Below are 115331 nucleotides of genomic sequence, written 5' to 3'. Positions count from 1 at the left end.
AGACTGGGATTTGAAAGGATCTCATAGCTGTGATTTTCAGCAAAGAGCTTTCAGAAAAAAACAAAACAAAACAAAACAAAACAAAACAAAACAAAAAACGACCAGTGTCTGAGCTGATGGACCAGGCAAATCTATCCAGCACAGCAGCCTGAGCTAGTGAAAATTAACTGCCAAAAACTTTATTATTGTGGAGTTAAGATTGCCCAGTGGTGCTTCATGACCTTCCAGATCATGGAGAGAGATTAAACTTAAACCTCTAAAGACTAAGAAATGAAGTTGCAGTACCTGATACCCTCATCTCACAACCTTTATTCTTCCCCCCTGGAACTGACAATAGTCACTAGACATGGCACAGGAAGGGTGTGTCACTCTGCCTCCAGGGGCCCCAGTGGAGAATACCAAATTCAGGGCAAACTATTGAGAAATAGGACAGATACACACAGAAATGAGTGGTTAGTCTCTCATAAGATATACCAAACCAGCAACAAAAGTAAAATTCTATTTCACCACAGTGGCTAACAAGAAGTCAGAAAAGCAGTTTCCTTAGACATTCCCATCCTTGTTCACCATAAAAAAATACTAGATTTAATAATAAATGGTTATTTAAAACAATTTCATCAAGCAAAAGGGTTCTTCTCAACCCAAAGGACCCACCAAACACCAAGGTCAATATATAGCTCAGATCTTACACAATAATCATGCTGTTGCCAATCCTTTATTATCTAATACCTAAAAGGGAGAAAGGGGGGGGGGGAAGAAAAAGAAAAGAAAGAGAAAAAAAGAAGAAAAGAAGAAGAAAAAATAAAATAAGAAAAAAGTAAAAAGAAAAACAGAAAAAGGAAAAAGAATATACCTATTGGCTATGCATGTGTGTTTGTGTGTGAGTTTCCCCTCCCCCAAATGTAAGGGGTCCAATTAAATTATGGACCCAAAAATAAATATCAAAGTGTATGTCTACACTAGAGCACTAATTCGAACTAACTTAGTTCGAATTAGTTAATTCGAACTAAGCTAATTCTAATTAGCGCATCTAGACTTAAAAACTAGTTCGAATTAGCGTTTTGCTAATTCGAACTAGCATGTCCACACTGAGTGGACCCTGAACCGAGGTTAAGGATGGCCGGAAGCAGTGCCGGCAGGGCATCAGGTTAGGACTTAGAGCGTGGAGATGCTGTCTCAGGCTAGCCGAGGGCTGTGCTTAAAGGGATCCGACCCCCACCCTGGACAGACAGTTCTCAGGGGTTTCCCGCTTGCAAAGCAGTCCTGGCTTGGAGTGCCCTGAGTGCCCACATTCAGCACATCACAGCACTCGGCCATCAGCCCGGTTGCACTTGCCGCAGGCTGCCATCCGGGGAGGGGGGTCAATCAAGGGGCTTCAGGAGAGCTTCCACCCCGAGGAGCCCGCAGAGCCAGCCCAGTCCTCCCCATCGGGGGCTCGTACCCCATTCCTCCCTCACCTCCTTCCACTTACCCCTCCCTAGCCCCCCTTCCTGATGTACAATATAAAGAACACGTCTGTTCAAAAATAGAAACTCTCTTTATTGAACAAAACTCTGGGAGACTGGGAAAAGGAGGTGGGAGAGGGGAAGAGAGAGGGTGGGAGAGGGGAGGGCAACTAAAATGATCAGGGGTTTGGATCAGGTCCCATATGAAGAGAGGCTAAAGAGACTGGGACTTTTCAGCTTAGAAAAGAGGAGACTGAGGGGGGATATGATAGGCGTACAGCTAGTACAGGAAGCCTAATCCGAACTAGCCTAATCCGAACTAGCTAGTTCGTGCCGCCTGTAGCTGCGTGGCACGCAGTCTGAACTAGCTGGCATTTAAAAATGGTGCCGGCCAGCTTTATGCAAATGAAGCTCGGGAAATTCAAATCCTGGGCTTCATTTGCAACTCCGAATGACTACATTACCCCCCCTAGTTTGAACTAGGGGGGTAGTGTAGACATACCCACAGACTTTAAAGAGAAGTGAGATAAAGTCATGGAGGTTGGGTCCATGGAGTGCTATTAGCCAGGGGGTAGAAATGGTGTCCCTGGCCTCTGTTTGTGGAAGGCTGGAGAGGGATGGCACGAGACAAATGGCTTGGTCATTGTCTTCGGTCCATCCCCTCCAGGGTCCCTAGTGTTTGCCGCTGTCGGCAGACAGGCTACTGGGCTGGATGGACCTTTGGTCTGACCCAGTACGGCCATTCTAAGCTCAGGGCTCAGGGTCGGGGGTCTCAGTGGACCACCTTGATTTTCATGCAAACCTGCTCCTGGGTGGCCAACTTTCCTAGACGGCCACTTTCCTGTGCCTAGTGCGGAGGTCGTGGATTAGGTCCACGATGTCTGCACTAGACCAGGCGGGCGCCCGCCTCTTGCGGACCTGGGCAGGCTCCCGGGAGCCGCTAGCCTGGTCCCGGGAAGAGGCGGAGGGCTGGGTGGCAGCGGGTGGCTGGCTTGAGCCGTGCCAGGTGGAGGGTCTGCTAGCTGGGTGCTGGCAGGCTTGCACCTGGCACGGGCACCGTAGCCAGACCGTGCCCCTTTAAGGGCTCTGGGGCCGGGAGGGGGGCAAACAAGTTTCCCTGATGGTGCCCAGAGTGGCCACCAGGGAAAGCTAGGGAGGGCTAGCCTCCCACTAGTTCGAATTAAGTGACTACACAGCCCTTAATTCGAACTAGTTAATTCGAACTAGGCGTTAGTCCTCGTAGAATGAGGTTTACCTAGTTCGAATTAAGTGCTCCGCTAGTTCGAATTAAGTTCGAACTAGCGGTTCGCGTGTGTAGCGCCTATCAAAGTTAATTCGAACTAACGTCTGTTAGTTCGAATTAACTTTGTAGTATAGACATACCCAAATAGAATAAAACCCCATGATTCAGGGAGACTGTAAGGTTTGTTTTAGGACTGGTTTGTGATCCTGGGAGATGGGTCTCTCCTCTTCCTGTCTGAACTCCACCCTTCACCCCCTCTTCCTGCTCAGTTCTACCGCCTGCCCTGAGCACGTTGTATCCTCGCTCCTCCGTCCTCCCATCCAGAGGATCCTGAATAGGGCTGCCAGTTGTCAGTTTTTGTTGTTGTTTTTTTGATCAACAACAACTTTGGTCTCCTCCCTTTTTTTTCTCAACAGAATTTTTTCCCCAGTGTTTTTTTTTGGGGGCGGGGGTGTTCGGTATTTTTGGTTAAACCATCTGGCAACCCTAATCCTAAATGCTACAAAACAGCTGACTGTGGTGGGTGGGAGAGAGGGGAGGCACTGATCCATAGGACCTGTTGGTGTGTGGGAGGCTTGGGAAGGGTGAAGGGGATTTCCCAAGGGGTGCTCCATCCTCTGAGCACCCATAGAGTCAGCACTTATGGTGGCAATAAGCCATAAATCCAGTATCTTTATTAAGACCATTATTTTTAGTGTCTATCAAAGTGATTGATTACAATTGGTCCAATACAATTTATTACCTCACTCACCTTGTCTCTCTGATACTCCGGGATTGACATGACTACAACAGCACGGCATTTCTCTCATTAGCATACATTTTCCCCTAGACTCCAAATCATTTCTGTAGCTCTTCTCTGCACCCTTTCCAATTCTGTCAACTGTGAGTACTAGCAAGAGGCAGGAGGCAGATCCTCAGTTGGTGAAGTCAATGGAGCTATGACAGTTTATACGAGCTGAGGATCTGCAGATAGACAGCCAGACAGAGCAATTGACAGATAGACAGGGACTACTCATATCAAACTGTTCCAAATTAGTCTATGGAAAATTCTGACGGGACAGTGTCTAGTAAAGGTGAATAACTAATATGAAAGCTCATGATACCATATACATATATTGTTAGTCTCCCACATGACCATTCATTGTTTTTTAAAAGTTTTTTCTGGAAGAAGTTCTGCAAGCAGAAAACAGAAGAACCTTGATCAATTAGTTATATGCTGCTAGTGGATTTGCTCTCCCTCTGATTATTTCAGTCTGTGGTGCTCCATCGTGGTCTATCTTCATTTGATCATCTTTGGTTGAGTTGTTCATACTGAACTAAATTCAAAAGAATCAGATCAGAATTTTACCATATTTCCAAAAGAAATTCCATGCTCAAGCTAGGAGATGTCAGCCCAATAGAAAAATGTTGTCAGAAAGATATAAGACAGCAAGAGCTTCTAGGAAAAGTATTGATGTGCATATCCCATGATATCTATGTAACCATACATTATGATACCATCTACATTTTTTTGTTAGTCTGTAAGGTACTGCAGGACTATTCCCTGTTCTTTAAATTTTTTCAATTACTGACTAACACAGCTACCCCTCTGAAACTTTCACACACTAGGCACAATCTCAAATGACCACTAGGGGTCACTTTCTCCCCATAGAATTATCCCACAAGTTCCCTGTTAAAGTGGGGATGTATAAAAGTCATAAAAAAAAGCAAGTTCAGAATTTGGTTTCATCAGAGTTTTGTAATCACACATTTCATTACTGCACCAGGTAAATGTTAATTTCCCCTGAGCTTTGCCCACAAAGAAGGAGAAAACATCTCTAGATCACAGATCTCAGAGTTGGAAAGACTCCAGACATCTTGCCCTATGCTTGCATAACTCCACTGTCTGGCTTCTTTCTACAGTCCACTCCTGTGCAATCTAACACTGAGTGACTCAGAGGATAATGCTCTTTCCAGCTCAGTCCACAGCCAATGGGCTCTCATTGTTCAGAAATGTTTCCTGGTATTGTGCCTAAAGTTGGCTTTGCTCAGCCTCACTACATAATTCCCAGTCATAAGAGCAGGTTGTAAAACAAGTCTCCCCCCTTCCCCACAAAATAAATTCATTTTACAGTAAAAAAAATATTTTGGCCAACACCTGAAATACAGGTTGAACCTCTCTAGTCCGGCACCCTTGGGACCTGACTGGTTCCAAACGAGAGAATTTGCCAGACCATGGGAGGTCACTATTGTCCAGTAGCATTACCAACACTTGCACTGCTTACTGAGCTGATAGAAAACATTTAGGGGTAAATGAGAGCTAACTTACAGCACAGAGCACTGAAAGCCAGGACTGGTGTCTGCAAACAAACTTTGAGGGCCTGCAGGAAACTTGGCCACTCCCATGAAAAGTGAACATCTGATCTGGGAGATGATATTAACCTCAGCACTCTTCTGCTCAGCCCCCAATAGCGAAACGGCAGTGAGATGCTACGTAGGGGTTGTGGGGAGGATGCACATAGAGGTGACCTAGAACTCTCTTCGCCTCCATGCCCATGACCTGATGATCCAGCTGGAAGATCTCAGGGCTGGTTTTGAACTCAGCTGATTTGCCCCACCCATCACCCTTCTTTGATGGAAAAAGACTGACACCCAAAACTGAGCATGGAGTGTGACTGTGTGTGCAGGATGAAGGCTAAGGGTGCATGCTGAGATCAGTACAGGGGTCTTACTTGGCAGGGGAGTCCGAGCAGCAGCACGTGAAGCACCACAGGGATCTCTGAATGTCAGCCATTCATAGCCATCTCCAAAGTCTTAGGGCTAATCACTAGGCATGAAGTAGAGATGGAACACCTCTTTCCCCATCTGAACCAGAAAAAGGGAGTGAAGGGGATCCTGATCCTACAGCACAGAGACATCCCTACAATCGCCTGGAATGGCCAGACTTGCCTGTAGAAGAGAAGGTGCATTTCCTAGCTGATGCCAGTTGGCTCCCACGTATTTGAGAACTTGGATGATTTATAGAAGGAGTCTGGTGAGTGGAGGAGGTCTCCTCTCCTAAAGGCCCTCTCCAGGCAGGGTGTTTCATGCAAGTCTCTGTACAACAGATTAGAACAGCTCCTCGTTTCTGCTGTGGGCAGGGGGAATACTCCTGGTATGCTAATGTGACCAGTTATTGCTGCCAGCCCCATGGCTTCCATGGCTGAAGAAGTAGGAAGCACAATGTTTCAGGACTTTGGGTCAGGCATGGAAACCAGAGACTTTTATCATGCCGGCCTGCACTCAAAAGTAAGCACTGAGTCATCAAAATGAGCTGCTCCAATTTTTTACTTTGTAACCTTTTTATTAGATAAAAACAATAATAATACAGGCAGTGAAATGAAATGTCCAGGTGAAACAGAAGATCAGAACATGGTGGCTTTCTAAATAAAATGTTGCCAAAATCGCCATGTTTCTTTTTTGATGAACTGTCATTCAACCGATGGGAAAAAAGTTCCATTGGAAAAATGTTTAGTCTCTACCTTATGTAGCTCATTGAATCAATGCCCTGCCACTGCATGGACCCCAGGGATTGACAGATTTTGGTCCCACCTGCTCTTTGCCTCTGCCACAACAGCTTAGTCTCCAGAGGACTGTAATGCTTCAATCTAATACTGGTTAATGACTTGCTAATCCCACTACTGGGACCAGTACGGACCACCGTATTACTCCTAGCACTGATCCCAGAACAGATCCAAGTACTGATCAAAGCACTGGTCCCAGCACTGAGCCATATAGGGACTTCCGCAAGAGTTCTGATTCACTCTCTGTTTTGCAGCTCATGACGTAGTGCAGCACCGGCTGTGTTATGTTCATTACACTCATCCCCAGACTGGTCAGTAGTTCAGGAGCCACGCTTTCAGGCCCACCATTTACAAGGGCTGGTGAAAAAAAGGTGCAAAGCGAAGCCAGAAGCCTATGGAATGATGGGATGGAAAGAACTGTGATGGTTAGCATGCCCCCGTGAGGCACCACTATCTGTTCCCATAGGTCCCAACGGCAGAGAGTGGCAAGTTGCACAGTTGCATTTGTCGATGCAAGAGCAGTGACCATGGATGCATTCCATTGACACTAAGAGCGTTGTATGGATTTGCACAGCCAATGTAATTAAAGTGGCTTATGACTGTAGATGTCACTTAAGTCAACTTAAAAGGCTGCAGGCCAGGTCTACTCTACAGACCTATAATGACATCACTCAGGGGTGTGAAAAATCCACAGACTTCTGAGTGCTGTAGTTATCCCGACCAAACCCCCAGGTAGACAGACCTATGTTGACAGGAAAGCGTCTCCCATCTAGACAGCTGCCGCCTCTTGGGGAGGTGGATTAACTGCACCGACAAGAGAAGCTCTCCTGTTAGCTTAGGGCAGCGGTTCTCAAACTTTTTGGGCTTCGGAGCCTCTTGCATGCGTAAAAATTTATGCGGAGCCCCAGCTGTCCACTGATTGTATGTGCTGTACCTATTGATGTTTCCAGTTTGTCAACCTCGCGGAGCCCTGGGGCTCTGCGGAGCACAGTTTGAGAAACACTGGCTTAGGGGCATCTTCATGAAAGCACTATGAATCTGCGTCTGTCAGATTCCCAAGGAAAAAAGTGTATAAAAGAATTTGGGGCCCGACCCACGAAAATGAATGCAAGTTACAATAGTCGCTTTTGTGATGCACGATACTAATGCAAGCAGACGCCCTGCTCCTCCACATGTGCATGGTCAGAATTACATGTGGATATACACATGCCACACACTCACCACACATGCACAAATGTACCCAGAAACAACATCTGTGTACCACATGCACACGCCGACATGAATGCCACACGTATATGCGGACATACCACTGTGAACAAGTGCTTCAGACTGATTCAGGGTCCATCCTGAAGCTTTATTGAAGAAGCTGCCAGGGAAATGTTCAGGACCAAAACATGGGGAGTTGGATTGTGCTGGTGCGTCATCATATTATTTCATTCTGTACAGTGTGAACTACAGATGGTGTGGAGCCAGGGAGAGGCTGGCCGAAACGAGTTCCTTCTGAGATGTGCGATGAGCTGGGTTCTAGACCTGCACTCAGGAAGTGGAATGAGCTAAATCATGTGGGATGGGGATGGTTTTTACTTCTCAGAGAAGCTGCTGCTGGCACCGTCTCTCACAGGACTTCCTCCTGAGGCCCCTTCTTCAGTCTCCTCTTTGGGGTCATAAGCCTCATTGGTGTACGGTGGCGGAGGGGGCATTGGTGCGGAGGGAACCCCGAAGTTTGTATTGACAGCATATGGCATGTACAACATGGACTGAAAAACAAGAGGTGAGCTCTCAATGATAACATTATCTCTATTCCCACTCCTACAACCATCGCCTTCCTCACCCTTCTATCAGCATACCCTTCCACTACCACCATCATCTTCTTCATCACTAGAGTTCTTATAACTAGGGCAGGTGCATCCCTGAGGTAAGTCACCCTTTGTGATTGGTGGCATTGCACCAGGGATGAATCTATGCCATCCTCACTAACTGCATTATCATCCCCCATCTTGGTAGGATTTTCTCTGTGGAGGTGAATGGGTCCCAGCTGTGAGAGAAGATAACCTGATCTTTTGCTGAAGTGATTACCTTTTGGATACAGACACTATAATAAATTCTCTTAGGTCCTAACTCAGCAGGCTTGCTGAGAGGCACTTAAAGGGTTGATGTGATAGGTCTCACTATGTCAGAGAGCGTCTCTCTGTGCTCATGACTAGGCCTGCTTGAAAATGTCCTATTAAAAAAAAAGCTGCTTTTTGACAACACAAAAGAACAAGTTAAATACAAGTTAAAAGAACAAGTTAGGATACACAAAGAACAAGTTAAAAATCACTTAGGAAAGTTAGATGTCAGCAAGTCACCAGGTCCTGATGAAATGCATCCCAGGATACTCAAGGAGCTGATAGAGGAGGTATCTGAGCCTTTAGCTATGATCTTTGAAAAATCATGGCAGACAGGGGAGATTCCAGAAGACTGGAAAAGGGCAAATATTGTGCCCATCTATAAAAAGGGGAATAAGAACAACCCAGGAAATTATAGACCGGTCAGTTTAACGTCTGTCCCAGGGAAGATAATGGAGCAGGTAATTAAGGAAATCGTATGCAAACACTTGGAAAGTAATAAAGTGATAGGGAATAGCCAGCATGGGTTTGTGAAGAACAAGTCATGCCAAACTAATCTGATAGCTTTCTTTGAAAAGATAACGAGCCTTGTGGATAAGGGAGAAGCGGTGGATGTCATATACCTAGACTTTAGTAAGGCATTTGATACGGTCTCGCATGATATTCTTATTGATAAACTAGGCAAATATAACTTAGATAGGGCCACGATAAGGTGGGTGCATAATTGGCTGGATAACCGTAGTCAGAGAGTTGTTGTTAACGGTTCTAAATCCTGCTGGAAAGGGATAACAAGTGGAGTTCCTCAAGGGTCTGTTTTGGGACCCGTACTATTCAATATCTTCATCAATGATGTAGATATTGGGATAGAGAGTACTCTTATTAAGTTTGCAGATGATACCAAACTGGGTGGGGTTGCAACTTCTTTGGAGGATAGGGACATAATTCAAAATGACCTTAGCAAGTTAGAGAAATGGTCAGAGGTAAACAGGATGAGGTTTAATAAGGAGAAATGCAGAGTGCTCCACTTAGGAAGGAACAATCAGTTCCATACATACAAGATGGGAAGCGACTGTCTAGGAAGGAGCATGGCGGAAAGGGATCTAGGGGTCATAGTGGACCACAAGTTGAATATGAGTCAACAGTGTGATGCTGTTGCAAAAAAAGCAAATATGATTCTAGGTTGTATCAACAGGTGTGTTGTAAGCAAAACTCGTGAAGTCATTCTGCCGCTCTATTCTGCACTAGTTAGGCCTCAGCTGGAGTACTGTGTCCAGTTCTGGGCGCCACATTTCAAGAAAGATGTGGAGAAATTGGAAAGGGTACAGAGAAGAGCGACAAGAATGATTAAAGGTTTAGAGAACATGACCTATGAAGCCAGGCTTCATGAACTGGGCTTGTTTAGTTTGGAAAAAAGAAGATTAAGGGGGGACATGATAGCGGTTTTCAAATATCTAAAAGGGTGTCACAAGGAGGAAGGCGAAAATTTGTTTCTCTTGGTTTCTGAGGACAGGACAAGGAGTAATGGGCTTAAAGTGCAGCAGGGGAGGTTTAGATTGGACATTAGGAAAAAATTCCTAACTGTCAGGGTGGTCAAATATTGGAATAAATTGCCAAGGGAGGTGGTGGAATCTCCCTCTCTGGAGATATTTAAGAACAGGTTAGATAGACATCTGTCAGGGATGGTGTAGACGGAGCTTGATCCTGCCTTGAGGGCGGGGGGCTGGACTCGATGACCTCTCGAGGTCCCTTCCAGTCCTATTATTCTATGATTCTATGATTCTATGAAAACAAATTGCCAAACTATTCTGTCTGAGTAAACAAATTGTTTTATGAAAAAGTATCCAGTTTCCCAGAAAAAAATTTTTCATCAAAAAAAGATAAAACCCCAAACTGAGATTCTGGTACAATACCTAATGGGAAATGTAGTTTGGTTGCCTGCTGTCCCCATTCTTTGCTATAGGTCAGCCTCCCAGATTAGACTACATTTCCCAAGACACACTATGGCCAAGGTTTCCCAGGATGCAAAAACATGCCTCACCAAGAGGGGAGATGGTATTGCATCATGGGAGTTGTAGTCAGCCCAAGGAGACTGGTGTACAAAGGAGAATGGCAACATGAGGCATTCAAACTACAAAGCCCATTAGGCCCCATGGCAGCATTTCCAAATCAAAATCTTTTGGGTTTTCTCAAAATATTTTGGTATTTTAGTGGCTACTGAAAAAATGTCTGTGGAAAATTTAGACAGAAAAGGGTTTTTTTTCCCATAAAAGTTAACATGGTTTTCAACATTTGAGAAAACATTAGCCTATCCATATGTGAAACTACCTACTCCCAGGTCAACAAGGGAGTGACCTTATCTCAGCTGCCCCTTTTCCTTCACAAAGGGGCTCAGAAGAAGGGCCAGGGGAACTGCTGCACAGGAGGCAGTCAGCCTTTGGGAGAGTCACAGTCATCCCAGGATTCCAGCTGTGAGTTGTGCCCCAAATAAGAAGTTTCCTGGTGCCTGGATTCATTTATGTTGCTGTCTGTTGAGAAACATTGTCCCCGGGAGAATGTTCACAGCCGTAGCTTTTGGGAGGGGAGTTTGCAGGCAGTGTGTTCCCTGTAAACTGTGCACTTGTGTGACCACATAGGAGAGATTCATATGCCGCTCAGCTGATTAACAGCCCACACCTAGATTTTTTGTTTCTACTGGTGGTGCACGTTCACACATGCCTCAGTGCACATAAAATGTATTCCACACATGGACAGGAAAAAAAAATCTGTGCATGGATTTAAAAGATTAGAGGGAACATTGTTTGCAGCATCATGATTTCATGGCTAGTTAGCTGTTCATCCCAGCAGCTGCTCTAAAACCCTGACACAGTGGCTACCCCCAAGGAGCTGACTGCCAGTCAGGTATTGCTGGAGCACAAAGGACTCAGGCAGTGTTTTCTGTACATCCCCTCCACCAAGGGAGTAAGAGCTGGCTGTGGCACAGAATTCCCACCTGGCATGGGAATTCTCTGCGGGAGAGATCCAGAGCACAAAAGGGTGGGATTGCAGCTTGGGATCTGGCCCAGTTACAGTTTCCTGTTTCCATCCCCACCAGGTGCAGGAAGATGAAATGCAGCCCCACAGAAATTAAAATGCTGACAATGAAGATCAGCATGGTAGCCAATGAGAACTGGGATTACTTTCCTCTTGTATAACCAAAAAAGGGGGATGATTTGACTTGGTTAAGAACTGAGGTAAAAAAGGACAGAAAGTGGGGAACTTCGTCTGCAAAAAATGACAACAAAAATTTAACAACTGCCAGAACATTCTGATTCAACATAGAGCCATAGTGCCTCATTGAAATTGTCATTTGGGTGCCTTATACTTCCACTGTCCTCTATGGGCTGTGTTCACTGGCAGGATTATATTTCTCATGATTTGTCACTTTCCTCTTAGTGGTGAAGGGAGGAGGTGTGTCACAAGCAAACCTGCCCATGGTGCAACATGGGAGATGTAGTCCAGCTAGAGAAAATGGCCCATAGAGAGAAACTGGAGCACGCGGCGAACTACAACCGATGTGAGATATAGTGGCACCACTCTGAATCTAAATAGCCTGGTTTTCAGGTGTTCAGAGTTTTGGCAAAATAATATTTTCAGACAAAATCAGGCACCTTCTACAACTATTCTCATGTAGTGGAAACCTCAATTTCCCATTTAAAAAAATTGACAAAATTGTCAACCAGTCCTATCTCAGGGCCAGTCAGTTTCCCTTGCACTGTCCCCTGATATGCCTTCAGTTCAGGACCTTCCTAAAGGATGTTCCTCCCATCAAGGAGGGTGCTTCGCATTCCCCCTCCCTCTTTTAACACTTGCTCGAGGCAGAAAGACTCACAGTGTCGGGGGTGTAGCCGATGGCTTGCTTCGCAACATACGAGGTTGAGACCGCAATGCAGAACTCCAGCACGGTCATGAAGAGCAGCATGACTGTGATCCCCGTTCTAGCACTCTGGGGAGCACAAAACCACAGGGGATGCTAATTACTTTTGACTGCTAGTGGGAACACACTGCACGGGACTGGCGTGAGGTAACACACAGGGGTGTCCAGTTCTAGAGATGCAGAAATCCGGTTCCGGTTCCTTCCTTTTCCCGGGCACACAGAATTCTCCTCCTCTTTCCAGCTGCTCCGCAGCCCCACTAATTGTGAGGTATGGAACCATTCCACTATCAGAGATCATAGGGTTCTGTTTTTTCCTGCATCTATAGGGATCTGTGCCCCTGAGATTCTCAAGATAGCTTTCCCAATTATCACCTCTAATACCATTAACTCACAAACATCCCACTCTCCCCACCTCTAATATCGTCAATTCACAGACACTTACCTTCCTTCCTCCCCCCCCCCCCCTGCATCCCCCTCCTGTTCTGAAATGTGATTTGTCCTTTTCATATGTGTTCATTTTTTTTAATTGTATCTTTTGGTATATATGGTTGTGACTATTTTCTTCCACTATTTGATCTGAGGAAGTGGGTCTGGCCCACGAAAGCTCATCATCTAATAAACCATCTTGTTAGTCTTTAAAGTGCTACATTGTCCTGCATTTTGCTTCAGCTACCCCAGACTAACACGGCTACATTTCTATCACTCAATAGGGGCAGTCTTTTGTCAAGATGCAGGATTATGCACTATGGAGGCAGTGTTGTCTAGTGGATAGAGGACTGAACTAGGATTAAGAAAAACTGGGTCTGCTGGGTGACTTTAGGCAAGTGGCTTCATCTCCCCGTGCCTCTGTTTCCTCATTTGTGTGAAGTGGGGTTTAAACAAAGTAAAACAGGCATTTGGGTCCAATCTTGCTCCCACGGAAGTCAACAGGAGTTATTGTTAATTTGCATGTTGACAGCAGCTGGAAACCCCAGCCATGGATTAGCACCCTAATGGGATAGGATCTGTAGGAAACACAGAACAAAAGCATGATCTTTGCCTGGATTTTGACCCTGGCAGGAATTTTGACCCTGGTTTTATCAGGAGCAGAATCAAGCACATTAGTAGAACCCTGGAAATCTGCAGATATCCACTTTATATCCGCAGCTCAGTTTTGTGGATATGGCTGCAGATGCAGTTACAAAAATTGTATCTAGAACCCTACAAAGTTGCAGATACCCACTTTATATCCATGGGTGTCTGCATCTATGGATATCAATGTGGATATCCACGGAAGTCAGTGTGAAAGTTCACTGTGAGTGTGAAAGTCCATTTGTATCCAGATGCAGATACAAATACACATGCTTTACACAAGAGAGTGAATTTTTGTCAGTTTTTCCCCAGATCAAAAGTCTGGCACTGAACGCACGGATAATTTCTATCCTGGAGTTAAGGATTTAAAACAATTCCCAGTATTAAAAAAAAAACCACACACACACACACACCTGTTAGGGCCGGTCTTGGTAGACTTAACTCAGACTCAGTGCAGGGTGATACACCTCTTAGGATCCCTTCCAGCCTTATACGTCTATAATTTTATGGCAGAGTCTGGCCACTTACCCACCAAAGGTATTCTTCATGGTTATCATAACGTGAGGGATTCAAAATCAGATCCGCTATCAAGATAATTATCCCAAAAGATGAAACAGTAGCACTAGTGTTGTTTATTTTCTGGTTGCTTCTCACCTGAGAAAGATGTGCAGAAGGTGAGGCTGTGTGTAGGCATAGCACAGGTTTAGCTGAAATAAGAACCAAGTTCTGAGATCATTCCTGAACCCCTGTATGGCCACCATGGATAGACACAAAAAAATTTCTCACAGATATGGGATATTCTCCTTGAAGTATCTGAATGATCTTATTAAATGAGCTTGTCTGCAAATAGATTTTGCTTCTATTCTGTAGGTTAACGTAATCATTTTGATTTAGCTAATTGGATTTTTATAAATAAATGTTTGTTTGTAAATTATAGAATACAAATAATTAGCTTATAATTTAACCATTCACATTAAATACACAATTCAAGCACAGCCAAGGTGAAGTAGCAAATGGATTATACACTAGGAGGAGTTTATGTATTATGGGACATTTATATATAGTTTACTTTTCTGTAAATATATTTTGAAAAAAAAAATAGAAACCAGCCCTGGTTCTTCCCTTTCTTTTGATATTAGAATAGAGCCAAAAAACAAAACCCAAAAAACTCAGTTTCAGGAAAGAAATAGTAGCCCGCTTACACTAAGCCTCTGGCTGCCAGGTGTTAGGGCTGGATGGATCATCTGGAAATTGCCCTGTTTTGTTCATTCTCTGTGAGGATCTGGCACTGGCCACTGTGGGCAGACAAGATACGGGGCTAGATGGACCTTTGATCCGACCCGATATGTCCATTCCTACAGTCTTATGTTATGGCAGCTAGGCCTGAGAATGGTACACCCAGGAGAACTGCAAAGCTATTTTACGGACATTTCCTCTTGGCTACGTCTACACTGGCCCCTTTTTCGGAAGGGCCATGCTAATTTTGAAAGTGGGAATAGGGAAATCCACGGGGGATTTAAATATCCCCCGCGGATTTAAATAAACATGTCCGCCGCTTTTTTTCCGGCTTGGGAAAAGCCGGAAAAAAAGCGTCTAGACTGGCCCGATCCTCCGGAATAAAGCCCTATTCCGGAGGATCTCTTATTCCTACTTTAGCGCCAGTCTAGACGTGATTCTCCAGAAAATAAACCCTTTTCCGGAGGATCTTTTATTCCTACTTGAAAGGGCCCTGGGTGCCTGGCACCTGCTTGCAGCTTTAAGGGGTGCCGCGTGACCTGGCATGTGGCACCCCTTACAGCGGCCATCAGGCACCCCCTATAGGTTGGCGCCCTGGGTAACTGCCCGGCTAGCCCCCCCCCCTTAATCCGGCCCAGGTGGGGAGCAGAGCGGTGAGTCCAGGCCTGCATGCAGGATTCTCTGAGAACTATTCTTCGAGGACTTGGAAGCAAAATCCCTCAACGAGGCACTTTCCCTCTTAAAAGTGACTCCGAGTTTATGGAGATTTGTTGGGAAAATACCCCACCCCAGCCAAGCTCCATTAACACTTCAGCTGCCTAGGTAAAACCAGTCCTTGCTTGGTGCCACGGTTCTGGCTACCAGCTGCCTGCCTGCTGTGTGAGCGTCGGAGTCTGGGAGACTGAACTTTGGATTTTAGTGTAGTTATTTAAAATCTGCACCTTGAGCCCTGCACCCCTTTGTGGGGGAAGGGAAATCCTAGCACCAGCAGCAGCCTGACTCCTGTCTGAAGAGGACGCCTGCCAGAAGTGAACATCAGCCCCTCTTTAGTGACTGAGAGGTCCCGACTATCTCTAAACCCAAGGGTCCTTCATGGAGTTGTGAGTGCACCAGCGGGGGTGGTCCTGGCTCCATGCCCAAAAGGGACAGGGCCTTGGCATAAGGGGCAGGACTGGGGGACAGACAGCCCTCAGCACCGCATGGACTGCAGCATGCGCCCTTCCCTCCAGTCCTCAGAACCACCTGGAGCTACACTCTGATGGTGGTTCAAAGGACCAAGTATGGGTCATTCTGCAGTTTACAATTTTCCTTCCAAGATGCCCTGGAAGGAGTAAAGGGGTGGACGCGCTGCTGAGTAAATTCATATGGGAAGAAAATAAGGAAGTTACATTTTGCTGAGCTGGAGGAGTTGTGCCTCCAAACCTGCAAGAGCCTGGCACCGAAAGAGGGAACCAGGTGAACAAGGTGCTTCTTGCAGGAAATAGGGCTGGAATGCTGATCTATACACTCACTTTGCAGAGGTGGTCACGGCAGGTATTGGATTAATATTTCACTGTCCATCATGCTAGGAAAACATGGATTTTTTTTTTGTCTCCCTCTAGAAGCGGAGACACATGAAGGGTTTTAAGGCTGCTACTGCAGCTACTTAAGGCTCCTGGTCTGCTAGTTCAAGTAGCAAAGAATTTTCTTTTGGGTGTCAAGGTTCCAAAGATCTAAGCCATGTGGCTGGTTTAACAGTCAATTACACATGCTGCGTAGATCCTAGGGTAAAAGTGAGCCTGATTTTTCTCTCTTCGGTCCTCTTATTTAAAAATGAGATTTTGGGGCTTATGTAATTTTTGGAGTTCAAAGAATTGCCTGAATTTTAGGGCTTCATATAGTTCTGTGACGTTGGGAATGTTACCTATGACCACAATAATAAATCCCAGCAGTTGGTTATCTGCGAAGTCTGCCATTGGCTAGCTAACATATTCTTGGGAGTGGCTCATTGTTATCAGCGTATGGCTCATGGGGCGAATTATGCAATGTGTCTTTCCCCTTAGAAAAGACAGTTCTTATTATGCAGAGAAAAGAAAATAGATGATAAAAAATAAGAAGCATTGAAACATTCAAAATTTCATTGAAATTGTGATTTTGTGTGTGTGTGGGGGGAAATGGTGAATACATTTCTACAACATTTTTCATTCATTCCCCTATTATTTGATCTGTGGTAGGTCTCAAGCAAAAACTTAGACACGTGCCTAATTTTTAGCACCTCCTGAAGTTTCACAGGCTACGTCCAGACTGCACGCCTTTTTCAACATAGGCTTTTTCGACAGTATCTTTTGAAAAAGCCTCTTTCGAAAAAGAGCGTCTAGACAACAAGAAGATTTTTTCAAAAAAGTGGCTCGCTTTTTCGAAAGAGTTTAGATGCTCTCTTTTGAAAAAGCCTTGTTTTCATGCAATAACACCTTTTTTCAAAAGATGTCTTTCAAAAAAAGGCGTTCTCCCTTGTAAAACAAGGTTTACCACTGTTGACAAAACTGCTGCATTCTGTTGATTTATTGTCAACAGAACGCGGTGGTAGTTTAGATGCAGGTATAGTTTTTTTGAAAAAAGGCCACTTTAAAAAAAAAAAAACCTGTAGTCTTGACACACCCACAGATACTTAACTGTTTTGCTCAGTAGGAACCATGCTTGAAGTCCCCTTCTCTTCATTCCTTTAATATATTTCTGGCTACTTTAATTCTTCTAGATTCCCTTTATTTTGTTTCAGGCTCCCTGGAACCTTTGTGGTGTGGAGAGGGCAAATAAAGAAGTTATTTTTTAGTTCCCATAATAGAAGAACTAGAGGACACCAAATGAAGTTAATGGATAGCTGGTTTAAAACTAATAAAAGAAAATTCTTCTTCACACAGCATGTAAAAGTGGCAAGGAGTCCTGTGGCTCCTTATAGACTAACCGAAGTGTTGGAGCATAAGCTTTCATGGGCAAAGACCCACTTTGTCAGATGCATGGAAACATCTGATGAAGTGGGTCTTTGACCACAAAAGCTTATGCTCCAACACTTTGGTTAGTCTATAAGGTGCCACAGGACTCCTTGCCGCTTTTGCAGATTCAGACTAACACAGCTACCCCTCTGATACTTGACACAGCATGTAGTCAACCTGTGGAACTCCTTGCCAGAGGAGGCTGTGAAGGCTAGGACTATAACAGAGTTTAAAGAGAAGCTAGATAATTTCATGGAGGTTAGGTCTATAAAAGGCTATTTGCTAGGGAATAGAAATGGTGTCCCCTGGCCTCTGTTTGTCAGATGTTGGAGAAGGATGGCAAGATATAAATCGCTTGATCATTTGTCTTCGGTCCACCCTCTCTGGGGCACCTGGTGCTGGCCACTGTGGGCAGACAGGCTACTGGACTAGATGGACCTTTGTTCTGACCCAGTACGGCCGTTCTTATGTTCTTATGTCTTTCCCTTGTTCCTTGGTAGCCTGGTTGCTGTTTGCAGCTCTACTTTCTATTAGATTCCTTTATATTGAGCTATAAACCTAATTGAGGTTTATATCTCAAAAGAAAAATTGTTGGGCCACTAGAAACTCACCAGCCAGGTGCGGGGATGATTCTCAGCTGCAACCGAGAGGGATCCAGCAATAACAAACTGCCCAGGAAAGAGAAAATCATCATTCAGACTTCACATTTACCAGAAAGGTGGCTCCTCCAAGACAGGCGGTGAGGGGAACAAGGGAAAAGAATGGCACTCCCCCCAGCGAGAACAATCATAATTGTTTTACCCAGTGCTTACAGAACACTTTCCATTTAATAAGGCAGCCAATCAGGTTCACTGAAACCCTTTCAGTTAAGGTGACATCCAGACCATAATCCTTTCCCATAGATTCTCCGCCTCCTTTTCTCTTTTCCTGCTCCTTTCTGACAACTGAGCGTTTGCTCCTCTCCCCATAAATAGAGGCGCGGTGATTGGATTGGTCCTGAGAAGAGTGCAGGATGTCACCAGGTTCCTTAATTTCACCCAGAGCAGCTGTGCCATCTGCTGCTTATGTCTCCGCCAATGGTGTCTGAGCATCTCAAGGCTGACCTGCAGCATGGGTGGTACACAGGTAGAGGACTGCTCGGAGGTTTCCTGGCCCTCTGCTCCAGGCAGATAGAGAATACAGAGTTCCCCACAAGGTTTCTGAGTCACTTTTACCACGACCTGGCTCTGGCTTCCAGCCTGGCCAGTGGGGTGGGGAGGAAGGGCTAGGAGAAAGAGGGGGACCCTAACAAGGCCCAGTTCAGCCAGGGGAGTTGCAAAGGGGTGGAAACATGAGCTTTTGCCACAGCCTAGTAAGCTAGAAGTGCTCAGACAGTGACCTCACAAAGGCCTGGGCCTTGACATCAGCCCACGAGGCAGAGGTGTGGAGCCAATGATTTTATGGAGGCTTGAGAGACATCAGTCCAGCAGAACGGTGAAGGCAGGGACCCCACAGCAACTTGGCCTGTAACACCAGCCCAACACGGCAATTTGGGAGAAGAGAGCGAGCAGATTTTCAAAAACGTAAAGCCAGAACATCCAGCATATAGAACCGGTGAGGTGAGGGAGCAGGGACTGTGAAAGTGGTACTCAGTGGTAGCTGGTGGAAGGCACCTGTCTGTCAAGTGTGTGAGGGTGGGTTTCCTTTGCGGTGTACTAAGGTGGCCTACGTTTTTGATGGCTGGACCAGGGCACTGCATAATGTAGGACAGCAGACTAATAATCTGCTGAGAAAAGGTAGGAATGGGACTAGCAATTAGATGGTTCAATGATCTACCAAGTAACAGCAGCAAGGGTAGCAGCAGACTGAAAGGTGAGCCAGTTTAGACCAAGGAATGTGCCACCATATCCCAGTGAAGTAACATCTGCTGCAGGTTTCTGACCTGACCGCACATGGCCTCTTTGCCTTTGCGGGTTGCTTTTGGTAGTGAGATACTAGGTATGTCTACGCAGCACCGATATTTTGGAATGACATCAGTTATTCTGAAATAACGTAATGCGCGTTTACACAGCAAGCCCATTATTTTGAAATAAATTCGAAATAACGGGCTTCTTACTCCATCATCTGGAAACCTCATTGTATGAGGAGTAAGTGAAGTTGGAGGAAGAGGGCTCTATTTCAAAATAAGTGCTGTGTAGACACGCCCAAATTTGAAATACACGCGAGCCCCGACTTGCGACGTGATTGGTTCCTGGGGAAGCATTGCAAGTCGAGGGCATTGTAACTCGAACCCTCATTTACAATAGGTGCCGTGCGCAGTCGTAAATGTGGACTGAGGATATAAGTCGGGGGGTTTCAGTCCCTTCTGCACTTACAAAAACAGTTATAAGTGTGGGGGGGTTGGAACTCGGGCAGTCGCATATCGTGGGTTTCCTGTAAGCTATTTTGACTTAAGCTACCCAGTTAGCGTAGCTCAAGTTGCATAGCTTATGTCTAGTTTAGCCCTGCTGTGTAGATGTACCCTATCTGTTACTTATGGACCATAGCTCCAGTCTGCATTGTCTCTCGCTACATATAGGAAGTTAGAAATAAATGAGGAGCATTCAGGAGATCTGGATTCTATACTTAGTCACAGTTTTAATTGCATTACCTTGGGTGACTCTTTTAGCCCTTTGCTGCCTTCATTTTCCCATCTGTAAATTGGAGCTAAGGAGATATGTTTAGGAGATATGCTTATGCCTAGAAAGTGCATTGAGATCCTGGAAGTGGCTGTATTTTCTTATGCATATTGCTTTAGTCATCATAGATGGGCAGAGCTTTCATGATCAACAATGATTATTTATCCATGTGGCCATGCCATAATTTTATAATGAATCCAATTATTCTACTCACAAAAATTCCTCCCCAAAAGGGGTACCCCGTGAAGGCAGAGATGAAAGTGGGTCGCTTCATGAAAATGGTAGAGATGCCTCCAAAGCCAATGGTCATCAGCCCAGTCAGGATCTGGAGGGCCTGTGGGAAGAGAACGGGGTAGTAAGAGGAGACATTTCCACCCCATCTTGGAGATGAGCAGAGCACCTTGTCCTGGGTGGAACTGACTGGATATAGGAATGCCCGTCCTGTGGGAAATTCTTATCCTTAGACAGTTGTTTTAATTTGAAACTGTTCAACTTGGAAATGTTAGGACATTTAATTTCTGTCTGTCAAACTGCTGTCTTACGGAGTTGCAGTTGGGGTGTCTTCTCTTCTGTGGGCTAGGTGTCCCACTTGGACTCTATCTCACATGCGAAATCATGGCACTCTCATGACCTGCCATGGGGGGAGGGGGCAGTAAAAGAGAACATGGTGCATTTGGAAAGAAGTCGTTTGGAATAGAAGCCAGTGCTATTGGGAAGAATCACTTTAGGTTCCATGAGGCCTCATAGAGCTCAGGTGGATGCATTTTAATGTCACACTGACCTGAGAGGAAACATTGCAGTTGAGGTTGACAAACTGAGGTAGTTTGATTTGGGAAAACCCAATCCCAAACCAAAATATTTTGTTTTGATTTTTCCTCAGGGAATCTTTGATTTTGGGGGGCAACAGTTGCCATTGAAAAAAATGTCGACCTCTGCCCAAATGGTTGCCTCAGCAGGAGAATGATCTGGCCTGTGATATACAGGAAGTCAGCGGTCCTTTCTGGACTGCAAATGTACTAACTCATTTGCTTATTTATTTACATAGAATCATAGAAGTGGAAGGACCTCGAGAGGTCATCAGGTCCAGACCCCTGCCCTCAAGGCAGGACAAAGCACCATTTACATCACTCTGGTAAATGAGTGTCTAACCTGCTCTTAAATATCTCCAGGGATGGAGATTCCACAACATGACTAGGCAAATTATTCCAGTGCTTAACTACCCTGACAGTTAGGAAGTTAACATAACTCAGTCATTGTCTTATCCCAGTTGGCTGATGGATAGAATTTGCACGTTGGTTGATTTCACTGGCAGTGCAAGACTGAATGGAATCAGCTCTGCATTGCTGTAACTAGAAGAGGGACCTGAAGTTTGGACTGCTCCTTCTCAGACCAGATCCTCGGCCAGAGTGAATTAGCACAATGCAATGACACTATTTTACACCAGTGAGATAGCTGTACCCTGCTTCCCAAGATGGGGCTGTTTCATTCCATTGGTTACAGAAATAGCTGATTTATAATCTTTTCTCGCTTGTTTTTTTTATTTCTTGATGAATCCTTATTTCTCTGTTTGGGCATCTAAGAAGATTGACCGCCCCCCACAAAGCAACGAGGCCTGGGGGTACCAGCTTCTCGGCTTCCATAAAGCTGTTTGTTAAAATATAAAAGGAAAAGGTGGTGTCTGGAGTTTGCTCGTGCTCTGTCATTCACCCACCTGTGTAGGGCCTTAGGTATTAAAATGACTCATCCTAATGCACTGAGAGCAAAACAACACTTACCCCCATGGTCTTGGGCTGTGCTTTGAGGAATATCTCCATCATCCCTGCTTTCCTCAGCTGTGCGACCTGTTCACCTGCACTCTCGGGATACATTGACCCAAGCGGCTGGTTCCAAGGGTCCATGACTCTGAACTGCTGAGGCTCGTATTGCATCACCTGAGGAGTCTGGGAAATGGCCCCAGAGGCCCCCTGGGCTTGTTGGGTGATGCCAGTGCTATTTGGGGGCATGAACACAAGTGCCTCATTGGCCATGCTTCCTGGTGTTGCCATGATGGCGAAGATGCTGCAGAAAAGAGTGATTGGCCCAGATTAAACCTTGTGTTACAACACTGGTCCCCAAATTTGCCCATTGGCCATGCTGAGTCGGAATCCCCTTTGCTGTATCTGATACAGAGGCAACGAGCAAAGCCAGGGGGAGAGCTTATATCCATAATCCATCCATATTCACAGAAAGCAAAAATCTAGGCTGGGGTTGTCAGTGTAAAGCCTGTTACCTGTAGCTCAACCCCTTTCGAGTCCCTGCCAACTTAAACCCAACGCATTATCAATAACCTACAACCTATACTGGAACAGGATACCACACTCCGAGAGGCTCTGGGAGACAGACCCATAGTCTCCTATAGACAATCACCTAACCTCAGGATGATTCTTACCAACAACCACAGGACATATCACATTAATACCAACCCTGGAACTTTCCCTTGCAGCAAACCCCGTTGCCAACTTTGTCCACATATTTACTCTGATGACACCATCACTGGACCTAACCATGTCAGTTACATGATCAAGAACCCATATTCCTGTTCATCCAGAAATATAATTTATGCCATTATGTGCCAACGTTGTCCTTCTGCTATGTATATTGGACAGACTTCTCAGACACTTTGTCAAAGAATTAATGCCCACAAATCAGACATCTTCACAAGGAAAAACCAGTTGGTTTTCATTTCAGCCTACCTGGACATAGTCTTAATGCCCTTACTACATGTATCTTACTTCAAAGAGACTTTAACACCAGACTACAAAGAGAAACTTCAAAACTTTAATTCATGGTTAAATTTGACACTTTATGAATGGGCCTTAAGAAAGACACTAATTGCCTTACTCATTACAAAGATAGCTTCCCCACTTATCACCCCTAATTAGCCATTCATTGACTCATAGATAACTATTCCATCGCTCCCTCTCCCTCACCCCACCTTCTGTTCTAAATCTGATTTGTCAGTTTAATAATGTGTTCACTTTTTTCATTGTATTTCTTTGGTATATATGGTCATGCCGATTCTCTTCCAGAGTATGATCTGAGGAAGTGGGTCTGGCCCACGAAAGCTCATCACCTATTAAACCATCTTGTTAGTCTTTAAAGTGCTGCATAGTTTTTCCTTTTGTTTCTGCCATGATCTTGTCCTTCTCATGGAGCTATAATGGGAGCACAAGCAACACCTAGAGCTAAGGGCTGTGAATTCCAAAGCTGACTGAAAGATTCAGCCACACGACTCCCCTTAATTTCAACATCTCGTTAGCTTTTAAAATCTCAACCAAGAAGCTCTCAGGTCTCCATTCCGCCTCTCCTTTTCCAGGTGCTTTTAACTTTCTGGGTCTATCACATTTTGGAATTGAATTTTCCAGAGTTGAGAAACTGATTATCTTAAGGCTGATGGAGGATGAAATTAACTCAGGTTCTTTGGTCCAAAGACTGTGTGTTGGTCCCACTGAAATGAAGGAAACTTCCCCATTAATTTGAAAGGCATGGGATCAGACCTGAAAGTATTTACAAAAGAGATGGCTAAACATATTCCAGCAAGTTCCATTAAGTGGCTATTTGTAGGCATGGGACGGGTCTCCTTTTCACAGAACTTTCCAAGTTTTCATCAAAAAACGGAAAGCGCTCAACCAGAAATATTGCCATTCAGCTATGTTGCTGTAGTGCCTCATGGGATTTGTAGTTCATTTGCCACATATCCCCATTGCCCTGTGCAAGCTGAGAGGTCCTTGTCTGGATTACATCTCCCATCATTTGGAGGCGGTGGTAAATAGCGGCAGCAGCCTGCTGGGTCTAAACCTGATGAACCACCACCATATTATTTCCCACCCCTGCTCTAGATATTTTTTTAATAAGCACTGGAAGGCAGGTTGTGGTCACAATCGATGGGGAGACTTTCATTTAGCAGACCATGGCATACAAGATGTAGAAACTGCATCCTAGAGCTACATACATTCAATTTAGCCTGAGCAGGAATTTAACAGCTTGATGCTGAAATCCATGGGAGTGGGCGGGACCGTTATAGCTTCTGTTACAGAGGAGTCAGACCAGATGATAAGGATCCCTTCAGGCCCTGAAAACTTTCTGTCAAAATACAGTTCAAAGGTAGGTGGGTGGTAAAGGGGGAGAAAAGACCTTGGGAACAGTCAGGACTGTCTTGTCCTTTCCAGAGATTCTGTTTTCAATCTGAGCAACCTTTTGTCCCTCTTCAGTTTCCCTGTCACTGTTCGGGCCAGGGTACTTTTTTCCTTTGCTTGGAGGTGCTGTAGGAGTGGGATGGTGGCACAGGCCACTACGGGTGCCTATATTCCTAAAACAGGAGGCATCACCCTTTAGAAGCAGTAAATGCTCCCCCAGATCCAACTGTTCTTTGACGTCACAGACCATGTCAACGCCATTCCAAACTCTGAACCCTTCCCCTTTTACCCACTGGCTAGTGCCACGAAGTGGAGAGCAGCTAACTCATGAGAAGCTTGGATCAATGCAAGCAAGCTGTGTCACTGCTCCTTCCCATTGCACAAACGTTTGCTAGAGGTCTGAGGGGTGCCACTTGCTCTCACAGGAGCCAATGGCTTTGAGCCACCACTTTCTTCTCCTCTCTCCCCCACTTACCAGATAATGAGATCTGCTGCTCTTTACATGTTGACCTTATTTCCCCTCAGATCAAAAGGCAGCAACTACAAGGGTCTTGTAAAATGTTACCTCTAATAGTCCCCATCTGTGTGCAGAATAAATTTTGTTATATGCACTGAGGCATGTGTGAATGTGCACCACCAGTAGAAACAAAACCTACCAGTGATGCTCTGCTAATTAGCAGGGCAGCATATGAATCTTTCCTGAGCAGCCACACAAGTGCTCAGCTTACAGGAAACACCGGTCCTATAAAATATTGGGGTGTCCCTGCAGCCTCTCCCAATATGACCCCAAACCACCAATTTTAATAGTCTCCCTAAGAAAGTTTGCTCTGAGGAACTTACTCTGTTCCTGCTGTGGTCGCTGTCCTCCTTTCAGCTGTGGGTAACTCCAGAACTCATCAGGAAATTCCCACAGACTCACACATCTTATCAACGTCAGACTTTGAATCCTGCCCTGTCTGTTACACTTAGCTCCTCCTGTTTTTGCTGCCCTGCTTTTCCCCGCCCCCTTGGGACTCCAAACTTCTCTTCCCCTTTGGATATTTTTCTTCAGTCCTTTTGGCTCAGAACATGTGGGGCTTCCCATAAGAGCCCACCAACACTGCCCCTTTGGCCACTGGGGCATCACTGAATGAAATGAGGTCCTTCCTTTTCCTCTTTGCCTCATGGGAGCTGCCACAGAAGTAATAAGGGCTGGCTGGATATAATCTGATCACAACTTTTCAACTCTGGAAAAATCTCGTTTTTCAAACCCCCTCCCCCCACCCAAAAAAAAGTATTTCAGCAAGCACCAGCTTTCGTCAATATTTGTTGATGTTTCATTGGAAAGTGGAACAGCCAGAAAAAATAATATTTATGTCTGTATGCTGAAAATATTCCTTTTTTTATGAAAACAAGGAATTTTCCATTGAAAATTATGATGTAAATGGCCTTTTTGTTGTAATGAAAGTTTCTGTGGAAAAAACAGCTCTAATATGTGCTGTCAGGACTTACCTAGTGCTTTGCATCTGCAAGACATGCGCTCTCCTTCGGTAGCATCCTCAGGGCAGCCTCTCAGCATATTAACCATTTAGGATCTTCTTATTCAGCATTTATGAAGCACTGGAATGGGTTACCTAGGGAAGTAGTGGAGTCTCCATCCCTAGAGGTGTTTAAGTCTCTGCTTGACAAAGCCCTGGCCGGGTTGATTTAGTTGGAATTGGTCCTGCCTAGAGCAGGGGGCTGGACTTGATGACCTTCTGAGGTCTCTTCCAGCTCTATGATTCTGTGATTCTATGATTTAGCCCTAAGAGAGATTGTGAGGCTTGAAGGTAAACCATGACCCAGGGTCCAGGTGTACTCGGTCATCGTATACAAACCAATGCCAGGGGGAAGGCTTGAGAGATTTACTCCAACCTTACTGGGTTTTCTGCTGTGAGAATCTTCTGATTGTGAGGATGTGCACTCTCTGAATTTTCTTATGCAGCTGTGGTTTGCATACAATGATCCCACAGGGTTGGACCCTGGGTGTGGGTTTACCTTCAAGCCCTGCTCCACGGAGATCAGCTTGTCCTGCATCTAATAAGCTCTTGTGGGCGGCAGAACTTTGTCAGGTATTTCCCTCTCAGCTGCTCTGTCGCAGAAACCAGCTGGCATTGAAGACCAAATGATTAAGCAATCAATTTGTAAACACTCAGAAGATAAGAAAAGTAACAGTCAGCATGGATTAGTACAAAACAAGATGGCTGCGTCTAGACAGGCATGATTTTGTGGAAATACTTTTAACAGAAAAGTTTTTCTGTTAAAAGTATTTCCGCAAAAGCGCGTCTAGATTGGCGTGATGCTTTTGTGCAAAAAGTGCTTTTGCGCAAAAGCATCCGTGGCAGTCTAGACGCGATTTTGCACAAGAAAGCTCCAGTGGCCATTTTTCGCCATCAGGGCTTTTTTGCGCAAAACAGTCCTTCCCTGTCTACACTGGCCCTCTTGCACAAGTATTCTTGCACAAGAGGGCTTTTTCCCGAGCGGGAGCATGAAAGAATTTGCGCAAGAAGCACTGATTTTGTACATTACAAAGTCAGTGCTCTTGTGCAAATTCAAGTGGCCAGTGTAGACAGCTGGCAAGTTTTTGTGCAAAAGCGGCTGCTTTTGTGCAAAATCTTGCCAGTCTAGACGCAGCCATTGTGTCGAACCAACTGAACACCTTTCTTTGACAAAGCAACAATTCTTGTGGAGGAGGGGAAGGGGTAGATGTGGTATATTTTGACATTAGTAAGGCTTTTGAAATTGTCTAGCATAACTGTCTCATAAACAAGCTAAGGAAATGCAACCTAGATGCAGCTGCTATAAGGTAGGAAAGTCATTCCCAGAAAGTAGTCATCAGTAGTTTAGAGTCAAGCTGTAAGGGCATATTGAATGTAGTCACACGGGGATCACTCTTTCAAGTAGGAATAAGAGATCCTCCGGAAAAGGGCTTTATTCCGGAGGATCGCGCCAGTCTAGACGCTTTTTTCCGGCTTTTCCCCAAGCCAGAAAAAAAGCGGCGGACATGTTTATTTAATAGGATTTCCCTATTCTGACTTACCTGCTTTGCATGACTTTTCCGGAATTAGGGGCCAGTCTAGACGTAGCCCACATGAGTGGAAAAGATTTGAGAGAACATTGGGCCCCACCCAAGCAAATTAGTGCTAGTTGTAAAAGCCATCTTTGTGGTGTCTGAAACTAGTAAAAGGAGACCCTCTACTTTACAACATATGTATGGTAAAGGTTACATGTGGGTATGCATACACCAAACAAACCCCCATCACTCACAGACACACAGCCCATATGCCACATGCACACGCATCTAGGAACAAGGGGGTTAAAACAACTGACTCAGAATCTATTTTGAAGCTTTATTAAAGAAGCCACCAGAGGCAACCATTTGGCAAACCCCTGGGGAACTGGCTAGTGCAGGGGAGTCATCTCATTTCATTGTGTGTAGTGAAAACGTAACGCATGGTGTGGAACCAACAAACGAGTTCCCTGTGTGACGAGTGACAAGAGCTGGGTTCTAGAGCTGCACTCAACAATGGAATGAGATCGGTCATGCAGGACGGGGCTGGGTTTTACTTCTCAGAGAAGACGCTGCTGGCCCAGTCTCATGCGGCCCTATGCTCCATCTCTTCCTTCGGGTCATAAGCCACGTTGCTGTAGGGTGGTGGAGCGGCCATTTGTGGAGAAGTTATTTGTGGAGCAGGAACCACCACGTTCGCATTGACAACATAGGGCACGTACAACATGCTCTGCAAAACAAGAGATCAGCCCTTGCTGGTAACATCATCATCATCATCTCTATTCCCACTCCCACACCCATTGCCTCCCTCACTCCTCCAGTCTCGCTCCATCATCTTCCTCACCCTCCTCACCCCCATCACCTTCCTCACCCTTACACTCCCATTCAGCCACACATTGTTCAGCACTCCACCTACATCTTCCTCATCCCTCTAGTTCTTATAACCAGGGCAGGTACATCTGTGGTGTACGGCTCCTGCAGCGACTGGCATTACACCAAGGATGAATCTGTGCCACCATCACTATCAACCCCCTACTTGCTCTTGGTAGGATTCTCCCCGTGGAGGTGCATAGATCCCAGGTGTCACAGAACATGACCCTGGGCTCTTGATGTAGTGCTGACATTTTGGATATGGAAACTTGGAGTTCTATAGGTTCCTGACTGCAGCAGATTTGCTGTGAGGTACTTAAAGGATTAACGTGGTAGTTCTCACTACACCACAGAGCATCTGTCTGTGCTCTTGGCCAGGGCTGCTTGGAAATTTCCTGTTAAAAAAGCTGATTACAAACAAACAAACAAACCACCCCTCGCCCATCAAAACTCTTCTGTCTTACTCAGTTGTTTCATGTAAAGTATCCAGGTTCCATGAGAAAAACTAAAATTTTCATCAAAAGAGGTGAATGACCCAAACCCCAAAAATTTCAGTTTGGAGATGCTGCTGCAGGGCTGCATGGCAGATGCAGTTTGGTTGCCAGGTGTCCCAGGGCTGGCTCACAGCTTAAACTACATTTCCCATGACACACCATGTCCAAGGGACTCCCAAGATCCAAGAACTTCTCCTCAGCAGTGTTGCATCAAAAGAGAGAGTCAGGTCATGGAGCCCCTGGCCTATGTAAGGGTATGTCTACACTTGCAGCCTATTTCGGAATAGGGCTGCAAATGTAGGCATTCGGAATTGCAAATCAAGCCTGGGATTTAAATATCCTGCGCTTGATTTGCATCTTCCCGGCCTGGCGCCATTTTTGAAATTTACAAGCCCGAAATAACTGCCTGCATCTACATGTGGCAGTGAAACGGGCGTTTGAAATAAAGCCCTATTTTGAACTACCTGTTATTCCTCCTGCAATGAGATTTGCAGCACCAACAGCCGTGTCACGGGGTCCGTCCCCGATCCACAGTGCCTCCTGCTGTTCATGCTGGGGATTAGCTCTATCGACTCTTCAGAGCACCCTCTGCAAGTGGTGTCTCACCACCCTCACTTCTGTTCCATTCCCTGTTCGGACCCACATTGGCCTTGACCCACGGCATCCATCTTGGGGCGCAGCCCTATGGCTGAGTCCCAGCGCTATTGCCCTCTCTAGGGGAGCAGCAACCCACTATCTTGTGTCTCACCTCAGCAGCCCACTGCAGGCCTCTACCTAGCCTCTCACTCCAGAGGCAAATTGCAGGCTAGCCTGGCCACCTTCAGCACTGACAAGGATGGGGAAAGGAAAGGAGCCCAAGATCCACTTATGGCCCCAGGCCCCAAACCAGGGATCCTTTACAGTTGCCTCTCACTGCCCCTCCTCCAACTTTAATGCTTCCTGCTTCCCTGGGCCATTTCCTCACAGCCCCAGCACCTCTGGCTCCTGCCTCAAGCTCTCTCCTCCTAGGGCCATGAGCCTGCCAGACATAACGAGGCCTTTCCTGAGACTAGCTGTGCAGTCCTCTAGGAAGCCAGAATTCCTCCCCAGGCTCGTTACAGCAGCCCCCTCTTCCCTGGTCTGAAGTTCCCCTTTTATCAGGGTTGGCTCTGCCCTAATTATCTGCAGGCCCACCTATGGCTGCCCACCTCTCAGCCTTCCTACATTGGTTTTAACCATTGTTGGGCCAGTGCAGGGCAGACACCCCTTCATCAGCAGTTTGCAGCATCACAATTCCAGGGCTGGTTCTATGCTAGCCCCAGTACAGCATAGAAGCTGGAGATTATCCCAAAGCCATTGTCCCTCCGGCTGTGCCCTCACTATATTCCGTCCATTGAGGGATTGGCTGGGCCACGTGGGAATTCCGTGTCAAGGGAATTCTCTGCTGGAGAGATCCAGTGGCTCCAAAAGGGCAGGATTGCAGCTCAGGATCTGGCCCAGTTACAGTTTCCTGTTGCCTTCACCCTCCATCTGGCGCAGTGAGATGAAATTCATCCCCATGGAAATGAAAACACTGACAATGAAGGTCAAGGTGGTGGCAGTGAAAACTGGGATTACTTTCCCCTTGTATAAAAAAAGAATCATTCACTTGATTCATAGTGTCAGCAACCTACTTAGGAATCAAGCATAAAAAGGGCCAGAACATAGGTCTATTTCCTCTGCTAAAAATGTCAACAAATATTTATCAACTGCCACAATATTTTGATTCAACATGGAACCCTGGTGCTTCCTGGAAGTTGTATTTTGGGTGCCTTATACTTCCATTGTCATCTACAGGCTGCATTCATGGGCAGGACTATTTCTCCTGTGATTTACCACTTTTCCCTTGTTGGTTTGTTGTGGGGTAGGAAGGGAGGGATGTGTCACAGAGTCCCCAGCCAGGGTGCATCATGGGAGATATTGTCTCACTAGAGAACATGGCCTACAGAGGAAAATGGGAGCCTGTGGCAGTTGGGTTATAACTGCCATCACGCACCATTGTGCTCCCTGGAGTCTAAATAGTTTGTTTTCAGGTGCTCCGTGTTGTGGCAAACCAGCAAGATGTTCTGCACAAACCAGGGGCTTTCTGCTAAAATTCTCATATATTTAAAACCCCAGTTTTCCATCAAAAAGGAATTTGACCAAATATTCAACTAGCCAAAAATCAGGGGCTGTCCACATCCCTTTCCCTCGGTACTCATTGAGGCCGTACATCAGGGACATTCTTCCCACTAGGGAGGGCACTTCATTCAGGCAAACAGCTTCCCCTCATCTGAATGCATGCTCAGACTCAAGTCCTGTTTGAGACTCACGTCACTGGGGGTGTAGCAGAGGGCTTCCGACGCAAAGTGTGAGGTCGAGACAGCGATGCAGAACTCCAGGACGGTCAACAAGAACAGCATGGCTGTGATCCCCTTTGCGCCACCCTGGAGAGCACAAAACCAAGAGGATGCCAATCAGTCCTGAGTGCTGGAGGTAACACACTGAACAGGGCTGCTGTGAGATGACTTACTGGAGACTCCAGTTCTGGGGGGTGCAGAAATCCAGTCCTTCTTCCCTCCTCCCGGGCACACAGAATTCTCCTCCTCAAACTATTTAGCAGCCCAGGTAATTGTGAGGCATGGAGCCACACCTCTTCCAGGAGATCACAGGGTTCTTTTTTCTCCTGCGTCTACAGGGACCTGCTCCCCTGAGATGCAGCCATTTGTTAATAGGGAAGATCGTACAGCCAGGTCTAGGGGAGGTACTGTGGACTATAGGACTCCAACTCAGAGGAACTGTGTTCAGTTCCAAGTTCTGCCACTGGTGTGCATGTGATTTTGGGCCTGTGGCTTTACTCCCCTCTGCCTCAGTGTCCCCATCTGTGCAAAGTGGGGTTAAACAAAGTTAAACAGACATTTGGGTCCCGTGCTGGTAAAATCAAGAGGAGTTATTCATTTCTGTTTTGATAACACCTGGAAGCTTCAGTTGCGAACTAGGATGCTATTGTGCTAGGTGTTGCATAAACCAGTGTTAAAACTCCTGCCTGATTTTTCACATTGGAAGGAGTTTTGACATGGGCTATATCAAACAAAACCAAATCAGAAATTCTGGATCTGAACACATGGATTGTTTCTTCCCAGGGGTCAAAGGCTTGGGACAATTTCAGGTACCTGGTTGTTGCAGAAAGAGGGCCTGAAATATAAATCCATGTATTAGAAGCCTAATAGGAGGCCTGGACTAAAGTGGCTAAAAACTTTGCTGATATGAAGCAAAGTCAGGCTGTGAGCAAGAGGCAGGCCCTACTCACAAAATTTGGCGTGTATATGGCTGGTATTGCTGAAACATATATTCTTAAGGGCATGTCTTCACTACATGGAAGATCACCACTGCCGTGATTGATCTTCTGGAGTTCAATTTAGCGAGTCTAGTTAAGACTTGCTAAATCAAACTCAGAGGGTGCCCCTGCCAGTGTCTGATACTCCTTCTTTTTTCAGGAGTAAGGGAAGCCAACAGGCTCATTTGCTTCTGTCCACCTCCCACTATGGAGACACCACCAATCTCAGTTTAAGGTAAGCCAGCTCTAGCTATGTATTCTATGTAGCTGGAATTGAGTACCTTATACTGAGCTTCTGGGTCTAGTGTAGACCTGGCCTAATAGGGGTTAGGCACAGAGCACTCATGCAAGTGTAATGCGGACAGGCAGAACTGAACCTGCAACCTCGGAAGCTTAGTGCGGGAGCCTCTTCCTCTTGAGCTCAAAGCCAGTTGGCTCTCAGCTAAGGCCATAGATCAAACTCATTCTCTCTCTGTGTAAGTGAAGGGTGGGGAACTTTTTATGGGTCAGGGGCTGCTAACCCTTGGAAAAATCAGTTGGGGACCACACACAAGTGAAAAAAAAAACCCTTCACTGACAAAGAAGGAGAAAGACTGTCCCTACATTCCCCTCACACACTAGAGCCTAGCGGGGCCTGGACTAGTGGCTTTTGTGTGCTCCAGCCTGGCAGGATGGGGGAGGGGCTGGAGCACCAGCACGGGATCCCCAATGCTAGAGGGGGAGCTCTGAGCCTCTGGGGATAGATCTAGGCAAGCCGGGAGATGGATGTGGCCCCCGGGCTTGAGGTTCCCCACCCCTGCTGTAAGTGGTCTAAGTGCCACTACATGGGACAGTGCACTACACCCAGCAAGTGTGTAGGTTACATAAGCACATTCCAGCAAGGCGGTAACAGAACACCTTGACACCAGCACATTCCCCACAGATAACAGGAACACCCTGACTCATGCTAAACACAAGGCCAGGACAACAGCATGATAAATAGATATGTTTTGATTAAACCAACATGTACAAGGCCCCGGGTGGCACACTACTACATCAGAGGGTGGCACCATGATACGTCAAGGCCTACAGCGTAGGTTGTTTGTGTACAAAGATGTATCTGAGAGAGAGTTTCTTTGGCCAGCCTAGGGAGCAATAGAAGGCGTTGCCACTGACTGAGTTGCATCCATTGTCATAGGCATACATGTCTTAATATCCTTGTAGAGTCTGCCAGATACTATTATGATGCTTCATAGACAAGAAATCTGTCTGGGTGCCTTCGCCGAAAACCAAGTCTATTGGATTTAATTGAAATCTGTTATTTCTGCTACCTGTGCAGAGCTGGGACAGCACACTACACGGAAACACACACAGCCATCTGACCAATAGATGCCATCTGTGGCATTTTAAACACACCTGTTAGGGATGATAATCTCACCTCTGCACAGGGCGGTGGACTGGGTGCCCCCCTGAGGACACTTCCAGCTTTCAATCTATAGGATTCCATGGCAAACTCTGGCCACTTACCAACCAAGAATGTCTCTCGAAAGATGCATTAATAATCAGCTCCGTTAGCAAGAGAATGATCCCAATGGCTGAGAAGATGGCACTAGTGATATTCATTCCCAGGCTTCCTTTCACCTGAAACAGAAGTGCAGAGGGGTCCAGCAGAGAACAGGTTTCCTTAAAATAAGAACTAGCTCACCTATTGGTTCTGGAAATGCTCCAGCACCTTAGACAAAGTTTGAGGTGGGTGGAATGGGAGGCCGTTGCCCAGCCCCCACCCCCAAATTGTAAGCCTCAAGCTTTGTCTACATTGGTTGTTCACTGGCTACACTTTTGTCATTCAGGGGTGTGAACCCCGCCCTCATGACAAAATTTTTACCAATGAAAATGAAATTCTTGGGTGTGAAGCAATCTATACTTGGTTACATGAAAGTAAGCAAGCAACAGGCATTTTTCAAGTCAGCCCATAATATGAATCAATCACCATCACCTACTAGCAGCACAATCACTGCACTCCCGGCAACAAGTATTACTGGCTTTCAGCATCAAATTGCTACCTCAAGGCATCCCTAATTCTTATGGCCCCACGCTGTTCCCCTCTAATAGCCTTGGTCTCAGGCTGCTCAAATTCAGCCTTAAGGTGTGAGCCTCAGTGGTCCATCCCTGAGTGAAGCTTTCACTTTTACCTTCACAAATATTATGGAGAGTACAGCATGAGGCTATAAGCATGGGGATGTTGTCATCAGCCAGGTCCAGCTTCTCATACAGACATCGCCAGCGGGCTTTTGAATGGCCAAAAGCATACTCGACAGTCATTCTGCAACTGCTCTGCCTTTTGTTGAACCACTCCTTGTGCTGTTGAGGCTCCCAGTGTATGGCTTTGTGTGCCCTGGCGTTAAGGGGTAAGAGGAGGTTTCCCAGGATCACAAGGGGCATTTCCACTTCCCATACTGTGATCGTCTGCTCTGGGATGAAAATCTCCACTTGTAGCTTCCCGAACAGGTCAGTGTTCTGAAAGAAGCGTGTGTCATGCACCTTTCCAGAGCAGCCTGTGTTAAAGTCCCCAAAATGCCCACAGTGATCCACAAGCGCCTGGAGAACCATGGGGCATTGGGACAAGACCCAGAATGCCCCACAACCCCCCTCCCCCTGCTTCTACCTTCCCACAAGCCTTTGCAGCAGAAACGGAAGAGATGCTTTGTGGGATAGCTGCCCAGAATGCACCGCTCGGAATTTAACAAGTGTCACAGCTGTGGTCATGCTATTGTGCTGGCAGCTCACAATGTGGACACAGAACTGCAATTTCCCTGCAGCGCTCTGTGAGCAGCACTGTAACTGCCAGTGCTTTATCTACCCATGATGATCTGAGGAACGGAAAACCTCCCTTCTGAGAGGAGACTCAAAGAGCTTGACTTGTTTATCTAACCCAGTGTTTCCCAATTGGTGCTCCAGGGAACCCTGGGGATCCGCGAAAGCAAGGGTTCCGTGAAGAGCCGGCACTCCCCCGCCCCCCTGTTAAAGAGATAGAGTCGTGGCCGAGGGCTTTTTTTTTTTCCTCAACAAAACACGGCAGGGGCCTTTTTTTTTTTTTTTTTTTTTAAGGCAACTCTAGGGGTTCCGTGGCCAAATAAAATTGGGAAACACTGATCTAACCAATAGAAGGCTGAGGGGAGATACGATTACTCTGTATAAATACATCAGAGGAATAAGAGGAGTTGGTTAAGTTAACTTAACCAACTGATGCTTAACTTAACCAACTGATGCTTAAGCATATTTGTGGGTCCCAGGACAAATACAGAAACTGACCATCAACAATTTTAGGCTTGAAAGCAGGGGAAGGTTTCTAACCATCAGAGGAGTGAAGTTCTGAAGCTGCCTCCCAAAGGGAGCAGTGGGGGCAAAAAAAACCTAACTGGCTTCCAACCTGAGCTTGATCAGTTTATGGAGGAGATTGTCTGACAGAACCACCTCAATGACACATGGTCCAGTAGCAAATATCCACAGCGGCTGGAGAGGGGACAGGAAACTAGAGGAGGAAGACTGAGGGCATGTCTACACTAGGAGATAATTTTGAAATAACTAAATTTGAAATAACTCCTGAAATAACAAAATTGAAATAGCGTGTCCCCACTACAGGGGGCCTTGAAATTAGTCTGAGGCAGGCTCCGTTTTTGTGGACATGCTACCTCAACTCAGAGCCCCAGGAAACAGTGGGGAGTGATTACTTCAAATTACTCTGAGTAGTTATTTCGAAATAGCAGCAGCAGAGTGTCCACACTAATGCTATTTCAAAATAACTATTTTGAAGTAAGCGTTATTCCCCAAGTAAAGCAGGAGTATGGATTTCAAAATAAGCAGCCAGTTACTTCAAAGTAATGGGTTTGGTAGTGTGGATGTTCCACTTATTATTTCGAAATAAGGGGGGTTATTTCAAAATAACTCCCCTAGTGTAGAGCAGGGCTGAGTTACTACATAGAACTTTTTCCTGGGTATCTGCCTGGTGGGTCTTGCCCACATGCTCAGGGTATAAAAGAGCATCATACTGGAGGTAAGGAAGGAATTTCCCCCCTTTTTAGATTGGCAGAGACCATGGGGAATTTTTTATCCTCTTATGCAACATGGGGTCACTTTGAAGGTTTAAACTAGTCTAAATGGGGAATTCTCTGTAACTTGAATTCTTTAAACCATGATCTGTGGACTTCAGTAACTCAGCCAGAGGTTAGGAGGCTATTAGAGCGGGTGGGAAAGGTCGTGTGAGCTGCACTGTGCAGGAGATCAGACTAGATGATCATGATGGTCCCTTCTGACTGTAATAAGAGTATCTGAGTAAGAAAAGACATTGGCATTTTAAACCTCAGCTGTGTCCCATAAGTGACTAGCCGCAAGATATCAAAACATTTTTTTTATTAGAGCTGAGTGATTCTCATATACTTAATCTTCTTTCTTGATATAGGAATGGGATACAATGCTCCTGTCAGAGATTTCTAAGATTTTATTTGCAAAAGCACTAGAATTTTCAAATGGTCTAAGTAGCCCCTGGAATCACTCTTAAAGTTGCACTCTCCACCCCAAAAATCTGAAATGGCACCCCCTGTGGGCAGGCATAGAATTTGTTTCCCCCTCACTCACACACAGCGATATTGGCCTGATTGGAACCACCCCTCTCCCAAATATAGAAGTTAGACTGTTCCTAGGGATGCTGGACATCTCAGTTCAGTTCCTATTCGGGCAAGAATCTAATTTGCTCTTTTGCTTCTAATGCTCAAAGTTTTCAAGTTCAAGCCTAGTGGCTCATTTAATAGTCAATGACACATACTGTGTATATTCCAAGGTAACTGGATTTTTGTGTCTTAGGTTCCTCTTATAAGCACTACAGTCACTTAACTATGAGATGTCAGGGCTAATGTAATTTTGGGGAATTCAAAGAACTGCCTGATTTTTAGGGCTTCATATAGACTAAGCCTATGACACTTTGGAAGGTCACAGCTATTGGCTATTGTGGTCCTGAGTCAACTGCAAAGCCTACCAATGGGTAGATAATAGTAACTCATTATTATCTGGGAGTATGGCTCCTGGAGTGAATTATGCAAGGTGTCTTTCCACTTGGAAAGGACAGTTCCTGTTATTCAGAAAATAGTTGGCAAAAGTTAAGAGGAGCTGGTTCAAATTTACAAAATGTCACTGAAATTGTAAATTTTGTGAAGTATGTGGAGGCAGGAATAGTGAAAATGTTTGTCATTTATTCCCTATTATTTTATCTGCTATAGTTCCTAATTCAGGAAAGCACTTAAGCGCATGCTTATTTTTAGCACATCTTTAAGTCTCACAAATACTTACTGCTTTGCTCTCAATAGGGAGCTTAGTTTGAAGTCCCTTTCTCTTCAGTCTTTTGGGATTACTTTAATTCTTCTAAATTCCACCCTTTTTTCAGCTCCCTAGACCTTTTGTGTCTCTGTTGTTCCCTGGTAACCTGGCTGCTTTTTCAGCAGCTGTTTGCAACTCTACTTTCTATTGGGCTGCTAATTGAAGGTGGTTGTTGGGCCACAAGCTGCTGCTATGGATACCGGGGCAGACAGCAAAGAGTGGTTTAAAGTATCCCCATTTCTCCTCCAGATCCCTGTTTGTCTCTTCTGTTTTCCTCTCCAACACTAGTTCCAAGAGAAGTTGGTCCAGTCGACGATATTATCTCATCCACCTCCCTCTCCAATGTTCCTTCTCGGTGTTCTTGATGAACAAGCTCTGTGCTCTTTTCCATCATTCACTCTTCCTGGACAGTGCCCTCGGTAAAGCAGGGCTGAACTAAAAATCTCCCACATTAGGAAAAGAGAGGAAACTCTCCCTAGACACTCACCAGACAGGATTTGTGATGCTTCTCTGCTGCAACCGAGAGGGATCCAGAAATGATGAACTGCCCAGGAAAGAGAAAACCATCATTCACACTTTGCGCTTACGAGAAAGATTGGGTCTCTGAGACAAGCTGTAGGTGAGGGGTACAAGAGCAAAGAATAACACTTCCCCCCAGCGCTTCGAGAGCACTTCCCATCTAATAATGCTGCTGCCAGCCAGGTTCACTTCAATCTTCTCAATTAAGGTGACACCCAGGCTGTAACCCTTTCCCACAGATCCTCCTCCTCCTCCTCTGCTCTTCTCCTTCTGAGTTCTGCTCCTTTCTGACAACTGAGCTCTTGCTCCTCTCTCCAGAAATAGAGGAGCAGGGACTGGAAGGTCCTGGGAAGAGCTCAGGAGGTCACCAGTTTCCTCACCTCACCTTCCACCCAGAGCAGCTGTGCCTTCCCCTTCCTACGGAGACTGTACAGTACTCCCATCGCCATGGCATCCGAGCATCTGTGCATCTTAAAGCTGACCTGCAGAGCCCCCTGCTGTTCCAGTGCTGTCAGTCCGGCCTCCCAGCTGTGCTAACAGGCCTCAGTCCAGACCTACGGAGCCCCCTGCTGTCACCTCCACACTCTGCTTTCTGTGGAGGAGCAGATGTCAATTCCTCTGGACACTTGAATAGTCCCTAGCTTGGAACCTTTGCTCTTTTTGCTGTTCTCCTCCCCCGCCCAACACACACCGCACCCCCAATTTGAGGTAGATAAACTCTAACATGGCCCAGTTCAGCCAGGGGAGTTGCAAAGGGATGGAGACATGAGCTTTGACTGCAGCCTTGTAAGCTAGAGGTGCTCAGACAGTGGCCTCACTAGGGCCCAGGCCTTGACATCAGCCCAGTAGGCAGAGATGCTGAGCCAATGACTTCACGGATGCCAGAGAGCCAGCCTGGGTCCAGCAGAGGGGTGAAGGCAGGGACCCCACAGCAACTTGACCTGTAACATCAGCTCAACACAACAGTTTTGGTGACTAAGATGAGCAGATTTTCAAAACGAGGAGCCAGCACCCCCGACAGGTAGAACAGGTGATGTGGGGTAGCTGGGATAGTGAGAGTGGCTGGTGGCCAGTGTTCCCGGTAAGCAGTGCACTTGTGCAGCTCAGAAACCATTCAAATGCCACCCATCTGATTAGCAGAGCACCCACAGTGAGGTTTTGTGTTTCGATTGGTGGTGCACATTCACACATGCCTAGGTGCACATAAAATTTATTCTTCACATGGATGGAAACAATCCACACATGGCTGGAAAAGATTTGAGAGGACATTGCTGGTGGAAGGCACCTGTCTGTCAAGCACCCGGGGGTGGGTTTTATAGGGGAGTGAAGTGGCATGTGGGGAAGGTTTTTGGCAGCTGGGTCCAGGGCACTGCATGATGCAGGACAGCAAACTAACGATCTGCTGAGCAAGGGGAGGAAATGTCTGAGCAAATGAGATGGGCCGATGATCTACCAGCAGCAAATGTGGCAGCAGACTAAGAGTTGAGCCAGTTTGAATGGACCAATGTTCTCCCAGGTCCCCATGAAGAGACATCCACTGCAGTTTCCTGCAGTGACCATATGCTTTCTCTTCCCCTGTGTGAGTTGCTTTTGATAGCAAGGTGCTAGGTATCTGCTTACTTACTGACCACTGGCACAAAGAAAGTCTGAAGTAAATAAGGAGGAATCAGGAGAGCTGGATTATTTGCTCACTTCTGCCACAATTCATTTGCATCACCTTGGGTGACTCTAGTAGCCCCTTGCTGCCTCAGGTTTCCCATCTGTAAGATGGGGATAAGAATACCTAACTCACTAGCATTTTATGTGGCTTAGTTCACTCTTGTTTAGAGAGTTCATTAAGATCCTGAATGCATCCATCTTGCTCTCTATTTATCATATATATATCACTACAGAGCTTATAGATGGGTGTCATTAATGATAGCCAATGAAAATGTATCCATATGGCCATGCCATCATTTCATAAATGCATGTAATTATTCTACTCACGGAAAATCCTCCCCAGAAGGGGTACCCTCCAATAAAAGAGATGGGAATGTAGTATCCGATGAAAATTGCACAGACAGCACTAAAGCCAATGTGCATCAGCCCAGTCAGGATCTGGATGGCCTGTGGGAAAAGAATAGAACAGTAAGAGGAGCCAATTCCTAGCCACCTTCTGGAGAAGCAGAGCACCATGGTCTCAGAAGAGCTAATTGGAAATTGGAACGTCCATCCTGGGGGAAATTCTGATCTTTATACAGTTGGTTTAATCTGAAATCTGAAGAATTTCAGGTTGGAAATGTTGAAACATCGTTTCCAGTTTGTCAAATTGACTTTAAATGTTTCATTTAGGCTTGGTTAACACTGAGCTGAGTCCACCTGTGTGTTGCCTCATAAGAACTGTAGTTGGGGTACCCTGTACTCCCATAGAATCATAGAGTTGGGAGAGACCTCAGGAGGTCATTGCATCCAGACCCCGGCTAAAAGCAGGACCAATCCCAACTAAGTCAGCCCAGCCAGGGCTTTGTAAAGCTGGGACTTAAAAACCTCTAGGGATGGAGATTCCACCACCTTCCTAGGTGACCCATTGCAGTACTTTAACACCCTGCTAGTAAAATAGTTTTTCCTAATATCCAACCTGGACCTCCCACTCTGTAACTTGAGATCATTACTCCTTGTTCTATCATCTGTCACCACTGAGAACAGCCTCTCTCCATCCTCTTTGGAATCCCCCCTTCAGGTAGTTGAAGGCTGCTATCAAATCCCCCCTCACTCTTCTCTTCTGTAGACTAAATAAGCCCAAATCCCTCAGCCTCTCCTCGTAGGTCATGTGCCCATTCTCTCCTATGGGCTAGACTGCCTGGCTAGACTACATTTCCCATGTGAAATCATGGGACTTCTACACTGGTTCAATGAAAGAGAAGAGAACGGTACATCTTGGAAGATGTAGTTTGGAACAAGGACTCAGGCCAGCTGGAAATAATGAGTCTATCACTTGAACTACAGCTCTCTTGAGGCTGTGTAGCTGCTCAGGTGAATGCAATTTGATGCCAAACTGACTTGAAACATTTCAGCTCAGCTTGACAAACTGAAGACAATGACTTTGGAAGTCTGAAACCAAAACAAAGTGTTTTGTTTTGATTTTTCCCAATGGAAAACTTTGATTTTGTGAAAGCTACATTTTTCTATTGAAAAAAAAAAAGTGATTCCTTTCTAATAACCCCCTCAGCAATGTCGGGAATCACCACCAAAGAATGAATCAGAGAATCAAATCTGCCTCCGTTCGAAAGCTTGTGTCCCTCACCAACAAAAGTTATCACCTCACCCACTTTATCCTTCTAATATCCTGAGACCAACAACACTGCATATAATAATGGAAAATAATGACTTTTGCTGTGTGAAGTACAAACATCACAAAATGAAGAAAAAGGAAGCAAAACTTCTACTTCCTGAGCAAATGCAAGACAGAAAACATCCCCAGACATCTCACCATCATAACCCTCTGGCCGCTAGATATAATTCCAAATAGGCTGAACAGTGCTGCAGACGGACTTCAGAAAAACTAAAGAATCATTTATTGCAGCACCTCTTATGTTCCAGAAGGAACTAGCTCAAACAGGAAATCTCTGCCTCCTCCTACACACTGAAAGAACCCCTTCACTTCCCCCCAGGAAAGTTACTTGGAAATCATGCAAGAAATCCAAAACAACTGTCAAAGAAATCTGATGACAGGCATCCAACACAAAAATAATAAGTGGAACCAACTACAACTAATCCATAACCCCAAGAACCTCATCTCCGGGAGAAACTAATGCACCTGTACCCACAACATTGATACCAGCTAAACATAATTTCACCAAGACAATCCCTATATGCATCTGAATTATTTATACTCTAAAGGACGGCACTTCTGCCTTACAACAGAACCTGTTAGAGAATTAGAAGAATTATTCCACCGTCTCTACCTCAAGGAATTGACAATACTATTTGTAATTACCACTTCTTCACTGACAATCAGAAAAAAGAAACCTGACTGGATACCACAGAGCAAACAAAATAATACTTAAGTACACTGATAATTTTTTCAAAGCAGACTGAAATACTTAACAGTCACCACATCCACCACAATCTCTCCACTGCTAAGAGGACAACCATTTAGTCCCTGAAATTTAACCATCAGAACAATCAATCCAGAAGATAAAAGGGTTGCCATTGTAATGCTGAACCATGATAACTATGTTAACAAGATCAATGGAAAACTGTCTGGGTATGTCTACACTACCCTCCTATTTTGAAATAAGAGGGTAATGTAGGCATACCGCAATTGCAAATGAAGCCCGGGATTTGAATTTCCCGGGCTTCATTTGCATAAGCGGGGCGCCGCCATTTTTAAATCCCCGCTGGTTTGAACCCCGTGCCGCGCGGCTACACGCGGCACGAACTAGGTAGTTTGAACTAGGCTTCCTAGTTCGAACTAGGAAGCCTAGTTCGAACTACCTAGTTCGTGCGGCACGGGGTTCGAACCAGCGGGGATTTAAAAATGGCGGCGCCCCGCTTATGCAAATGAAGCCCGGGAAATTCAAATCCCGGGCTTCATTTGCAATTGCGGTATGCATACATTACCCTCCTATTTCGAAATAGGAGGGTAGTGTAGACATACCCTCTGACACCACCTACTATAAAGAGTGCAGAGATGACCCCCACACCACAATTTACCCAGGAATTTAAGGATATACTCAAGTCCTTCCCCAAACAGCCCCAAAAGAAACTGTACAAACTCATCCCACATGATGCCACCTGAGGAACCTTCTACAAGCTTCCCAAGATACACAAACAAACAAGGGATCCAAAGCAGACATATCATATCTGGGCACAGCACTCTTACCACACAAAAGGATAGCTTCCTTCAGGACCGAAGAGATTTCCTCCACAAACTCCACCACAACAAAGTTCCTCAGAATGCCATCCATGACACTCCTGATACACCAACATCCCTACAATGACACCAGAACTGCCCGCCTTAAATATTTACAAGACAATTGACAACCCTCGGCTACCTATCCCAAACACATTGCCAAATTCATCCTTTTCATCCTCACACATGGGCATCCAGTAACCTAGGCAGGGGAAGGCTTTGACTTCCCAAACCACCAGGCATGGCCCCACCCACACTCCGCCCCCAGAATGCCCTAGCATCCACCCTCCCTGTGCACCAGAGCTGGAGAGGCTGGAGCCATGCGACCTCCTCCATCCCCAGTGCTCTGGGATGGGGAAGCTTGGGCCGCATGGCTTCCTCCCTCCCTGGTGCTTGGAGTGGGGAGGCCTGTGTGTGCCTCCTTCCCTCTCTTCCTGTGGTGGGGGATGGGGCCTCTGCAGAGGGGGCAGGGCTGTAGGTGGAGCTGGGGGCCTGCTTCCCCCAGCCCTAGCTGCACCGACCGTCCATGTCCTCACATGTAATATTTTACATTTAACAACAGTTTGTTCAAGCCTCGGGTATTAGGATGGCTCTCCACTGTGCCAACCTTTTCATGGACCACCTACAAGGAGAATGGACAAATGCATCATAAACCCAACAATGTATCAGAGATACATCAATGATATTTTCATCCTCTGAACAGATGACTTGAACTCCCTCATAGGTTTCCACCACAACTTCATCAACCTCCACCTGTCTGTTAAATTCCCTCAGGAACACTCCCACACCAGCATCAACTTCCTGGACACCACAATCAGCTTCAACAATGGAATCCTGAAGACCGCTACACACAAAAAAACCTATGGATGACCACACCCACCTTCACAGAACCAGTAAAAACTCTGCACAAATTCCTTGCTTGGAAACGAAACTCTACTGAAAGAGAGAGGTCTATGGCTATACACCAAGGCTACGTCTACACTGGCCCCTTTTCCGGAAGGGGCATGTAAATTTCAGCAGTCGTCGTAGGGAAATCCGCGGGGGATTTAAATATCCCCCGCGGCATTTAAATAAAAATGTCCGCCGCTTTTTTCCGGCTTTTAAAAAAGCCGGAAAAGAGCGTCTAGACTGGCCCCGATCCTCCGGAAAAAGTGCCCTTTTCCGGAGGCTCTTATTCTTACTTCAAAGTAAGAATAAGAGCCTCTGGAAAAGGGCACTTTTTCCGGAGGATCGGGGCCAGTCTAGACGCTCTTTTCCGGCTTTTTTAAAAGCCGGAAAAAAGCGGCGGACATTTTTATTTAAATGCCGCGGGGGATATTTAAATCCCCCGCGGATTTCCCTACGACGACTGCTGAAATTTACATGCCCCTTCCGGAAAAGGGGCCAGTGTAGACGTAGCCCAACAGAAATTTTGGACCTTTTGAGCCATATGACCTCAAACTTCACCGGACAATCCAAATAAGCACCTTTTCAGGACTCGGGATCTTAACAAAACAAAAAAATATTAAGGCTTCACCAGATCACAATTTATAAATATTTCTGTGGGGAAATAAAATTTAACAATAGGCTCTTCAATCTAGCAGAAAACGCTCTAGCAACTCCAATTACTGGAAGTAGAAGGTAAACATGTTTGGACTGGAAATAAGGTGTAAATGTTGAACAGTGAATGTAACTATCTATTGGAACAACTTACCGTGGGGTTATAGGAAATAACTCAGGGCAGTTCTCTGGTCTGTGATACATACGTAGCTAAAATAAATCATTCCAGTGGTCCCCATGGGCCTTAAAATCTATTAGTCTATGAACACTTTTGCCTATTTGTTTACATAATTGCAAATAAATGAAGAACCACTGGCTTGTCCCTCTAAACTGACGGATAGAAGTTGTTACTTTCATTAGTAGTTTGAGGCTGAATGGAATCAACTTTGCACAACAGTAACTTCAAGAAGGAGCCTTGGTTTGAGCTGCTCCTTCTTAGACCAGATCCTCAGCCATTGTGAATTACCACAGTAAAGCTACACTGAGTTTCACCACCTTCCTCCCTCAGATGGCCCCTGCCACCTTGGGGCTGTTTCATTCATACAGTCACTGAAAAAGCTGGTTTATAATCCTTTTCCCCCATTGTTCCTCTTTGTTTCATTAATCTTCATTTCTCCCTCTTTGGGCAAGTAGGAGGATTCATTGGAACTGTGGGTGTATTTTTCTACCACTGCCCCCAAAAGCAATGAAGTCTTAAGAAGAGGTCAGATCTATCCTGGGTTCCGGAGGTGCCAAGTCACCTGATGGTACCAGCTTCCTGGCATCCTTCCCATAAAGCTGTTGGTCAAAGGAAAAGGAAAAGGTGGTGTCTGGAGTTTACTCCTGCTCAGACATTCACCCACCTGTGTAGGGCCTTAGGTATCGAAATGACTCACCCTTATGCACTGAGAGCAAAGACAACACTTACCCCCAGGGTCTTGGGCTGTGCTTTGAGGAATCTCTCCATCATCCCCACTTTCCTCAGATGCGCAACCTGGTCACCTGCACTCCCGGAATATGTTGACCCAAGAGGTTGGTTCCCAGGGTCCATGACTCTGAACTGCTGAGGCCCGTATTGCACCATCTGAGAAGTCTGGGAAATGGCTCCAGAGACCCCCTGGCCTTGTTGGAGGATGCCAGTGTTGTTTGGGGGTATGAACACAAGCACCCCATTGGCCATGCTTCCTGGTGCTGCCATGATGGCGAAGATGCTGCAGAAAAGAGCGATTAGCCCAGATTAAGCCTCGCGTAATATCACTAGTTCCAAAATTAGCCGAGTTAGAATCCTTATTACCTGTGGCTCAACCCTGAGTCTCTGCCATGATTTTATCCTTTTCATGGAGCTATAATGGGAGCTCTAGCAAGACCTAAAGCTAAGGGCTGAGATTTCTAAAGCTGAGTGAAGGATTCAGCCACACAACTCCCCTTAATTTCAAGCTTCTCATTGGCTTTTAAAATCTCAACTAAAGAGCTCTAGGGTCTCCATTCCTCCTCTCCTTTTCCAGGTGCTTTTAACTTTTAGTATCTTTCACTTTCTGGGATGGAAATATCCTGAACTGTGTAATTAATTATCTCAGGGGTGATGGAGGGTGAAGTTAACTCAGGTTCTTTGGCACAAAATCCCTGCTCCTGCACCCATGGAAGAGATGGAAACATTCCCATTAACTTCAGAGGGGCTTGGCATCAGATCCAAAAGCATTTATAAAAGAGCTGGACAAAAACTTTCCACCCAAACTGGTTTTTGATGGAAAACTGGGTTTTCCCGTAAGTGGATATTCGTGAAAGCACTCAATCAGACATATAGTAATTCAGCTATGCTGCCGTGGTGCCTCATGGGATTTGTAGCTCAGCTGCCATGTATGCCAATTCTCCTCTGCGAGCTCAGAGATCCTTGGGTGTACTATATCTCCCATCAGGCTCAAGGGCTGGAAACTCCCATGATGCACTGCCTCCATTTCCAAGAGGAAGGACCACAGTGCGCCATAAGACATGTAGTCTGACCAGGTGTCCTGTCCTACAGAGAAAAAGGGGGCAATGAGGCACAGGAATGATGATTTCTATGAGTCAACATTTCCAAATCAAAGTATTTGCCATTAGATTTCCCCTGAAAATTGAATTTTTCTGTGGAAAAAACCGGAATGTGTCATCTGGTTCTAGTTAACAACACAGAAGCTAATTGAAAACCATTTCCCAACACTCATGCCTGTCCCATTTTGTGAGACATATATGGGTCCTGGCACATGGCAATGTACAGCACTAACCTCATAGGGTATGTGTACACCGCGGCATTATTTGGAATAACAGACGTTATTTTGAAATAACCAAGTGTGTGTCTATACATCAAGCTTTTATTTTGAATTAATTGCAAGATGGCGGACTTCTTACTCCAACTTGTGTAACCCTCATTTCACGAGGAGTAAGGGAAGTCGAAGGAAGCGTGTTCTTCCTTCGACTTCTTGCTGTGTAGACAGCGCCAAAAGCTGAATTAAGCTATTTTAACTTCAGCTACGCAATTGACGTAGCTGATGTTGCGAATCTTAATTCGACTTTTGCCCTGCAGTGTAGATGTGCCTATGGGGACCTGTGCTTACAACTCTCTGAGATAATTTTTAAGTGTTAATAAGCAATGGCGAGCCGGTTACAGTGACGATCTGTAAGGGGAGACTAGGTCCTTTGGCAGACCAAGACAAAACAAGATCCAGTGTTGGAGGCATGAATTTAGGTTACTGCAAGCAGGAATATAGAGGCTTGATGCAGGGGAAGTTAGAATAATAGAATCATAGAATGATAAAATCCTAGGGCTGGAAGAGACCTCAGGAGGTCATCAAGTCCAACCTCATGCCCAAAGCAGGACCGAGTTTTATGGGGAAGTTCTATGACCTCTGTTACAAACAAGGTCAGACTAGATTACCATTATGGCCTTGAAAGCTTTCAATCTTCATGCCGGTCTAACCTACATGGGTGGTAAGGAGGAAGGAAAGGCTAAAGGACCATGGGATGTTGTGGGAGTGGGACGGTGGCACGGTGTCTACGTTCTCAAAGCAACTGGAGGCACTGACATTTGGCAGCACCAAGAGGTCACCCAAAAATTGACAAATCCTGTTATTAGTCAGGAAAAATAAGATGATTATCTACCCCATTCGGGCTCCTGCACCCTGTCTCTTTTACTCACTGGCTAGTGCCACATAGAGGAGATCAGCTGGGGTATGAAAATCCTTGGTTTGATGCAAGCATGTTGTGTTGCTACTCCATCCCTCCCTATGGACATTTACTAGGGGTGGCAGGTGCCACTTACTCTCTGTCACAATTAGCATGCTGCTTTGAGACACAGATTTCCCCCCATCCACTCTCCTCCATCTATCAGGTAATCGGATCTGCTTTTCCTTGAATTCTAACCTCGTTTTCCCAGAAAAGTGCTGTAAGGGTCTCAAGGCATCCCCAGGGACACCTTCCCCCATATGGCCACCAACTCCCAATTTTAATGGTCACCCAAGGAAAGGGCTTGCAGATGCACTTACTCTGTTATCGCAGCTGCTCTTCTCCGTCCAGCTGGGGAGACACCAAGCCTCACCAGGAAATTCTCACTGGCTTCTGCAAATGTGGTTTTATTAGCATCAGACTTTGGATCCTTCCCTGTCAGTCACAATCAGCCCCTCCTCCTTCTCTGTCCTGTTTTATTGCAGGACTCCGAAGTCCTGCTCCTCTCCCTAATCCTCCCTAACAGGCTTTCTCCCCCATCTAATCACCATCCTGTCCAGCTCAGAAGACATGGGACTCCCCATAAGAGCACATCACCACTGCCCTTTGGCCACCAGGGGCACTGTTAAGAGCCCCTACACTTGTCATCACCTATAGCCCCCAACTTAAATCCATCCAACACATTATCAATAAAGAACAACCTATACTGTAACAGGATACCACCCTCCGAGAGGCTCTGGGAGACAGACCCATAGTCTCCTATAGACAACCACCTAACCTCAGGATGATTCTTACCAACAACCACAGGTCATACCACACTAATACCAACCCTGGAACTTTCCCTTACAACAAACCCCGGTGCCAGCTTTGTCCATATATTTACTCTGCTGACATCATTATTGGATCTAACCATGCCAGTTACAAGATCAAGAACACATATTCCTGTTCATCCAGAAATATAATTTATGCCATCATGTGCCTAAAGTGTCCGTCTGCTATGTACATTGGACAAACTTCTCAGACACTTCGCCAAAGAATCAATGCACATAAAAAAGACATCAGGCTCTTTCACAGAGAGAAAACTGTTGCTTGCCATTTTAACCATACTGACCATTCTCTCAATGACCTTAAAACATGGATATTGCTTCAAAGAGATTTTAATTCCAGACTTCAAAGAGAAGCCTCAGAACTGTCATTCATGCTTAAATTTGACACTTTACGTATGGGCCTTAACAAAGATGCTAATTATCTCGCCCATTACAATTATCACCCCTAATATCATTACCTCACAGACACTAACCTTCCTCCCCTCACTCCCCCTCTGTTCTAAAATCTGATTTGTCAATTTTATATGTGATCACTTTTTTGTGATTGTATCACTTTGGTATATATGGTCATGCAATTTTCTTCTGAGGAAGTGGGTCTGGCCCACGAAAGCTCAGCACCTAATAAACCTCTTGTTAGTCTTTAAAGTGCTGCATAGTCTTGTCTTTTGTTCCTTCCCTTTCCTGTTTGCCTAGCGTGAACTGCCACAAAAATAACAAGGGTGGGTTGGATATTTTCTGATCAGAACTTTTCACCAGTGGAAATTTTGTTTTTTGACTACACAACTGTTGCCAATTAATGCCAGCTTTCCTCAACATTCGTTAATATTTCATCAGAAAATTGAATAGCTAGGGGGGAAAAAATGCCTGAAAGCTGAAATTTACAATGTTTTAAAAGATCACTGGGAATTTTCCACCAAAATTTTGATGTAAATGATTTTTTAAGTGACATTTTCTGTGGCATAAAAAAAAGCCCATTTTCTAAACAGCTCTAATCAGTGCAGTCAGTGCTTAGTGCTTTCCATCTCCAAGGTATTCGCTCAGTCTCTTTTCCTTTCTATTGCATCCCCTGGTGCAACATCTAAGCATCTTACATAATAAGGCCTTGGCAACACTACTGTTTATGTTGATGTTAATTCTTTTGCTCAGGGGAGTGAGAAAACCAACCACTGAGTTGTATCAGTTCCCTCGACTTAATGCAGCCAACCTAGCATCTGCCTCTTACTGAGGTGGAGCAATTCTGCTCTCCTATTGACATTATATGTCTTTGCTAGACACACTAAATAGATGCCACAGCATTTTCAGTTCTGAAAAGACGCTGCTTGGATCTTCTGCATTTATAAGAGAGCTTGTGAAACTCTGGGATCTCAAAATGCCAGCTGTCTCTAGTTACGGAGCAGCTGAGTGGGAAACAACTGATGAGCCACTGCCACCCACAAGAATTTGCCAGATGCAGGACAAGATGATCTCCATGGGGCAGGTCTTGAAGGTAAACCCTGACCCATGGTCTAGCTATATTGGGCAAATTGCATCGCTTATTTTGAGCTACGGGTGCAGAGTAGACGCACCGTAAGTGTCTAATAGTCTAAAATTAAACTACAAAATGTTGTTCACCCAGATTCTGAGGCAACACTGTGAAATGGGGCCTTTGCTGCTGTGAAATGTGCCATTTCCTGTGACTGGGTGAGATTGTGAGCCACAGCATTCTCCATAGACTGGGGGTGGCAATGAAGTCCCATGACATTAAGGGACAAGGCATATCCTTGGGGCACATGAAGGAACCTGTTCAGTCCTTTGCTCCCCTGGGTGCAGGGCCTGCTATTGTCTCTGCCCCTTCCCAAGGGAATTGTCCTTATCAGTTCTTCTTGGCCAAGCCCTTTCTTTCAGAGCTGCATGGAGAAGGGATTATTTTAGGTTAAATATTTACCCTGAGACATGAGGCACAGATGGAACCGTGGATGGAAAGTTATAAAACACACAGTTATAAAAAAAAGTGCAGTCTATCAAGCCTATTTATAAGCCAGAACAGCAGGGTGAAGCATTGCAGGGGAAGGGACGAGGGGAGAAGGGAGAGCTTTTATTTCCATTAGAGTTCTCTCTCAGTTTAAAGGGCCTGCTTGAAACTGTAAGTCACAGCAATCATGCATTATCCTCAGCTCCTCACACTAGCAGTAGGAACCCCCATAATGAGCACAAAGAAGATTTGCAGGCTAAGCAATTAAGTTGGAAGCAAAGACAATTTCCTTATTCTTAATCTTGATGCCGTCTAGACAGGACACAGCACTGTGCCCAGTAGCTTTGACATGGCCCCTGCCCCAGGGCGTTTCAGCGTACTGTGAAGTACAACATGTAGTGAAAACAGAAAGGGTTCCTGCTTGAAGATGTGGTTCCAGAAGCAGGAGTTGAAAGAAACATAACTGTGTTTCAGCCAGCCAGGAAGACACCACCCACTGCGACCCCATTTCCCACTCTGGCTGGGAAGGGGCACAGGGAAGAGCCAACCTCAGTAGCACTCACTTACATCCTGTCCCCTCCACCCACCTGCCTCACTTTGGGGCAACAGAGGCAGCCCCCTGGCACCACAATGAAGCTTCTGAGCCAGGGAAGCAGGGAGAACAGGACCTTCAGCTTCTGATGGGGGGGGGGGGGCAATTTAAAGGTCCCCCCAACAACTCAAGTATCATATCCTCCCTCTTCCCCAAGGCTGTAGCCCAGCCCCTCCTCCTTGTTCATAGTTCCCCTATGGGGAAAACAGCTGTTCCCTCTCCCCTACTATTCCCCGCTATTTGATGCATGTGCTACGTATTTACCTCTCTTTCTTGGTCCCAGGCTGCCTCCAGCAAGCAGGGGAGGGAAGGGGGAGAGAGCTGGGCAGGCAGACGCTGGCAGGAAACTGGGCATGGGGCACAGTGTGACCCAGTTCAGTGCATGTTGCCCCCCACCCTGATGTGTCACTGCTTTGCAGGGATGGCATAGCAGGCAGGCTGCAAGACAGTCTTGGGTTAGCCTGGAACTCACTTAGCAGAGTGAAAGGTGTGCACAGTGCACCAGACCTGCCGGCAGAGCCAGGGGAAAGCCCTTTCCTGGACAAGTGGCTCTTAGGGGGGAAGAGGAAGAAAAGGGAGTGTGGACCCAGATCTGTTCTAGGCTAACACACAGCCAGATAGCAGAGCTGCTCCAAACCCCAGCCAGCCACAATACAGAGAGAAGCTGCCCTCACACACACACACCCCTTCAATCCCCACCAAATTCAGCCACCCATCCCGAGTCTCTTCCAGCACAGCCTGTCCCACGTACTCCCCACATGGCTGCTATATGGGTCCCTCTGTCCTAGAAGTGAGGGGAAACCCTCTGGGCACCCACCCCTGCTGCTTCCCCCACCAGACCAGAGAAGTTACCTGAAATAAAGGTGTGAGAGCCTCTGTCCTCCCTGACCTTGGTTGAACTGGCTGCTGGGTTTCCCCGCCTACCCAGCTAGCTGGTCCCAGGTAAGGTCACTGTGGGAGGCAGCTCTGGTCGCGCAGGTCAAAGGCCGGCAGTGCTCTCTCCCCTGCCTGAGCAACCCTGTATCTACTGGTCTCGGGGGACTTATTCCTCCTTGCCTTTGTAACATAGCAACCTGTGAGGACAAAGGCAGACCATGATGAAATCTGCAGCAATCACCTTCTGAACTTCCTTCCCCACCCACCACTCCCTCAGCCTGCATGTTTGTTTGTTTTGTTTCATTGACTTTTTAAAAAGTGCTGCAGAAGCTTCCAGCCTGGATGGGGAGGGGGATGAGGGGAGTGGCGGGTGGGGTGGGGTGGAGTGGAGAGGAAGAGCAGCCCGGGTACCTCAGGAACTCTGATTTCTGTCAGAGGGCAAGCAGCACTTTGCATGGGCTGGGACTTTTGTTCTGCTTGATCGCACCTGCATTCCCTTCAGTGAGGGAAGAGGAGGAGAGCAAACAAGGAAAGCTGCCTGCATTGCTCCCACTCCTGACTAGAGGGCAGGCAGGAGACAGTGTCCTGCTATGGTAGGAAAACTTAAATAAAAATGAATGGTCCTGCAGCACCTTAGGGTACCTCTGCACTGCTAGTTTATTTCAGAAAAAGCTATTCTGGAAGAGATCTTCTGGAATAGCTTATTTCAAAATAGAGCGTTCACACTACAAGGAAGCCTCAAAATTAGTCCGAGTCAGGCTCCCCTAATGTGGACACGCTACCTCGATTTAGAGCCCCAGAAGGCACTGGGGAGGAATTATGTAGAATGGCCCTGGTGAGGACCTATTTTGACATAGCAGCAGTGGAGTGTTCACACACACCCTTGTCTGAAAGAGCTTTTTCAGAAGAGGCATTATTCCTCATGGAATGAGGTTTACCAACGCTGGAAAAAGCTGTCCATTATTTTGATTTTCTTTCAAAATAATGCAATTGCTGTGGATGCTTGTATTGATTTTCCAGAATAACAGCCATTATTCTGGAATAATGGTACAGTGTAGACACACCCTTAGGGTATGTCTACACTACAAAGTTAGTTCGAACTAACGGACATTAGTTCGAATTAACTTTGATAGGCGCTACACTAGCGCTCCGTTAGTTCGAATTTAATTCGAACTAACGGAGCGCTTAGTTCGAACTAGGTAATCCTCATTCCACGAGGATTAAGCCTAGTTCGAACTTACTAGTTCGAATTAAGGGCTGTGTAGACCCTTAATTCAAACTAGTGGGAGGCTAGCCCTCCCCAGGTTTCCCTGGTAGCCACTCTGGCCAACACCAGGGAAACTCGTCTGCCCCCCTCCCGGCCCCGGACTCCTTAAAGGGGCACGGGCTGGCTATGGTGCCCGTGCCAGGTGCAAGCCTGCCAGCACCCAGCCAGCAGACCCTGCACCTGGCACGGATCGAGCCACCCACCCGATGCCCCCCAGCCCTTCCCCTCTTCCCGGGACCAGGCTGGCGACTCCCGGGAGCTTGCCCGGGACCGCAAGAGGCGGGCACCCGCCTGGGCTAGTGCGGACATCGTGGACCTTGTCCACGATCTCCTCACTAGGCACAGGAAAGTGGCCGGCTAGGGCAGGAGAGCTGCCAGCCTGGCCTCCCAGGAGCAGGTGTGCATGAAAATCAAGGTGGTCCACTGAGACCCCCGACCCTGAGCCCTGAGCTTACAATGGCCGTCCTGGGTCAGACCAAAGGTCCATCTACTCCAGTAGCCTGTCTGCCGACAGCAGCCAACCCTAGGTACCCTGGAGGGGATAGACCAAAGACAGTGACCAAGCCATTTGTCTCATGCCATCCCTCTCCAACCTTCCACAAACTTTGGGCAGGGACACCATTTCTACCCCCTGGCTAATAGCACTCCATGGACCCAACCTCCATGAATTGATCTAACTTCTCTTTAAACTCTGTTCTAGTTCTAGCCTTCACAGCCTCCTGCAGCAAGGAGTTCCACAGGTTGACTATTTGCTTTGTGAAGAATAACTTTCTGTTACTAGTTTGAAGCCTGCTACCCATTCCTTTCCTTTGGTGTCCTCTAGTCCTTCTATTATGGGAACTAATGGAGAACTTTTCTTTATGCACCCTCTCCACACCACTCATACTTTTAGAGACCCCTATCATATCCCCCCTCCGTCTCCTCTTCTCTAATCTGAAAAGTCCCAGTCTCTTTAGCCTCTCTTCATATGGGACCTGTTCCAAACCCCTCATCATTTTAGTTGCCCTCCCCTCTCCCAGCCTCTCTCTTCCCCTCTCCCACCTCCTTTTCCCAGTCTCCCTCAGTTTTGTTCAATAAAGAGAGATTCTATTTTTGAACACACGTGTCCTTTATTTTGTACATCAGGAAGGGGGGCTAGGGAGGGGTAAGTGGAAGGAGGTGAGGGAGGAATGGGGTATGAGCCCCCTATGGGGAGGACTGGGCTGGCTCTGCGGGCTGCTCGGGGTGGAAGCTCTCCTGCAGCCCCCCGATTGTCCCCTCCCCCCGGATGGCAGCCTGCGGCAAGTGCATCCGGTCTGATGGCCGAGTGCTGTGATGTGCCCAGTGTGGGCACTCAGGGCACTCCAAGCCAGGACTGCTTTGCAAGCGGGGCACCCCTGAGAACTGTCTGTCCGGGGTGGGGGTCGGGTCCCTTTAAGCACAGCCCTCGGCTAGCCTGAGACAGCAGCTCCATGCTCTAAGTCCTACTCTGATGCCCTGCTGGCACTGCTTCTGGTCATCCTTAAGCCCTGTTCAGGGTCCACTCAATGTGGACATGCTAGTTCGAATGAGCAAAATGCTAATTCGAACTAGTTTTTAGGTCTCGCTGCGCTAATTCGAATTAGCTTAGTTCGAATTAACTAATTGGAACTAAGTTAGTTCGAATTAGCGCTGTAGTGTAGACATACCCTCACGGACTTGATCATGTGGACGCTCTGCTTGTTATTTTGAAATAACTCCCTAGTGTAGGCCAGGGCTGAGAGACCAAATTCAGACTACAGCGCCACATCTCTATAAATTCTCTGTTTCATCCTAATTGCACTTTCAACCCAGAGGCTTGGGGGGGACTATTTTTTGTAGCTCTTGTTGCACAGTGATTTTCTGGCAGAAGTACAGATTTATTTCATTGCTAAACTTATTCACCAAGAGGCTGGTTACATCCATGTAACCTCTCATGACCTGAGGTTTTGCCAGCAATACTGCACACTTATAATGCAGCAGGTTTCTGTTTGTCCAGCATCTATTTCACTACCTTGAGTTTGGGGTTGTGTCAGAAGTGAAAGCAGTAAATTCAAAATGTCGGGTTTTCCTTAATCTGGAATTCAGTCACATTTAGATGAGCTGTCAAGGTTTGAACAACAGCTTGCTTTGAACTAAAAACATCAGTAAGAACTTCTTGCTGTCTGCCCATCATTGGAAGGTTTTAATAAAGGATCACTGATGCAGAACTGAGCAAAGCAACCCATGGTTATGTGCACTGAAGTCACTGAAAGCTGTTACAATTTCAGTGTGTGAGGCATGGCTAGCTAGTTGAATATGATGTATTTGTAGTTAAATGCCTGCAGCTAGGTGATTAAAGATTACCTGGCTGGGATAATGTCGTAAATGCAAATCACTGCCTGTAGCGAGTATGAGGCTATGTCTACACTGCGCTGGTTTTCCGCAAGAAATATGTAAATGAGGCTAAGCATGGAATTGCTGAGCCTCATTTGCATAATTAATGAGTGACTGCTTTTTGCACAAGAGGCTTTTGCGCAAAAAGGAGCCGTCTACATGGATCCTTCTTGCACAAAAACCCCTCTTGCACAAGAGCCATTCTTCCTGAAAAAAAATGGGGAAGAACAGCTCTTGCGCAAGAGGGGCTTTTGGCACAAGTAGGAGCCTCTTGCACAATTGAGCAGCCACTCAATTATGCCAATGGGACCTGTTTTTCCATGCTTAGCCTCATTTGCATATTTCTTGCACAAAACCAGCACAGTGTAGACATAGTTGAGAGAGAAATTGAGGGGAGAGGGAGGAATTCAAATGAATATACCCAAATGGTTTTCCACACTGTTGGCCAGCAGATGCTTCTTGTACACTGAAGTAAATCTCAAATAGACAAGTCTTTCCCTGTGGCAGGTATATCATGGGCAAAGGAATGTTTTCAAAATTTTGTGGCTTTAAGTTAGGATCTGTTCTCTGTCTCTGGGGGAGGGAAGATTGTTAAAAGATTCTACAGTGACGATTCCATTATGCAGCCCAAAGGCAGCTACACAAAACTTGGCAACTGTGGTAGGTGAGGAGGGGGAGGCTCAAAACTGTCTGGCAGGGGCTAATGAGAGTTTTGCAGGGCCCTGGGCAGCACAATTTCGCGCATGTGTGCTGATGCGCGCTGACAGCCATTGCGTATTCACGCCAGCATTGGCGCAGGGCCTATTGAAGTGCAGGGCCTGAGGCAGCCACCCCGCTCGTCCTGCCCTATATCCACCGCTGATGTCTGGAGAAGCTAAGTGTGTGAGATTGTGCAGACAGAAGCTAGGAGGCTGTGTTGGTAGCAAGGGGAAGCTGGGAGTCAGCTCACAGAAGTTTGTGAAGGTAGCATGGAGCACCTTGCTGGAGGTGGCTTGGAAAAACAGGGGATAAACTTAGGTTTTTTGGGGGAGAATTTGAGGCAGATGTGTGCAGGACACTGAGTTTGATCTATACAAATGAAGCTGCTGGCTTAAGTGGCAGTTAGGCATAAGCAGACTAAGCACTTGCTTAAGGCCCCAAGCAGCTCAAGAAATAATGTAATCAGAATTCCTAGGGAGTGGGTAAGGGCTATTCCCCCATTATTCCCAAGTAGGAGCCCCAGTGGGCTAGCACTGGCTCTGGCGGCTTGCACGTATTGGTGGCATACAGCTAGCATCTTTGCTCTTCTGGCAGATGTCAGTTTCTGCTCGAGTTAATAGGGGTGCAATATAAAAGCCTGCTTCTACTCCAGCAGAAATCTTAACCCTTGTTTTATCTTAACAGATGAGGGTAGCTCTTTACAATTCTGAAATAATTTTTTCTCTACTATGCAGCCTCCTGAACTGTTTTCAGAACATAAATGCCCTGCAATCACTGCAGAAGATTCAAAACAACAAGATTAAAAACTTACACACAGCAAAGAACTGTTATTTATTGCTACTAAAAGTGACATACAGTAAGAATTAAAATTGTATGAAATATATTTTATGTTTATCCTCCACAATCAAAGCACCACATTAGATCTATCCTATGTCTTTAAGGGTGGCGTATTTCCCTGTATATTGCAATTAAATATTAAAAGGAGGTGGAGGTAGAATTTTCATTCTCGGACAACTTTATTTATGAGGACACTCTTCAGAAGCATGTAATATAAGAAACAACCAGGTGCAATATATTGCCTACAATGTACGTGCATCAGTACCGCAAGTTGATGGAGGGTCAGGTGTGTGTTGTAAGACTTAATACTGCTGGAGTTAATGAAGATTCTCTAAGTGGTAGGGGTTTGTTGTTGTGGAGTGGATTGATGCAAGTTCCATCTTTGCTGACAGCTGTCCAGTATGGAGGCCTTGGATCTGTCATACCAGGGATAAGGCACCTGCAGCTCATGAAGTGGATCAGGTCCACTGTTTCGTTTCATCCAGCCTGGGGCAAGTCTCTATACCATGGGCCAAAAGTCCTGAGCCTTAGTGTACGTTCACATATAACTGTAGCCAGGAACACTGGCTCACTGCCATGTCCCTGGGGCAGAAGAGTGATCAGGGAAGTGCCACATGCTGCTCCTGCCCCTAGCGCCAGCTCTGCAGCTCTGATTGGCTGGAACCCCAATCAGTGGGAGCTGCACGGTCAGTGCCAGTGGGTGAGAAGCACCTTGACTTTCTACCTAGGAACCAGACTTGGCAACTGCTTCCAGGAGCGGCTCAGAGCCAGGGCAGGCAGGAAGCCTGCCTTAGCCTTGCTGCACCACTGGCCAGGAGCCTCCTGAGGTAAACGATGGCTAGTCAGAGCCCACACCCTGAACCCTTTGCCACAGGGTAGAACCCCCTCTTGCACTTCAACTTCCTCTGAGAGCCACATCCCCACCTGCACCTCATCTCTGAGCCTCTTTCCACACAGAGCCCAAACCTCCTCCTGCATCTCAACCTCTGCCCCGTCCCTGGCTGCACTTCAGGGATCACACCCCCACAGGCTGCACCCTCATCCCTGTCCCACCCTGGAGCCCCTTTCTGCACCCGGAACTCATTTTTGACCCCAACCCAGAGCCTAGGGAAAGCCCAGAGCCTCCACACCCTCTTCACACACAGGGGCTGTGTTTGGCCCCTGACTGATTTTTTTTTTCTGTGGCTCTTGATAGAAAAAAGGTTCCTTGTCCCACTAATTACCTAGCTAAATGCCTATGTTAGAACTAGCAACCCTTTTTAACTTTCAAAGAGAAGCCGGAGGGACTGTATCACTTAGTTGCAACCTTGGCAATCCCCTAAAGCTTCAGCCTGCACCATATCAGTCAGCACTAAAAGCCGTGCTACTGAGGTGTCAGTGACATCTATTTATCCCTTATATGACGAGACAAAAATGAAATTGCTTTACCATAGATCTGCCTCTGAGCCTTGCCTGGCTTTTTCTCATACGCTAAACCTTCAGGGAGATTTTAACAGCTAAATCAATGGAATAGGGATTTCCCTGGACTAATGTATATCCTATCATGCATGCAATATATTTGCTCAATTAACTCTTAATCACCTAAATTTGGCCCAAGCAGGGGAGATGCTGCCCATACGCATTACATTTGAAATTGCAAATGGACAACTAATCAGAGATTAAGGCTCTTCTCACTACTTGCTCTCAGAAGTGGGTCCAGTGAACAGTATTCTCTGTAAGATGAGAGATTGTGTGACTGCCCAGGAGAGATTCAAATATCCGCAGCTAGGTTTTTATTACTGCTGGTGGTGCACCTATGTATGCCTTGGCGCACATAAATTATTCCACACATGAATAGAAAAAATCTGCCTATGGATCGAAAAGTTTAGCGGGCACATTGTCACTGAACACGACACATCAGGCCAAGTCTCATGTGCAGTGCCTCTGGTCCAATGGCTAATCCTGCTTGGTGTTTTCACCTCTGACCTTGCACCCATCCTGAGTTTTGGTCCTTTTAGTGTCATGTCCACACTATTGTTTCACATCCACTTTGTGGCTTACAGACTTCGGTTGTAAGAGTATATTGTAGCCTTAAATGGCTCTTCCTTTTCTTTGTCACCACAGTGGCCCTCTCCCTGACCCATGGATCTCTCTCCAGAAATTTTTACACTATCTCCATTTTCATGTTGACTCTTTCCCACTAGGAAAAAGCTGGATAGGATTCACCGCCATGTATGCACCAAGGGAAATGTCAGCTGCTGTTCCCATGGTTAAAGCCACCTTCCCCAGAGCAAGATTAATCCCTAGTGGTTCCCATATACATATACCATCCCACGTACGCCAGACCAAGAGCATTATAATAGGAGAAAAATTGTCTTATAGAACCCCATACACACACTGGAAGTAGGCCCACCAGCTCCCCCACCCCAACAGGTAAGCCCACTCATGTCCCTCCACTTCTGTGCACTACATCTTCACGGCAATCAGTCCTGGAGCTGTTGCTGTTTATCCGTGCAGATAGGCATCAAGCCAGAGTTCTCCTGAATCCTTCAGAGAGCTGCAGAGGGGAGAGAATTTGAGCCCCGATAGTCAGTATAGGAGACGGAACATAAATCAGAGGAAACAAATAAGAGTCATGAGACAGAAATCTAGTGTGACACTCCGGGTGTGTCTAGACGACATTTTTTTTTTTTTTAACATGGCCTTTTTTCAAAAAAACTATACCTGAATCTAGACTACCGCCGCGTTCTGTTGACAGTAAATCGACAGGACGCGGTGGTTTTCTCGACGGCGGTAAACCTCATTCTACGAGATATAACGCCTTTTTTCAAAAGTCGTCTTTCGAAAAAAGGCGCTACTGCATGAAAACAGGGCTTTTTCAAAAGAGAGCGTCTATCTAGGCTCTTTTAAAAAAGCGAGCCGCTTTTCAAAAAATCTTGTTGCCTAGATGCTCTTTTTCAACAGAGGCTTTTTCGAAAGATACTGTCAAAAAAGCCTCTGTTGAAAAAGGCGTGCAGTCTAGATGTAGCCTCCATCTCCCTGTTCAACGCTGGAAGGACAAGAGGTGATGGGCTGGGAGCACGCATGACAGCACTCACCTCTGGACTCTCTGAGAATGCTGCCCCACAAAATGGACTCCTTTGGAGATTTCTACAATGTTTTCTAGGCCATTGTGCTACTGTGTGGATTGAAAGGTTCTGCTCAGGGAGTTACATTCACCAGGGTGCCCAGAGGAAACAAAGCATCAATGCTCTGATGCTCTTCAGTGAGACAGAGATGGGGCAGGAAGAAAAAATAAGTTTTTACTACAAACAGGGAACAAACCCAAACGTGTAAAATAAAGTTGCAATCAATACAGGCAGAAGAGGCCTGAACCTCAGTTGTCCCCACTAGGAGATGGAGCTCTGCTGCTTTGCATAGCCACACAGACCAAGGTACAGCCCAACAGTAATGGATAGATGCTGATGTCGAGATTAAGAGAAAGCACACTCCTCCTTGGCGGTGTTAGGTGAATTGTAACAGGCAGGCCATATACAAAAAACAAAGTCAATGATAAATTGAGTACAACTTACTCAATAGCAGCACTTTACTGTGCATCTAAATGGTTTGTTTAAAACCAAGGCCTTGTGTACTCATGCAGCATATGAAACCAAAATTACGTGGCAGGACCCCTTAACTCTGTCTCTTTGTCCATCTTGGGCACTAAGGCTACGTCTACACTGCAGCCTTTGTCAGCAGAGACAATGCAAATGAAGCGCTCATTAGCATTTCTTGCGCTCTCATTTGCATAGTCTCTTCCGATCCGTTTTGCAGAAGAGGTTTTTGCACACACAAAATGCAGTGTACATGAGGCAAAAGCCCCTTTTGTGCAAGATCTGTATACCAACGGGGCTGTGCTTCTGAACCTGGTCAACTGGGGCTCTCTGGTCCAACAACATCTGTGCTCCTGTCAGACACTGCTATTGCCAGACGAGAGAGTTCCAGTTTTTAGAGGTTCAACCTGTACATCCAACAGCAAATTTGGTATTTCCTAGCTTTTGAGTTCTTGACTTTGCAAATTACACAGTCTTTTCACGGAGAGGGTGTGGGTGAGAGAGAGAGATTTCTTAGATTTTCTTAAAAAGAAAGGAGGTAAATGACCGCAGACACAAAGAAGAGGAGCACAAAGAGATACGTTTGAGAATACAGGCTTTGTAATGGAGAACACTGGGCAACGCAATACAGGGTCACTATCAGCACCCATGCAACATACACAGCATTTACACACAATGTTTTTAACAGGTGGTATTTGTCCCCGCTAGTCATAATCTCTTACTGTTCTTTTAAGGGCAGCAGCATGGAATCCGGCAGAGGAATCCCACTGAATTCCTCATGTGGAGAAATGCAGAAGAAACAGAGAAGAAAGGTGCAAAAGCAGGTGGAGAGAGCTACAGGAGGGTAAAACAAGAGACATTCTGTCGATGCATATAGCACGCGCAAACACACAAACATACATAACATCATTTGCACAGCTGCCCAGTTGTATCATACAGGCCTAGGCCTAGACTGGAAGCTACGATCTAGAAAGGAAAGATTCAGTATCCCATTCTAAGGAAGCAGTTCCAAAAGCTTTTGCCAGCATGACCCCATTTTAACTATTTCCTTATAGGACCCCAGACAGCATGGAGGATGCTATTTTGAAGAGCAAAAGGCTTCCTTCACACAGCTTGACCTCATGCATGGTAAGCGTGAGGTCACACCACACTGGGGATGCCATTTTATGCTACAATATGGCATCTTTTACACAGCATGACCCCATACGTATTGGGCATGCAAGGTCACCCTTTGTGGAGCAAAATGTCATCCTCCACACACTAGCATCGTGTAATGGGGTGGCCCTCATCTCACACGAGCACCCCCATTTGGCCAAGTGCCTGTGTCTGCACTGCCCACAGTCTTCAGCCTTTTTGGCTGAGTCACACTCTGTGATCACAAACCCTGATGGGGGTAGACCTCTAACAAGGGCCCATCCTGGTGCCCTTTGTAGAATATCCCTCAGTTTGATGCCGTTCCCTCACTTTGAACGTGAGTGGTGCCTCCAGGGCTTCCCCTTCCGGAGACAAGTCCACATCTTTACCTCAGGGCTCTATCACAATTCATCAGTCTCTCAACAGCTCTCCACTCTGAGTTATCCCTGGTTCTGCCAGCCAGCCTGACCTTCTCCCTTCCAGGTCTGGGCTGCAACAGTTCTGCCTCTAGTCCTGCAGCTTTTTTTGTAGGCCTCCCTGGCCCCTGATTGGCTGGTTCCTCCAGAGTCTCTCTAACCTCCTGGAGGACTTATCTATGGCTCTGGCCCGTCACAGATTACCACAACCCTGTCTGCTGATGGTCTGAGTACCTCACCATCCTTAATGTATTTGTTTTCAAAGTATTCCTGTGAGGCAGAGGAGTCCTATTATCCTATTGTACAAATGGGGACACACAAAGGTCAAGGGACTTGCCTACGGTCACTCAGGAAATCTGGCAAATTAGAAATTGAATCTGTGTCTCCCAAGTCTTAGGCTAACCCCAACCACTGGACCATCTTTACTCTGAGTCACTTACAATCCTGAGTCATCCAGTCCTAGTCCACCTACATCCTGTATCCCTCTGTCTCAACACCTGTGCCTATCTTGCCAACAGCTACTGCACCAACCCAGTCGGTTGATACTTACCGCAAAATGTCTGCAAACCCAGTCAGCAGAGGCTTGCTCTGGTACTCGATGCCATGTTTGGCACATAGTGACTTCACCAGGGGGGCCACTTTCCAGTAGTTGTGTCGTGGCATCCTGGGGAAAAGACTGTGAAGAGATAATGAGGCAGTTTCAGTAGGATGTACATTCTTCAATGCTCTGTAGAAATCCTCTCCCCTCCCCCAGGAATGGATACTCATTGGTGTTCTGTTCTGCCCTTTCTGCTGGGCGCATTACCCAGGGGTGCCCCAGGGAAACCCATTGCCGCCCCCCCCCCCCCCACCAGGAATTTCCTTGTTTCCAGAGGTGCCTATACTCACTGATGCTCGATTTGGAAGTTAAGGTGCCCAGTAAACCAGTCATTGAACAGGGACTGATTCACATTGCATGTTGCCTGGAGCTAAAGGAAAAAAAAACAGAGGGAACATGGCTCAGTGGATGGTGGATTAATTGGTAGCAACATCCGATCCCCACTTTCTTCACTTGAACAAGGTTGCCTGTGAGAGAGCTTAGGATCACAGTGACTTGTTCTTTAAGACAGTGATTGTCAAACCTATTTAATCACACCTCCCTCCTGTGTGTGTGTGTCAGTCATTCACACTCACCCCAGCTCCCGCCACTCAACTCTATATACTGCCTGAAGACGGAGCTGAGAGCAGCAGCTGATGGCTGGGTGGCCAGTTCTGAAGGCAGCATGACTGCCAGCGGCCATGCAGAAGTAAAGGTGGCAGGATAAGGCATGGCCATGCTTACGTCTCTGCTGTTGCTGAGAGCGGTGCTGCCCTCAGAGCTGGGTGCCCAGCCAGCAGCCGCTGCTCTCCTAAAGCTTCTCACACAGCCCAGAATACAATGTGCACCTTCTGGAGGGGTACGGCCAAGTTTGAGAACCTCCGCTGTAGGGCAGGAGACCACGGCTGGGTGAGAACAGTTACGGTTTCATTCAGTTCCTCACTCAGTGGGACCAGCACAGATCTGCCGTGCCACTGCTTGTAGGGTGTCATCTGATACCTTCCATTGGGAAGAAATGGGCAGGAAGGAAGGAGAAGAGTATCAGAGCCTCTTGTGCAGGGAGAGCTGTAGGTGCATGCCCTGATGAGGCAGCTTCTGCCTGCCACTCCGTTTCCATATCCAATTCTTCTCATTCTGGTTTTTACCCCAATTTAGTCTCCATGCAACCTCCGATCAGTGCATGCTTCATTCCCTGCCTCCCCACACAGATAGAATCATAGGGTTGCATGAGACCTCAGCAAATCATTGAGTCCAACCCCCTGCCCAAAGCAGGACCAACCCCAACTAAATCATCCCAGCCAGGGCTTTGTCAAGCCAGGACTTAAAAACCTCTAGGGGTGAGATTCTACCACCTCCCTAGATAACCCATCCCTGTACTTCACCACTGTCCTAGGGAAATAGTTTTTCCTAATAGCTAGACCTCCCCCATTGATAATCACAAGCCCTCCTCTACCCAATATCTCACCATCCCTGGGCTCAGGTTTGACCTTTATCTTTACTGCAAAAATGTCCTGTATTCTCCCTATGTCCCTGACCTGGGATTGACACTCAGAGACCTTGGCAAAGGGATGAGTCTTACCTGTGTAGAGAACCAATCCATGTTGCTATCGTAATCAATGTGCATAGGGATGTGGTTCATTTGTGAAATCCAGGTAAACAATATACTCTCCGCGACGCTGTGCAGATATAGACAAAGGAGTCATTGCCACATACAGTCACACCAGTTGGAGACCCACACATCAAACCTGTCTAAGAAGTGCCCAGTAACTGGCACCTAACCCAGATAAGATCCCAGTCCAAACCTGTAATTGATAGGTAACTGGCCACCACAATCTAACCAATAATTGCTCAGGAAAATACCCAGGCAAATTGGCAATGGTTAGTAACTGGCCTGCAATCCCAAACCAACGTCTGCCTTGTGACGTGCCTTCTGGCTAGGAAAAGGCCGCTAAGCCCACCAGAACGATTGGCTTCCAAGTAGAACTTCCCTCTGATGACCCAATCAGCAAATAGTCAGTACAAGGCCCCCACAGAAGTGAGGGCAACGTATAGGAAACACAGTTTCTGCACTTATAGAAGAGGAAAGCAATGATGGGGAAAGGGAGAACAGAAGAGTGGCCGGAGGCAACCAGGGATGGGAAGGAAGGAGCTGGAAGAGCAGGGGGATGGGTCAGACAGCTGTGAGTACCAGCAGGCAGGGGGACTCATGACTAGGGTGAGGATTACTTGAGTAGCAGGAGGAGTCCCAGGACACCCTTCACACCCAGTAGGGGCTCGAAGAAAAAAAAGAATCGGATGAAGTAGGTCAGAGTCCAGGCTAGTTCCTGTGAGAAGAGAGAGAAACTTTCATTAGGAGAGACGTTTCCAGCAGAACAGCCTCCCTCCACCATCCCACAATGGGAGGAACGAAGACCCTAATTCCTCAGTGTCTGTCCCTGGCATGCTCCCTGCCACCCTCCTACATCAGTGAGGATCCAGCCTGGGAAGTTTCCTTGTAACTTTCCCACATGGTCCACGTATTGTGGATTGTCTCCATTATGTCACTGCAGCGTGCCCTGCCTGAGAAACCTCACCCAGAAAGGCCCACTCTCTCTTCCTGTGCTGTAACTCCCTTCAACTATGCTGGAGTAGCAGGAATCCAGCTCCAAACATCAATCCTGTAAGCCCCACTGGCTGCCCTTGCAGGAGAGTTTCCTTTCACCGCCTCAGAGCAACGTGAATCCAGCCCAGAAAATGCCTTGGATCCACGCACTGTAATTCTCCTCCTCCTCTCTAGACAAACAAGGGCCTGGTCCCAAAACCTCCTCAATCAGAAGAGCTCAGCAAGTGGTTTGTTTACAGGTGTGAGAGACATGCTGGATGTGCTTACCCGCCACAGTTTGCGCTGGACTATGAAGTATATGGAGTACAACTGGAACACTGGAACCACAAGCAAGGGCATAGCTGGAGAAGAAAACAGAGAGCACGGACATGAATCGCACCGTCTAGTGAGCACCCTGGAAAACAGAATGAAGAACCGAGCTGTGCAGCTTAGGGACTTCCAGTGCTCCTCAGCAAACTATGCTTCCAAGAGATTTCGCTCCTCATCTTTCTGCTGTCCTCTACTCCTTCCTCCCCTTCTTTCCTTCCTGCCTCCATTTCAGAGATTCAGACACAGGCAATCTGTAGAGGACTCTCAACTCTGTACGTGTTTCTGACTGAATGCAAAACAATACTATCTGCCTGCACCTGAGAGTCACTAGGTGAATCTGATGCTGCAGACCATCTTTCATCAATACTACTGATTACTCAAAGAGCTACAGCAGTGAAATTGCCCTCTTCTCCCCACTGGTGGCCTGGAGAGTGCACTCCTTACTGTCAGATTTGGACTTGACCATGATGATCCACATTTTCATGACCTCCAGGCTTGACTCCTGCAATGCAATACATTAAAACTAGCAGACTTATCCGGTGTAGGCCAGAACTGGGGCCAGCCCAAGGCAGGGAGGGAGCATGCAGGATGTTCACTGGCTTCTCCCCAGTGCTGGCCCTGAGTAAGAGAGGCTGCATGGCACAATGGGCGGATGCTCCTCAGGGGCAGCCCAGGGTATTGGGACCATGCTGCTGGCCAGCGGCTGCCCCCCTTTGGTCATTCGTCAGTATAACTATCCCTGCTATCACACCCCTCCCTCTTGGTCTGATGTGAAACAATCACATTCCACACACATTCCATTGTCCTGGCACAACCAAATTTTGACCTTGCACTAAGTTATGAGACAAGGATGCTGCCTACCAGCTCTTACCGCTTAGGAAGAGTTCTTGAACAAATGGACTCAGAGATGGGTGGACGGATGGACAGACAGATGCACAAACTCTCTCAAATACGTAGTAGATGAATGCAAAGTGTTCCAGATGGCTCAAAATGCAGCAGCTCACACATATATCAACACAGCCCATGGACACCACATGACCTGAGCACTACACTGTATGCCTGCTCCCTGTCTGATACTTATCTGCCTGACAGACTGCCTCACTCTCCATAATCACTAGTTTGCACTGTCGCTACAGTTGTCTATAATAGTGAAATTGTCAAGCACCTCAGAAGCACCTCTTTGGCTCAGGAACTCACTCCATGCAAGAGAGGGACGGAGAGAGAAACAAAGGCCCTTCTGATTTCTAACATCAGCATCTATAAGGTGCTCAGATAGTACTGAATATATGGATTCTCCCTCATCTCCTCTCACCCATGACGACTACTCTGTTTCCTCTGATCTGATCTCATTTCTCCCCTTTCATTTCACCGTTTTACCATTGCTTTGTCTCATGAAGTGACAATTTCAGCCTTAGATTGTATGTTCCACGCACCATGATCTCCTATAAAACAGTCACGGGACAAAAGACGTCCTTTCTGCCCCTGAGATTATTCCGTGTAGGAGTGGGTGATATTATTAGATAAAGGCCCTCAGGCTAAGGCAGATACTCACTGATGAAGAAATACTTGTGCTGATAATTGTAAGGCATAAACTTCTTCTTCTTCAACCCAAGCTATAAAAAAAAAAAGGAGGGGGGTTATGACAGGTCAGCAAAGCAGAGAAACGCCCTCTTAAAGAAATTCCACTGCCTCCTCCTTGAGACACACCTGCTTAGATATCTAAATCCACTGAATTACAACAGCAGAAGGGAGATCAGAAGAGGCCTAATTAAATCACCATATACGATTCCTCAATGAAATATAATAAACATTTTCCCTATAACTTTAAATACATACATTCTTTTTAATTTTTTCATTCTTGCATACTTAATGTCAGTGAGATACCAGTCCAGAAACTTTATATCCAAAATGGTCAGCTATCTAAGGACCATATTCTGGTAGAAGAGCTTCCAGATATAAAACCAGATGGCCTCTCTGATGGAAAAACCTGAAGGAGGACCACCAACTAGGAGGAATACTCCCATAAGATTCCAGTTGAGGAGTTTTCTCCAAATTCTTTCCTTGTGGAGCAAGGTTCACCATACCTCCAGAAGAAACTAGAGGCTCAGAAATTGTGAATATTGGAGATCTGCTGGCAGCCAGCACCATCTGTGCTAGGGACCCGTGCTTTATACTGGCTCTGGGGCCGCTGCCCCAACCCCACCCAAGTTTTCTAGAAGAAAGGCTACCAGATCCTGCACAGAGGAGGCTCCATGAATAAGTTAATGCATTATCTACCCACCACTCTCTCAGGCTGGCACAATTCTGTACCTGACTTTACCTACTGATCTCAGGCTCCATGTGGAGGGACATGCAGCCACAGAGGTAGCTGATTTCCCCACTTTTCCTTGTGAACTCATAGACTCATAGACTTCAAGGTCAGAAGGGACCATTATGATCATCTAGTCTGACCCCCTGCATAGTGCAGGCCACAAAATCTCACCCACCCCTCCTAGAATAATCCTCACCTATATCCCAGATATTGAAGCCTTCAAATACTTTGAAGACCCTAAGATGCAGAGAATCCTCTAGCTGTGATCTGTACCCCATGCTACAGAGGAAGGCGAAAAACCTCCAGGGCCTCTGCCAATCTACCCTGGAGGAAAATTCCTTCCCGACCCCAAATATGGCGATCAGCTAAACCCTGAGCATGTGGGCAAGACTCATCAGCCAGACACCCAGAAGGTTCTCTATAGTAACTCCTATCATCCCTCCATTGACCTATTTCCCACTGATAGTGAATGGTCAATTAGTTATCATGTTATCTCATCAAACCATCCCCTTCATAAACCCATCTAGGTGAGACTCAGATGTGAAGGGGATTCTCCTCATGCAGATCTCAGATGGTTCATCATGATTAATGGGAACAGTGGGTATTGGCAGATCTCTGCTCCTGCTGCTAAGATCTGACTCTTGTTCTTCTCTTGAGCTAATCAATGTACCTCTACACTGCAGCTGCAAGTGAGCAGAATTGTGTGTGCACACTTGTGTGCTCAGGTTAAAAATAGCAACATCGCTGTGGGCAGCTTGAGCGGTGTCTAGGGGTAGTTGTCGGAGTACCCAGGGAGTTCAGGGGCATTAGTGCCCTGACTACACTGCTATTTTTCACTCTTCCACCAGCATTCACACAGGCAGAGACACACGCAGAGGCAGGCTGACCAGCATGAATCAACCATAGACAGGCTACGGACAAAATCACCAGCCTAGGACCACGGTTTTACTGTCCTGCCTTAGTCAAACCCCTGAGCTGTATGAATTTGTTATCCAGTTGCCTCCCCTTCAATGCAGGAAGAAAATGTAACAGTCCCCTCCCCTTGATCTAAGATTTCCAAGCACTTCACTCCAACCTTACTGGTTTAGATAAAGCATGAAACCACAGTAACTACAAAAGATAGATATCACTCATAATCGCTTAAAACTAACAGATCAAAGCAGATTATCTAGCAAACAAACAAAAACACAAACTCATCTTAACAAACTAGATAAACTGCTAATTCATATCCAACCTTTACCCTGACTGCTGATACAAGCAGGCTTGCAAAGCCTCAAAGTGCAAGCTGCACTTGCTTAGCCGCTTGGGACTCCCAGCTTTTCCATACACAAGCTAGAAATCCCTCTAGCCTGGCTCCAGCACTTCTCCAGTTCAATCTTTGTTCTTTAGGTGTTTCCAGGAGCTGTCGTGGGGGGAGTGAAGAACAATTGTGTCACTCTCTGCCTTATGTAACTTTTTCATATGGTGGGAACCCTTGGTTTTACATTGGATTCCCAGACCAGTTTGTGGAAGAATACAAGAGTCCACAGTCATGTGGCTGAGCTATTCCATAGCCTGTTGTCTTTGTTGAGGAGTCTTTAACACCGTCTGACTTCTTCATTTTTTGTACCTGAAAGGCTGGCTGTGGGTGTTTCCATTTGAAATACAGATCCATAGTCAGCATTTATAACTTCAGATACAGAAATAACATGCCGACAGATAAAATAATCATATCCAGCAAAATTATAATTTTTCCAGTGACACCTTACATGACCCATCTTGTACAAAAATGCATCATAATGATGCCATATTTATAATATTACTATGATGAATATGGGGCACAGAGTCACAGTAACTACAGCAGCAAAATGGCATAAAGGATACCCCAGGTAAGAGGGCTGACGAGACACAGCTGTTCAACAGACTAAATTGTACTTTAGGCATGTCACAGAGAGGAAGTGGAAAAGGGAAATAATCTGGTATTTTAAGGGGACAGGATGCAACTCGACATATCCTGATGCATTTGATATAGGCAATTGGGAAATGCAGGCCACAACAAAAGTACTCCCTCATTTCCTTGTTGCCTTTTGCTCTCATGGTTTTCCTTTCATCTTCTATTCTCTGTTTCTGATAGAATCCAAAGAGATTTTGGACAACAAATCTTCATCCCATCATTGCCCCTTTTCAGATCCAGGTAGTAGCTTGTTCCCAAACATACAGCCTCCTGACTTCAGATACTTTTAGCATCATATCTTTTCAGTGGTCTAAAATCAGTGTTTCTCAACCAGTGATATGAATACCCTTAGGGGTACACGAGAGAAGTCTGGGGGATATGTCAACACAACTGAAATTTGGAGAAAAATGAATTTTTGTTTTAAGTTTTGCAGTGCTTTATTATTTTTGTACTTCTTACACCCCAAAATTTTGCCCGCCCAGCTATGATTAAGTTGTTTAAACAAACATGTTGCAATGGTAGAAAAAAATTATGTGTGTCTGATAACTGTAGGCACTAGGGGTACTTTGTTTTTTAAGGGGGTACTTTATACAAAAAAGGTTGAGAAACACTGGTCTAAATAATTCCTAGAACACCAGCACCACTGCACTCACCTCCACAGAAAGTGTCTTTCCCAAAGTAAACAAGAAGGGATGCATTGAAATATCAGGGTCTTTGTGGAAGCAGTTGGGCTTGGCATGATGCTGGGAGTGGTGGAGGGACCACCAGCATGCAGAAAGTCCCTGCAATAAAGGAAGACGTCATAAGAATCAGACTGCAACACTACCAAATATAAAATCACCTGCTCCATCCTGTATTGACAGTCTTTCCACTGTCACACCACATACTTCTAATTACATGTAGAGCGCATAATGTCAGCATGATGCTATCTGAGCTGAAAAGGAATACCCTGCCCTCACAGGCTTCATCAATTCTGCCGAAGTTGGGTGAACATGCCTAGTATCAGGCACTTACCTTCAAATGGCTCATGACAAACTCGTGGAACAAGTGGTTCCATTTGGTATTGCTGAAAACGGAGAGGTGGCCCAAATCGTGCTGCAGAAAGCCAGCCTGGGACTGAAGAAGAATAAGGGTCATTCAGTAAACAGGGCCAAGTTTTAGTACGTGCCTGCATCAGGACCTGGGGGGTGATATGCTCAGTCCTACTAATTCTATGAAAACTGGGATGTCCATGCTCCCCAACTCATTGACACTTTTTTCTTGGTACCACGGGGATCTCCGTTCTCTTGAAGGATCTTCTCCCAAGGTACCATCAAAGCAAACCAACCTGATGAGTGCTTTCAGCAGGTATGAAGGAAAACTTTTGTATTTTCAATATATTCTGTCCTAAGGTGTTCCTCTGTGTGCCATGTCTCCTGCCTACAATTTGTTAAGACTATGTTCAGTAAACTCTAAAGCATTCAACACCAGATTGGTGAAAACATGTGTTCCTGATCTCAGGAAAGCACTTTTTTCCCCCACATTACCAGATACTTTGGTGGGAAAAGAGTAGTGGGTGAAGGGACGGTAGGGAACTAAGGACTGGAGCTAACTCTATAGAAGTAATTTGAACTCTGTAGAAGACCACCATTCCCTTGAGAAGAAGCCATCTGGCATTTTCTCTGAGCATTAGTAATGCCACAGGACCAACCAGGCACAGGAAAGACATGTATCTTTCAGTGCTACCAAGCTGGGAGAGGTTGCGACTGCTCTGGAGGATAGGGTCATAATTCAAAATGATCTGGACAAATTGGAGAAATGGTCTGAAGAAAACAGGACAAAGCTTAATAAAGACAAATGCAAAGTGCTCCTCTTAGGAAGGAACAATCGGTTTCACACATACAGAATGGGAAGCGACTGTCTAGGAAGGAGTACGGCAGAAAGGGATCTAGGGGTTATAATGGACCACAAGCTAAATATGAGTCAGCAGTGTGATGCTGTTGCAAAAAAAGCAAACATGATTCTGGGATGCATAAACAGGTGTGCTGCGAGCAAGACACGAGAAGTCATTCTTCCACTCTACTCTGCGCTGGTTAGGCCTCAGTTGGAGTATTGTGTCCAGTTCTGGGCATCGCATTTCAAGAAGGATATGGAGAAATTGGAGAGGGTCCAGAGAAGAGCAACAAGAATGATTAAAGGTCTAGAGAACATGACTTATGAGGGAAGGCTGAAAGAATTGGGTTTGTTTAGTTTAGAAAAGAGAAGATTGAGGGGGAATATGATAACAGCTTTCAGGTATCTAAAAGGGGGTCATAAGGAGGAGGGAGAAAACTTGTTCATCTTGGCCTCTGAGGATAGAACAAGATGCAATTGGCTTAAACTGCAGCAAGGGAGGTTTAGGTTGGACATTAGGAAAAAAATTCCTAACAGTCAGGGTAGTCAAACACTGGAATAAATTGCCCAGAGAGGTTGTGGAATCTCCATCTCTGGAGATATTTAAGAGTAGGTTAGATAAACGTCTATCAGGGATGGTCTAGACAGTATTTGGTCCTGCCATGAGGGCAGGGGGCTGGACTCGATGACCTTTCGAGGTCCCTTCCAGTCCTAGTATTCTAGATTCTATGATACACGGAATAAGTCTCAAAGTTCTGACACAAAGAAATCAAAGATCTGTTTAGGTCTAATAAAGAACAGAGACAAAAGTACATTATTTTTATTACTAAGTCTGCAAAAAAACCCACCTACATAAGTAAATTACAATGATTTGGACATATTTGTTTTTCTTAAAGTATTTGTCAGAGTAGCCACCAGGAAAGGTTGGTGGCCACACTCTGAGGCCATCAAAATTTTTCTTGTGAGAACCTCTGAGTCTAGCAGACTATGGGAAGGAGACATGTACTGACAGTTTGACTTCACTCAGCCAGAATAAAAAAAACAAAAGTCAGACAGACCGTGAGGTAGAGTGCACGACGTGGAACATCTCTACCTTGGGATAGGCTGTGACTAGAGCTACTGTGAACCCTTAGATCCAGCATTTCCACATCATTGCCCATTGTACCTCCAGCTGGACGAGACTGTAAACTTGAGAAATTCTGAGCTGTCCACATTCATCACGCCTACATTTTCTAAGTTCTTGAGAAAGACAAGAACTCCAGTAACTGTGAATTCCCGTAACCACTATTCCAGTAGCATTTGCAGTCCTCTGAGTACCTCTACCTGAACCTGAATCTTGGGTATTCAGACAGCCTCCGGTAAAGAAATAGTATCCTGATAGTCAGGTGAAAAGCCACAGCAAAGACAAGGGGAATAGCTGTATATCATAGAATCATAGAATACTAGGACTGGAAGGGACCTCTCAGGAATATGTAACTGGCCCTGAGCGTGAGGAAGGGTAGATGAGTCCCAAACTGCATTCTGTGGGTTGAGGAATTTACCTGAGACATGGTCAGCAGCACTGCAGAGATGAGGAAAGGCACTGGGGATGTCCCAAAAGACCAAAGAACAAACCAGCCAGCAGCTTCCAGCAGCACAATGTGCAAGAGAAGCAGGAAGAAGAAGAGATGGCTGGAGTTGAGGAGTCCCATCCGCTCGACAGTGGTGTTCAGCTCTCGGAAGTCTTCGACCAGCAATTTCTGTAGGGAAACCCAACATTACAGCATTACTCACTCTGGGTTGGCAATAGCAGCCTAAGGAGCTGGCAGGTTTACTCTACTCCTGTTCTGCAGAGGGGTCACCATGTCAACCCGAGGTTCTGTTCCCTCTGAAAGGGGACAATGCAACTCCAGGCTCTGTTAACCACACTGAGTGTATTTGTACCACTGAGGAGATCCTGTGGCTGACACGTTCTTCCCAACTGTCACAGTTCTGTGGGATTCACTGTGAAAATTGTGTATTAGGGGAAATCTGTGGCAGGCTGGACTTGCCATTCCCAGTGTGGATTACGGTGACACCTGGGGAAGCCCTTAACCAAGGTCTCTTCAGCCTTCCTCCTCCAGGCACTGTGGTTCCAAGACACAATGTGAACTATACTGGAGGTTCTGACAGACAGTTCTATAATTTCAATCCCACCCACCCCCCAGTGACACCTGAACTGGGTGACACCAGCCTGGGGTTCCACTCACACTGTACTACTGTGACAAGCTGCCAAGCCCTCCATGCTTCAGCCTGCACTGTCACCAGCATATGTACTGGTAGGGGCACACCCAGACATAGCTATATTCACACAGATTCTTTAACTAGCCCCTGCATGGGAAGGTACAGCTAAGGCACCGCTCAGCTCTTACAGCATGCACTCCCTCTGGAGGGTAAACTCCAAATTATCCTGCCTTGCACTGCACGGAGAACTGCACAGCATAAGCTCATGAAATTTGCCCCCTCCCTCAATGTGGAGAGGAAGCTTTGAGACTTCCACATCCTGCTTTTAGACAAAACAAAAACAAGTTTATTAACTACAAAAGATCATTTTCAAGCTATTATAAGGGATAGCCAACAGATCAAAGCAGATTACTTAGCAAATAAACAAAAAACACAATCTAAGATTAACATACTAAAGAGATTTGGATAGGAATAGCAAATTGTCACCCTAAATGATGATTAAAGCAGTCTGCAGAGATTTTTTGAGAGGCCAGCTTCACTTACATACAGCTTACAACCTCAGGCGTTCCTTTCACAGGCTAGAGATCCCTCTAGCCTGGGTCCAGCACTTCTCCCCAGTTCAATCCTTGTTCCTCAGATGTTCCCAGGAGTCTCTTTGGGCAGGAGGTCAGTGAAGAACCACAGTGATTGCCACGCCCCTGCCATAAATAGCTTTTGCATATGGCCAGAACCCTTTGTCTCCCCTGTTGGTTTCCACATCGAGTCAGTGAAAAAACACTGGTATTCCAAGATGGAGTCCTGTACCAGATGACTTGCTCACATGCCCCTGTAGAAGCACAGCAGCCATAAATTGGAGGCTGTTTGTGACACCCTCAGGAAGGCTCCCCAATGGCACATTACCATATTCTAAGGTTTATTGTTTTCTCCATTGGCCCTTCCAACCAGCTATCTAGACTGATTACATTCTGCCTAGTGGCATTCCCCAGGTGTAAACTCACTGGTAATACATAGTCAATATTCCTAACTTCTGATACAAAAAAAAATATGCATACAACCAAAATAATCATACTCAATAAATCATAACCCTTTCTATGACATTCACATGACCTATCTTGCATAAAATACCTCACAATTATGTCATAATCACAGGACCGTCCTTAGGATTTATGGGGTCCTATGCAGTACTATTAATCTGTTGCCCCTATGCCCGATGGCAGCAAGGGGCATGATTATAAAATCACATCTTTAAAATATCTACAGCAATACACTTATGAAATATTTGTAAAGCAATTTTTAAACTAAGATCCTGTAGACTAACACAGTAAATTCAGAAATTGACAGTATATACCTGGGGTTGGTAAATGCCTTTTAAATGGCTTCATTACCACTTGAATTGCTCTTTCATATGTTTAATGTCTGCTAAGAGGTCTGGCAGGCTTTTTCACTTACAAGTTAATGAGATCCTCTTTGGAGGAAGCAGAGTCACAGAACAGAGATAGGAAGACATAGGTGGGTAGACAGTAAGATCCAGTGGTGCCCCAAATTTTCAGGTGCCCTCAACAGTAGCATATTCTGCATAAGTGTAGGGACAGCCCTGCATAATCACACCACAGTAATATTACTCTGAAGGAAATGGGGTCACAAATACATGAATAGAAATCTGAATTTGCATTTTCCCAGATCCAGTTAGGTTTCTGTCCTTTCGGACAGACTCACATTTTTGGCTGGCTCAAAACTTGGCTGATCCAGTTCCAGCTCCCCAATCAGCAGTGAGCTCATGTACTTTCTCACAAGCTCCTTATCAATATGAAAGGCCTCAAATGGATCCTGAAAAAAAAAAACAAGTAAATGGAGTGAGAAAAATCCCAGGAGTTATTAAGCTAACAACTAATTAAGAAGATAAAAAACTAACAGGAGAAGATTATGTCCCAATGCAGCAGTAAGCAATTCTGGTCTAAAATTCGGTATAATATTGTATATATTCTATTCTATTCTGTATCAGAAAACAATGCATTAAAAATACAGTAAACTGAGTATGCCTGCTACAAATGTACACTAGTATCTAATACTCAATTTATTTCAACATACTAAATCATTTTAGATCTGTTTGAAACATGACAAAAATTACAAAAAATATCAAATATCCCATTTCAATGGTTCAAAACAAGCTCCTTTTCCCTCCCTTCTTCTTTCAATTATTTGTGAATTTTTTAATAAAAAAAGTATTCAAAGCATTTTAATAATATTTATCATTATTTCAGAAATTTGATAAATAAAGCTTAAATAATTTACAATGAATTCAATAAAAAAAATCTGCTTACCCTTTCAATAAAAAAAAACTGAAAAAAAAATCACAAAACGTTCAGCAAAAAAAGAAAATTTTCAAAAAAAGTGACCTTTTTTGGGACAAATTTCATTTTCAAAACAAGGCAATATTTTCAATGAAAGTTTTTTGTTAAAAAAAGGCAAGCTCTAATTAGGTTTGATTCTCTTCCCAATTAAGTCAGTGGAATAACTCCCAATCAATGGAATGGTGAAGGATTAAGCTTTTTTGCCTCAACTGTCTTAAAGATAAAGCTTACAACTCACTGAAATAACAGAGAGAAGATGTTTTTATTAGACCAACTTCTGACAAGCTTTTAAGCTCCATGGAAATCAAAAGAGTTCTGTATAGCTCAAATGCTTGTCTCTTCTACCAAAAGAAGTTGATCCAATAAAAGAAATCTCACCCACCTTGTGTCTCTCATATCTTGGGCTCAATAAAGCTACAACTATAAACATCTTGTTAATTGTCAATTTCAAAATATTTCAATTGGAAAAATGCTGTTAGCGAGACAATATGCTCTACAAGTCCTCTGACTACAGACAAACAAGTTGAAACCAGCAGAGAGCTCATGCTTTTTGACCTTAGATACATTTTGCTTTGGAATCCATCACAAAATCAAGAGGAACGAAGAAGTAGGATAGAAGAATATAAAGTTTAAAAGATAAACTTTGCATTTTTTCCATATATATTTGAGAGAGTTTGTGCATCTGTGTGTGTGTCCGTCTGTCAGTCAATTTGTTCAAGAACTCCTAAATGATAAGAACTATAACCCCCAAGTTTGATATCCAGTTTCCTCTTATAACTTAAAGCAAGGTCAGGGTTTGGTTGTACCAGGACAATGGGATGTGCTTGGAATTCAATTGTTTCTCATAAAATAGAAAGGGAGGGGTCTGGTAGGAGGGACAGTTATATTGCAGAATGATCACGGTGGGGGGGTAAGAAGGGGGCCAGCAAGGGGACAGAGATGGGGACTGGGACAGCTATTTACTATATATTTCAGGGAGTTTTTCTAGCCAGAGGACATACATTCCTCCCACGGCTGTGCCCACTGCAGCAACCATAGACAGGCACTTCTCACCTGCTCCAAGCTGCTGCGGTGAGAGGGGGCTGGGGTTGTCGTCTCTCCCTGGGGTAGCCTGCATTCCGAACCCCTCATCCACAGCCCCAACCCAGATCAATGATTTAAATGAAGAAAACAAAACGTATTTGAATGGCAATGCCATATTGTGTTACATTTTATAATATATATGATATATTTTCTTCTGCAAAGAGTAATGGATTAATGAATTCTCTTTCCCCTGTCCTGTACCTAATGAATGAATGAATGAATGAATGAATGAATGAATGAAACCAAAGTTCAGGAACAATATTTACCTAGGCTGTTCCCTTCTGGCCCTTTGGGTCAATGCCCCCAGACACTGAAATTCTGCCCAGCTTGATGTAGCCACTGACACAAGACACCCCAAAGAGGAGTCAAATTCTTAGTGTCACTTAGGTGGAAGCCAACAAGTAGCATGACCATCAGAAGATGCTGAGATAGTTAGAACCTGCGGGTGTTGTTTGGAACCAAAAGTGCAATCAGCATTACAGGGCATAAGCACATTTATCAAACCTAAGTTTCACTAGTGATGCTGGAGTCAGGACTTTTGGCCGCACATTCTCTCAAAGCAGTCAGCTGTTTAGAGAGCATGCTCAGAGCCAAAATCATGTCATCTCACTTTGCCAACATCGTTCAAGCCAAAGTCAATTCCATTTCTTCATTTTCCTCTCTCCCCCCCATCCTGAATTGCTGTCTTAGAATCTAATTTATTTTATTCTGTCCATCCATCCCCATCATCCAATCCCATAACATATGTCATAAGCCTTTTCTAGTCCCATCATTCTCTTTCACTATCCTAAATCTCTCCCCTGATTTTGCCTCCTCTACCTCCATTCACACAATTATATCTCCATTCCCAAAATAGCCTCTCAACACCACCTGTCTAATGTCCATATCCCCTCTCTCCTTCACCTCTAACCTCACCTGAGCAGTTTACTCCATTTCCTTTTCTCCAGTTCTCTCTCTCAGAGGAATACTCACTTTAGAGTATTCTCTGTCACTCATATCCCTAATTACTCTCTTTAGCCATTTCTAATGGACCTCTTCTCCATCCTCATCATCATAGAATCATAGAGCCGGAAGGGACCTCGAGAGGTCATCGAGTCCAGTCCCCTGCCCTCACGGCAGAACCAAGCACTATCTTCTAGACCATCCCTGACAGGTGTCTGTCTAACCAGCTCTTAATATCTCCAGTGAGGGAGATTCCACAACCCCCTTACACAATTTATTCCAGTGTTAACCACCCTGACAGGCAGGAAGTTTTTCCCAATGTCTTCCCTCATCGGTCATGTTTTCTAGAATTTTAATCAATTTTGTTGCTCTTTCCTGGACCTTCTCCAATTTCTCCACATCTTTCTTGAAATGTGGTGCCCAGAACTGGACACACTACTCCAACTGAGGCCTAATCAGCACAAAGTAGAGCGGAAGAATGACTTCTCCTGTCTTGCTTACAACACTCCTGTTAATGCATCCCAGAATCATGTTTGCTTTTTTGCAACAGTGTCACACTGTTGACACATGTTTAACTTGTCATCCACTATGACCCCTAAATCCTTTTCAGCAGCACTCCTTCCTAGATAGTTGCTTCCTATTCTGTACGTGTGAAATGGATTGTTCCTTCCTAAGTGGAGTACTTTGCATTTGTCCTTATTAAACTTCATCCTTTTTACCTCAGACCATTTCTCCAGTTTGTTCAGATCATTTTGAATTTTGACCCTATCCTCCAAAGCAGTTGCAACCCCTCCCAGCTTGGTATTATCTGCAAACTTAATAATCATACTCTCTATGCCATCATCTAAATCATTGATGAAGATACTGAACAAAACAGGCCCCAAGACAGACCCCTGAGGAACCCCACTTGCTATGTCTTTCCAGCATGATTGTGAACCATTAATAACTACTCTCTGAAAACGGTTATCTAGCCAGTTATGCACTCACCTTATAGTAGCCCCATCTAGGTTGTATTTCCCTAGTTTATTGATAAGGTGGTCATGTGAGACAGTGTCAAATGCCTTGCTAAAGTCTAAGTAAACAACATCCACCGCTTCTTCCTTATCCACAAGACTTGTTATCCTATCCAAGAAAGCTATCAGATTGGTTTGACATGATTTGGCCCCTGCAATTTCAGACACCATAGAACAGAGATATAAATTCCCTTCATGCATTGCCTTCATCTACATTGTCAAACTTTTTTTTTGTAGTCAAGATCAATGCAGTGCTGAAAGTTCTTATGGAGCAGAGCACTGACACAAACTACATCAAGCTACTAAAGGAAGCAAATTCTGGCTGCACTATGGATATAACTTTGTTTGACACTCCCTTTCACATCCTTGTTATAAAAGATGTGAAGCAAGGAGACCACAGCCTGACTCAGAATGGTAACGAGGGGTCAAAGTGGAAGAGTGGAAGTAGTTTAAACTGATCTACACTGACACTATCTCAGATTCACAGACGAGCTATCGTTTTGATTGCACAAACTACATAAAATGCTGCAAGAACTTGACGCAAAAAGCAGCCAAGTCGGACTGAAAATGAACCACACCAAAAAAAGTATGTGGTCTAATGTCTTGCAAAAGCCCAAATAATAGTCAAGGGAGAATAAACAGAAGTTGAGCAATATAGTTATTTGGGCCAAGAAATAAACATGCACCAAAATCAGGAAGGCAATGATGTGATTAATAATATCTCCTCATTCTCTCTTCGAGCAATGATCCCATTCCTGATTCTTATCTACTTCCAATATTTTCCATTGCACCAGACAATCCAGAGAGAAAAAAAAAAACTGGATGGTAACTGCTAACTAATCCCAACTGTGGATATCCAAAGAACCTTGAAGAACACAGGACCACGTGAGATGTTGCATCCTTAGAACATTCGTTTCACAGTGATCAACTGATTTATGAGCTGGGGTTAAAGTATGCATTATAATAACCCTTGCCCAAACTTGTGAAATGCTGTGAGCTCTTCAGATGAAAAATAAAGCATTAACCTAAAGTACAATTATAATTATTATTACCTAGTGGATAGATGTTTGTTTTAAGCACAGCCTTGACTAAGCTGCACCGCCCCAGGCATAGTGCTGAGATGCATTATCTGAGCCACAAGTCTTTTTTTTTATTCGCACGTGGCTTATCCCAACAGTAAACTAACCTCTTTGTGCTGGTGCAGCTACACTGCCCCATCCACTTGCTTGGGTGGTAGTAAGCAGCTAAGTAACTCCACTTAGGGCATGTCTACACAGCAGAACTTAACTCAAAATAAGCTACACAAACTGAGCTACATCAATTGCGTAGTTTATTTTGAAATAGCTTATTTGGAGTGTTGGTGCTGTCTGCGCAGCACTTATTCCAAAATAAAGCACTCTTCCTCCATCTTCCCTTACTCCTCTTAAAATGAGGGTTACAGGAGTCGGAGTAAGAAGTCCCCCCGCTTGACAGTATTTCAACATTATGTTGAAATAACTGCCGGCTGTACAGACGTGGACTATATTATTTCGAAAAAATGTTGCTGTGTAGACATAGCCTTACTTTTTTGCAAATGAACCAAAGTCCAAGTAGCTGACTCATATGTGTATGGGAATTTCTTACGCCCTTTCGGATGTTTGCAGTTCTGATACCAATCTAACCCTAAAGATATATACTAGGCATATTGTGTATTTCTTAATAATTGTTTCAGTGTATAAAATACTAGGCTGATAGGCACATTACAAATAGCTAATAATACACTTTAATGCCACCTACACCTCATCTGGTTACAAGGAAAACAACAAAGCAGGGATAAAAAGTAAAAGGAGGTGATAGCTAATTTTTGGCAATGGGCTGATCAGGAAAGGAACAGAGAGGCTAAGAAGGAGCAGAAAGAACATGCAGTTCTCTTACTGGAGCTGACAGCTGTTTGGCATTATGGCATGAGATAGCAAGAGACCTTACATAACTGAGAATATTGAATAGGCCTAAGGCTACTAAAGGAGAGTTTTTCCAGCTGTATGTTCATGATGGAGGGCCAAGATACATAGACAAAGCAGGAATGATGATGTTATAATTTTAGGCTAACCATTGTATCTGTCAAGGTGCTTCCACGGCCATCATATCAGATTGGCTCAATCTTTATATATATGGATCTGCACAACATGTTAAGGAAGTGCTATTATCCTCATTTAAAAGATGGGAAACTTCAGCACAGAGAGATTAAGTGACTTGCCCCGCATATCACAGGGAGTCTGAGACAGCGGGTACATGAACCAGGCGTTCCTAAGTCCTGGAGCATCTCCTTTCATTCAACTGGTGGCTGAAAAGTGGCAAAGGTGAAGTCTCGACTGCACATTTTGGAAATGACAGTATTAACAAAGAAGAATGAGCCAGTTTTTAAAAGGACCATGGACTTTGTGTGCATGTGTGTGAAATACATAGATTTTACATTTCCTTATTACCTCTGGCCAGAAGAACTAGTGTTGCTGTAGAGAAAGTGATTGTGCTATTAAGCAAGTACAATCAGCCCAATCCGCTTTTGTAAACCACCATGAGCAAATCATCCAATCAACAGGAGAAAAACAGCTCCCTCATAAATTCCTAGCTCCTCTACCTCCTTTAGAGAAAACTCACTTTCTGAGAACAAGGCAGTCAGCAAATCACAGGGCCACTCAACTTCCTCACAAGCTGATTAGCTGACTGCTTCTTTCCTCTGAGAATAGGTAGGGAGTTCCCTGTACAGTTCCCTCTGTGGTGAAAGCTTAGGAGCTTGTATGAGAAGGACAAGGGAAAGAAACACACGTGACCCTCTCATCCCCTCACTCTTTTACAGCAAGCTCCACTTCCTTTTCTTTCCTGTCTTTATTCCCTGGAGGAAAAACTCTCTCTCAGGAGTGAGGAGGTGACATCCAGTTTTGACATAATGCTGAGATTTACGAATATGCCCTGATTTTTATTCCATCCCCCTTTCTAAGGAATATTTCTTCAAATCAACAGTGCTTCTTTTCCATCTTACATGTCTCATGATGCCCTCAATGCAATTTCAGGGGTGCTGGAACAATTTTTAACAGGGGAGGGTGTGCTGAGAGGCATTTAACCAAACTGCAAACCTTGTATACAATGGGAACCACCTCAAGTCAGCTAGTGCAGCAGCACCTCCTCCATCCCTAGTTCCAGTACCTTTGCACGATTCCCACCAAACCTGTCAGCTTTTTATTGTGAAACCAACTAAGTGTAGTGCACACCTGAAAAGAACAAGGTGTATGGATCAGCTTTCAAGATAGGCAGGTAAAAATGGTGTTCAAAAATGCTTCATAATGGAAAGTTTACATTCTGACATCTACCAAAAAATGACATCCCAGCCCTATGGAGTGGCTAGTACATCCCAAATACCAGAAATGACTTATACGAGGGACCTCAATATGCAGTGATTTATTTTTTTAGTAAGGCTGGAAAGGGAAGCAGGAAGAACACCATTTTTACCTGTTGGTTTTGTTTCCCTGGAGATTTGTTCCCAAAACACAATTAAGGGTATGTCCAGGTCTCGACAAATAATGCAGTCTATTCGCCCGTGGCGAGGAGATTGCAACCCGGAAGAGCCGGGTTCAGGCGATCTGCGCATGTGCAGAACGATCTGCGCATGCGCAGATCGCGGGACAGCGCGGCTGGCGAGCGGGGCTTGCCGCGGTTCAGCTAGCCCTAGGTATGTCTATACTGCATTTCTCCTTTGAGAGAGGAATGCAAATGCAGCCAAGTGAAATTGCAAATGAAGCGCGAATTTACAAATCTCGCGCTTCATTTGCATAATGGCGTCCAGGTGCTTTTTCAAAATACCCTATTTCGGAAAAAAAATGCCATCTAGATGGGGATATTTCAGAAAAAAAACCTCATTTTTAAAGGAATACGGGTTATTTTGAAAGAAGGTTTTTTTTCCCCCATTATGCAAATGAAGCACGAGATTTGTAAATTTGTGCTTCATCTGCAATTTCGCTCGGCTACATTTGCATTCCTCTCTTGAAAGAGGAATGCAGTGTAAACATACCCTAAGAGGCAGAAGAGCCAATTAGATGGCAAATATTCTAACCTGTCACCTTTCTAAACGCCACCTTTTCTCTCACAAGTTCCCCAGCATCTCGGACTGCTTCACTTACCAAGAAAAATGAATGATTAAACCATTTAAGGAAAGGGTGGGAGTCGAGTTCTCTGTATTGAAGTGCCAAAAGGAGACAGTGAATAAAAGAAATAATATCCACTACAAAGATGAACAGGAAAATGGGATAGAGAATAAGAATAAGGATAGAGAATAAGACAGAGAATATTTTATTGCCTCTATATAAAACCATGGTACGCCCACATCTAGAATACTGCCTACAGATGTGGTTGCTTCATCTCAAAAAAAGATATATTGGCCTTGGAAATGGTTCAGAAAAGGGCAGCAAAAATGATCAGGGGTTTGGAACAGGTCCCATATGAAGAGAGATTAAAATGACTTGGACTGTTCAGCTTAGAAAAGAGGAGACTAAGGGGGGATATGATAGAGGTCTATAAAATCATCACTGGTGTGGAAAAAGTGAATAAGAAAAAGTTATGTACTTGTTCCCACAATATAAGAACTAGAGGTCACCAAATGAAATTAATAGGCAGCAGGTTCAAAATAAACAAAAGGAAGTTTTTCTTCACTCAGCACACAGTCCACCCATGGAACTCCTTGCCAGGGGATGTTGTGAAGACTAGGACTTTAACAGAATTTAAAAAAGAGCTAGATAGATTCATGGAGGTTAGGTCCATCAATGGCTATTAGCCAGGATGGGTAGGAATGGTGTCCCTAGCCTCTATTTTTCTGGAAATGGGTGACAGGAGAGGGATCGTGTGTGGATTACCTACTGTGTTCCCTGCCTCTGGGGCATGTGGTATTGGCCACTGTCAGCAGACAGGATACTGGGCTAGATGGACCATTGGTCTGACCCAGGGTGGCTGTTTTTATATTCTTATGTTCTACAATAACTTTTATATAAAGAAAACTGAGCAGTAAAACCAAGAAGAAATTTAAATGCATCCCAGCAATGTAGCCCAATGACACTGTAGGTTGTAAGATGCAGCTGCATTTTCAATCACACACAAACCCCCATAATAGCTGAAGAAGGTAGCGGAACCAGGAACGAGTCAGAAAAATGACCTCTGCAAGTAAAAACTGTCTTTGTTTCAGGCTGGGCTCTAGCCAGCTGCCCCAGTCACAGAGGGCGGCATCAGACAAGAAGTCTCTGAAACACGGATGTTTGTGGGCTGCCAGTATACACTGACGATAGGAGTTGATAGGAGTTGAATGTGTAACCCTGACTTAAAGAGGCTTCTAAAAAGAAAGCCACAGCTAGGCACTAGGGACTGAGAGCAGGAAACTCTGCCTATGGCATTGCTTTGATTGCCTGCCAGTGTTTTGTTTTTTTAAACCATATCTAGATAATGGGCCAAAAGTTGGATTCTTTTCCACCCACAGAAACAGGAAACAGCTCTTCGTAACCCCTGACTCCTTGTTCTCCCAAACAGCAGAGAATGTTACCAGTTATTTCTCCCAGCAGAGTATCACTGAAGAGGGATGCGAGTGAAAACATCTGTCTCTACCTGTAAACACTAGGGGAGGCAGTTTCCCTCTGTCACAACTCCCAGGCAGTGACAACTGTCTGTGGGACCCACACTCCCAGGCAGATTGAATACGGCAAGTCCTTGGGCTAGAAGAGTTTCTTGAAAACACCAGTCTCCCGTGACAGAGGGGAAAGGTTAAATAAACTGCGCAGCAGCCGAGGGTGACCGCGGGGACAAGTCTCTGTAATATGGCACGTGCCTTTCGCCTCGGCCTGCAGCACTTCCCCTTGCACAGACTTGAGATCAGCCCGGGGCTGCAGCTCTCCAGCGCAGCTGTCCCGAGTTGGGCCCCTCCCGTCTCTCGCCCCCAGGGAGGCTTCCTGCTCCCCCGCTGGCTGCTAACCCGACTCCCCCTCCGTGGGTCCCAATTCGGGAGCCTGCCCGGGCTGGTCAACCGGACGCCCCTTCCTCGGCCCCTCACCGTGGCGTCCTGCCCGGCGTAGCTGCTGATGACTCGGGCGCCCCCCGGGTGCCGCCGGTAGAACTGGCTGATGTCATAGACCTTCCTGTTGATCACCAGCCACCGCTCCTGCTGCGGCTGCCCCCGGCCCGTGCGCAGCCCGATCTCCTCCCAAGTGAAGCGCCGCGGGGAGGCGCCCGGCTCCTCTCTCCCCGCCTGGGGACCCTGCAGCGGAGCCATGCCCCTGCCCGCTGCCTCCGCGCTGCGCCCCGCCGCACAGGGCCCGCTCTGTCCCGCACGAGCGTCCGGGCAGCCAAAGGACCCGGCTCTGCCGCGCCCCGTCCCCGGCAGCTCCGCCTGGCAGCGCTGCGGGGAAGCCATTGGCCCGCGAAAACCCGCCCCCGATTCGCCCCTGCTCCGCGCTGCTCCACTCCCCGAGAGCGACCTCCCGCCTTCGCTGCCGGAGCCCATTGGCTGCCCCGCGGCCCGGCTTCAGCCTGCCCCGCTACCAATCCCTGAAAGCGGATCAAGCCCCGCTGGGCTGTTGCCTTGCAGAGGCAAAGGGGCCGAGTTGCGAAACTCCCGCCCGTTCGCCTTTCCCCGGAGTCTGGTACAGATCCGCTCCGGGCGCTGGTACAGATCCGCGCCCTGTGGCGAGGTGCGACCCGGAGCAGTCACACATGTGTAGGCTCTAAGGAACTGCTCCTGTAAGATACTGCTACCGGCCGTAGCACAATCTCTCCAGGGCTGCGTAAGCGCCAAAGCTCTGAGCTTGTTTCTTTCACAGCAATGGGGCCAATAACGGACCCTAGCCAGCCCCTTACCTCTGTGGAATTCCACTCTGTTTGTGTAAACCCACTGGATTCAGCAGTCACGGAGGCCTTTGGCTGGTGACAAGTAGGCTGCAGAGGGGCAAGGAATGAATCATAGAATTCTAGGACTGGAAGGGACCTCGAGAGGCGATCAGTCCAGGCCCCTGCCCTCATGGCAGGACCCAGCACTGTCTAGACCATCCCTGATAGACATTTATCTAAGCTGCTCTTAAATATCTCCAGCGATGGAGATTCCACAACCTCCCTGGGCATTTTATTCCAGTGTTTGACTACCCTGACAGGAACTTTTTCCTAATGTCCAACCTAAACCTCCCTTGCTGCAGTTTAAGCCCATTGCTTCTTGTTCTACCCTCAGAGGCCAAGATGAACTAGTTTTCTCCCTCCTCCTTATGACACCCTTGTAGATACCTGAAAACGGCTATCATGTCCCTCCCTCAATCTTCTCTTTTCTAAACTAAACAAACCCAGTTCTTTCAGCCTTCCTTCTTAGGGATAATTTAAGGAGTCTGCAAAACTTTTACTTCTGGTGCTGATGCACCTAGCCAAGGAAAGTGTCTAGACTGAGCTGCGAGGGCTGGCAAGCTGGCAGTTAATAATGCAATGTAACCAACGGTGCATTCGATACAAAGGTCATTGAACGATAATCAGCATGGGACCCCAGGAGGCCTTCTTTACAGACCCTTTTCCAAGGAGAGCTACGCTTCACAGGACTTTCACCCCGTGCCAAGGTTTAAAGATTGTCATGAACACTTTGAACTGGACCTGCAGTGAATGATAACCCAGGCAGGCTCACACGTGTACAATCAGGCATAGACATTCTGTATAATATACAGTTATATAATTTGTAGGTCCAAGTTCCAAGACCCAGGCAGGGACGAGTGTTTTAAAAAATTGTAATAGACATTTTCATATGGTTAATCAGAGTTAATATTGAAAGTCCACACAGAAGAAATATGAGAACAGAGCCCTTGGCTGGCACTGGAGGAATGGAAGGGTGCTTCAGACATAAAGAGTAGCATGGAAGATGGGGCCAATGCAAGAATGGGGGAAGAACGTAAAAAGGACCTTACACAAGAGAGTATTGATTGAGTGTCAGCAATGAGAAAGGACTACAGCCAACAAACTTTATAGTGATGAGTGCCATGTTATAAAGGACAGTGGCTTTCCACCTGCGGCCGGCAGACACTGGGGTTCCGCAGATGAAGTCTAAGGGATCTGCGAAAGATGATTTTGAAAACAGAGTTTCAGGTCCCAGAAAAGGCATTCCATTTTCCTTATCAATCAAAAGTATGTGAATACTCCCATCTACAGTTCAAACCCCAGAAATGTTGGTACCATAGCCCAGTTTAGCACGCTCTCTCACACTGGGTCATATGCTTTGCTAAGCATATCCCATGTGTAGAGTTAAATTCTGTTCCGTCGGTTTCAGTCTAAGACTTCGATGGTAAGGGTCCACAGACCACAGGCTTAATTTCCAAAGGGGGCCACAAATGAAAAAAGGTTGGAAACGTCTCTTATAGGACAACAAGGGGTCCCGTGGCACCTTAAAGACTAACAGATTTATTAGGGCATAAGCTTTTGTGGGAAAAACCACTTCAGATGAATTGGTGCGGAAGTTACAGAAACAGGGGTTGCAGAAGCAAGACCAGCCCAAGCCCCTCTGGTTACAGTACACCCACATATAGGGCTAGCCTGGAGCCGCAGCATCTGCCAGGACCTGGCCTGAGCCCCACCTCAACTCTGCTGGCAGGGCCAGACCAAAATCCCTGATAACTCCTGCATGGGATTGGCCCAGCCTCAGCTGCTCTCCTGAGTCTTCCTTCCCAGGCAGAACTGGCATTGCTACTCAACCCTTCCTCCCCTGTGCTAGGGGTGTGGGACGGGGTGAACCAGACCCTGAGGCCCCTGCTTGTGGTCCTGCCACACCTTGCCCCCAAAAGGCAATAGAGAAGTCCTCCAAGCAGGCTAGAGTGGCAGTGGAGAAAGCAGCCACAAGACCCTATAAAAGGAGCTGAAGGACCAGATAGCTGTCAGTGCCTCTGGAGACATCAAGGGAGGCAGGGGACATGTCTGTGTGGACAGCTATTGGAGACTGCTGGACTATGTGAGGACTCCGAAATAAAGCCCTGAGGTAAGGGTGGGACGCTGCCTCCAGGAGGGAAAGCCCTGGGGGCCCCACTCTCTCTCTGAGCGGGGAATAGACTTGGGACACTGCAGAGGGTACTGAGATGAGCCCCTGTTAAAGGTGTACCGTGGAAGGGGTTTGTGATTCACACACAGGGTGTGTGACTCAGCTGGAGAGCTGAGTTACTGAAGAGGCTGCAAACAGAGAGAGTGTAGGCACATGCACTCATGCACTCAGCCAGAGGGGTGCTCATGAGAGGTGAGTGTCACCCCATTTACTGCATGGTACCCCACTGTCCATTTGTCCAGTTTTCTCACACCAACTGATGATTAGTCGGGATGGTCAGGACACGGCTTAAAAAGCAGGCCATCCCAGCCAAAATGGGATGTATGGTCACCCTAATCTCAAGTACGTTTGTCTCAGCTACACATTTTTCTCACTGTCTATCACTTTTCACACATTATTTATAATATGAAACAAAATACAGGACTATGTAGCACTATGTAGCACCAAACTAATACAGCTACTTTTCTATCATTTATAATATGTTGAACAGCACTGGTCTTGGTAAAAGCCCCTGGGGGATATCACTGGTTCCTTCTCTCCATTCTGAAAACAGACCACTTATTCCTACCCTTTGTTTCTTATCTTCTAACTGGAATGCCTGGTAATGCTTTTAGGATCATCTTCATCCTTGAGCTCCCTGACTCCATTTGGACACAAACTCTCTGTCCCAAGGCAGAAGATGTTAGCAGCACAGAACTCAGCACAGTCACACGAAAGCTCAGATTTGTGAATGCTGAGCATTCCTTCTTTCCCCATCATAGCTGCTTGAGCCTCAGTGCACTGACAGAGTCAGTACCTAGGTTCATGAGCATGGTGCACATAAACAAGAAGAACCGCTATGTTAGAAATGTCCATTGACTTATGCAACTGAATCGCACCCGGCTTCCACTATCCCTCTTCCTATCAACTGAGCATTGAGATATTCCACAATATTAATGACTTGATATGACACAGTATCATTTGACAGAGGAATGCAAGTCATGTTTTTGGCAGCTGTATCACCTAAGATTTTATGACAAGCATCTATTACTGAAAGTATGGTTAGTTCTTTAGATGTAAGGGTATGTCTACACATCAAAGCTACCCCATGTCTTTTGAATGCATCCACTATTTTGAAATATGGCAGACGCACTATTTCGGCATCCCTGTAAGCCTCATTGCACGAGGGATAAGGGACGTCTCAAAATAGTGTTTTATTTCAAAATTTGGTGCTGTGTAGACAGCGCCAAATTTTGAAATAGCCTATTTCAAAATAGACTTGAAATAAGCTATGCAATTTGAGTAGTGCAAATTGCGTATCTTATTTTGAGTTTAGAGTGGGGTAGACACACCTTAAATGGTAGTATGCTTTTACCAATGTGTGAAGACAGGAGATATAATGCTTTTAAGAGCTTCATTTGATGTTATAGCAGTGTAGGGTAGTTTCTTTCACCCCTTCACTTCATCTCGCTTCTGTATTCCACTAGAATTCCACTAGATTTTCTATTAAACTTAGAAGTTTGGCTTCAGGGTGTTGAATCATTTTTGAAGATTTCATAGCACTGTTGCTTAGAGTTGTGCCACAGAAAACAGAGGTTTTGGGCATTCTACACCCTCGCTTGCAACAAACCCATACATAACGTAAGACACGTCGTATTTTTGATTGAAAACCAAACATTTCCTTTTCTTTTCTAACCCTTCTTCCTTATGTTCAGAGTCATGCACATCTCTACTCTGTTTTTCTGAACTGTAGTTAGTTCCAAAACATAGATTCAGAGGTAACTGCTTAGTCAATAACATTGTCTATTTACTTATGTGAAAGTTTTACTAGAACTTAAATTATGCTTCCTGCTTTCTGCTAAGTACTCCTTCCAACAAATGTGCACTGATGTGCTTTGCATACCAGCCCCATGGCAAAAAATGTCATAGAATCACAGAAGATTAAGGTTGGAAGAGACTCCAGTCCCCAGCACAAAGCAGGACCAATCCTGACTAAATCATTTTAGTCAGGGCTTTGTCAAGCCTGGCCTTAAAAAAATCTAAGGATGGAGACTCCTCTTCCTCCCTAGGCAGCTGATTCCAGCACTTCACCACCCTCCTAATGAAATAGTTTTTCTTATTATGCAACCTAGACCCATCTCCCCCCCCCCCCCCCCCCCCCCCCCCCCCCCCGCTGCAACTTGAGACCATTGTCTCTTGTTCTGTCATCTGTCACCACTTAGAAGAGCCTGTCTCCTTCCTCTTTGGAACCCCCCTCCCTTTTCAGGTAGTTGAAGATTGCTATGAAATACCCCCTCACTCTTCTGCAGACCAAATAAGCCCAGTTCCCTCAGTCTCTCCTCATAAGTCACATGCCCCTGTCTCCTAATCGTTTTCTTTGCCCTCTGCTGGACGGTCTCCAATTTATCCATATTCTTGCTGTAGTGGGGGACCCAAAACTGGATGCAGGACTTCCAGATGTGGCTTCACCATTGCCAAATAGAGGGGTATAATCACTTTCTTCGACCTGCTGGCAATGATTCTACTAATGCAGCCCAATATGCCTATAGCCTTCTTGGCAACAAGGGCACACTGTTGACTCATATCCAGCTTTTCAATATTGTAATCCTCGGATCCTTTACTGCAGAATTGCCACCTCGCCAGCCAGTCCCCTGCCTGTAGCCGTGCATGGGATACCTGTCCTCTTTGAACCTCATCAGATTTTGTTTGGCCCAATCCTCCACTTTGTCTAAATCACTCTCACCCATATCCCCACCCTCCAGCACATCTACTGCTCCCTTTTCCCCCTGCTCAGTGTCATCTGCAAACCTGCTGAGAGTGCAATCCATCCCATCATCCAGATCGTTAATGAAGATGTTGAAGAAAACTGGCTCCAGGACTAGCCCCTGGGGCACTCTACTGGTGACTACCCACTATATCTGAATAACATGATTCTATTCATTTCACACACATGGATCACTATGATACGCAATCTAAGTGCCATGAACACAACCTATCTCAAGAGGAAGATAAAATAGAGGGCAAATACCCGGTTTGGGAGCCAGAGGAGAACACACACTGAGTCACTTGACATTTGTTTATACAACAGGACTGCATAAGTAACTGCCTACAGAGGAAAAGTTGCCCTATACACAAATACTAGCATCCCCAGCCTGTATGTTTTCTAAGAGTAGTCTTGTTTTGCATGCCAAAATATGATTTCACATCCAGGGGGTTTCCAGAACAGCACATTCAGATGCAGTGCGTGTCAACAGTGTTAACTTGGCAATGATTTTTGGTTTTTTGGGTTAAGTGAACTGCAACGACAACAGCTCATACACAGTGTTACCCTGTGACCAAGTTAATGTTGCCTTGTATCTAGGAGGCCATGCAGTACGGCTATGTTCCGATTTCCCATGGTGCATTGCTTTGCAACTCTGCTGCATGCCTTGTCAGATGTTTTGAGGTCTGGTATTTTTAGTGGAAAATAATGGAATAATGGAGTTTGTAGTCAAACAAAATAATCTCCATGACTCCTTGTTTCACCATGTGGTAAGGCAGATTCCCCCATTCCATCCCAATCAGGAGAGAGTTGGAGCACCTCTGAGCACAATTTACCTCAACCCCATGCACTTGTAATCCAGAGATGGGTGGGTCCTTAAAAGGAAAAATCCCTGCTCAGTTCAGGGAGACACTCTGACGAAGCAGGAATGTAACTCTGAGCTCCTTTGCTCCTGGAAGAAGGGATTGCTGACTGGGGAAATGCTGAAGACCCTTGATTGTTCAGTCCATCTAAAAAAGAATCATAGACTCACAGAACACTAGGGCTATGTCTACACTGGCGGGGTCTTGTGCGAGAAATATGCAAATGAGGCTAAGCGGGGAATAATGCCAAGCCTCATTTGCATACCTAATGAGCCACCATTTTTGCAGAAGAGGCTCTTGCGCCAGAAGGAGCTGTCTACACTGCCCCTTCTTGCGCAAGAAAAACCCGCTTGCACAATGCTGCTATGCTAATTATTTTCAGGAATAATGGCGTTGCGCAAAAGGGTTTTTCTTGTGCAAGAAGGGGCAGTGTAGACGCTCCTCCTGGCGCAAGAGCCTCTTATGCAAAAATGGCGGCTCATTAGGTATGCAAATGAGGCTCGGGGATATTCCACGCTTAGCCTCATTTGCATATTTCTCATGCAAGAACCTGCTGGTATAGACATAGCTTAGAACTGGAAGGGACCTGGAGAGGTCATCAAACCCAGTCCTGTGCCCTAACAGAAGGACCAAGCACCATCTAGATTATCTTTGATAGATGTCTGTCTCACCTGCTCTTAAATATCTCCAGTGATGGAAATTCCACGGCCTCCCTCGGCGATTTATTCCAGTGCTTCACCACCTGCACAGTTAGGAAGTTTTTCGCCTCCAACTTAAACCTCCCTTGCCACAGTTTAAGCCCATAGCTTCTTGTCTTCTAGGACTTTCCCTTTTGGCTTCCTGAAGCTGTAGGACAGTTTTTTGTTTTGGGGTTTTTGGGGGGGTGGTTTTTGTTTTGTGGGCTGCAGAAGCATATTGACTTTTTTGTTTGTTTTTATCTCTACCTGCAAGGCTGTAGACACCCTGAACAACACAGCTGGAGGGCTGTGCCCTGGATTCTGAGATAGCATCAGTTCTCTCAAAGTTCTTGTTTCTATGCTCCAGTGCTATCTCTAATGCACTCTCAGGTAATCTTGAGGAAATGCTGATCATCACTGTAACCCGCAACCTCAGCAATATAAACAGATTACAGCTAGTCTGTCCAAAGACATACAGTGCCTATAGGGTGATAAGAGCCCCGCAGGAGGTTGATAACAGACTGTTCTCTTGCTTACGACTTTTTCTGGAACAGCTTTCACATGGTGGAGCCCTGCATTTGGCTCAGTCAGCTCAAAGCAACTGGCAGGTCAGGATACTGCTGCAGACCAGTAGCGGGGGCAGAACTTCAGGATCTTAAAAGCTACTTTCTTAAAACATAATGCAGAGCTTGCCCTGAAGCTGTGGGACTAGGCCTCGTGTGGAGAAGTGCATGGAAGCTTGCCTCTCCTGACTGCTGCCAGTCAATTGCTAACCCAGTTAGCAACAGTAGAAGCAACAGTCAGGGCTGTCTGAAGGTGTATGTTGCTATCTAGAAGATGCTGTCCCTTCAGTGGCTTGGAAAGGTGGATAAGCGTGGAGAAGGGCCTAGCTGAGACCCCGTATAACACTCTGTGCCCCCAAAACAACACCCTGGTACCCCCATATTCACCACTGCCGTAAAATGGCTTGGGAGGTGTCATTCTAAAAGTCTAGATCTTTTAAACATTGATATCCTGGGGGGTTGCATGTGAAGTTCTGAAGTGTTGCTATGTGTTTGTTACTGAACAATGCTGTGAAGTTGGAAACACCCACACCTATCCTTTCAGGCACAACCATGAAGAAAATAAACAGTGCTAATGACCATCAACAAAAACAGTGGGCCCCGGAAGAAGCTTAGCCTCACCTGATGATCAGTCAGGGGTGTGTGTAATGGCTGTTAGAGCTCACTAAAGCGTGCAAGGGCGTGTGACTAGGTCCTGTGATACTGGACTCCATGTTACTTTTGTACTTATCCACAGACTGTGCAGAGGGCTTGGCTTGAAATGAAGATGATCCCATCACATGGAAGAAGCTATAAAAGAGGGAACTGATATCACCACTAGGCCTCACTTTCTCTATAACAAAACACCTGGAAAGGCTTTAGGAACAAAAACTTCACTGGAAAACTGGGGCAGGGAACGGGGGGAGGAAGGGAAGGATCTCAGGCGGGAAAAAAGGGAGCCTGCCTGTATATGAAAGCTTGGTGGATTGTTTGTACTATATAACAGGGCAAGACAATTGCTTGATTCAAATCCTCTCTGGTTTATAATGCTTACATTGCATTTCTGTTTATTTCTTAGGTAATCCGCTTTGATCTGCATGCTCACTATTTATAATCACTTAAAATCTTCTGTAGTTAATTTTTTTTTAAGCTATAATGTGTTTTGCTAGAAATGCTCAGGGAATCTGCTCAGGACCAAAGACTGGTGCATTGTCCTCTACACTTTGAGGGAGGGCCAGACCTACACTAGACAGGATTTTGACCCGGACAAGATGGTACAGTCCTTGACTACAGAGCTAGAGAGAAGCCTTCATGTAACTGCAGTGTGTCCCTGCCTGTGTAAAGTTTTTTGTGAGTGCAGGACCAATCTGCAGCTTGTCATAGCAGCACAGTGTGAGAAAGCCCAGGGTAGGGAGACAGAGATCCATGGTTCCCCCATTACAGGTTGTACCCTGGAGAGAGGGGGACATTACACCATGAGTTCTGATTCATGGACTCTTGGCCAAGCCCTTCATGAGGATGAGTTGGCAGGGAACATGTAGGAGGTGACATGATGCTCCTTTGAGTTAATCATGCCTTAGGCACAACTATTTCAAAGGCACTTTACTGTGCATGTGGGAACCTCTGAGAAAATGCAACAAGAGCATTCAACATCTTAATCTCACCCCGGAGCCATCCCTATGTTCAGATAATACAGGGCAGACTCAGCTGCCTGTGAACTCGACTCTTATAGAACATTCACCCTGGCTACGTCTACATTGGCCCCTTTTCCGGAAGGGGCATGTTAATTTCACGAGTCGTAATAGGAAAATCCGCGGGGGATTTAAATATCCCCCACGGCATTTAAATAAAAATGTCCGCCGCTTTTTTCCGGCTTTTAGAAAAGCCGGAAAAGAGCGTCTACACTGGCCCCGATCCTCCAGAAAAAAAGCCCTTTTCCGGAGGATCTTATTCCTACTTTGAGTCTGGTGGCTCCAGCCAGAACTAATCTCCGGCACACCCGCCACCTACACACAGATGGGATTGTGAAGCAACGTTTCTTCATTCAGCCTCTGTCACGAAACTTAGTCCCAGGAAACATTTCAGAGTTTTGGCTCATGGTCCTGATTCACTGGGGAATTCTTCTGTAAAAGTGCTAAGAGGCGCCTCTCGAGAGCTGTGGCAGCTGCAGCAAGGCCAGGCTGGACGAGAGGCACCATTGTATGACTATGGCAGGTCTGGGCTAGGTTGGGTGGGAGCCAAGGTAGGGACACATGTGCCCTGGCAGTTCCAGGTCCATGCCAGGGCTGGATCAAAGCTGGGACATCATCTGTGGCAGGTTCATGTTGAAACTGGCCGAGAGAGCCACTCTCCTGAGTACGGCAGGTCCTTAGAGAGGCTGGCAGGGAGACGTGCTGGTGGAGAGACATCTCTCCCCACTGTAGCTTTGAGCACTTGTGTGGGTCTTAATGGGCAGCTGCATGGCCAACACAGCTTAGAGGGAACACCATCATCTCATCCACAAATTGAGACCCTGCAGTTCTGCCTGTCTAGCTGGCCCTGCGTGTGGAACTTGAAGCATTTCAGAGAACGCTACCGTGGGGGTCCTGGACGAGGTTATAGGAGTGGTCAACAAGGGCTTCCCTTGTCGACCGATCCCCGTCTAGACTGTCGCGCTGTGCCAGATCAGCTGATCGTCAGCGCAGCGTGGCGGCCATTTTTATGTTAATGAAGCTGGGATTATTTAAATTATTGACTATGTTGGGTAAACTACTTTACATGGCTCCGTCGACGGAGCCATGTAGTCTAGATACACCCCTAGCAGCCTACATTTGCCCTCCAGAACTTCTCTCCTCTCCTTCCCTATGTCAGCCGTACCTACACGTACCACGACCGCAAAGCAGAGATTATGTAATTCAGTCATTCCAACATTGATGCCAGAGGAGCTGGCAGCTTCCAGGAGCAGAAATTATTTGGCTTGTACAACTAATCTTCACTGCCTGTGTTGTTGGTTGTGTTACTTTCTTGAATCCTGGTTTAACAAGGCAGTGTCCTTGGGGTGAACGTGTTTGTCCAGGCCACATCTTACAGCCTGTGCAAACTGGAGGCTAACGGCGTCGATCACATGCCTGCTGTTAGCCACCGGCCCTCCATGGAACTGGTTGTCAGGCTTTCTGCCTCTTAGGGTATGTTTGTGCTGCAGCTGCTCCACGTGGCTCGGTGGGCCCCAGTTCCCTCTTGCCCAACTCAGATGCTTGCTCCGCACGTCTCCAGGCAAGTCGATCTCAGGCTGGCTGGCTTGTCTGAGGAGTGTGGGTATGTGGGCAGGTGAGCTGTGGCCTGGCCCATCTCCGCCCACTTTGCAGTGTGGGTGTATCCCTGAGTCAGGATAGTCCTCCAGGGCTATTCCCACAGTTCCCTGTACCCGTTTTTTCATGACCCTCTGTCACTTCCTCACTCCCCCGTGTGCACCACAAATTGCATGGCTGCAGTCTCCAAAGCACACCGCAGCTTAATGTCCACAGTCCTGTGAGCAGCCTCCCCCTCCTGCTCCCTCCTCTACCTTCCCCTCCCCTCCAGCCAGCCTCTGCTCGGCTCAGTCCAAAATGGATGCCAAGCCTGAGGGGAAAGGATTCTGAAAAGCCAACTGTGCTGGTTTTTCCCCCAAAAAATATAGAGCATGAGCCATATGGCTTATGCTGCAGCCCAGAAAGCTCACCAGTGCAAATCAGCACTCCTCTCTATCTCCTGTTTCACGGGGGGCAGGCAGGTGGGGGGTTCCAGCACTGCGTGGATCAATCTTCTCCATCCCAGCTGAGGTGTGATTGATTTCCTTCATTTCCTCTCCCTTCCCTCTTCTCCCCCTAATCCGGTAGTTTATTCTAGGATATTTCTCATGCGGCATGAATTCTCGATGGACTTTCAGCTGACTGGGGAGTGCAAACCTGCTAGGGCCTCCCTAATAACTTGGGTCCTGCCAAATCTATGGATCATTTTGGTTAATCTCAAGGCCAGATTTTGTTTGAATTAGTCAATTCCACCATTTCAGATGTTTACATAAGAAATTTCATGGTGTTGTGACCATGGGAGTCCCGACCAAAATGGCACAATGAGGGGAGAAGGGGTGTCACAGCTTTGCCACCCTCATGTCTGTGCTGCCTGCAGAGCTGGGCTCTGAAGGCAGCTGCCAGCCACCTTTCTGAAGGTAGAAGAGGATCCCGGATGTAGAGGTGGCTCCCTGCTGTTGGGGATGCCTCAGCTGGGGGCTCCTACCTGCTAGTCCCCTGGCCAACTTTTGGTGGGAGGGCTGCCAGAAAATGAGCACCTAAAACTCAGCTGGAGCAGCAAGGGGACTAACCACCAAACCCAGGTGCCCAGACCCCTGGCAGAACGGGGAGGAACATGGATGCTCTGAGCCCCAGCTGCAAAGATCAGGCAGAAGCCCTGATCCCAGGTACCCGGAGCCCTGGCAGGAGCAAGGAGGGCCATGGAAGCCCTGACCCCAACCCTAGCTGTAGCCATAGGGCCATGAGACTTGAGCCTGGGCATCCAGACCCATGGCTGGAGCAGCAGCATTGTGGAGAGGCAGAATGCCTGAGCCTGGGCAGAAGCTGCAGTGCCAAAGCCCTGAGCCCAATGCCACAGCTTCTGCCACAGCTTCTGCAGAGAAGAAATGAAGCTGCACTACCCTCACTTCCATGCTGCCTCTGGCGGTGGGTCTGATCTCCGCACCAAGAGCTGCTGTGCAGGGAAAGTCAATTAGGAGGACCCAGCTGTGGCGCTCCTGGCTGGGGCATTCTCAGCAGTACATGGAGATTGGATTTCAGGGGGCATGGCTAACTTCCCTGCCTGTGACACACAGTTCACTGCTGTGAAATTGGAAGAGCCCCGGCTATAGACGTAGATTGAGAGGTGGCTTGATGATGGTGTAGAAGTACCTTTGAGGAGGGAAAATAACAGGTACCAAAGTGCTCTTCAATCTAGCCAGGAAGGGCACCTCCAGAGCAAACAGTTGTCACCTGAAGCCAGAGAAATTCAAATGAGAAATAAGGCACAAAGTGAGGGGGACTAACCAATGGAGCCAATTACCCAGGGAAGATGTGGAGTCTCTGTTTCCTGATGTCCTCACATCTCAACTGGTTGTCTTTCTGGAAGGTGTGTGTAAGTGAATTTTATAATTGATATTTGCTTAATTTTGGCGTAAGTGTGTGAAATTGCATGGCCTGTGAAGTAGAGGCCAGATTAGGAGAGCTAACAGCTCAGCGTGGGGCGAGGAACAGACTCTGGTGCTTTACTGGGTAGCCCGCTTGCTCCCCCAAATCAATAATGAGCAGTTGGGGTTATCTGGGGAGCAGCTCAAACACCCAACCGGGCTGGTCTGGGGCAGGCATCAGCCCTGCAATGGAAAGGTGGGTGTGGCAGGGACTTCACAAGGGCCTTCGGCAAACTCAGCCTATTGGTCAAAAGCGGTGAGGAGCCTGTGACCTCACAGAGCTCTCTTGACATCAGCCAGGCAAATCAGAGGGGTGGGGCAGAAGAAACCTCAGAGACCCTTGTAGCCTTGCTGCAGCAAGTCTCCTTCTCACTGCCACTCTTTGAGGGCTTCATTGTGAGTCTTTGCCAAGCTGTGTGGATTGTGCTGAAAGTAGACACCATGTGTGCAGAAGATAAGATTCTCAGCGAGGCTGGGAACCTCTTCAGTCTGGGCCAGGCCTTGCCAGCTGAGCTCTAGGCTTGGAAAACACAAGGTAAGTTGGCAGGAAAATGTCCCATTGAAATAGTAGCTGGCTAATTAATAGGTCTCCAAATAGATTTGTACATGAGGAATCATTATCGGGCGAGATGGGTCCTGCAGGGATCAGTTGGTTCTTAGCGCTCTGCTATTTAACATTTTGAACAGTGACTTGGAAGCAAATACAAATCATAATGCCAAAAAAACTGCACATGACAGAAAGATTGGGGAAGTGGTAAATAACGAAGAGGATGTGTCACTCACACGGAGCTATGTGGGTTGCTTAGCAAACTGAGCACAGGAAGCAACAGGCCTTTTAGTATGTCCTAATGTACAGCTATATGTGCAGAGACAAAAAATATAGGCTCTGTGTACAAGGTGGGGGACTCTATCCCGGGAAGCCATGATCCTGAAAAAGACTTGGGGTCATGGAGCATAATCATCTGATTATGAGCTCCCAACGGGACACTGTGGACAATGGGGCAAATGCAACCCTGGGACTCATCTATACCAGAATGTTGTTAGAAGTAGAGAGGTTCTAGATCTCTGTACAGGGCACGAGTGGAATATTGTGTCCATTTCTGGGGTCCACAATTTGAGACAGATGCTGATAAACTGGGGAGGGCTCAGAAAAGAGCCACATGAGTCACTAAAGGATTGGAAAACATGCCTTGTGGTGACAGAGTCGAGCAGCTCAATCTATTTAGCTGACCAGAGAGAAGGTGAAGGGATGAGCACAAGGGAACAAATATTTAACTGACGGGCTCTTCACAGTAGCCGATGCAGGTTAGCAGAGAGTGGCTGCAAGTTGAAGTTTGAGCAATTCACACTGGAAATAAGGGAACATTTTTAGCTCTCAGGGTTTGGAGCAATTTACCCAGTGTTGTGATGCAGCCTCCGCAACCGGCATTTTGTAAAATCAAGATGGGGGAGGAGTTGTTTCTAAAAAATCGGCTCTCGTTTTCATAGGAATTCTTTAGCGGGAAGTTCTCTGGCTTGTATTAAACAGAAACTCAGTCTACATGATCAGAGTGGCTCCTTCTGGCCTTGGAATTTACAAATCTGTGACTTGCTGGGGGAACTTAGAATGTGTCGTTTTCTGCCTCCTTCTTCCTGCTACCCTCCTTTCTCTCCTCTTTTTTCTTGTTCCATTCCTCTCCTACCTGGGGTGGAGTGGAGTGGAGTGGAGGGCTGTGCTCCCGCGGTCGTTACAGGAGGCCCTCACAGGTGGGGCTGGAAGAATGGGCTGACAGTGATCTCCTCTGGTGATGAGCGCAGTCTGCTGCCCACCTCTTGAGAATGCCCAAGAGGACTCCAGGCCCTGGGAGTCTCCTGATTGGCCACCTTCTTAGGGAGGAGACTCAGGGTGTTGTTGGCGGAGCGCAGTGAGGCCTCACGCTCCGTTCAATGGGGTGTCTGTCTGTGTCTGTCCGTAGGACGATCATTTCTGAAAACGACAGCCAATCGAATCCAAAATTTCAGGGAATTTCTAGGCATCAGTGAAAGAACCTTCTTGATTTTGGTGACTATTGGGAAACAACAGCAAAGCCTGGTTTCTGTCCTGTGCCCCTTCAATGGGTGTGTAAACCAAAGGGCGCTGTGACTTTACAGAGGAGGAGCAACATGACACCTCTCTCTACTGCATCCCTCCTCAGCGGCCGGGGTCACTCTCCCATCTTCTCTCCTTGCTGCAGGACCCTCAGTGCCCAGCCAGAGGAGGAGGAGGAGGGTGACGTGTCGACAGAGGATGCAGCCAGCAGGGTCCTCCAGCAGCATCTCCCGGGCAGAGACGAGGTACAAAAATTCCCCAGCTCTGCTGGTGCCAAGTCTGTCCTGCCCTTGTTCCGTCCCTACACTTTACAGTGGGCTCTGGCGCTGTTGATTTTATGTCTTTGGAGAGCGCGTCTCTGCAGGCCAGAGAAGATCCTTCCTGCAGGCAGGTGCTGCTGGCCATCCACAACCCCCAGGCCCACTCACCTCCCAGCCATTGAAAGTCACTGCCAGCCCATCCCCTTTGACTGACCTGGGAGCAAGAAAACAAAACCTGCGGAGCCAGGAATGAACCCCTCCCCAAGCACCATGGAGGTGGCCAGGAGCCTCTCCATCTGACCCACGGAGGCTGAGCCACAGAGGGAGGGTTGTGGCCCTGGCCACACAATCCTGGGAGGGGATCTGGGAACAGTTTCATTTTCTGATCTTTATTCTCTCCTCCTGCTAGGGGTTCTCAGTGTGAAATGAACAGGAACTAGGGATAGTGATGGGGTCCTGGCACAGACCCTGGGTGGGAGTTCCCCTTGTTCTGGATCGCATCACACTGCTGACTCATATTTAGCTTGTGGTCCACTATAACCCCGAGATCCCTTTCTGCCGTGCTCCTTCCTAGACAGTCGCTTCCCATTCTGTATGTGTGAAACTGATTGTTCCTTCCTAAGTGGAGCACTTTGCATTTGTCTTCATTAAACTTCATCCTGTTTACCTCAGACCATTTCTCCAATTCGTCCAGATCATTTTGAATTATGACCCTATCCTCCAGAGCAGTCGCAACCCTCCCGGCAGTTATCAGCTGCTGTCTTTTACTGTGCACATCTGTGCCCAGCTGGGAAGAGTAGAAGAGTGGGCTGGGAGTTAGGGGGTGGAGTCTGGAAGGGAGGAGGGGGCAGGAGCAGGCTGGGGCGGGGAGAGGGCAGGGTCTGGGTGGATACATCCCCACAAAGAGGTGGCTCAGCTGGTGTTTGCAACTCTGTGCCAGGCTCAGCTGCTAGTCCCAGCAGAACTGGGAAGGATAGGACTTCCTTTTCCCCTGCAAGGAGGGCTGGCCCATCCCCAGGTGTGGAACGTTCCATCCCTCCTTCCCCTTTCCAGACATCCAAGGTGTTTCTGGGGCAGACCCAACGCTTAAGTTGTGTCAGGCTTGGGTTCAGTGTCATTGCCAAGTCTGTCCCAGGGGAGCTGCAGCATGATCTCAGACCTCCATGCAGCCAGTTGCCTGTGCTTCCATCTTCCAGACGGGTGCCTCCGCATTTATTTATTGACATAAAATATGCAACATTTTAAAATATTGTGCATGGAATAGTGGAGGGCAGGGGTTGGCACAGAATTCCCTAAGGAGTAATAACACAGATTCTGGCCTGGTCGCAGCAAAGGGAACTTCCATTTGGCATCTTCAGAGACAGGTGTCCCTGTAGGCAGTGCAACTTTCTTGGCATGGATCTCACCCATGTGCTGCCAACAGCCAGGTTTCCCTGACAGCTGGTTGACTCTTTCGCTCACGTGACACTTGGGAGCTGGGTTCCTGTGCTGTCTGACTTGTATTCCTGATTGGAAAGGGGCTGTCCTTCAAACCTTCCTCATAAAGACTTTTCTGTTTGTTTGTTTGTTTGTTTGTTTGTTTGTTTGTTTGTTTGTTTGGTGGTTTTGAGAAGGGAGAGCCTGAAAGCCAGTGAAGAAACAGAAATGTAGTTAAAATCCAGTGAAAGCTCTGTTACAAAGAGACACCTGGAATTTGCCCAGTGCTGCTTGGAGTCAGCACTGGTTTACACTATAGGGTCAAGTCCACACAAGGCAACTTAAGTTGATCTAACTGTAGATGTGTTTTCATTTTAAGTTTGGCTTCTAACATAAGTGCCCTCCTGCACCAAATTAATAACACCTCTCCTCAAGAACTGTAGAATCACAATTGGTGCAATTTGGTTGATACAGTGAGAGCGTAGACTTTACTTTAGGGTTGCCAGATACTTGCACAAAAAAAACCAAATATGGTGGGAAAAAAATTGGTTGAGCAAAAAATAGGACCAAAGTTACTGAGAAAAAAAAAACACAGAAAAAAAAATGAGTTACTGTGCCTTTAAATCCCACACTCCCCGCTCTCCCCCGCCAGATGCATCAGGGGAGGAACGTCCTAAGCAGCCATCCATCTAAGAAAAACAGAAAATACTGGACATTTTACATGTCCGGTATTTTCTCTTTTTTTTTTTTTTTACCGGACAGAGCCTGCAAATACCAGGCCAATACCGGACACTTGGCAACCGTACTTTACTTCCACTGATTGTTAACCGTCTCCATCTTAGGTCACCAGCTCTCCAGGATTGGCTTCAGGTCTCCAGGCATTAAAGACTAATTAAAGATTATGTCGTGTGATGAAACCTCTGGGAATATGTCCAACCAGAATTAGCAAACTACCTCCAGCAGCTGTCCAACAATGTCCCACTGACTGCTTAGGTCACCACTGAAAACTCCACTGCCCAAAGGGTCAGGTAGACAAGAAGCCTCATCTCCCATTGAAAGCCTCACACATTTTTTAAATTCTTGGTCTTAGTTGCCTGGCTTGGCAAACCCACCCAGCAGCTCTTCAATACCCAGCTGACTGTGCCAGCTACAGGCTCCTGCCTGGAGTAAACAGTAGTAATTGGATCTACTCTACCTGTTGGGAGAAGAGGCTGTGCAGGCATAGCTCTGATCCAGCTGTAGAGACAGACTTCTACAAACAGACTGCATGGGGGATGCAGAAAAAAGACAGGGACCAGCAGCAGTGCCACATGAAAGCCCTGGAGTTATGGCAGGCCTATCAGAAGGCTAGGGAAGTCCACAATAGATCTGGTGCAGAGCTGCAAACCTGCCATTTTTACAAAGAGCTGCATGACATCCACAGCAGAGACACCCCCACCTCTTCCAATACCACCATATACACTTCAGAAGAGTCTGAGGACAGGCAAGGGGGCGACCCAGCTCCACAGCAAGCCAAGATCTGTTTTTGACTCCACCACAGTCCCACCAATCAAGCATGGGCAGACCTGATGGAGGGGCAGGAATCTCTGGTACATATGCAGTTTGCTTTGAAATTAAGCGATGGCACTCCCAAAGTAGCAGAACGCATCTTTTGATTTACTCATTTTCACTTGTGTTAGAAGAGATAGTGGAACAACCAAGAGAGTTGCTATCTGCCTTTCATGACCCTCTAGAAATAGGCGGGGTAGCCACGAAGAGCAGTTTGTTTATGTGAACCAGGTTGGCGTGGGAATCCTCTGTAGAGATCTTGATGAAACTTTCATGCAAGTACTCTGCAATCCTCTGCCAAAGGTTTCTGAGAAGGGTTGCCATATTTCTTCTACCCTAGTAGGACACTTCCCCGCACTACTTAGTGATTAATTCAGCTGGCATCATTGCAGGATATAGCAGCATATAGGCCGGGGCGGCATCAGGTAGCATTACACTCAGGAAATAAAAATAGCTGACAAGAAAATTCCTCCTCTCTTTTGCTGTTCTTGGGGCCAGAGTTAAAAAACTGAAGCAGAGCTCCCAAGGGTCAACCTAAGGTAGCCATAAAAGCCATTCAGAGCTGACAGATTACAACAATCTTGTCATCTTTTGAAAGCATAGACCATAGCTCATTTGTTAGGTACGCTTGCCTGCTTTAACCTTGTGATTAAGTAAAAAAAATAAGTTGGTTGATAAATCCTTAGATAGTTTACTACAGAATTGACCACAAGTGTCTTCAGTGTGAGAGCTAAGAGGCAAATTGATCTAGGGTAAGTGATTAGTATTCAGGTTTCTCCCAGTCCCAAATAGGCCATTGATCACTTACTCCACTCTGCCTCAGTGGCAAGATGGACTGGAGTGTACACAGGGCCATTCCGTGACTCCGTGGTAAGATTTTTACAGTGCCTATGGAATTCCCACCTGTTACTCAGTTGATGGTGTCTAATTATACACACAACTAATTTGAGGTCTCTGCCCTGCTTCTTGACAGTCTGCCCTGAGGCTGGAGCTCATGGTTGTGAAACATTCTAGACAGTGTAACACTCAGCAAGTTGTATAAATAGCTCATGTTGTTCTTTCCGATGTGGATTACAATGCTATAATTGACACTGAATTTTATCTGCATTGTCTATTCAAACTTTGTGGTTCTTCACGCTCTTCTCCAGTCTTGACTTTTTGTGTCACTTGCAAATTATGTCACCTCACAGCTCCCCTGCTTTTCCACATCACTACTAAATATTGTTATGGCAGATATCACCAGATGTCCCTTTAAGATAGTCTTCCAAGTGTTTTTTCTTAGCTTGTGAACAAATTTTGTTTCACTGGAAGATATGCCCAGTTAGGTTTTGATTATGCAAGATTGCTGGCAGAGGTGCAGTCTGTAGAAGAGTTTGCTATCTGACTTGTGCTCTGATAGGAGTCAATTCTTGAGGCAGAGTTGCTGTCTGGAAACCAGACATTACTGCTGGACTCAGATTCCTGGAAGAAGGGATGGCGTATTTTCAGCACTGCTGTGTATATATTCAAATAAGGAAAGTTGCACTTAGATTATATCCGCACTTGCCAGCACTGATTTCTCCATTAGTCAGACACACATAAGGCTCTAGATCCAAATGGCCCCAGGCCCAATCTACTATTGCATGGAAGTAGAGTAACACTAAGGTCAGAACAGGACTTTAGCATCAGAAACAGAAGTAACAATATTTTAAGCAATGTCAATTCTAGTACAGAGCTCTGTGCCACTGATAACCTTTTATCATGATGAAAGTTTACCATTTATTACCGCTCTTTGGTTTCTGTGCCATGTTTTTCTGATCCATGGCAATACTTTGCATTTCATTCCAGGACTAGCGTTATAGTCTGTTAGGGTGACCTTTTGGAACTTTAAACTATGTCATCTACCGGTAATTATCCTTTTATCCACTAGTTTACATATTTGAAAAAATTCTAATATATCAGTGAAGTACAAGTTTCTGTAACTGAAACCATGCTAGTTGGAACCTCTTAAAGTGTGATTTCCTAGGTGTTTTTCAATTCTATTTTTATTATTATTTTGACCAAAGTGCCAAGTTCAGAGACCAAGTTTTACTTGTTTCTAACTCCCTGAATAACTCTCTAGAACATTTTTAACTATCATGACTGGAAATAAAAAAGGGCCAAGATAGAACAGGAATTTGTAAAACGTGACGGGATAACTGTTGATGGCCTAGAAGAGTATCAGCATAAAAACTATATAGAAAAAGTAGATGAAGTGGGGGAATAGCACTAGATTGAAAAGATTTCATGAATTCTGATGTATTTGGATTTCTGATTTTAAACATCTATGCATAGAAACAAATCCAGTCATAAGAATATAATTACAATACTTGGGTGTAATACAAGATTCCAGATCAAATGTATTTACTTTACATATCAAGAGTTGATTTTGCTAGATGCTGACATCACTGAAACTCCATCCAAGAGTTTATCTAAATCCTTTATGTCTTGCAACATCACTGAGAATCAGGATTTTGCAACTGAAATTAAGTAACAGTTTTTTAATGACATTGAAAGATAAGAGCGATTTCCAGCTGGCTTCCCTACAGCTACCTTCACACTGCTAAGACAACAGTGAAATCCTTGCCTGACTGAAGTCAATGAGTATTGAGCAACTTATGTTAATTGAGCAAAAATGTCACCCAGCAGGAGTAAAAAAACGTTGTAGCTGAGAAGCAAACTGGTGTGACTCAAAGACACATAAGGAGCAAATACACATAGGCTATGTCTACACTGCAGAGCTTTTGCACAAAAATGGCTGTTTTTGCACAAAAATTTGTGAAGCGTCCATACTACAAGCACGTTCTTGTGCAAGAAAAAGTACAGTAAATCGTAAGAACACAGGGCTTTTGGTGCAAGAGTTATTCCTCTTTCTATGAGGAAGAAGCCTTTTTGCGCAAGAGCTCTTGAGCAAAAAGGCATGTGTGGACGAGCAACGGGGTTTCTTGCGCTAAAATGGCCATCAGAGCTTTCTTGCACAAGAGAGCATCCACACTGCCATGGACACTCTTGCACAAAAGCACATCCCTTGCGCAAAAGCACATGGCAGTATAGACGTGCTCTTGTGCAAGAACTTTTCGCATAAGAACTCTTGCGCAAAAAGTTCTGGCTCAAGAAATCTTCAGATAGGGACTTTTCTATTTCCCTATTTTAGGAATCCCTTTTTTGATTACTGTACATAGTGATGTTGGCATACTGTGGAAGGTGCTGTACCTAGAGCCAGAGTTTTGCAAAACACTTTGCTATTTGGCTCTTCTATTTGAAAGGCAGTGGAAACTACTAACTGCTCAGATCAGAACTCTTATTTAGATGCTTAAACATGAACATGACAGCCTAAATTTAGTATCCCATTTTTGAGAAACTTGTCTTGGTCTTCTTTGAAGAGGGCTCAGGGTTCCAAACAGCACAAAGCTGCAACAACTATACATTAGTGGATAATGTTACATTTCTCTTTTATTGGACCAGTACTTCTATGATCAAGATTTAAGTCTTTGTCTGTACATGGAAGTGATCTGAAATAAACTAGGATGGGAATATAACCTGCAATAGCTATTTTGCAGTATTATGTAGGTAATTTTATTGTGCCTTTTTGCAGTTTAGTTTAGTCCACTTCCAAAGCTTAATTCAACAATATCAATTCAGGTCTTTTTCCCATTTAGACAAGTCCTTAGATCCACCCACAGAACATTGCTCAATTTAGGCTGTGGTGAATGATGAGGGGGTGGGGGAGGGCGAGGTAACACCATTTTCTGCATGTTCCAACCTAATCCAAATTGCCTTGCCTTTAACTGTTAAAATCATAGACAGGGAGTCCTAGATAGTCCCCAGGAATTCTTAGTGAAGCAGGAAAGAAGTTGGCAGGAAGTCAGAAGGGCCAATGAAAACAGAGTATAGGCTTTTGAATTGGAAGTAGTAGCCCTTCCTATTCGCGTGTGGTCAGAGCAGAGCCCCTGGAAGGACCTGTAAGGAGGTAGGGAGTCAGGCATGGAGAATCCAGTGACATTCATGCCTAGGGAAAAACTAAGTCTTGAAACTACAGGTACATGAATAGAACAGTTCTTTCTTAGGAGCAAAATGTTATGGAAATAAAGCTATTGTAGAGCTGTAGGCTGCAGACCCTCAGATGGCCTCCTCAATTCTTTCTGGTTTCAATCATGGGCTGACTATTCCACATGTTCATCGGTGAAATATTAGTATTGTTCTAGATCAACAAGCATGGAATGTTTGGTTCCAGCCATTGTGTTAGGAAACAATGATCTAAGGGAGTGACTAAATTTTTACAGTGCCCTTCCACTTGACCCATAGGGACATTTATTGACGGACAAGTTAAATTGCAGACAACAAGATTATCAAAAATCATCTCTGAAGGAGTCAGTCCTAGGTTTGCTGCTTGGACGGTGACATTATTCTGCATCCTTTGTCACAAGGAGCAATGCAGTGTATTTTTTATTTTGTTTCAGTGCAGCAATGGAGAGAGATTCAAGAGCTACATGGCTTAATTCTCCTCCAATAAGAAACAGACATTTTAAAGTCCCAACCTCTACCTAGGACTGCTGAGAAGATGGGACAACAATATGAGGCATCTCTAGAACCTATAATTTGCTCCCATTCCAGTGCACAAAAGAACACATGTCTATAGCAATATCTTGCACAGATATTGCAACATAGCTATCATAATCCCAGACAGGGAAAGAAGACAGGTAGAGTCAGGACTAGAACCCCAGTTTTCTAGGCCCAAAGCTATTCTTGAACCACAGAAGACACAGGATGAATGCTAAGTAGCCATGAATTTGTACATCAGGGTCTGTAACATATGAATGCATCCCATTTCACTCAAGAAAGCAGCACAGCTACACAACGAATATCTGAGGCTGTGTCTAAACTACATGGCTCCATCAATGGAGCCATGCAGATTAGGCTGATCGGCAAAGGGAAATGAAGCCATGATTTAAATAATCGCGGCGTCATTTAAATTTACATGGCTGCCGCGCTGAGCCGACAAACAGCTGATCAGCTGTTTGTCGGCTCAGCACGCTAATCTGGACGCTCCCGTGCCGACCTGAAAGCCCTTTATCGACCTCCCCGTTATGCCTCGTAGGATGAGGTTTACTGGGGAGGTCGATAAAGGGCTTTCATGTTGGCAGGGGAGCGTCCAGACTAGCGTGCTGAGCCGACAAACAGCTGATCAGCTGTTTGTCGGCTCAGCGTGGCAGCCATGTACATTTAAATGAAGCCGCGATCATTTAAATCGCAGCTTCATTTCCCTTTGCTGAACAAACAAATCTACATGGCTCCGTTGACGGAGCCATGTAATTTAGACGTGCCCTGAGAGATAGAGATACTGCACTAGCAGCTCCTTGTACTAGAAAAAGCCAACCTATATATATATAACTACTTGGGTAAGGCTGCCTGCTATTGGCATCTGTTTCAATATGGCCATGTTGAAACACCCATTTCTATGACTTTGCTCTTTCACAATCACTTTTCTCAGTGTACTCCCACACAGAAGGAGGGAATTGGGGAGGGGAAAAAATCGGTTACCTTTCAAGCTTCTGCAGGTAGAAGAGGGAGGGTATGTCTACACTACCCTCCTAGTTCGAACTAGGAGGGTAATGTATGCATACCGCACTTGCTAATGAAGCCCGGGATTTGAATTTCCCGGGCTTCATTAGCATAAGCGGGGAGCCGCCATTTTTAAATCCCCGCTGCTTCGAACCCCGTGTAGCGCGGCTACACGGGGCTCGAACTAGGTAGTTCGGACTAGGGTGCCTATTCCGAACTACCGGTACTCCTCGTTTCACGAGGAGTAACGGTAGTTCGGAATAGGACCCTAGTCCGAACTACCTAGTTCGAGCCCCGTGTAGCCGCGCTACACGGGGTTCGAAGCAGCGGGGATTTAAAAATGGCGGCTCCCCGCTTATGCTAATGAAGCCCGGGAAATTCAAATCCCGGGCTTCATTAGCAAGTGCGGTATGCATACATTACCCCGCTAGTTCGAACTAGCGGGGTAGTGTAGACATACCCGGAGAGAGTTTTGTTTATTACTTTTTCCTTTATCAATGTGGAAAATGCTCAGACACTGCTGGCCAGAGAACATTCAGGATGTCAAATAGCAGACCTGCAGGTAGGGGTGGAAGAAGCAACTGGGATCCCCAGGATTAGGTCTGAGTCTGGGTCTTTGTGACGGCACGTTGGGGGTTCCCCGTCTCCTGCACCCCGAAATGGCACAAACAGACTGCACCAGCCAGTGGAATTGAGGGTGGTTTATTGCTCCTCCAGCACAGCGCAGCACAGATGTAGTCTGGTCACAGGAACTGGGCTAGGATGCCTCAGGCCCCCTTGAGATGGGGGAGACTGGGCCCCTAAACTCCAGCCCCTTCCCCTAGGCTCTCCTCCATGCCCTCCGACAGCCAGCAACCAACTCCCTAACTTCCAGCCCTGCCCCCCAGCCAAGGCAGCATTCCACCTTCCTTTGTTCCTCTCCATGGGGGGTGTCTGGCCACTGGTTTGCATAGTGACTCATCCTGTTTTGCTGGGTCGTGGTACCCACAGCAGCCAGTGGGGGTTCCCCCAGAGCCAGCAGCATAGAAACCAGCCAGGTACCCCCACTACGTCACAGTCTTAAAAGAGAGTGGAGTGTTGATGAAGAGAAACAGCAGAGTGAAAAAAACCAAACAGTGCTGTCAGGGCCATGCTGGAGATAGACGTATGGCCTGAGCCTGGTGCTTCTGATTTTCAATAAAATTCTGGGTAGGAACTTGACTGGAGGAAACAAGTACAGGTAACAGGAAAGCATTAATGAGAAACCCCAGACTAAACCGAGCAAGCAGCTCTGAAACCACCACCACTGTGGAAGGGTTTGAATCAATCATTACTGGGGGCTTCAGTTTGTCTTCAATGTTTTGTAGCCATTCACCAGGAAGTGGCTATGAAAGCAGAGTCCAGGTGGAATTTTCAAATGTGGTATTGACTTTCAGTGACAGTTGGGTTTTTTAAAATGTTACCCCCATCCCCAGCCTTTCAGTATTCTCTACCTCAGTGGTCCCCAACCTTCCCAGGCTGCCGGGCGCCTGGGGGCGGGGCTGCCCATGTGCCGTGTGTCTGGGGGCGGGGCCACGCATGCACCACATGCCCAGAGGCGGGGCCACCCACGCACCCAGGGCCGGCACCGTGCATGTGCTGCGCACTCAGCGCAGGGGCCGCCCATGAGCCACGGGCCCGGGGCGACACCAAGCATGTGCCGTGCGCCGGGGGCGGGGCCAGCCCAGATGATTTGGCAGGCACATATAAATGCCCAAGAGGGCGACGTGGCACCCATGGGCACCACGTTAGGGACCACTGCTCTACCTCTTCTCCTGTCAGAATTGAACTTACCTCTGCTATTTGAATCCAGTAAAGATTTGCTGGATCATAAACAGAGTAAAGAGAACTTGGAAGCGAAGGCTAACAAGAAGGACCACAGAAGACATAACACTAACCACTGACTGCATGTTTCTATCACCAAAAAGAATCCCATAAAACATTCTTCAAGGAATCCCTCCCCCTTCAAGGAAGAAGTCCCTGAGAATATGTTGCAGAGGCTACCACTGCAAAAATAAGTATTATTGTTTCATCATTCAATTCTTAAGAGTGAGAAGGGAACCCTACAGAAAGTCGTTTCAGGATTCAGGCTACAGCTGCATTTGAAGCATAGTCTCCAGGAAGGTTTGTACTCAGGGTGGCTAGACTATGCTACTTCAGCAACATGACTATTTTTAGCATACTAGCTGGGTGAGAGCTAACATGCCTATGACTACATATACGCCCTCAGCTCCAAGTATAGACATACACAGACAGCGGGTAATAAATTCTACTGGAAGTTGGAAAAAAGAGCTGGCAAGTTTTCATCTGCTTGTGACTCAAGAATTAAAGATTTCCCAACGAGGTACAAGCAGGAAGGACATTTTGGAGAGCAAGATAACTTTTTTTCCTAACCTGCAGAGGAGAAATGCTGCAAATACATTATAGTTAGATACCTATCAGCAGGCTAATGAGGAATGGTAAGTAACTAAGACCATAAATATGTACAGCCTGAAAAAGTCCAGACAAAATATAGTGCCACTATGTAACTATAGCATGCAGAATCTTCACGCCACACACAGATATAGATAAATACAAATAATTCAGGTCCTGTTAACTGTCCAAGGCATTCTAGAAGGGAAAATGCACTTTCATCATACAACCTCACTCTGCAACTGCCACATAAAACAGCTGAGGTGAAATTTCTGCTTCCTGGCTCTTTCCCCGATTACCTGGAAATAGGGACATAACAGCAAGGAACAAAACTGAGTTGGTAAAACTGATTTTATTTAAAAAGAGAAAAATACAAATTTTTATTTAATTTTTATTTTGTTATTTAAGTTATAAGTTTTTCTTTCTAAAAAAACTTGTTTAAAATGAAATCTGAATTTAACACAAAATATGTAAATGTCAGTAAAAAAATAAATATGCTGAATCCATAAGCCTCTACCAAAAGTTTGAGTTAAAGCCTGTTTTACTACATAAAGAAAAAACCATGGATAAGGAAAGGGGAATAAGTCGTGAGGTCAAACTTGATAAAAATAGCACAAGGGTCAAGTGCAATGGTGCAAGAAACTGGCAAAGTCATTGAAAGTAGGAAAACCTGCTTCTGTTTCACTCCATGAATAAAAACAGGGAAGTAGGAGATGAGAGCTGCAAGTTTTAAAAATTTGTCTAAGTAATTTGGGAGACTGACTTGTCAAAAGACTTAGATTTGTAGAAACCTATGCTCCACTCACTTTCTTTAAAAAAAAAAAAAGAGAGTAGTCCTGTAGCACTTTAGACTACATCTACACCGCAATGCTATTTTGGGATCCCAAAATAGTTATTCCACATCTTCACAGCAAGCCTGTTATTTCAAAATATAACAGGCCCGTATACAGGCAGTCCCCGAGTTACGTGGATCCGACTTACGTCGGATCCGCAGTTACGAACGGGGATTTTCTCGCCCCAGAGGACTGGAGCGGCGGGACACCTGGTCCCGCCGCCCGCCTCCTCCAGGGCGAGAAAAGCTGCTCCCCGTCTCCCTGGTCTGCTGGGGGAGCCAGCAAACCAGGGAGACGGGGAGCAAAGCGGCGGAGGACCTGGGGCCAAACCCGCGGCCGCTTCCAGATCAGCTGGAAGCGCCGCGGGTCCAGCCAGGTCCTCTGCGGCTTTGCTCAGCGTCTCCCTTGTCTGCTGGGGGGGGGACGCAGCTAGTGCCCCCCCCAGCAGACCAGGGAGACATGGAGCAAAGCCCGGGGCCTGTGGTGGAGCAGGTGGGGCGCTGCCGGTTGGTCCCGCAGCACCGCTCCTTGGCGCTACTGGACCAACCCGGCAGCACCCCAGCTGCTCTGCCCCAGGAGTCCTGATTCAGCCGCTGCTGATCAGTTTCAGCAGTGGCTGAATCAGGACGCCTGGGGCAGAGCACCTGAGCTGCTCTGCCCCAGGCGTCCCCAAGTTAGCCGCTGCTGAAACTGACCTGCGGCTGACTACAGGAAGCCCGAGGCAGAGTTGCTCTGCCCCGGGCTTCCTGGAATCAGCTGCTGATCAGTTTCAGCAGCAGCTGACTTGGGGACGCCTGGGGTTCTTAAGTTGAATCTGTATGTAAGTCAGAACTGGTGTCCAGATTCAGCCGCTGTTGAAACTGATCAGTTTCAGCAGCGGCTGAATCTGGATGCCAGTTCCGACTTACATACAGATTCAACTTAAGAACAAACCTACAGTCCTTATCTTGTACGTAACCCGGGGACTGCCTGTACTGATGTCCATGTAAACCTCATTCCATGAGGAGTAAGGGATGTTTTGGAATAGCGGAGATTCCACAACCTCGCTGGGAAATTTATTCCAGTGTTTGACTACCCTGACAGTTAGGAACTTTTTCCTAATGTCCAACCTAAACCTCCCTTGCTGCAGTTTAAGCCCATTGCTTCTTGTTCTATCCTCAGAGGCCAAGATAAACAAGTTTTCTCCCTCCTCCTTATGACACCCTTTTAGATAGCAGTTTTCAGGTATCATGTCCCCTCTCAGTCTTCTCTTTTCTAAACTAAACAAACCCAATTCTTTCAGCCTTCCTTCATAGGTCATGTTCTCTAGACCTTTAATCATTCTTGCTGCTCTTCTCTGGACCCTCTCCAATTTCTCCACATCCTTCTTGAAATGCGGTGCCCAGAACTGGACACAATACTCCAACAATTATAAAATACATAATTATAGCATACCTTCCTAGGTAGCAAAAAGATGTGCCAAATCTAATATAAAAGCTCTGCTTAGTTGTCATTCACCATGATTTAATTAGGATTAAATAGGCAGAGCAGGACCTGAGGCTTGTCCTGAAAGGGCGTTATCATCACATGCAGACTGGCCAGGCAGCAAGGCTCCACCGTCCCCCCAGCCCAGTGAAAATCCTAGAGCTGTTTTCTCAAAGAATTAGGTGAAATGGTGGAGCCTCAAAACACATCCTTAGCCTCAGAGCTGAAGCCAGTCTGGTGGTGAGAGACAGCCCAGCAGCAAGCTGCCCCTAGCCCAGCAATGCTAGTGCTGCAGTCATCAATAGCTGGGCTAAGTGGTCCCAATGCTGCATGGTCAGGCTGGGTAGCTGGAGAGACAGCAGCACAGTTAGAGGCAGTACTGGTGAGACCTCTCTTCATGGAAGGCAGACAGCACTCCTCTCCCTATCTCATGCTGGAGTGAAAACCCCAGTAAGCTGAGATTTCCATAGCCTCCAACCACAAACCATGAGGGGGTATAGTAGGGGAAAGGGGTGTGCATGACAGAGTTCTGGGCAACAACACTTGAACCAGTGTAACCCACACGTCTGCTGGGTGTGGTTCACTGGCCCATCTAGGGCACTGAGACCACTAATAGAATTATGAGTCTGCTCTATGGTTTGAGCTGAGAGCCAGCTGGCTTTTAGCTCATGTGGTATAAGTCCACCTGTGAATATTACACCAGCACTCTGGTCTCAAGCAACTCTCAATTAAGCACTGCACAACAGACCTTGTTGAGAAGCACGGTGCCTCGTTGGTAGGTAGAGAAGAGCTTGAAGGTTAATTAAATGTAGGAAGAGTATACAAAAAGGCACAAGGAGGCAGTGGGGGTGTGGTCTTTGAGCTCTTTGTGGGCTTAATTAGAAACAGGAGCAAGTGGTCTCTGCCACATTATGTTAAAAGGACATTTGTCTAATTGGGAAACTGAGGCAAAAGTCTACACCCAAGTTAGTGTGGGATTGAAGTACAGGAATCTTTGTGATTTGAGTGTTCTTCCTCAGAGGAAGAGCTGGATCTAAGGAAGAGGGGGTGGGATACTTTTTTTTTTTTTTTTAGGTTCTAGGCCTCTCTAATTTTAATTTCCTTTGCTGTTTAGGAGAGGAATGGCAGAGGTCTGGTTCCCTTCATTAATCCCAGGGCCTTAAACCTCACTTAGCTGCACATGAAGCAAAATACAGGACTATGTAGCACTTTAAAGATTAACAAGATGGTTTATAATTTAAGAGGTAGGGGTATGTCTCTCTACAGGCTCAGTTACTTCTCTTGGGAAGAAATAGAGTCTGATAGAAAGTGATTTAAGCACAAGACCAGGACTCTCTAGTATTCCCCATA

General features: G+C 46.1%; 3 protein-coding genes and 1 long non-coding RNA gene across 7 annotated transcripts; 1 reads left to right on the top strand and 3 right to left on the bottom strand.

The window, feature by feature from the left end:
• Nucleotides 1-6705: 6705 nt before the first annotated feature.
• On the bottom strand, nt 6706-22762 carry LOC112546334 (membrane-spanning 4-domains subfamily A member 15-like). Its single transcript, XM_025186320.2, has 6 exons — nt 21960-22762; nt 20399-20518; nt 18139-18195; nt 13851-13976; nt 12207-12320; nt 6706-7987 (listed from the first exon to the last, which is right to left on the bottom strand). The coding sequence occupies exons 1-6, from the start codon at nt 22227-22229 to the stop codon at nt 7811-7813; spliced, it is 864 nt and encodes a 287-aa protein (XP_025042105.1). The 5' UTR covers nt 22230-22762; the 3' UTR covers nt 6706-7810.
• A 4951-nt stretch (nt 22763-27713) lies between these two features.
• Nucleotides 27714-52112, bottom strand: LOC102461259 (membrane-spanning 4-domains subfamily A member 15-like). Of its 3 annotated transcripts, XM_075928386.1 has the most exons (8): nt 51786-52111; nt 47884-47956; nt 45294-45576; nt 39940-40059; nt 37922-37978; nt 33592-33705; nt 31082-31195; nt 27714-28117 (listed from the first exon to the last, which is right to left on the bottom strand). In XM_075928386.1, exons 3-8 carry the CDS (start codon nt 45561-45563, stop codon nt 27974-27976), a joined length of 819 nt encoding a protein of 272 aa, XP_075784501.1. In that variant the 5' UTR covers nt 45564-45576; nt 47884-47956; nt 51786-52111; the 3' UTR covers nt 27714-27973. The 3 variants fall into 3 exon arrangements, with proteins under 3 accessions (XP_075784501.1, XP_075784502.1, XP_006111810.2); XM_075928387.1 differs by lacking the exon at nt 47884-47956 and having other exon boundaries at nt 51786-52112; XM_006111748.4 differs by lacking the exon at nt 51786-52111 and having other exon boundaries at nt 47884-48403.
• A 4835-nt stretch (nt 52113-56947) lies between these two features.
• On the bottom strand, nt 56948-85723 carry LOC102461025 (acyl-CoA (8-3)-desaturase-like). Of its 2 annotated transcripts, XM_075928384.1 has the most exons (12): nt 85367-85720; nt 75630-75740; nt 73253-73450; nt 70854-70955; nt 70493-70621; nt 67148-67208; nt 65554-65627; nt 64911-65008; nt 64264-64360; nt 62996-63075; nt 62658-62783; nt 56948-59521 (listed from the first exon to the last, which is right to left on the bottom strand). In XM_075928384.1, the coding sequence occupies exons 1-12, from the start codon at nt 85583-85585 to the stop codon at nt 59470-59472; spliced, it is 1347 nt and encodes a 448-aa protein (XP_075784499.1). In that variant the 5' UTR covers nt 85586-85720; the 3' UTR covers nt 56948-59469. The 2 variants fall into 2 exon arrangements, with proteins under 2 accessions (XP_075784499.1, XP_075784500.1); XM_075928385.1 differs by lacking the exons at nt 56948-59521; nt 62658-62783; nt 62996-63075 and adding an exon at nt 63104-63683 and having other exon boundaries at nt 85367-85723.
• A 12980-nt stretch (nt 85724-98703) lies between these two features.
• On the top strand, nt 98704-103043 carry LOC112546341 (uncharacterized). The gene is made up of 3 exons (XR_003090020.2): nt 98704-98917; nt 100596-100695; nt 102969-103043. It is a non-coding gene; the product is annotated as an uncharacterized LOC112546341 (long non-coding RNA).
• The last annotated feature ends 12288 nt before the right edge of the window (nt 103044-115331 follow it).

The sequence above is a fragment of the Pelodiscus sinensis genome, chromosome 4 (assembly GCF_049634645.1).
Source record: "Pelodiscus sinensis isolate JC-2024 chromosome 4, ASM4963464v1, whole genome shotgun sequence".
Classification (NCBI taxonomy): domain Eukaryota; kingdom Metazoa; phylum Chordata; order Testudines; family Trionychidae; genus Pelodiscus; species Pelodiscus sinensis.
The sequence above is the reverse complement of the archived record's forward strand: the minus strand, read 5'-3'. Positions and strand labels throughout refer to the sequence as shown.

Bases quoted from the DNA above. Each gene is read 5' to 3' on its own strand.
- LOC112546334 (XM_025186320.2), bottom strand. From the start codon at position 22,229: ATGGCAACACCAGGAAGCATGGCCAATGAGGCACTTGTGTTCATGCCC. The intron at 12,321-13,850 runs GTAAGTGGCCAG...TGTGCTCCCCAG, and splicing joins ATGAAGAATACCTTTGGTGG to AGTGCTAGAACGGGGATCAC. The intron at 7,988-12,206 runs GTGAGTCTTTCT...CTTGTTTTTCAG, and splicing joins TCGGCTACACCCCCGACACT to TCCATGTTGTACATGCCATA.
- LOC102461025 (XM_075928384.1), bottom strand. From the start codon at position 85,585: ATGGCTCCGCTGCAGGGTCCCCAGGCGGGGAGAGAGGAGCCGGGCGCC. The intron at 67,209-70,492 runs GTGAGTGCAGTG...TTTTTTTTATAG, and splicing joins GAAAGACACTTTCTGTGGAG to CTTGGGTTGAAGAAGAAGAA. The intron at 64,361-64,910 runs GTAATCCTCACC...ATATCTGCACAG, and splicing joins GGACTCCTCCTGCTACTCAA to CGTCGCGGAGAGTATATTGT.
- LOC102461259 (XM_075928387.1), bottom strand. From the start codon at position 45,563: ATGGCAGCACCAGGAAGCATGGCCAATGGGGTGCTTGTGTTCATACCC. The intron at 37,979-39,939 runs GTGAGTAGAATA...TTTCCTGGGCAG, and splicing joins CCTTCTGGGGAGGATTTTCC to TTCATCATTTCTGGATCCCT. The intron at 31,196-33,591 runs GTAAGTGGCCAG...TGTGCTCTCCAG, and splicing joins TCGAGAGACATTCTTGGTTG to GGTGGCGCAAAGGGGATCAC.